The sequence below is a fragment of the Schistocerca serialis genome, chromosome 3 (genome assembly GCF_023864345.2).
Source record: "Schistocerca serialis cubense isolate TAMUIC-IGC-003099 chromosome 3, iqSchSeri2.2, whole genome shotgun sequence".
Lineage (NCBI taxonomy): Eukaryota > Metazoa > Arthropoda > Insecta > Orthoptera > Acrididae > Schistocerca > Schistocerca serialis.
This window is the reverse complement of record NC_064640.1, coordinates 53,166,007-53,310,185: the sequence shown is the minus strand read 5'-3', so window position 1 is coordinate 53,310,185 and position 144,179 is coordinate 53,166,007.

The window sequence follows — 144,179 nt, the reverse complement described above, 5'->3', positions numbered from 1 at the left end:
ATCAGAACGCCAGTCAAATTGCAATTATTACGAGACATGTTGCATGCGTCAGAAGTCGACATCGTTCTGCTGCAGGAAGTATGTGTTGAGAGCTTCCCCGACCTCTATGAGTACGATACGTACATTACACCTACTACCGACGGCGTCAGCGGAACAGCGATACTTCTACGTAGCGGCATAGTAGCCGAGGACGTGGTGTACCTGCCGTCAGCGCGAGGACTGGCGCTCACAGTGCTGGGAGTACGGGTAGTTAACATTTACGCACCGTCGGGGTCAGACAGACGGCGCGACCGATCCCGATTTTACGCAGAGGAGATAGCAACACTATTCTTAGGTCGGTATGAACATGTCTCATTTGGAGGTGACTTCAACTGCGTGCTCGCACCAAAAGATCAACATCCACGTTATACTTCGTGCCCGGAGCTGCGGCAACTCATACAGGACATGAATCTCATTGATACATGGGAGAAGATACATGGCGACAGACGTGGATACACCTACGTCACGAGTCACTCTGCAAGTCGTCTCGATCGCATTTACGTAACAGGTCGTCTCGAACCTGCGATCCTCGATGCGGAATTGTGGCCTGTCGCCTTTTCAGATCACATAGCATATAGATGCACGGTCTTCCTGAGTCGTCAACAAGTGTGGAGGAGTCGCAGTGTTTGGAAACTGAATACAGCACACCTTAGGGAACCTGAGTGCAGACACTTAGTCGAAGACACTTGGCACGTGTGTGAACGACGCCTCCCGACATATCCGACGACGTTGCAGTGGTGGCTGGAATGCGTTAAGCCTGCATTGCGCCGAGCGTTAAATGCATACGGAAGAGAGCAGATGATGTGGAGGCGACACAAGACGGAATTTTATTTCACGATGCTGCGCGAACTTTCTGTACAAGCACCTTCACAGGAGCGTCGTGCCGGTATAAAACGAGCACAGGCCCAAATAATTTCCATAACCCGCCGCCGACTGGAGGGTGTCGCAATCCGTGCAAGGGCCTTTGAACGGGTCCGTGGAGAATCCCCGTCGATGTATCACGTTATCAGAGAAAAACAACGTAGCCGCAGAACCTTAATACAGACGGTCGTACTGCCAGATGGTCGCCGCATGACAACGCAAAAAGAAATTGCCAACGCTTTCGTGGAACACTACGGTCATCTCTATCAAGAAGCGGAACACGATCAGGCAGCCTTTCATGAGGTCCGACGAACGCTCTCCGCGTGTCTCGACGAGTCGGCCAACCTGGAGTTAACAGGTGAAATCACAGTTGACGACGTAATGGAAGCGATTGATAAGGGAGCGTCGCACAAATCGCCGGGGCCCGACGGGTTTCCGTTAGAGTTCTATCGTACATTTAAAGATCTCATGATTCCACGATGGACTGCCATGTACTGCGAATTGATGTCTCCCGACGTGACTCTTCCACCCTCCTTCGTGGAAGGAATGATCATCCCTATCCACAAACCATCTGGCGGCACAGGGATACAGGCCTACCGGCCACTGACCCTTCTTAATTGCGACTACAAGATCTACGCCAGGATACTTGCAGCACGCTTTAAACGTGTGATACGCCAAGTGATTTCACTCGACCAAACCCAGCTAGGAGGAGCTAGCAATATACACACGGCACTCAGCGACTACCGTGATGTTATCGCACTGGCTTCAACATGTCGTCTCCGGGGTGTATTGGTATCGATAGACTTCGATCGCGCATTTGACAGGCTGAGTCATGCTTATCTCACGGACGTGATGACGAAAATGAAGTTTCCGGAAAGTTTTGTCACCGTCGTCATGAGACTACTCCACGGAGCCGCATCCAAAGTGCTCATCAATGGACGCTTGGTGGGGCCCATCACCATCTCACGATCGGTCAGACAAGGGTGCCCGCTGTCAACGATATTGTATGCCATCGCTGTCGAGCCGCTGCTTTGCGGGCTCCGGAATCGACTCCAAGGAATGACGATAAGGCACAACACGTTTATATGCCGAACATACGCAGATGACCTAGTGTTTTTAGCAAGGTCAGGCGACGAGGCAAGAGTGGCCTTGCATTGGATTACTTTTTATTGTATGGCTACGGGAAGTCGCCTGAACATGGAAAAGTCAGGAGCGATGAACATCGGGAGAGGACTCCCGACAGGAAGTGTAGCACCATTACAGCCGATCAACAAGATGAAATGCCTAGGAATTATCTTCACTACAGACGTTCGACGCACGGCGGCACTGAGTTACAGACATCTTCTGCAAACAGTTCGTGCGAGTGTCCGAAGTCACAGGTTAAGGGCACTGGATATGATACAACGGGTCACCTTTGCCAACACTTATCTAGCCTCTCGCATCCCCCACCTGGCACAAGTTCTTCCTATGCCGGTGGTGTTGGCCCGCCGAATCCTGGCAGCACTAGGATATTTTGTGAGCACAGGTCTGCTTTTTAAGGTAGGATACGAAACCCTCACCCTTCCTCGTAGTCGTGGAGGTCTTGGACTCGTCCACGTACGCGACCGAGCAGTGGCTATTTATGTAACCACAATGATAAAGATGTGGACACGACACGAGACAAGTCTGACGGGCAGCTTGATAGACGAACTCGCTCCAACTTCGCTTTCGGCTCCGGTAGCGGTGGCTCACATCTCACCATCGCTTGCCCATATGCGAACCTTCTTTGTGGAACACAGTTATGTACATATGGAACTACCGACTACCAGGACGGCGGCGGCACGTGATATATATCACATCTTGACTCGACGACGGCCGAATAACGCCGTAGAGCGCCGCCAACCAACAGTTACGTGGTCAGTGGTATGGCGTACAGTGCACCACCCACACCTTGATACGGGAACGCGCGCACTGTGGTATCAGGTGGTAAATGGGAAGTACGTGACTCGTTCCAGGTTGCATAAAATTCATATGGCGGACGAGCCACTGTGTCCGCAGTGTAATGTTATAGACACTGAGGAGCATCGCCTGATATGCGGTCCTTCGGCGGACGTATGGTGTTTGGTCAAAAAAATGATCGCCTTCCTCCTTCGGGTGGGGCCGCAAACAATTGAACCACGCACACTACTTCTCCCAGATAGGACATATTATCCCCGAACGAAGACAAACGCAGTGACTTGGATTCGAGGTTTGACTGTGCGTTACCTTTTCCGAGACGGCAGTAAGAATGTGCTTGACTTTTGGGCCTTACTACAGGAACATCACTCACAGCTTATGAGACATCCGAGATATCGAACATATTACGCAAATTTTTTAGGGAGTGCCTTGCTTGATCCCCCACCCAGTTGGGGTGTCCCGGGTAGGAGAATGTAATTATTGTCTATAAGTATCAGAACACGAAAGGACCAGGACAGTGGAGAGGATCCACAAACACACGTGAAGACGTACCCGACACCAACGCGAGGTATGACGGGATTAGTGAGGTACGCGCCTAAAAGAGGAACGTAGAACGTTATTGTTTTGTACTGACAGGAGAAGGATATTTTGTTTTACTTTTTTCACTATTATGTAAAAAAAAAGGGAAGTCCACTTATTTACGTTTCCCAGAAAATTTTATTTTATAAAGTTATCGTCTTATATATTTAAAAAATGCTAGAAGCAGTTTATGTTTGTTACTGTTACACCGAAAAAAAAAAAAAGTTGGTAGAGCTCTTGCCCGCGAAAGGCAAAGGTCCCAAGTTAGAGTCTCGGTCCATTTATATATTAAAAAAAAAAAAAAAAAGTGGTAGCGTGAGCAGCTGCAGATCGAGAGGTCCTTGGTTCAAGTCTTCCCTCGAGTGAAAATTTTACTTTCTTTATTTTTGCATAGTTATTATTTGTCCGTTCGTTCACTGACGTCTCTGTTCACTGTAATAAGTTTAGTGTCTTTGTTTTGCGACCGCATCGCAAAACCGTGCGATTAGTAGACGAAAGGACGTGCCTCTCCAATGGGAACAGAAAACATTTGATCGCAAGGTCATAGGTCAACCGATTCCTCCACAGGAAAACATGTCTGATATATTCTATACGACACTGGTGACGGCATGTGCGTCACATGACAGGGATATGTTGTCGACCCATCTAACTTGTACACTTGGCGAATGGATAAAAAGAATCTTCTACCTTGCCCGATTTAGGTTTTCTTGTGGATGTGATAATCACTCCCAAAAAAGTGATGAAAACATGAGAGTTTGTCACATAAACTGAAAATAAAAAATTAAAATGTTCACTCGATGGAAGATTTGAACAAACGACCTTTCGCTTCGCAGCTGCTCACGTTACCACGAGACCACAGCGCTCCTGCGTTTCGTATGTCCTTGATATTGCATATCTTGACATGAAATACTCAGTTTCTATATTTTGCTTATTTTTTCCCAGTTTCACAAAACTTCTTCCTGTTTTCTCAATTGATCTGTGTTCAGTTTTTCGAGGCCTATCCACTGTGCCAACTTATAACTAAATCTGAGAGGGGTGCGATGGTGAAGTTCCCTTGTGAGCACTATGGGACTTAAACATCTATGGTCATCAGTCCCCTAGAACTTAGAACTACTTAAACCTAACTAACCTAAGGACATCACACACATCCATGCCCGAGGCAGGATTCGAACCTGTGACCGTAGCGGTCACGCGGTTCCAGACTGAAGCGCCTAGAACCGCACGGCCGCAACGGCCGGCAAAGTTTAGTATCTGACGATAAATTACACAAGTAACACCCAGCAAGGAATTTTCAAAATCTAAACGGTTCATCCGTTTTTGTCGAGCGACTTGTCTTTAGAAAGCTATTACTGTAAGCCTAAATCGGTATAAATTACAGGCATGTAGCTTGAATAGTATATGAGTTATTGGAGGTCAACGTGGCCGATTACTGTCCATCGCGTGATGTCGTAAGTACTCCACAGTTACACGTAGAAACGGTAACAGCTTACTTATAAATATACTTATTCATCTACGTCTTTGTTTATATCCGATATATACTATTCATGAAGAAATTGGTTACATGTGTTTTAGAAAGCACAGAGACATTAGGCTACTGGATTACCTCCGTTCTGTTCCTTTGATATATGTTTATTTAATTTGTTTATGTATTTGCTAATGTGTGTTAGAGCGTGTTTATGGTCCAGCCGCAGGAACAATTAGTTAATTTCAAGTTATTTAAATGTAAATCCAGTATTTCGAATGTGTTTCATTATGGGTGTGAATTTGCGTTGGCTTGAAGACAGGGTGCGTGAATGGGGAGACTGGATGGAAGTGGCAGAACAGTACGACACAGAAGAAAAAAAAACATAGAAATGGCTCTGAGCACTATGGGACTTAACATCTGAGGTCATCAGTTCCCTAGAACTTAGAACTACTTAAATCTAACTAACCTAAGGACATCACATACATCCATGCCCGAGGCAGGATTCGAACCTGCGACCGTAGAGGTCGCGCGGTTCCAGACTGAAGCTCATAGAACCGACGACACAGAACATGGAGAGCTCTGGAGTACGGGAGTGAGTCTGGGACAGTATGGCGTTAGGGACGCACTTCAGCGAGAGAGACTTGGAGTATGGAGCGGTTTGTGCGTGGTCGCGGTAGATAGAAATACTTCGGAGTGCGGACTTGTGAACGTGCGAGATTTCCGAGGTTTCTGTAGTGAAGACGTAGTATGATTTTAGAAGTGAATATCTCGGGAGCTATGTTGTCGTTCATAACTAATTACGTGCAGTAGTAATCTATTGTTTCCCCGTTATTCAACTTATATTTTACTTAATTGCTGGACCATCGACACCAATAAGTGTTTTGGAGAAATATGCCACATTCTCAAAAGTACTTCTACTACCGTACTCATCATTTAAAGTCGTTAAGATAGTACCTGCAGATACATTCGCGATTGTCGAGTGACAAGAACCTTCGACCATTCGATTCATGTGTATATTGATATTGTATACTGTAGACTCAGCAGTATTTGGCTTGTAATGCGGCACCTACGTATCCCAGCCCCTAGACAACGAAACCTGCCAAAACCTTTAATATTTCAACTTTGAGTCGGAGGGTACGTAGCTGAGGGCCACCATCACACCATTTCATCATCATTTATATTAAAGCCGGCAAGAGCACGCTGCGTCCGACCACTTCCGACTCCCCTCGGCAACTGTTCGCTCGCTACTACTCGCGATAATACCTCAGACTCAGAGTTTGTGTACGCAAACGCCAGAATCATAGACCTCCAACTTTCAACATGCATGTTTTTTGCTTGCGTACCTGTTATACAGGGGTGCCTGCAATTTAGTTATCGGGTAATATATTGAAGGTGGAGTGGAAACATCCAAATGGTTGTTGAGACACGTTTAAAATCGACAACCTACTTAACTGTACCAACGTAACAGTTACTGGACATTGTGGAATCTGATCAGTGCCTCCATAAGAAAACTAGTACCTGAGACACTGCCCCGGTGTTGAAATGAAACTTACTGGAATATTGTAGCGTACTTTTTAAAATAAGAACTACGAGCAACGTTCACAAATTTTCCTGGTTTAGAACCAACAGGTTCATAATCAGATGGCCGTTCAGGATTAACACACATTAAGCTTATACATGTGAAGCTGCCTGGGGAGTTTCTAGACTAAAGCAAAAGAACTATGGAAGGGAAGGACTTTTCTAATGTAATTCGAACTAATAGTGGTCTAAAACAAAGCAAATAAACATATAATGCACTATTGTGTTAGTCGTGTTGAAATGCCTGCACCATTTTACGGCACTGTACTTTATGAAGTAGTTCGCATTTTGCGGTATTGTAAGCACGTTTTAACACTTTTCTGAACTTAAAGGATATGCAAACAGTATCCAAAGGCGGTCACCTATCTGCTTTGTGAGATGGCGGTCAAATGCTGACCATTGCGTATTTCAGCATGTGGCACACTTCACCCCCAGCTTGACGTTTCTTACATGTTCCTTCATTGTAATGCAGTTATAATGGCCTACAATGTATTTATGTATACAGGGTTATATCTCATAAATACTTACTTCGAATCTTGTGTTTTACAGTATGTAACGTTACGCTTATGTAGGCGAGCTAATCGACCGCCTAGAATGTGTAGTGAACTTGCTTGCGAAGCTGTGCGGCCGCAGCGGCCGCAGCAGGCGAACCACGGGGAAGGGCTCCAGCAGAGGGCCGGATGTCGTAAATCTCGGTACTGGGGATTTTGACTACGGGTGTTCACTGAAGAGAACAGACAATGCTTCAAGAAATGGCTGAGTGTCGGACATGTTGGAAGATGGCTAAGATACGACTCTAAGAAACTCTATAATAATTCACAGTGAATTATTTAAGGAGATCTGAATACATATGCGATCTTAGATAAATCTCATCTAGCGACACAATAATATTACAATATCCTTAAAACTGCAGAAGTTAATATTTCACAGTGACTAACCATTTACATAGTGAACCTTTTAATTAACAACTTTTAAAAGCTTCCTGCGTCTTCAACATACGATATCTCAGGTGACAATATTGCACTAAAGCCATCATTCCTGAAGGCTAGTTATCTGTATCTATTTTATTTCTCAATTTATTACGTTTTTTACTTTTCATTATGCAAATGTATGTCAGAACATTGTATCCTCCACAATCACACAGCAATGAATACAGCACGAATACCTCATATTTTGTCGTAGTTGTGTAGTTATTTAGTGAACATTTTACTATTTTGCCAGTAACTTTATGCAAATATTAATTGCAATTGATAACACAAAATCATGGTAATATAAGGAGTGGTCAGTCACATATGTTAACTGACACCACCTTAGTAAAAGAGTGCCAAAACACTCTTCTGACAGCAGGCCTAAACAATTGTTTAAAGAATATTTAACGACAATCTGTTTTCATTTATCGTGAGCGCACTTACTCAAGAATACTGGCTTGTTTATTTATGGACACATGTTTATTTGTTTTTATTATGAATGGTCTGAATGTAATTGAACGTCTATAACATTTATTTGTTTAAATATTGTTGTAATATAATAGTTTAGTCCAGGAAGTAGTCAAACTGAGTCAAATGATGTCTGTAGAACTTAAGAACGATGTCCTTTTTGGTGGGGTCGAACTTCAGCCAATGGAAAAGCAAACAGTAGCAGAATACAATGGAAGTCAAGCGGAGAGGGACACTTTTTCGAATGAAGAGCTCAAGGAAGCGGTTCTGGACACTTGGATGTCCGTTTTGGAAGAAGGCGGACCTGCCTGCAGTATCTAGTGCTATATTACCAAGTGGCTGATAGATTCTGGGTGGTGAACGGCCTCAGACCTGCCTGTGGTAATGAGCGATATGCGATCACGTAGGCAGTTGATTCTGTACGGTGAACAGCGGTATCACAATACAACTTCTGAAGGGACTTTATATTTCGAGAGGTCTGCATTCAGAACTGTTTTGAGCTGGTGAATATCCCGTGTATTGTGATTATGAAATGGACTTAGTTTTCGCAAATCTTTGATTACAGTTTAGTTTGGGGATTTTGCTGCTATTCTCGTAACACTCTCAATATGGCTTTACTCCATTCGATAAGGGTATTTACCTGAATATAGTAGACCGCTTCTCGTTTATTTGAGATGTCCTTTATTGAATGAACGTTATTCAACGTAATTCTCTTTCATGTACATCAATTACAAACGTTAGAATAGACCCCTTGTTATTAAATTAGTTATTTAACTTCTGTTTTGTGTTTCTGTGTGTTTTATTAACCAGAAATTCTGGACAATGCGTAGATGGTTCAAATGGCTCTGAGCACTATGGGACATAACCTCTGAGGTCATCTGTCCCCTAGAACTTAGAACTACTTAAACCTAACGTAAGGACATCACACACATCCATGCCCGGGGCAGGTTCGAACCTGCGACCGTAGCGGTCGCGCGGTTCCAGACTGTAGCGCCTAGAACCGCTAGGCCATCCCCGCCGGCACAATGCGTAGACTATTTGACTAGAGAATCACAGCTACACGCTATTATTTGCAGCGATTCAACTGTGTTCGTGAAAGCAGACGTGTACATCTCGACCCTATGACAACATCGAGCTGTTCTTTTTAAATAGAGCCGTGCATAGCCCAGGTACCTAAGGTACGAGTAACTACAGACAAATACACAACTGGTTTGATCGTAAAGGATGCTGTCGGAAGAGCAACTACAGTAACAGTAACCGTTCGGTATCTTTGCAAGTATTTAACAGGATCTGAACCTATATAATGTTTTCAGAATGAACTGTTTTCTCTTAGATGCTCATGTTAGTTGTAGTGAATGCTTTCTGGCCTACCGAGGTTGCGGTGTATCGTTTCGCGATATTGCTGCTAACATTATACGTGATCATACAATTTTAGTGCTAATACGGAATCGCTGGGCTCGGAAGTACATGAAATGTATCCGCAGTTGCGAGTGCAAACAACCGTCAGTTTTATACGGCACTGTCGACAGTGAAAATTTGTGCCGGAGCGAGATTCGAGCTTTGGTTTCCCACTTTACGCTGTCCGTGCACGATACATAACACACTCCCATATGTCGTCGTTCCTGCGTCACAACCTGTACTCGTACACACATTATGTAATTACCATGAGGCGAGGACATTTTAATTGAAAGTCGCTGCCTGGTATCGGTGGATAAACACGAAATTGCTCTGCTATACGTATGCGCGCATGCATGACCAAAGAAACAATGCATTATTCTTCTTAACAGCACAGACACTGCAATATCATGTTCAGAATTGTGTTAAAAAACTCCGTGCAGGATATAAAACGTACCTCGCGAGTAGTGCCCGAGAGGACAGACGTCTTGTTGGCTCGGCCATACAATGACTTTACGGTCATGTACTTGGGCCAGGCAAAGTTTTTGTTTGCAGCTCTACTGACTGTGAATACGGCGAACATTTTTGCCGTTTCCATTGACGCGGCAACAGGGAGAGGCACACCTACAACACAAGACGCAGGACTGGCCACATGTCGTCTTCTCATTCAGGTGCCAATTTTGCTTACTGCATCACGATGGAAGCTCCGACTAGAAAGAAAGCTACAAGATTGTATTTATACCTCTCATGTCCGCCTGCTTAGCTGGGCGGTAACGTGCTTGCCTCCCATGCACTGGGCCCGGTTTAGATTCCTGGGCGGGTTGGAGATTTTTCCCGCTCGGGTACTGGGTGTTTTGTTGTCCTCAACATTTCATCCTCATCAGCGGCTGCAAGTCGCCCAATGTGAAGCCGACTGAAATAAGACTTGCAGCGGGCGGATGAACCCGAACGGGACCTCCCGGCCAACAATGCCACACAGTCATTTCATTTCATATTTCTTACGAGATTAGCACTCATAGCGATATGAGGCGGCACTGATTGCACAAGAAGATCTCCTCTGGTTCGCATAACCGGTGGTTTGGATGACAGCCTTCACGTTTCTTATGTGATGATGCCGATGGCTCGCCATTCCATTGACGTTTCTGTAATGTTCACTTTCAAAATGGTGACGCGAGACCGGACGTTTCCTGTGCCTTCCTTACCTACAGCTGTTCAACCAGTATTCGACTGTTGGCTGGGTCAGCACTTCGTCCACCTGTCTCACACATTGGAAACATATGGATTTGGACTGCTGATAGATTGACACACCAACACCCGACAGCCACCACGATGGTGTTGAGGCAGCGTGAAATTACGTATCCTTGTCTGTCATCCAAGCTCAAGTGGACCCTATGACCATTCGAGTTTACAACCCTACAACTACTATTGTTATTTAGTATATTTTTACCTAAATAGTAGAAAACCCTGCCCTCTTAGTAAATGTAGTTTAGTTACCAAATAAAGTACGCTAAGAGAAGGTAGTCCTGTTAATACGCAAAGCTAATCTATAGAGTTACCCTTTTTACAGGATTTCACCGTGTGTTGTGTCTAATGGATAAGTAAATCAGACTAATCAATTCTTTTCCTAAGATCTTACTCAGCGGTTAGAAATAAACGCAGTATGAATAGTATTATATTGAAGCTAAGACAACTCAGTTCCACGTTCATTTAGTGGTTTAAAATATGCACTAACGGTCGCCAGCCTATCCAGGCAATGAAACAGTGAAGTACTGGAAAAGCAGGAGTATGAATTTCGCTTACTTTCTTGCTACTGTTTAAGTTGCTTCTTCAAATAAATATTACTCCACGTAAACAATGTTGGTACAGACACGAATTGTTTGACTACTATACCCTTATACATTACGTTTTTAAAAGAGAAGAAGCCCACTAGATAACTTCAAGGAAGCTAAAGCAATTGGCCAGGGGGATCTTTCGAAAAGCACTTTCCGTACCAACCACCTTAAATACTAAAATACTTAGATACTAAAGCACAAACTTTTTGTATTGAATATTTCAATACAAGAAAACCTCTTTCTTACTGAACTTAATTTCAAAAGCTATTACTCTCATTATTTACACAAAAACAATTCAAATGTTGTGAAACTTCCTGGCAGATTAAAAATGTGTGCCCGACCGAGAATCGAACTCGGGACCTTTGCCTTTCGCGGGCAAGTGCTCTACCAGTGGTAGAGCACTTGCCCGCGAAAGGCAAAGGTCCCGAGTTCGAGTCTCGGTCGGGCACACAGTTTTAATCTGCCAGGAAGTTTCATATCAGTGCACACTCCGCTGCAGAGTGAAAATCTCATTCTAGAAACCTCCCCCAGGCTGTGGCTAAGCCATGTCTCCGCAATATCCTTTCTTTCAGGAGTGGTAGTTCTGCTTGGTTCGCAGGAGAGCTTCTGTAATGTTTGGAAAGCAGGAGACGAGATACTGGCAGAAGTAAAGCTGAGAGTAGCGGGCGTGAGTTGTGCTTCGGTAGCTCAGATGGTAGAGCACTTGCCCGCGAAAGGCAAAGGTCCCGAATTCGAGTCTCGGTCGGGCACACAGTTTTAATCTGCCAGGAAGTTTCATATCAGCGCACACTCCGCTGCAGAGTGAAAATCTCAATTTAAATGTTGCCCCTTTATATTAACTTGGCACTTCATTAGTCTGTAAAACTAGATCCTCGGATTAATTAATCGCCAAGGCGGAACCCTATATATGTGTATGACTAGGATGAAATAAAGGGGGAAGCAGTTTCTTTAGAGTTTAAGAATCATTATTCACTAATAAAACACAGTTTACATCAATAGTTCATGCTGTAGAAATGTAAAATACCAAAAAATGTTATCTGGTGGCTGTAGGCTTGGATGTGGCGAAACATTATGACGGCTACACTACCCACAATATGGCCTGCAAGTATTTTGCTGTATGGACTCAATTTCTCTTCTTTTCATCTTTGAGTTTTACATACAGTAGCCCAACAACTTGCAGTTATGTCGTGAGCCGTTTGCAGTTTTCATCCGGGATAATTTTTTTGCAAATTTTAAGGCAAAGTTTCTGCTCCACAAGGATGTTGCCTCAGTCACTGCTGCCTACAGACTGTGTGACTTACATACAGCGCTTGCTCTAGGTAGCCCGTCAATTCGCTCTTGCCACCTTTTCCACTCCCCATACACTTTCGTTTCAAATAAAAGCACACTGGCTTTTACAAAACACCTATAACTTACAATGTTCCTAAGCGTGACAATTTCTTACAATTGTCAAAGTTACATCAACAAGAACAGTTTGCCGGCCCGAGTGGCAGATCGATTTTAGGCACTTCAGTCTGGAGCCGTGCGAGTGCTACGGTCGCAGGTTCGAATCCTGCCTCGGGCATGGATGTGTGTGATGTCCTTAGGTTAGTTAGGTTTAAGTAGTTCTAAGTTCTAGGGGACTGATGACCTCGGAAGTTAAGTCCCATAGTGCTCAGAGCCATTTGAACCATGTTGAACAACAGTTTATACACACAAATACTTTTAAATACAAAATGTCATCAGAAAATTATTTAACGTAATAAACAATTTACATAATATTTTACATATATTACTCACATACAATGCAAGAAACTTCACCCTCCACTATGGCACACTATTCTGGATAATACAGTAGCAATATGCGATAATTTTAAAACAAAACAAAAATCTAAAATTTTTTAGAGGAACGATAAACAAATAGTGTTCTAAGTTATAATCATTGTTGCTGTTAGAGGAAATAGCTCAGAACACTAAATTTCTCACGATGCATGGTTTATTTCCAAATCACATACAAATTAAATCATGTGTTCTTCCTGTTGTACTGTTGAGAGTTTCCATGCACTCTTTTGCATGTCTCCTCTCACTTTCATCAGTTTTATTAGTGTTCTATGTCATTACAAGGTAGTAACAGACCGAATAAGGTTACTGTAATGGGAGTATTTGTACTGAGAGCTCAAAAAAATACTTTTTACTTGATTCCTAAACATGTTGTTTTACTTCATTGGATGGCCTGGGCGAGGCGAGCATCGTAGGATGTGGCACACTGCGTTGCCGGTTGGGAGCTGCACTTCCCTAAATTCTGAGGGGTTTGTACAATAGGCTTAAGCGCCTGGCGGAACGACTGACGTCGGTCGAGTTTCGCCTATTGTATGCAGGGCGAAATGACCTGCAAGACGCCTGAGTGTCGCCGCAGGTTATGTGCTTACCGTTCTGGCGCGTCCGGAACGAAGATTCCTGGCACCGACTGACTGCATTGTCCTCTTGATTCGGAGAAAACTTGTGGACTGTGCCCTGCTGAGTGTGACTGTTTGGCACCAGCTGGCCGGTGGTCTAGGCAGGTTGTTTTCGTAGCCGGTCAAACGGCAAGTTCAGTGCCCTCAGCTGAGTAGCAGAGGCATGATTGGTCAACTTAAACTGAGGCTAGTTGACGTCATAAAGCCCTGCTCGAAATTGGAGGGAATGGTCGCTATTGGCGCGAATGATGTTCCGAGACAGTGTGGGGGAATTTTGGAATCAGCACTGAATGCTGATTCGCGGTTTTCGAGAAGAGTAGGGAGTTGAGCAATGCTGGCTTCGCGGCTTACATCGCATCACAGAGAGATTTTTTTTCTGGATCTGATGTTCCTCGGAGTCGGACGGTCTTGCGACTTGGTTGCTCGTTTTTGGAAGAACTTAGAATTCTCGGGCAGCCTTCGCAGCCAGGGGTTGACACAGTCACTGCACGGCAGAAGTCGGCGCCCACATCATCAGGACGCTGCTTACCGACGACATGATGCAGATTTCAGTACTGGTACAGTAATTTGTGGCTCCAGCATTGTAGGACCTTGTGAATTGTATACTGAATCCCTCAGCAGAACGCGCGTTCACTATGCTACAAGTCCACCTTGCTTGTCTCTCCATGTGATCCCATTTGAGCTCTCACTACTAATTGCAATACTGCTACATATTCAGGAGATTATTATTTGATTCATTAGGACCTCCAGTCATTATCGTCAATCTATTGCATCACAGAGAGTAGGAGCCCCTTGTTCTCGAGCCAGCTCTTATTGTAATAATATTTCAGTATACCCTATCCTTTAAACTACTGTCTGTGTCGATAATCATGTGCATTTATGTTATGGTGTGTAATAAATCTCGTTGTAATATTTAATTCGCATAGCATGTCGTAGATATATGCAGAATCCCAAAGTTCTCTTTTTTTGAGTAGATTACAATTTTTATTAAATTGTTGTGTGCGTGCACTCCGTATTTTACCAACTAGCAGGGTCCACCATCATTTCCTTCCGTTACCATTGTGCTCATAATTAATTAGCTGGTAGATAAGGAGGGGGTCGAGTACATGTCTCGTTCTCATGCAAAATTCGTCTGAATTAAAGAAGTAAAAACTCTTCTCCACCCCGGCACCTCGCATAACATGGCGACCCTTGCCTCGGGTTCAAAATGGTTCAAATGGCTCTGAGCACTATGGGACTCAACTGCTGTGGTCATAAGTCCCCTAGAACTTAGAACTACTTAAACCTAACTAACCTAAGGACAGCACATAACACCCAGCCATCACGAGGCAGAGAAAATCCCTGACCCCGCCGGGAATCGAACCCGGGAACCCGGGCGTGTGAAGCGAGAACGCTACCGCACGACCACGAGATGCGGGCTTGCCTCGGGTCTTTCCTGTAACTGCTGAGACGCTGTCAGGACTTGATCCATAACATTTCATGATTAAAAACAAATTAATTTTCTTTGCTGTAATTAGTATTCGAGATAGAAATATTTTGCGGCGCGCATGTAATAGCCATTGATTTTGTTCATTTATTTAGTAATTACATGTTGTTTTATTTTGTGTGTGTTGGTTGATGTGTGTGGGTTCTGTACCACATCACATCCCATTGAAACTGACAGCGTTGCTTCAGCGTTGAAATTATTTTGAAGAGGTTGTTTTATCGACGTTTGTACTTGTGAGTTAAATTCTTCTCTTTTTAGTAGTAGGAGTCGATTAGTGCAATTTTTGTGTCAAGTGTTACACGTGTTTTCGCTGTTATATTTTTCTTGTTGTTATTGTTCCTTGAATGAATGTTCACTCGTAGCAGGGTGCGACTGTTGTCGAACGCATCTCGAATAAATAGACTGCACACGATGGAGCAGGATCACGGTAGTAACAGGGCTGAGCCAGATGAAGAATTATTGAGTCTTCCTACGGGACGGGAGGTGTGGAACACAGACGTTAGACGCGAATCGGAGGCAGACTGAGAACAGGAGGGTCTGAACGGTGAAATCAGTGAGAAAGAAGGGGAGGTAGAAGTGAATAGGCATGTGGAGGCTCTTGTTCATATAAATAAGGACACAGATGAGAACATACCGAGGAAAATTCGGCCTCGACAGTATAACAGTGCTCAAGTGTCTAGAGTAACATCACCAATTGGTGAAGACGGGCCTAGTCAGCCGAAGGATTTATTATTAGAGATTTTGGGGGTGGTAAAGGACATAAAACAGAGCCTAGGAAGGAGAATGGATGAAGTAGAGAATAAGGTGCTTGCCGTTGTGAACGTAGAATGAAATAGCGGAGGTCGGTAAGACGAGTGTCGAGGCGAAGAAAAGGGCCATTGATGCCAAGAAGGAAGCAGAGTTAGCAACTGTTGAAGCAGCTGGCGCCAAAAAACGGCAAAAGTCGCAAAGAACCGTGCAAGAATCGCTAGGTGAATTGGACACACCAATGCGGTAAGAGTTGATGCAATCGCTAGGTGAATTGGACACACCAATGCGGTAGGAGTTGATGCAATAAAGGCTCAGGGGAAGGAAGCACTTGCGAGTACAACGCAAAGAATAGATGGAATTGAAGAATGCGTTGCGGGTACCACCCAAAGGTGCGAAAGCGTAGAAGAACGTGTAGCACGCCTGGAATGCCAAGTACAAATTGGTACATCGCGTCCAGAGGCAACGACCGGCGGCCATGCAGGTGTGAGAGCGGATGGCGGCCCACCGTGCACGGGCTCGGCGCGAGGTAGTGGACAGCCCAGAGAGCACGTGGATGCAAAATTACAGCCCGATCGCAACAACTAACGCTCAGTTCCAGTATCATTACGGGGCAGAACTATGTGGTCACAGCACGCACCAGGAGATGTCAGCTCGCGTCAAACAGACGGGCGCGTTTGATACTACAACCAAAAGAAATGTGCACGAGGGACCAGAGTTTGATTACAAACACTTTTTATCGGTCCTCAAATTCCAAAATTTCCGGAAAAATGGAGGCTCACTTCACCCAAAAATTTGTCTGTTACAATTTTCTAACACGCTACCAATATCTTGGCCATTGACAGCAAAACTAGAATTTATCTGCTGACACATCGAGGGCACGGCAGCTGAGAAAATGCGCTGTGTTGCGGGTACATGCCGAACGTACCAAGAATTCACCGACGCGTTTCTCGGAACGTATTGGTCGCGCAAAATGCAAGACCGAATAAAACAAGAAATCATTTTGTGTCACGACCTGGAGGCGTCAGGATACAAGAGCCCCACAAAGCTCTTTGAGGCTTTAATTAAAAAGAATCAGTTTCTTGATGCTCCACATAGTGATGGTGAAATAATTAAGTTCTGTTTCGTGAAACTGCCAAGCAACTACCAGCAAGCGCTTGTAGGAAAGTACGGATCGAATATTGAAACATTCAAAAGGCTTCTGCGCGAGTTGGAGCTAGTTTTTAAAAACGAAGCAGCACGTGATCGAAGGAAAGGGCAACATAACCATTACAATGGCGACTTTCGTGGAGCACCGTGCAGTAACAACAACAAAGACAGGAGGAATGAGCGTGATAGAACATCCGGGAGACAAAATTCAGGATGGCAGAGTAACTTGCAGAGACAAAACGATACCCGCCAGTACGACACGAGCTGGAGGCGCAGAGATTCACATGAACAGCGGGATGAGTAAATCGAAATACGTGGTCCTAACCTGCGTTCCAGTCACCGAAACAGAATTGGAGGGCGAGATTGGAGCCAAGTCCGTGCGGATTCGGCTCGGGGAAAATCCGTACAAATACTCGGACAGAGCCGTTAACATACGTTGAAATGTAAGGAGCGCGGGAACGTAGTTTTCGTATAGGAAACAAAAGGTGGCGCCTGTGTGTGAAAAAGAGGGAAACATTCGTAAAATAAACTGGGTTAGAAAAAAATGGCTCTGAGCACTGTGGGACTTAACATCTGTGGTCATCAGTCCCCTAGAACTTAGAACTACTTAAACCTAACTAACCTAAGGACATCACACACATCCATGCCCGAGGCAGGATTCGAACCTGCGACCGTAGCAGTTGCGCAGTTCCGGACTGAGCGCCTAGAACCGCTAGAAAACTGGGTTAGAAAACCACTTACTGTTGTGTACATATTAAGCATTAAGTGTGGTAATTTGTTTTTATTTATATTCTTTAACATGTAAATGTGTAACTTGAAGAGGCTATGAAGCGACATATGATCTTGCGCGAACTTGGTTAACTCAGAAAGCGAAGTGTTGGTCTAATTCACTTTTACGGACTTTCCGTTACATGGGGGAGCTACCACTCTTTCCAGTCATTGGTAACACAGACTCGATCTTCAAGTGTGTTTTGTCTTTACACCATACCTATTACTGTGTCTTTGTTGAGGAAGAGCTACTGGATGCATATCGACATCGTTCTGGGCACGTCTTACAGCGTTGCACCATTTGTTTGTTTTCGCGGTATTTGTCACTGGTGTCATGGGCACACAACTGCAGTGTTGCACCTCTTTTCAGTGAGGTTTTTTTTTTTTTTTCGTTGGCGCGTTGGGCACGCCACAGCGCGTTGCACCATACTCTTAGGGTTTGGAGACGGATATGCAAAGGTGGCCATTGTGCCCGCCCATGCCGCTGCTGCTGGGCGTAACCTTTCGGGAGTGTAGCGAGTTTCTCGTACGATGGTACGTCACATCTCTGAACGTGTGCGGCCGTCGTGATTTACGTATGAGCGGTGTTATGCAGAAGGTATGGAGTTCCTCAACAAGTCCGGTAATTCGTGTCGTGGTGTGAGACCTTTGCACACATGAGAAGTCTACAAGTATGATATTTATAAGAACTTGTTTACAGAGGTGGAGTTTTTGCACTGTAACTTGCGAAGTCTGCAGTGTTTTTTTGTGTAAATTTTCCACCGTAAGTTTCCGTACATCCAGTTCCATCTCAGATGAGTAGCGGCCAACTCAGCGTATCGGCCACGCGAGAGACAGCAACATCCATCGAGTTGTCTCAGCGGCGAACGACGGGGGAGTGTGTATGGTAAATGGGTGTAGCCGCTAAGTTATATGTTGTATTTTTATTAATTTCCGCTACTAATGCAATTGCAGCTAGTTTTCTCTGGTGTAACATGTGTTCATTGTGTATCTGTGTGCGGCCGCCATGTCTTGAGCAGTTTCAGGGATCCATCGAGGCCTCTGGGATCAGAGATGGCGAGAGACGTGCAGTGGTGCCTGTAGATAGCGTCGTTATTGAAGTAAAATAGTCACTAGTAGTTGTGAGCATGCTCCAGTGACGGGTAGGCCATAGTTGGGAATACATATAGTATTTTAGGGTTATGGGTAGCGAACTTCAGCTTTTATTTATCTTAATGAATCCATAATTACACACAGACACAAACACACATACACTAGTATGAACAATGGGCCCATAGGTTAAGTCACTATACTTTATATTTAATACTATGGTCAATATTGTCAACAGAGTATAAGACCTTTTATATTGAATTAGTGTAACAGATTTATTCATGTAAATATTCATGTCTATTAATTTTTTTATTGAATGTACAAAATACTACCAGAGACAATTGTATGAAATTCTAAATGCTGTATTTGCAGAAAGTTTTCATCTACATCTACATCTACATTTATACTCCGCAAGCCACCCAACGGTGTGTGGAGGAGGGCACTTTACGTGCCACTGTCATTACCTCCCTTTCCTGTTCCAGTCGCGTATGGTTCGCGGGAAGAACGACTGCCGGAAAGCCTCCGTGCGCGCTCCAATCTCTCTAATTTTACATTCGTGATCTCCTCGGGAGGTATAAGTAGGGGGAAGCAATATATTCGATACGTCATCCAGAAACGCACCCACTCGAAACTTGGACAGCAAGCTACACCGCGATGCAGAGCGCCTCTCTTGCAGAGTCTGCCACTTGAGTTTGCTAAACATCTCCGTAACGCTATGACGGTTACCAAATAACCCTGTGACGAAACGCGCCGCTCTTCTCTGGATCTTCTCTATCTCCTTTGTCAACCCGATCTGGTACGGATCCCACACTGATGAGCAATACTCAAGTATAGGGCGAACGAGTGTTTTGTAAGCCACCTCCTTTGTTGATGGATTACATTTTCTAAGGACTCTCCCAATGAATCTCAACCTGGTACCCGCCTTACCAACAATTAATTTTATATGATCATTCCACTTCAAATCGTTCCGCACGGATACTCCCAGATATTTTACGGAAGTAACTGCTACCAGTGTGTGTTCCGCTATCATATAATCATACAATAAAGGATCCTTCTTTCTATGTATTCGCAATACATTACATTTGTCTATGTTAAGGGTCAGTTGCCACTCCCTGCACCAAGTGCCTATCCGCTGCAGATCTTCCTGCATTTCGCTGCAATTTCCTAATGCTGTAACTTCTCTGTATACTACAGCATCATCCGCGAAAAGCCGCATGGGACTTCCGACATTTATATATATATTGTGAAAAGCAATGGTCCCATAACACTCCCCTGTGGCATGCCAGAGGTTACGTTAACGTCTGTAGACGTCTCTCCATTGAGAACAACATGCTATGTTCTGTTTTGGGGTGGCACGCTTTATAAAAGGATTAAGTGTTGTGCAGGTACTGGGAACGAGTAACTGCTGGACGAGAATTGACGGTACAAGATGGTCGGTGTAGATTAAATGGGTCCGAGCAGCAGGGAGACGCCTGAGGGCGGCGGCTGACAGTCACGACACCCCCCCCCCCCCCTCTCCCTGGCGGCTCAGAGGCGCGTGCCGCCTACCTGCTCAGCGCAGTGAAAGTAAAGCGGCTGCCGACATGGCGGACAGCTCTGTGTCAGCTGAGGGCGGACACAACCAACTCCCACCGGGACAGGCGACCCCGTTGGCGGATGGCCGAGGAGGCAGCACGGCGCCGCTTAGTGGTGATGCAGAAATGGGGATTCCCCTGCAGAAGAGGTGCCAGACGACGAGGGCGTGCTCTAACAATGGCGCCACGAAGCTTCAGAGAGACCTCTTGAGCCGCACTTATGATGGACGCCATTTACAGTTCCTGCACGAGTTCATATAACTCATTATAATAGGCCGGACTGCATGCCCAAAGCAGTTCTGTGTTGGATGTTGCTGGACTGCAGTTTGTCATGACTATCTCCTCTCCTACAGAGAGCAATTCCGAGCAATCGACCACAGTGATCGATCTGCTGTCCTTGTTTCAACCTCCATCTCTCAATCTAAGAGTAGTATCCTGTATTGCAATTTTCCGTTCTAGATAAGACCAAGTGTTACTGTCTTCGGACAGCCAACTACATGTCCTATGGCTCTGTCCCGAATCTTGCGGTCCTCAGTAGAATCAGAGGCTGTACATGTGCTTGCCACCGTACCGCACTGTACTGCACACCAACAGTAGCCTGTCGTACCACCCCACGAGCTTCTTGTCGACAGACAAAAATGGTTCAAATGGCTCTGAGCACTATGGAACCTAACATCTGAGGTCATCAGTCCCCTAGAACTTAGAACTACTTAAACCTAACTAACCTAAGGACATCACACACATCCATGCCCGAGGCAGGATTCGAACCTGCGACCGTAGCGGTCCCACCAGACTGAAGACCCTAGAACCGCTCGGACACGCGGGCCGACGTCGACAGACAACGCCACTACAGAGAGTGAAGAATGACTGGAGATACCTCCAGACGCTATGCCTGGTTCCGAGAAACATCAGATTGGTGGCCCACACCACTAGTTGCACTCCCCCCAGCAGGCGCCCCTTTCTCCTCGCCAGGAACCACCAGAGCCACCACCCCGCTCCACAGGCGAGTGCGGTAATGTCCGTGTGTTGAGTGATTCGTTGTGTGATGTTAGCGTGTGAAAGATGTTATGGCCAACTGCCTTTTTTTTTTTCTTTTGCTCAGACAACAGCATGAACACAGTAATATTTGTGCCTTTAGTGAAAACATTGTTTTCTTTTTGCCCCCCCCCCCCCCCAAACTTTATTTCAGAGACTATAAACTGGAAGTACAATGTCAACTACATGTATATTGTTGTGTTTTATTGTTGTGTCTAGACAAGACAGCCTAGACACAATGAGAGGAAGCCGAAATGCACGCTATAAGCTCACGCAGGATGGCGTGAGGTCTGAAACAGGATACGTAATGAATGCTACAAAGAAAAGTACGTAGCTGCTGGAATACTTAACTTTAATCCATCATTTGTATACATCATTCTTGACGAGACATGCTTCATACGATAACTATCAATTGCTATGGCGCCTTGCTAGGTCGTAGCCATTGACTTAGCTGAAGGCTATTCCAACTATCTTCTCTGCAAATGAGAGAGTCTCCGTCCGTGTAGTCGCTAGCTAAGTCGTCCGTACAACTGGGGCGAGTGCTATTAAGTCTCTCGAGACCTGCCGTGTGGTGGCGCTCGGTCTGCGATCACTGACAGTGGCGACACGCGGGTCCGACATGTACTAATGGACCGCGGCCGATTTAAAGCTACCACCTAGCAAGTGTGGTGTCTGGCGGTGACACCACATTTATAGCTTCCAGTTTTCCTTTTACCATGTCAGTTTGGAACAAAGTTTTTTTTGTTATGCACACTATGTTACATAATCTTCGATCACACAGGTATACTCACAAAATTTCTATTTTTTTTGTTTTGTGTGCATTAATTCTCTCCATCTCATTTATGTTGATGCCTATCAATTGTCACTATGTGGACAAATTTCTTGTGTATGTGTCAGTTTTACAAAATGTTACACACAAGAATATGCTACAGTAACACTAGAGTATTTTTGTTTGTGTATGTGAGTGGGATATCTGCGGTTACAATTCTGGTTAATGGTGAATGGACCATCAGTCAATCTTTCACTGTGAAAAATTATCATCGTTTCTGTTCAGGGAAACTGCGTGAGTGTGGTTAAATGTTTCAATCATGAAGCATAGAAATATTGTTTGTCTTTTTGCCTTCATGCAGAAGTATGTGAGTGTTTGAGTTGGGCACCAGTAGCTAATTCTTAAATGTTACCTTAATGAGAAGCTTGCTGGTCCATTAGGTCAACAATTTACTGCAGCTTCGAACTTGGTCTTCTGGCATGTATTCAACATTTGTATGACTGTGTAAGTACGTCCTTGTATGACAGTGGGCTCACTCAGGGTGAATCTGTGTTGCGTGTGAATTATTCGTCAGTGGGAGTAAGATGTTGGCAAAGTCATAAGAAAAATTCCACCTTTCATTTTGTAATCAATTTCCAATTTAATCCACCAATTTGTGGTGACATTTTGGAAACTGTTTAGACCGATTCTTTTTGAGTGATCGACACACTACGTATGTCAAGTGAGTCAACCACTACCAAAACTAATCTAAGGTGACTTGGGGGGTAATGAGAGGTTCCACGTCCTCTCATTTTCATCAATTTTATTAATGTTCTATGACATTGCAAGGTAGTAACAGACCGAATAAGGTTACTGTAATGAGAGTATTTGTATTGAGAGCTCAAAAAGATACTTTTCACTTGATTCGTAAACATGTTGTTTTACTTCATTGGATGGCCTGGGCGAGGCGAGCATCGTAGGACGTGGCACTCTGCGTTTCCGGTTGGGAGCTGCACTTCCCTGAATTCTGAGGCGTTCGTACAATAGGCTTAAGCACCTGGTGGAACGACTGACGTCGGTCGAGTTTCGCCTATTGTATGCAGGGCGAAACGACCTGCGAGACGTCTGAGTGTCGCCGCAGTTTATGTGTTTACCGTTCTGGCGCGTCCGGAACGAAGATTCCTGGCACCGACTGATTGCATTGTCCTCTTGATTCGGAGAAAACTTGTGGACTGTGCCCTGCTGAGTGCGACTGTCTGGCACCGGATGGCCGGTGGTCTAGGCAGGTTGTTTTCGTAGCCGGTCAAACGGCAAGTCCAGTGCCCTCAGCTGAGTAGCAGAAGCATGATTGGTCAACTTAAACTGAGGCTAGTTGACGTCATAAAGGCCTGATCGAAATTGGATGGCACGGTCGCTATTGGCGCAAATGATGTTCCGAGACAGTGTGGGGGAATTTTGGAATCAGCACTGAATGCTGATTCGCGGTCTTCGAGAAGAGTAGGGAGTTGAGCAATGCTGGCTTCGCGGCTTGCATCACATCACAGAGAGATTTTTTTTCGGGATCTGATCTTCCTCGGAGATGGACTTGGTAGCTCGTTTTTGGAAGAACTTAGAATTCTCGGACAGCCTTTGCGGCCTGGGGTTGACACAGTCACCGCACGGCAGAAGTCGGCGCCTACATCATCAGGACGCTGCTTACCGACGACATGATGCAGATTTCAGTACTGGTACAGTAATTTGCGGCTCCGGAATTGTAGGACCTTATGAATTGTATACTGAATCCCTCAGCAGAACGCGCGCTCACTTTGCTACAAGTCCACATTGCTTGTCTCTCCATGTGATCCCATTTGAGCTGTCACTACTGATTTCGATACTGGAATATAGTCGGGAGTTTAATATCTGATTCATTCCTAGCGGTCTAAGGCGCTGCAGCCATGGATTGTGCGGCTGGTCCCGGCGGAGTTTCGAGTCCTCCCTGGGGCATGAGTGTGTGGGTTTGTCCTTAGGATAATTTAGGTTAACCAGTGTGTAAGCTTAGAGACTGATGACCTTAGGAGTTAAGTCCTATTAGATATCACACACACTTTGATTCATTAGGACCTCCAGTCATTATCGTCAATCTATTGCAGCACAGAGAATAGGAGCCCCTTGTTGTCGAGCCAACTCTTACTGTCGTAATATTTCAGTATACCCTGTCCTTTAACCTACTGTTTGTGTCGATAATCATGTGCATTTATGTTCTGATGTGTAATAAATCCCATTTCCTGTTGTTTATTATGATAAAGTTCTCTTTTCTTGAGTAGATTACAATTTTTATTAAATTATTGTGAGTGTGCACTCCTTATTTTACCAACTAGCAGGGTCCACGATCATTTTCTTCCGTTCCTGTTGTGCTCATAATTAATTAGCTGGTAGTTAAGGAGGGGGTTGAGCGCATGTCTCGTTCTCATGCAAAATTCGTCTGAATTAAAGAGGTACAAACTCTTCTCCACCCCGGCACCTCGCACTGTACACTGACAATAAGCATAATTTTACTATTTGCTATCGTTAGTGGCTAAAAGTGTTTTACCTCAGTACATACTGACACAGATGGCTGGTAATTTATATTATGGCTGCTGCTGCATATTGTACATCAATACCCATGACCATCACCGTGCAGCAAAATTGTGCTACGCAGTTGAGGCCACGGGGACTGTTGCCCACGCAACATCACGCCGAGGTATGTCTGAGTGTTGTTCTTTTTTCCGCACTTTGGTGTTACCTTTCACTTACTTAACAGCAATTAAACTTATTTATTTTAAAAAATTACAAGAATTTGGTATTAAGAAGTTATAAATTTATGTTATGATTTATGAGCAGAATAAAACGGGACAGGAAAGAGTATAGACATCCCTTCACCAACACCACCTGGAGAAGGGGACTTGGTATTGAACTCCAGGTCCAGCGTCACCATGTGGTGCAGCCTATTTTAGTGTTATCCAGAAGAACACCCCTCTTCGGGAAAACTCCATTTGTTCAGTCCATGCCGATCTAATCTATGTGTTGTTTGATAAGGTTTTCTTGTGTGTCGATGTTTGTTCGGTTACGTAACAACTACTACTACGAGGTTAGTTAGTAAACAAATTCTGCATGACTTGGAACAATATCCTGCCTCAATGTAATCTAATTAAGTGACGTACTGTTCTTACATAGCTGCAGGAGAGTCCACAAGCCACCACCAACCTATTATTAATCTTCTAAAACCTCAGCTTGCCCTTTTCTCATATGATATAATGCGAACTATGGATCAAGAGCAATAGACGGAGTCAATATTTCTATATTTCCGAAAAGCACTTGGCACGGTACGCCACCACAGACTGTTAACAGTGGTATGAGTATATGCAGTACGTTTCCAGTAATGCGAACGGCTCGAAGATTTGTTAAGCAATAGAACCCAGTACGCTGTCCTTGACGGTGAGTGTTCATCAAAGACAAGGGTATTATCAGCAGTGCCACATGGACGTGCGATATGAATGCTGTTATTTTCTACATAAATAAATAATCTGGCGGACACGGTGGGTAGCAATAAGCAGTTTTTTGGGTTAGATAGAGCAGCAATCAGTCGTAGAATGAAGTTGCTTTAATATGACATTTATAGTCGCAACGCAGATTAGATTTCGACCTGTGTCTGATCATTATCAATGCTAAAACAAATACAAGAGTATATATTACAATGTGATTTACAAAAGTTATAAGTCCATCACATCGTTGTCTTTTAATGTGAACATTACATACCAGTGCGGAATTGTAGCAGTTGTTCGTGCTCAAGTGAATGCTTACACAGTTCAACCATTACTGTCGTAAAATTATATGTTGGTTTCACAGGTCCCAACACGACAAAATATGCAATACTTCCTACAACGTACTTTACGTAGCCATATCAGTTTTATAACTAATTTTAGCCCATGAGGCGTAAACTGCCACTGTTACGTGCTGCAGTAATTCTAAACATCTAGCACATTACAGACATGAGAAAAAGTAAGAATTGTAATTTTACATAGTTTCACTCATAATTATTTCATGTTACTACTTAGTTACTGTACAACATAAATATTACAAAAAATGTCGTCAAAACTGTAAACTTCAGGCGCAGCTCATAGAGGGCGCCATACGCAAAACCGATGTGTACTGTGAAACCAACATATAATTTTACGACAGTAATGGTTGAACTGTGTAAGCATTCACTTGAGCACGAACAACTGCTACAATTCCGCACTGGTATGTAATGTTAACATTAAAAGGCAACGATGTGATGGACTTAAAACTTTTGTAAATCACGTTGTAATATATACTCTTGTATTTGTTTTAGCATTGATAATGACCTGACACAGGTCGAACTCTGATCTGCGTTGTGACTATAAATGTCATATTAAAGCAACTTAATTCTACGACTGATTGCTGCTCTATCTAACCCAATATAACCACAGTCGTTGCATGCACCCACCCCATGGAGGGCAACCTGATGAAGCAGTTGTTTGCTGATGATGCTGTGGTATATGGGAAGGTGTCATCCCTCAGTAGCTGTTGGAGGATACAACATGATTTAGACAAAATTTCTAGTTGGTGTGATGAATAGCAGCTAGCTCGATATGTAGAAAAATGTAAGTTGTTGCAGATTTGTAGGAAAAAAACCCATAATGATGGAATACGACATTACAAGTACGCTGACTGACACGGTCATGTCGTTTAGATATCAGGGCGTAACGTTGCAAAGTGATATGAAATGGAACAAGCACTTGAGAACTGTTGTAGAGAAGGCAATGTCTGACTTCGCGATTTATTTGAAGAATTTTGGGAAAGTGTGGTTCATCTATATAGGAGAACTCGTATAGTACGCTAGTGTGACCTATTTTTGAGTACTGCTGGAGGGTCTGCGATCAGCAAGAGGTCGGATTAAAGGAAGCATCGAAGCAATTAAAAGGCGGAATGGTAGATTTGTTCACATCATGTTCGAGCAGCACGCAAGTATTACGGAAGTATTTCGGTAGCTCAAATAGTAATCCTTGGAGGGAGGATGACGTTCTTTTCGAGGAACATTATTGACAAAATTTAGAGAACCAACATCTGAAGCTGACTGCAGAACGACCCTGCTGCTGCCAACGTGCATGTCGCGTAACGACCAAGAAGATAGGATAAGAGAAATTAGAACTCGTACGGAGGCATATGGACAGTCCTTTTTCCCTCGCTCCATTTGGAAGTGGAACAGGAAAGAAAATGACTAATAGTGGTATATGGTAACCTCTGGCACGCGCTGCTCGGCGGCTCGCGTGGTGTGAATTAAGATTTAGATGAGCGTAGATGTAAATGTATCAAACTCATCCTCCCGGAAAACGGCTTTAAACGCAATATAGAGCCACGGCTTCATGCTGACAACTGAAAGAACCTTGCTCTATTCACAAAGGTTGAAAAGTTAAATTAAAAATAGAAATGTTGCCAGAGTGGGAGTAGCATTAGTATTTCACCATCACAGCCGTGTCAGTAGTTGAAGTCTTTGTCATAGAAGTAAGACAATTTTTCCAGCAGATGTTTTGGGATAGATGGCATGCGGGAATCCCCTCTGTTGCTGACAGCAGCTTCTAGTGACATCCACTGTCTGAGTAACTCTGGAAGGTTGCAGTGTTGTCCACTTTTCGCCTCGAGATGACAGTCAGCATGGCCGAAGTTCTTATCTGCCCTCTCGACGTAGAATCCCCGTCTGTCTACTTTTCCGGACATTCACATTCCACGGCGGATATATAGTGGCGCCGCTTTTGTGTGGCGGAAGCACTACCGTATCCGGATCACGTAGGGGCCAGCCTTTTCGCGTCTGAGGTGCCGCTCCTCGGCGGATTATCTCCTGTCATGTGCTGCCTGGAAGCCGCTGATAGTTTCCTCGCCAGCAGTGGCCGCGATATACGAGTGGCCACGACTTACACTCTCCGTCCAGTGCAGACAATGCAGTGCCTTCTCCGTAAAGCCGACTACCAAATGTCAGATTGCGGAACTCTGTTATGCCTGAACTGCAAGGCAGTTTGCCTAACACCTTATTTTATATGTGTAATTATAGCGCACCTAGTTTAAATAGGGTTCCTGTTACCATCATGTGTAATAAATATGAATATTCAGGAGAGGAGATTCCTAGGGCCATATTCGACTATGGATTAACATAAATGGAGATGACATTCTGAAGTGTCAGTTGGTATGTCGGGTATCAGTGTCGACCATACCTAATATTTCGACAACGTGACACGTGGTACTTGAGAGCGTTAGTCGAGTGAGCGCGTCCAGCACTTATACTTAATATCGTCCCGTCCCGTCCCCTCCCCCCCCCCCCCCCCCCATGATCGATTCTAGGCGGTCCGACTGAGATGGAGAGCAAGATGAAGCATAGACTATGGCCTACCTGCCCTATGAGGGATGTATTTTTCCCAACGTCAAAAGGATTCTCTAGAAGCATAACATGAAGTGAGTGTTCAGACCCCTACCAAACTTCCGCACTGGGAGTTGTGAAAGATGAACTTAGTCTACATAAGCCCGGAATTTATAGCATAACTACACAAAGTGGGATTTAGTACGTTAGCCAAACAACCAAGACAGCAGGCATAAAATGCCAAGAACATCAAAGGCACTTCCGGCTGAGACAGGCAACTAAATCAGCAATTCCCGAGTGCTGTCTGGAACTTAATCATACGGTGATCTGTGAATAAACGAGAGTTCTGGCAAAGACCCCCCAGATACTGTGACAATGTGATAAGACAGTAAACAGAGACAAAAGCGGCAGAAAATCTTATGACTCGTGACAATTGGTTTCTTTTTCTGCAAAGCCTGGGATTCTGCACTGGAGTTGCTGAAAACGCAACTGTTGCAGCAGCAGAACTCAACAAAAAGAATAACTGAGAAGGTGGTAACAGGAAACGAATCCATGACAGAGCACCAGGTGCACTGTATCGAGAAAAAGCTCCAGATCGATTTCAAGCGCACTGAACCGAAAACAGAGCATCTGATTGCTACCAGGTTCCCACCGGCGGGAAAGGGAAAGTCTCTGGATGGTTCTAGTGAGAAAAACCGGCAGACGGAGCCCCTAGAACGGACCATGGTGAGGGAAGACAGTAGTTATAAATATTTCACCCACTCCACTCGACTAGCATTTCAGATGGCACCTGATGAAGACAACGAGTAACGTTATTGATAAATTGTACATGGACGACACTGATATCCCGAAGAACACCAGACATCTCAAGATGTCGACATATCGGCGGGAAAGCCTGAAGAATTGCATAATAGGAAATGCCTAAGTCGACAAGACGCACGCAAAACACAAACGTTCAAACTTCAGTAAAATAACACGATTAAAGATGTTTAACAAAATACTTCTTGCCTAGAGCAATTTCAGTGACAAAGTATAAAAAACTTTATAGCGTTGTTGCTTAATTTGAGGTGTAAGCGGTGCTGCTATTCACGACCACAAAAGTGGGTTAAAAGCTGTGAGCTGTCTGGGGAAGTTAACCTTGCATGACTGAGCAACTGTTTCACCAGGTATCCAGTCTAGCTTACCAAATTCCCAACCAGACTAACACTAATTATAATCTTTTAATAGTCATACCACCACCGGTGATATATATGTATATAAAAGAGAATTTAAGTAAAAAGAAATAAATCAGTTTATATTTGGAAATTTATTTTAACATTGATCATTGAAATTTCAGCATATTAAACTTGAGTTATAACTAAGCTGGTGCCTTATTTAGGATTGTGGAAAATGTGAGTTTGTAATCTTACGGAACACATCAAATATGGAGCCCAGATTGAGAGACTGCATACAACACTGGATTCATAAAATATCACACGAAGAACGTTGAAATATATGCAAGAGGAAATTAACCACAACCAACCGATTCAATTTTCACCCAAAGAAGTTACATTCGTAGCACAATCCTGTCCGTCATGTAATAACCACACACTGGTATACTAATTTCATACTAACTCTCTGTGAAATCTTCCTGAAAAGAATAGCTGAGGGATACTTTGATGATTACACCACATGCTTCACGTGGTCAACTTGGTTTACACAAAGAGTGTAACTCCACAATAATTTTGATAATTAAAATAAATTAGATCGAAAAGCAATTTACAAAAGAAAAACCTCGAACTGGTTACTATCGTCTTACTATTAACCCGATGGTTCAAACAATTGCGTAACCACGTGGTACTGGTCTCACAAAGTACACCCCACGTGGGTTGAACATAAAGAAAAGTTGCTATATTGAAAAATATTGTCTAGACGAGACGTTATAATCTCACGCATATTCGCATTTAAGATTGATGAACTTAGATAGAGTTACTGATCAACACGTGGTTCCACTTTACTCACAAAGTAGTGACAAAGCAACTACCGGAGGACATTTTGAACTTCACACTCGAATTACACTGCGTTGCAATTTAAGATAACATTAGATATTTTAGAGCTAAACCTGAAATAAAGGTGATTAAATTTTCAGTTAGGCTGAACTTAAGAAATCCATTGTCCTACAGACTTAGCAGACACGTGCTTAGCCGGAGATCTTACCACTTCAGACGCTCGCTGCGGACAGACTGCCCTGGTCCCTTCCTGAGGGTGGCTCACAAATACTAACGGAAGTGGCCAGAGGGGCAGCTTCCCATACCATCATGACAAGGGACGGACAGGACCATACTAAGGATAGAAACCTCTCTCCTTTTAGAAAGTTTAGCTACCTGTTCCGACGTTGGTCCTACTGTTCTCTAGCAGACAGGCTTGTCTGCTACCCTCAAGCATGCAACTAGAAATACATTTGCTCATTCATCCTCTCACACAGAAGGGAAGGGGGATGACAGTATCTTATCATATACAGTATATAAAAGAAAGCGGATGTAGGTTCCGTATGAGACTGTGTGACATGAATTACAAATAAACTGTGTTATAAAGTGTAGTAGTGTGACAGATCGTTCTTGTTTATGTGTAAAAGTAACACGTGCCACTACTCAGTCTCCTCCCAGATAGTCAGAAACGCCACAGTAAATTTAGAAGAGGAATTTATGCCGTAAATGACAACATATTTAAGAAATTAACATGAAAGGAATCCAACAGAGACCTTTCAACTTATTTTATTTGAAATTCAACCCATGCTCTAGTTTTGAGAGAAGAACTACCGATTTCAAGTTAGTTACTTACGTCGACCTCACAAGATTTCTGTATCGTTCAGTCGGATATCGTAAGTGACACATCAGCCACCAAAACGTCTGTTTAGAAACTGCTATACGGGATACAGGAAGTCTACACTCTAATGACTAAGATAGAGGCTAATAGGTTAATCTGCCTCTACAGCCTCTTTTATATACCACTTTCCACTGTACAGCGCACTGCCTGATGCAACTTTTGAGTCTTTCACTTCGGTCTGGGATTGAAACTCAGTTAGTAATTGAGATACCGTATCTACTGGACTGCTTCGAAAGTTCTGGGTGAGCTAAACTAGAGCTGCCGAGAGGGTGGACGCAGTAGTTTGCACAGAATAGAACGACAGCTCTAATCCATGTCCGGCCATCCTGGTATGGTTCTCTCTCTAAACCGATTAAGAAAAGTGCCGCGGCAGTTATATTGAAAATTACAGCTTTCGTTTTTCATCGAAAATTATGCTCCGTTCTAGCGACCTCGTATCTCACTTCCTTCTTTCAAGTATGTCTTTAATTTTTTATCGTACTTTACCTTAAAATAGCAGTTTGATACTTAACAACAAAACTTTTTAAGATGGTTATAATGTCAAACGTTAAGTTTGCATGCAATGGACAGCGCTCCTCCAAGAATTTTTTCCTGTTTATCGCTGTCTGATACAGGAACGTAGAAATTTGGTCGCCCTGCGCGTATATCCGTTGCTTTCAGTTTATTCGATTTTGATATTTCCTTATATGCGAATCAGATTATTTAGCACGGAAAGTCTGTAAACCGTTGTCATTGTTTCGCGTGATAGTTGTACGACAATTTACGCAGAGAACACTAAAACCGCTTCTCGTTCCAAATACGTAGACTTCGTTGAGGGTCTGGCAAGGAAAGATGATTTATGGTATCTATCGCTTGAATCTGATGCCGCGTCAGTTGATTAACAACAAGAACATTTTGATAAAACTGGACTTGCGATGTTTATTAATACTTCTTCTTCACATAGTTCCACATCATATGTCACTAAATAACTGCTTAAGATAAAAGCAACTTTCCTATGATATCTACAAGGAGCACTCTACAAAGAGTGGTTAAAACATGAAACGAACAGTGTGCCAGGCCAAAAAAACAGTCTTCGTAAGTTCACAAGAAAGAACTCGAATAGAAGTGAGGCTGGCGCGCAGCGTTAGAACTGTATACTACTGCACTGTCGACACAGCAAGATACATCCCATATTGCTGACACAAATACATGCCATCTCCTGTGCTATAATACGATTAAGGAAGTAAGTTACATATTTAACATGCTGTTGGTCAGTCTTTGCTATACAGCCGTTCTGAAGCGGACTAGGGTGTTTTACAATTTCTGTTGAAGCTTTGGATATAAATTAAGTTAGAAAATCGGTTTACTTTCAAGTCTCCCGCTTCACAGTACGCACATTCACCGAGAAGAGGGCGCCGTCGTGGGTCCCTATCGTCATTATGCTATCACATACCATTTTCGTCCAACTGCAAACACGACTGCGGGAGATGTACATTCGCAGCGAGAAGAGTCGTTTGCTCCACGGACGCACCGCACTGTCAGCTGTACAGCGAATCGACTGATGTGGTGCCGAATACGCGAGACAGTCTAAGTAGCACACTCGTCTGTTGCCACCTAAGAGTCATCCTGTTCATGACTAGAGCTAGTCTATGTGTACATCTATAAGCTGCAAAGCTCGATACCGTCTCGAAAAGTGTACAGTGGTACGTTCTTATGTGTGTGGGTGGCAGTCTGTATCGTGACGAATTTAATGTCGTTAGTTCGTGAAGTATACTTTCAGCTTCGCTTGTGACAATACATATGTGTCCGTTGACGCTATGTCATTCGTCAATGTGTATCCCAATATATCTAGTTACTACTTAGCGTCTTATGTTTGTGTTAACATATAGTTGATTTCCAGGTGTCAGTGTAGTGATCCTTTAAGCGTTAGGCATGATGTTATTTGTGCTGCTATTGATAATTTGTTGTGGTTGCATCACTGTTGTATTGTTTGTATCATACCATTGGCCTTGTTTTCTATGACTGCTCTTGTGTTGGCTGAGACGACAACTAACATGTCTTTAACACACGCAACGATCCCGTCTTAACGTTCAATGTTCACTACACTCGATTAAATTCAAGAGTAATTCAATTGTGATATCCCAGAAGATGGGTCCGCAAATAGAACCTTGTGGACATTCTTTGGTAATCCTTTTTACAACCTTGCCTACGCCCTCTTGCCACACAGCCACTCTGTTCCTACAACAGCGTGGAAGACTATTGTACATGGATCCGGGTGTCAATAGTTCTCGAAATCGTGCAAACATTGCTGCCCACCAAAGATTGTCAAAGACACCAGCAATGTCAATAAGAATCGCAACTGCGTACTTCTGTAATGTCTCTTCTACAATTTGAAAAGCCCAGTTAATTGTATCGTCAATAGATTTTCCCGGTCGTTTGATTAGCGCACCGACTCCTATATGGACTACATACTAATAGGCGTCCATGTCTCAGGGAGACAACCAAAATAGTGGAAAACAAATAAGGCGCCACGTACCGATTGAGAGAGTGTGTGAGAAATCTTATGGAACTTAACTGCTAAGGTCATCAGTCCTTAAGCTTACACACTACTTAACCTAAATTATCCTAAGGACAAACACACACACCCATGCCCGAGGGAGGACTCGAACCTCCGCCGACACCAGAAGCACGGTCCATGACTGCAGCGCTTTAGACCGCTCGGCTAATCTGATGGAATCCTAATTCTGTTTTGCAAAGGGTACTCTACGACATTGGGTCCTTACTTAGCTTGCCTTTATCGCGAATCTCTCGCCCAGCTCAAAGTCCCAAGCGACTGGAAAAAACAGCAGGTGACTCCTGTAAATATGAAGGTTAAAAGAACTACGTTCCTTGGATAACCTGTTCTTTGATTGTCATGGCACATACAGTATATTCAGACTTGGCTTGTTGAAAATGACTATACAGCCGAAATTAGCCAATGGCGGCTTAAATAAACAGTTCTTTATGCAAGTATGTAGCATCTGTAGAAATAAGACTTGTTTCAACAAATTTCAAATGACTGTCGAATGAGACCTTGAACGACTACGTTCATAGCGGTTTTTAGATACTTAAGAATACATACAAGTCATGACTCTGGTACTAATGCCCTGAAAATATTGCTCTTACCGCACAATTTGACCGAAGAGTGAACAACAACGTGATCTGGCTACTGTTGTGAAATATGTATTAGTGAGAGAACTTTCGTAGCAATAACAGAATATGCATAGACCAGTCACATTAGTGAGACCACCCACCATCTTCCACGTCAGAGGTAAATAACTATATACAGATGGCAGGTGGCAGCACTGGCCACGGAGGGTATGTATAGCGTGTCGGGAGGACGCGGAAAAAGTTCGATCGTTGTCGTAACGCGGAAACGGACTGATTTATCTGAAGTTCAGATCCGCACGATCGTTGGCTTTCGGGCTCAGGGTAGAAGCATTTCCGAAACGGCTAAGTTTCGAAGCAGTTCCCGTGCCGACGTGCTTAAAGTATTCGATGCATGGCAAAATGGTGCTATCCAAAACCCGTACCGAGACAACTGTGGTGAACCACGGGGCAAAGCTGACAGAGGTGAACGACGGCTGTGGAGATGTGTATGGGCGAATAAACGTCCAAGTGTTCGGCAGCCCCCCGCCACCAAGATGAGCCAAGGGGCTACCAACAGTGTCTCCTCGATGACCGTTCATCATACATAGTTGCATATGGGTCTCTGCAGCAGGAGCCTGATTAATGCAACCACGCGAACTGCTGTTCATCGGCGATGAATGCTCGAATTTGCACTCCAACACTGCATCTGGAAGTCCACTGAGTGGTGACATTTGGCCTTTTCATAAGGATCATGTTTTATGCTGCACCGGCGGGAAACGTATAAAAGCAAATTCCCTAGAGCAATCGACGGGAGGGTCCATACCGGAGGTGGGAGCATTATGGTTTGGGGAATGTTATCGTGGCATTCCCTGGGTAAGCTCGTCATTCTTGAAGGGACTGTGGATCAACACAAGTATGCCTCTATCCTTAGGCATCATGTCTATCCCTTCGTGCAGTTTGCATTTCATCGACACAGTGGCATCTACCAGCAGGACAATGCAACATGTCACACAGCTCTCAGTGTATGTGCGTCGTTCGAAGAGCACCAGGTTAAGTTTGCCGTTCTCTCCTGGGCACCAGACTCCACAGATTCAAACTCAGTAGAGAATCTGTGGGACCACCATGATCCGACTGTTAAGCCCGTCTCACACGGAGCAAGGTTCACTGTAAGTTTCCTTGCTGGCTCGCGCGACGGCTACCTTGCGGGCTCCCTCGTCTGCTAGCGGGCTACCTTGCTGGGAACCTTGTAAGATTTCCATGATAGGCCCGGTACTATTTTTCACGTAAGGTTCCCTGCGCACTACCTGCGTTGGCCAATCATGAGACGTTTCGTTTGTGACGTCAAACGCGGAAAGCTTAGGTGGGAAGCCTCTGTTGATAGTCGTTTTTCTGCTGTTGTGAGGTGCGGTAGGAAGTTCTTATAATTATTAAATAATGGCACCGCAGTCGTCCAAGGAAGCGATTGAAGCATTGATATGTACTTATAGGGAAGAACAGTGTCTGTACGTCGTGAAAAGCGCAAACTATTATAATAAAAACTTGCGTGCAGAAGCACTCGAAAGAGTTGTAAGTGCCGTGTGTCTTGTTCGACATTATACATCCATTCGTATAAAGTTTGAAAAGGATGTACGATCTTCAATCCTATAAAATAAAGTCGTATATAACAGCCATTATTGGTATATTTATAAAGTCAAACAGTAATGAAATGGTGATACTTTTCAAACAAAAGTAGGTGTTATGCGAACTAACCTCAACTCTTTATGAAGCATGGAGAGCACACCTTTTCCAGCGTTTCTCCTCTTAATCCAGTTTTTCGTCGATTCTTTCTTTCTTCTTCTCTCATTAACACGCATTTCTGCATCGTTTAGCACCAAAACAGCTAATAACGCCAGTTTGCTCTGAACATCTGTACCTGAAGCAGCCATCTTCGTTCGATGCAACATGCAGCCGATCACAACACAACTAGCTGCCGATCTTGCACCGTGGGAGAGCTTCGGCATGGAAGATAGACGGTTCCTTTCCTTGCAAGCCGGCAGGCATGCACGCCATCTCGCAAACTTGCGGCGAACCTTGCTCCGTGTGAGACGGGCTTTAGCGCCGTAGGTTCTCAACCGGAAAACCAGCGCAGCAGACCACGGCGATGGAGTCGGCAAGGCTCCACATCGCTGTCGCTACCTTCCAGGACCTCACTGGCTCTCCTCGTGCATGTCTCGCACCAGTCCGGTCTGCGAAAAGTGCTTATTAAGGCTTCTGGCGGGTGGTCACATTGATATGTATGGACAGTGCGTTTAAGGTGAAACAATATCCGAGTTTTTAAACCGTCCCAATACAACGTGTAAGGATGATTGCTTCTTTTCTTATAGAATACAAGCAGATGGAATTGTCTTTTGTATGACCTAATGACTAATAACATAAAATTAATTGCTGAAATGTTGTGTCTCGATATCCTTATGGCTGCGACGTGTGTATGGAAGTCCTCCGGAATTTGCCACTTACCGTAATTTGCCTAAAAATCGTCTATAAATGTAGTAGATACTTCGTACGGTGGCGGCAATTGCTAGTGTCCTGGATTTCGTTGAACGTAGTTAGCTCATAGTAAGTTGCTCTCGCACCTGCTATCAATCAGAACGAAGGCTCAACGAGCATATGTTTACCTGACCCAGATGAGTCCGATTTGTAGGAGACAACAGAGATTTTAAGTTAATTTCAATTATTATTCTAAATAAACATGGAAAATCCCAGACAATACAAACGAAAATCGACAGCTAAACCTTGTAGTTTTACAAATACCACACGTTCACAGGAGAGGAAAGAACTCATTATTCTTTCAGATCCCTGTGATACTATTAAGTGAGTGAGAAAGTAACATGAAATTCGATCTGTATCTAAGGACGACTCAATGCAAGATAATTACTGTTTCTTGCATATTCGGGCAAAGACTCGATGAAGAAAAAGAAATGTAACCTTACATAACTGCGTTTGAAAAACTGTATACAATGTAATCACGCCAACGCACTACAAGCATGCTACATTCTTACCAAAATTTCTGGAAGCTACAGTTGTGTAATGTCAGTCCCAATTTCATTCTGAACTGTTACTAAGACATAGGCCTGTGGAGCGATGTAAACAGCGTCGCCAACTGTAAGTGCAGGGAGGAAGGAAGAACGAGGGAACAAAGAGTAAGAGGGCTTTGTCCACATACACGAGGGCCAAGCGGATTCGAATCTAACCGCCTACCGACCTGATTGGTTGAGAAATCACCATTCAGAGTAATGCTTACAGATGTGCTACATAAACAGAGATGGGGCTGTGGAAGCTGACGAAAACGTGGACATTGTAGACATTGCGTCATGCAGGTGACTCGCAACTCTCAGTGTTATAATGGTATGAGAGACGTTTGTAGCGGACGATTGTCAACCTTAGGAGACTATTTGCACACATTATTTTAGCCATGGCTAAACAAAGTGTATGTCTTATCATAACACTGGTTCGCCTACGTGGGCAATGGGACCACCTTCTTCAATGCGGATTCACAAGTACGTCCAACCTCCTGCGGGACTCTCATAGTAGCGAGCACGGAGGAAATGGACAGGGACTGCGGATAAGTGGAGATCGGTTGCTGTGTGGGTCGGCCGTGAGGTGGACCGACATAGTCCACGCAGTTGCGATGAAAACCTTGTCCGGAGTGGCGCAGTGGTTACCGCACCTCCCCACTAAGCAGGATATTCCGGGTTTGAATCCCGGTCCGGCACATGTTTTCAGGCATTTCCGCTGATTCCACCCAATGTCCCGATGCAGTGACATCAGTAATATCTTTCCTTTCATTTATCCCCCCCTCAACCTTCAATTTAGAGTGGGATTTCGTTTTCAATACTAAGATATTTGTCAGGCAGGTGGATGGAGGCGCAGCAAGCAGCCGTTAATTTCATACTAGCAAGCCTGGAGTGCGACCTTGTCGATTCTTCGAAAAGAACGTAGGCTTCAAATGCACCACACTATCGCGGCGAGAGCGCGCGTCTTCGTTAGCGGTTCCAACCAGCAAAATGTTAATTATCTGTGTGTTTATGCTAAATTAAAGAGAAACGGATGCATATCCGAAACTTGCAGTTCTCGATCTAATAACTAAGTTGTATCTCATTTGGTAAATAAGTAACAGGTGGGCGGAATAGGGTCCTGAGGTCCTATAGTTTTAATTCCACTCTTTCAGAAAGTAAGAGAAAGTGTTGAAGAAACTGCTATCTCGCCAAGGTAGCTGCTGCTTTCGTGTGAATACAGACGTTCAGTGTAGGCACCAAGTTATTTTGCGTATGTCCAACGACTAATACCTGAAATTGATATTTGTTGAGAAAAGGGCCCCTTTCAACAGCATCCGAGTTTGAACAGTTTCTTTACTAGAGTAGATATCTTGGTTAAAAATTGATATCTATGTTGTTAGTTTTAAGAAGTCTCAGAGTGCATGTGTAGTGATGATAAATATGTTTATGTAGGTTACATATTCTCACATTCTTATTCTCCGAATATTCCCATACTTTCTTCACTATTCAGAGGCCTCTCTGCTGCGAATACAGACCAGCCACCGACGTGGCGTCTAATTTATCAAATTTATTCATAGTTAACCATACCAATCACATATGTCCCCACTTTTAGTTGTGCTGCCGTTGCTTAGGAAATGATAGTCACAATTTCTTTCTCCACTATCAACTTGATTTTGGTGGTAAAAAATAATTCTGAGAAAGACAGCACTTTCAGAGTGAAAATAAATATGCTCACAGCTCTGGAAAATTTGCCACACTTACCCCAAGATTGACTTTGTACCCACCAAATTTGTATTGCACACGCAAAAAACCTCGTTCTATCAGCTACATTATTTATTAGTGTCATATTTATTATACGGAGATAATTATTAAGTGGACTGTATAACCCTTAAATATAATACACTCCATTTCGAACTACGGTACATAGTCGCCTACGTTTCAGCCACCGGCCACACGGGGGTGTACCTCGGGTTGTTGCACTTCCCATCCTCCAGCAAACCCAAGCGCCAGAGACCTAACCTGCAGCAGTAAACTCATAGCTCAAAAAGAGAAGTCTCCAATCAAAATAGGCGTAGGTCAAACGCAGGAGAGCCAAAAGTCTATGCCTGTAACCGAATCTGTGGCAAGTGCACAAAAAAGAAAGGAAGCTGAGGAGAGTATTTCTGATTCCCACATCTCTTTTAAGAGCGACGATAGCATGGACAGTGTCGATCTTTTTAGACAGCCCACACTAGTTCCTATTGTAGTGGCAGATCCAGCTACAGATATGTCCGCACTATACAAATGACTTAGAAGAAGTTATGTCTCTAAATGTCTGTGCACATAAATAAAATAGTTTCTCAGATAATTGAAAATGACATTTCGCTTATTAATATGAGTGATGTCGTGGGGAAACTGCCAACTCATTATTTTGTGCCGGGAAGGGGAACGTCAGACTTGAAATCTGCATTGTGCAGTCCTGTTGATGTTCACGAAGAAAGAAAGTGATTCCTTTTGCGTATCTCTTATTTTTCTGTTAACGTCAGTATATTAGGTATAACTGTAAACAGTTACTATCCATTGATGGTTGACTTTACAGCATCAAAAATAGGAAAAATAGTATACGAGATTTCTGTAGTTTCCTGTGATGTACGTTTCATGGCATAAATTTCCTAGAAATATCCATGTTATACATATGCATCGTTCTCTGTAGTCTCTGTCTCATTTTTAAGACCTCAAACTTCTGTTTTCAGTGAACGTAACTGTAGTGTTTAGGAATCCTGTATACTCGGTTCGCTGCAGAAACAATCTAACAACTCGTATTAGTGAGTTTTGCCGGCCGCTGTGGTCGAGAGGTTCTAGGCGCTTCAGTCTGGAACCGCGTGACCGCTACGGTCGCAGGTTGGAATCCTGCCTCGGGCATGGATGTGTGTGATGTCCTTAGGTTAGTCAGGTTTAAGTAGTTCCAAGTTCTAGGGGACTGATGAACTCAGATGTTAAGTCCCATAGTGCTCAGAGTCATTTGAAGCATTTAGTGAGTTTTGTTACAATACAAGTACAAATACTTAAGTCTGATCTGAGAATTCTTGTAGACCTTTATACACGATCATCTATGAGTATAATTACACAGTGTGTCGCAAGCAAAGGTTGACATACAAAATAATCAGTCATCTTCAGAACAGACAAACACAAGTAACGCTTCTGGCCCTAGCAACCTCTACTATCAAAAGTCTGTCAACGGAACTACAATAACTGTTGATCTCTAACTGTGTTGCTTAGAGATTGCTAATGAAGAGGTTGCGATGAGTCGGCTAACGAAGTGACTAACGTTGAAGCTGCTACCGAAATGGGGTTGCTACCAGTCGGGCACGGTGCCCATGTCGTCTTCGCCTAGGGGCCACTGCTGTCGCGTTGTCGTCCTGGAGGGAGGTCGGTCAGGGTGCGATTGGTTGACCTCTTCTCACAGCCTATAACACTACTGTCCATCAATGCTATACCATAACCTCAAAGCTGAAAGAAGTTCGTACAATGAAATTATTTTTATTCAAGCAATTATGGTATAGAGCAACAGAGCAGTGTTACCCTCTGAGAGGAAGTTTGTTATGTTGACCGTGTTGTACCTAACGGAGGTGGCTCATCGGAAGTATAAGTAAAAATTACGTAAATATTTAAACAGTAACAAACAATGATTTACCTATTTACACTGTTCAAAGAATAAAGAAAACGTCGCCAGCCTAATTAGGCAAGAGAATGATTGACATTCTTCATCAAGAAAATACGTATGAGTAACTTTAACGGACAAATACAACCTATACTTTGCCACACGTGAGTGCAATGAACTCTGGAGAAAACAAAACACACTATTACCTTGAGGACTTTGTCAAAGTAAATGGTCTCAATAACGTTGAAAGGTCTCTCTTGGATTCCTTTTATGTTTGATTTCTTAAATCTGTTGTCATTTACGGCATAAATTCCTCTTCTAAATTTACTGTGGCGTTTCTGACTATCTGGGAGGAGACTGAGTAGTGGAACGTGTTACTTTTACACATAAACAAGAACGATCTGTCACACTACTACACTTTAAAACACAGTTTATATGTAATTCATGTCACACAGTCTCATACGGAACCTACATCCGCTTTCTTTTATATACTGTATATGATAAGATACTGTCATCCCCCTTCCCTTCTGTGTGAGAGGATGAATGAGCAAATGTATTTCTAGTTGCATGCTTGAGGGTAGCAGACAAGCCTGTCTGCTAGAGAACAGTAGGACCAACGTCGGAACAGGTAGCTAAGCTTTCTAAAAGCAAAGAGGTTTCTATCCAGTGGTATGGTCCTGTCCGTCCCTTGTAATGTTGGTACAGGAAGCTGCCCCTCTGGCCACTTCCGTTTGTATTTGTGAGCCACCCTGAGGAAGGGACCACGTCAGTCTGTCCGTGGCGAGCGTCTGAAGTGGTAAGAACTCCGGCTAAGCGCGTGTCTGCTAAGTCCGTAGGACAATGGATTTCTTAAGTTCAGCCTAACTGAAAATTTAATCACCTTTATTTCAGGTTTAGCTCTAAAGTATCTAATGTTATCTTAAATTGCAACGCAGTGTAATTCGAGTGTGAAGTTCAGAATATATTCCGGTAGTTGCTTTGTCACTACTTTATAAGTAAAGTGGAATCACGTGTTGATCAGTAACTCTAACTAGCATCATCAATCTTCGATGCGAATGTGCGTGAGTTTATAACGTCTCGTCTTGACAATATTTTTCAATATAGCAACTTTTCTTTATGTTCAACCCACGTGGGGTGTACTTTGTGAGACGAGTACCACGTGCTTATATAATTGTTTGACCCATCAGGTTAATAGTAAGACGTTAGTAACCAGTTAGAGGTTTTTCTTTTGTAAATTGCTGTTCGATCTAATTTATTTTAATTATCAAAATTATTGTGGAGTTACACGCTTTGTGTAAAACAAGTTGACCACGTGAAGCATGTGGTGTAATCATCAAAGTAGCCCTCAGCAATTCTTTTCGGGAAGATTTCATGGAGAGTTAGTATGAATTTAGTATACCAGTGTGTGGTAATTATATGACGGACAGGATTGTGCCACGAACATAACTTCTTTGGGTGAAAATTGAATCGTTTGGTTGTGGTTAATTTCCTCTTGCATATGTTTCAACGTTCTTCGTGTGTTATTTTATGAATGCAGTAGATTACAAATTCACTTTTTCCACAATCCAAAATAAGGCACCAGTTTAGTTATGAGTCAAATTTAATATCCTGAAATTTCAATGATCAACGTTAAAATAAATTTCCAAATATAAACTGATTTATTTCTTTTTGTTTAAATTCTCTTATATATATATATATATATATATATATATATATATATATATATATATATATATATCATCGGTTATCGTATGACTATTAAAAGATTATAATTAATGTTAGTCTGGTTGGGAATTTGGTGAGCTAGACCGGATACTTGTTGAAACAGTTGCGCAGTAATGCAAAGTTAACTTCCCCAGACAGCTCACAGCTTTTAACACGCTTTTATTGTCTATCAGTTCCGCTTACACCACAAAATAAAGCAACAACGTTATAACGTTACTATTAATATTCACTGTAGCATCGTAAATTGGACATAGGTTTAACATTACTTTTCGAACAAATTCCTATCAGACATGTAATATGGATATGGTTCACAGCAAATTTAGTTACTGTGCATAGATTAAGTCTTTTGCTACTAAACACCTTTCTACTTAGAATGAAAATTAAATTGAATTCACTAACATATTACTTCTCACTGTCTTTTGAATAAAGAAGTTACTGTTTTCATAGATAGATGTCTTTCTATTAATCGATATGTAGCATGAGTACAACAGACAAACTGTGGATCCTGTCACAATATTAATATGCACTTTTAATACACAAGAGGAACCCGATATTGTACAGAATTTGACCTGAGTAGCAAGAGTAATTGAAACTATCTATAATTAAGTAAATTTGTGCATCTGAACTTCTTTCAATGGAGGGGGGCCTTTAAACTTGACCACTGTAGCAGAGTAAACTAAACATACTTTCATTACATCAGTGTGTAATGTTGTAGCTTTAATTTATTCTGAAAGCGGTGCTCATATTCAAGACCATAAAAGTGGGTTAAAAGCTGTGAGTTATCTCAGGAAGTTAACCTTGCATTACTGCACAACTGTTTCACCAGGTATCCAGTCTAGCTTACCAAATTCCCAACCAGACTAACATTAATTATAATCTTTTAGTACTCATCTTACGATAACAGGTGATATATATATATATATATATATATATATATATATATATACATAAAGACAATTTAAATAAAAAGAAATAAATCAGTTTATATTCGGACATTTATTTTAACATTGATCATTGTTCCGTTAAAATTTCAGCATATGAAACTTGATTCATAAGTAAACTGTTGCCTTATTTAGGATTGTGAAAATGTGAGTTTGTAATCTTATGGAACACATCAAATAGGAAGTCAAGATTGGGAGACTACATACAACACTACATTCATAAAATAACACACGAAGAACGTTGAAACATATGCAAGAGGAAATTAACCACAACCAACCTATTCAATTTTCACCCAAAGAAGTTCCGTTCGTAGCGCAATCCTGGTTGGTTGGTTGTTTTGGGGAAGGAGACCAGACAGCGTGGTCATCGGTCTAATCGGATTAGGGAAGGATGGGGAAGGAAGTCGACCGTGCCCTTTCAGAGGAACCATCCTGGCATTTGCCTGGAGTTATTTAGGGAAATCATGGAAAACCTAAATCAGGATGGCCAGACGCAGGATTGAACCATCGTCCTCCAGAATGCGAGTCTAGTGTCTAACCACGCGCAATCCTCTCCGGCATGAAATTACCACACACTGGTACACTAAATTCATACTATCTCTCCGTGAAATCTTCCCGAAAAGAACAGCTGAGGGCTACTTTGATGTTTACATCACATGCTTCACGTGGTCAACTTGGTTTACACAAAGAGTGTAACTCCACAATAAGTTTGATAATTAAAATAAATTACATCGAAACGCAATTTCCAAAAGAAAAACCTCGAACTGGTTGCTATAGTATTACTATTAACCTGATGGGTCAAACAATTGTATAAGCACATGGTACTGGTCTCACAAAGTACACCCCACATGGGTTGAACATAAAGAAAAGTTGCTATATTGAAATACACTCCTGGAAATTGAAATAAGGACACCGTGAATTCATTGTCCCAGGAAGGGGAAACTTTATTGACACATTCCTGGGGTCAGATACATCACATGATCACACTGACAGAACCACAGGCACATAGACACAGGCAACAGAGCATGCACAATGTCGGCACTAGTACAGTGTATATCCACCTTTCGCAGCAATGCAGGCTGCTATTCTCCCATGGAGACGATCGTAGAGATGCTGGATGTAGTCCTGTGGAACGGCTTGCCATGCCATTTCCACCTGGCGCTTCAGTTGGACCAGCGTTCGTGCTTGACGTGCAGACCGCGTGAGACGACGCTTCATCCAGTCCCAAACATGCTCAATGGGGGACAGATCCGGAGATCTTGCTGGCCAGGGTAGTTGACGTACACCTTCTAGAGCACGTTGGGTGGCACGGGATACATGCGGACGTGCATTGTCCTGTTGGAACAGCAAGTTCCTTTGCCGGTCTAGGAATGGTAGAACGATGGGTTCGATGACGGTTTGGATATACCGTGCACTATTCAGTGTCCCCTCGACGATCACCAGTGGTGTACGGCCAGTGTAGGAGATCGCTCCCCACACCATGATGCCGGGTGTTGGCCCTGTGTGCCTCGGTCGTATGCAGTCCTGATTGTGGCGCTCACCTGCACGGCGCCAAACACGCATACGACCATCATTGGCACCAAGGCAGAAGCGACTCTCATCGCTGAAGACGACACGTCTCCATTCGTCCCTCCATTCACGCCTGTCGCGACACCACTGGAGGCGGGCTGCACGATGTTGGGGCGTGAGCGGAAGACGGCCTAACGGTGTGCGGGACCGTAGCCCAGCTTCATGGAGACGGTTGCGAATGGTCCTCGCCGATACCCCAGGAGCAACAGTGTCCCCAATTTGCTGGGAAGTGGCGGTGCGGTCCCCTACGGCACTGCGTAGGATCCTACGGTCTTGGCGTGCATCCGTGCGTCGCTGCGGTCCGGTCCCAGGTCGACGGGCACGTGCACCTTCCGCCGATCACTGGCGACAACATCGATGTACTGTGGAGACCTCACGCCCCACGTGTTGAGCAATTCGGCGGTACGTCCACTCGGCCTCCCGCATGCCCACTATACGCCCTCGCTCAAAGTCCGTCAACTGCACATACGGTTCACGTCCACGCTGTCGCGGCATGCTACCAGTGTTAAAGACTGCGATGGAGCTCCGTATGCCACGGAAAACTGGCTGACACTGACGGCGGCGGTGCACAAATGCTGCGCAGCTAGCGCCATTCGACGGCCAACACCGCGGTTCCTGGTGTGTCCGCTGTGCCGAGCGTGTGATCATTGCTTGTACAGCCCTCTCGCAGTGTCCGGAGCAAGTATGGTGGGTCTGACACACCGGTGTCCATGTGTTCTTTTTTCCATTTCCAGGAGTGTATATTGTCAAGACGAGACGTTATAATCACACACACACTCTCATTTAAGATTGATGATCTTAGTTAGAGTTACTGATCAACACGTGGTTCCACTTTACTCACAAAGTAGTGACAAAGCAACTACCGGAAGATATTTTGAACTTCGCTCTCAAATTACACTGCGTTGCAATTTAAGATAACATTAGATATTTTAGAGCTAAACCTGAAATAAAGGTGATTAAATTTTCAGTTAGGCTGACCTTAAGAAATCCATTGTCCTACAGACTAAGCAGACACGTGCTTATCCGGAGATCTTACCACTTCAGACGCTCGCCGCAGACAGACTGACCTGGGCGCCTACCGAGCGTGCGTAACAGATACAAACGGAAGTGACCAGAGAGGCAGTATCCTATACCAACATGACAAGGGACGGATAGGACCGTACTAAGGATAGAAACCCCTCTGCTTTTAGAAAGCGTAACTACCTGTTCCGACGCTGGTCCTACTGTTCTCTAGCAGACAGGCTTGTCTGCTACCATCAAGCATGCAACTAGAAATACATTTTCTCATTCATCCTCTCACACAGAAGGGAAGGGGGATGACAGTATCTTATCATATACAGAATATAAAAGAAAGTGGATGTAGGTTCCGTATGAGACTGTGTGACGTGAATTACATATAAACTGTGTTTTAAAGTGTAGTAGTGTGGCAGATCGTTCTTGTTTATGTGTAAAAGTAGCACGTTTCACTGCTCAGTCTCCTCCCAGATAGTCAGAAACACCACAGTAAATTTAGAAGAGGAATTTATGCCGTAAATGACAACAGATTTAAGAAATTAACATGAAAGGAATCCAACAGTGACCTTTCAAGTGGAACAAGCACTTAGCAAGCATGAACATACAACTCTCAACAGTAGCAGTTCCGAACGTTTACTGCATTGAAACCCAAAACTGAGATATTTGTAAGATCCTTTCAACAAACCGTATTAAATTTAGCACACTCTATTGCCATATTAATTTTTATATGCTTTCAATGAAGGACACTCGGTAATCACTTTAGCATGGCAAGGACCCTAAGTGGTTGTGTGACTGGGGATAAAAAATTAAGGTAGGTATAAGAGTGCGAGAATAAGTTAACTTATATTTACGCACACTGAAACATCCAGTGAGCTGATCCTTCACTGTACATTACTATAGTGTTCCATTACCGCGATTGCGCAGTGTGGTGGCGATTGCATGTTGGTAGTTGGATTTGAAGGTATAAGTGCTGGACTCTGTCATTTCTTGGTGTCGATGATGGATACCAATTCCATAATAGTTCCAGCTCTTTATCCATCCATCCGAGGCATTGGAAAGCGTCAGGAAAAGCCTCTCTCGGGACCAGCACAATACACAACTTTTTCATGAGCAGTTGATAATTTGGTAGCTCGTGCCCGACTGACTCACAATTTCACCTTTTCTACCTTGGCCAACCACAGTTTGCACACGCTACACAGTTCCGTTCCCCAGGGGAACCACAGCACCTTTTACATACAAAATAACTAAGAACCCTAAGTGAAGGTCAGCAGTTTACGTAACAGTAACCAAACATATTAAATAAAACAGAACATTTGCACATATTTGTATTTCTACAAAAAAAATTATTTAAACAAAATTACAAATATATACAGTAAGTTTTGTCTCCCTGCAAATGAGACAAATAATTTAAATGACGGGTACACTACATTGCATAGAATCAATCCAAGACATAAAAGTTTTTACAAAGAAAGGAGTATACCATACAATTTCGTGTTATCGATTCAATCAAACTCATTTACAGAAGCTCAAAGATGTAACACTAAATAAAACAAAAGGCAATATAAATCAATAGAGCATTAGAACTGTGGTGTTACAAGCCTTCCCTTCTCTGTCGTTCCCGACTGGATTGTCAGTGCTGACTTTACGCCGTAACAATAACATTATCACATGTGTGTCATATTTTGGACGAAGGCTATCAGATTTAAGAATTTCAGTCAGGGGAATAGTACACATCTCTTATTTCATTAGTCTACGTTTGTAACTTCAAACAGTTAAATACAGTGTCATTTCAACGCAGCTTATACTTAAAACCATTCAGAACGCTTGCATGTTGCCCTTATATTATGCCTTCTGTTTTATCTCCGTTCTTAGTCAGTAACTGAGACGTAGACTGCGAATAAGATGAGAATTTGTATAAACGAGTGTACAAAAACCATCTGTAAACCGCACCGCCGGCCGGTGTGGCCGTGCGGTTAAAGGCGCTTCAGTCTGGAACCGCGTGACCGCTACGGTGGCAGGTTCGAATCCTGCCTCGGGCATGGATGTGTGTGATGTCCTTAGGTTGGTTAGGTTTAAGTAGTTGTAAGTTCTAGAGGACTTATGACCACAGATGTTAAGTCCCATAGTGCTCAGAGCCATTTTTTTTGTAAACCACACCTCCTTTGCCTGCTGGCGTTAAATCAGTCAGCTGATTCGCTGCGAATATGCATACTTCTCTGCCTCGTTCGTTAATCATTTACCCAGGCCAATCTATCCCGAATTTTAATAATTTAATTTGATTTATGAATAGTGATGTAGCCTCTATATATTTTTATTTCACGTAATATATTATATTTATTTTGTTGTAGACACGTTCTTGTCCAACTATTTATTGGTAACTGGTGGGCGCCAAACGGTGGAATGTAAGCCAACGATGATCCGATACATATATTTGGAAACAGATTACAGGAAGGGAAAGTTCCAATAGAAAAGTTAATCAATTTCTTCGAAGAATTCAAGATATCCTGGCATGTTTGGAAGATTTATTGTGAGTTAATTGTTGCGTGTGGACCCGAGATTCAGTTGGGTTAATACATTACAAATGTTCGTTGAGCTTGGTGTCCTCAGTCCCAGTAGTTGCTCCCTCGATGTGGACCAGAAGGTACGCTTTACGGTGCCTCCCCGGAGTCGGGCGGACGTCTTAAAGTCATTAGCCAGTTGAGCCTGGTTTCTCGGTCTCTCCGTGTGTCAAGTACTCGTCGATCATTGCAGCGACCAGTAAGTCCGCCGCTGTGATGCAGTCTCCACGTCTGCGTTGAGCAACATCAGGTGTGAGCCATCTTAAAATCTATACCAATGATACAGGGTTTATGGAAATTCCCGCTAAAAATTCTAGGACATTCAGGGAGGAGTGAGTACATAATATTTTGAACAGGAACCCATGTACAGAAGCTTACAGTTTCCGTTCTACGACGGTTTCATTTCAGGTGTCTAACGCGTCTACGTCTGCTGAGGGTAAGAGAAAAGTCTCAGAGCTGCTTGAGCTGGTATGAAATAGCGTGGACAGATGATGTGTACTACGTCAGACGGTCACCTGTTGTCACTTAGTGTCTAAATTGCTTAATTTACGAGACTCCATTAGAGACAGACAAAGATGTGCTGTCGCGAGTTCTGACCTCTGCACTAGAAACTGAAGAGACACCACGTGGGATGGAGAGTGTGTATCACAACATGCTTCGTAGGTACAATGTCTGTAACAACATTGGTGGTGGCCACATCGAGCCGCTCTTGTAATACGTTAGTGCTGTTCTCTAAGTACAGTATGTTGGGTTTGTTTTGTATAGTAATTACATAAATACGTAATGTTTAAGTAGTAATACAAACAAATGTGCTTAAGTGATAAATGGATGTTTCGTTATATTTCCTTTCGAATTGTTATCTAACAACTGTACTGCGTCACATTTAATTCAGTTCCTCAAACAGAAATGGGCGAGTCCACCATCTGAATTGAAACCGTCGTACAGCCGAAACGGTACGTTTCCAGACAAGGATTCCTACTCAAAATATTATGTACTCTTTACCCTGTACAAGTGCTAGAAGTTTGTGACGGGAAATTCCGTACACCCTGTGTATTCCATTGCACACCAATACCTGATTCGTATTCGCCATCGCTATGTAGGTTCCTGAAAAGAATTTATAATAATGTACAGAGAATCGTATATATATTGTAATTCATACATTGCTCACTGTCGTATAGTGTCCCGTGACACTTGGTAAGATATCAGAAAGAGAAACCGATTGTTCGAAGAAAAATACTATTTACAACAGCTCTGCAGACTTCGTACTGTGTGATATATGCCGCGCCAACGGCTGCTAACGGCATCTTCACAGTGTTAGTTACATGGCAACCTCCACAATCGAGGAATATGCTAGTATAGCCCCCATCTAGGGGCTTATAGATGAGTAGCAGACATTATAAGACATCTGTACGAAGAAAGCAGAGAATACGTGTTACCAGTGGATACACACTTGAGGGAGTATGGTACATTAGTAGCATCTTTAGAAATTAGTGACCGGGGCGAATCATCGATGTACAGTGTGGATTCCCAACAGAATCTGTTGATATTTGTTGTGGAGCACTAAGTAGTAAGCCCAAGGAATCTCATCATTTTATTAGGGATCTTATAAAGCTCCGTTATACGACTACTGCACAAATATCGAGTTTCATAGCCTTCGCAAACTGAAGGTGCAAGCGTTCCTACTTGGACCAGGAGCCGGAGACCATCAAATTTGTTATTGTGACGTAACTCTTTTATTCTCCAAATATTCTGAGTGGACAAACAGGGCTTGTGAAATCTGGAGTTTAGAGTTGTGAAATTTCCTTTTGCTGAAAGGAGGTGAGAGAGGCGAGCTACAAGCCCGCTCTGCCTGTGAGTGGACATGTGGCCGCTCCTTCAGCAAGGTCCGTGCAGGCACACGGGAGGAAGGGTTTATTAGTGATTGGGAGCTCCAACGTTAGGCGGGTGATGGAGCCCCATAGGGAAATAGCGGAAAGGTCGGGGGAGAAGGCCAGTGTTCACTCTGTCTGCTTGCCGGGGGCTCTCATCCGAGATGTGGAGGAGGCCCTGCCGGCGGCGATAGAGAGCACTGGGTGCACCCGACTGCAAAGTTTTGCTCATGTCGGCACCAGTGACTACTGCCGTTTGGGTTCAGAGGTCATCCTCAGTTCATACAGGCGGTTGTCGGAGTTGGTGAAGGCGGAAAGCCACGCTCGCGGGGTGGAATCTGAGCTAACTATTTGTAGTATCGTTCCCAGAACCGATCGTGGTCCTCTGGTTTGGAGCCGAGTGGGAGGCTTGAACCAGAGGCTCAGACGATTCTGCGGAGATCTGGGGTGCAAATTTCTCGCCCTCTACTATCGGGTGGAGAAATGTAGGGTCCCCCTGAATAGGTCAGGCGTGCACTACACGCAGGAAGCGGCTACAAGGGTAGCGGAGTACGTGTGGAGTGCACATGTGGGTTTTTTAGGTTAGAGAATTCCCTCCCTAGGCCCGACAAGACACATCCTAAGACGCGGCAAGGTAGGAGTAGGCAAAATGCAACAGGGAATAACAGTATTAATGTGCTAATAGTAAACTGCAGGTGCGTCTATAGATAGGGCCCAGAACTGCTCTCATAAATAAACGGTCACAATGCCCACATTGTACTAGGGGCAGAAAGTTGGCTGAAACCAGACGTAAACAGTAGTGAAATTCTAAACTCCGATTGGAATGTATACCGCAGAGACAGGCTGGACAGTGAAGGGGAGGCGTGTTTATAGCAATAGGAGGTGCAATAGTATCGAAGGGAATTGACAGAGATCTGAAATGTGAAATAATTTGGGTGAAGGTCACGGTTAAAGCAGGCTCAGACATGGTAACTGGATGTCTCTATAGGCCCCCTGGCTCCGCAACTGTTGTGGCTGAGCACCTGAAGGATAATTTGGAAAATATTTCGAGTAGATTTCCCCACCATGTTATAGTTCTGGGTGGAGATTTTAATTTGCCTGATATAGACTGGGAGACTCAAACGTTCATAACGGGTGGCAGGGACAAAGAATCCAGTGAAATTTTTTTAAGTGCTTATCTGAAAACTACCTTGAGCAGTTAAACAGAGAACCGACTCGTGGCGATAACATATTAGACCTTCTGGTGACAAACAGACCCGAACTATTTGAAACAGTTAACGCAGAACAAGTAATCAGCGATCATAAAGCGGTTACTGCATCGATGATTTCAGCCGCAAGTAGAAATACTAAAAAAGGTAGGAAGATTTTTCTGTTTAGCAAAATTGACAGATTTCGGAGTACCTGACGGCTCAACACAAAAGTTTTTTCTCAAGTACAGATAGTGTTGAGGATCAGTAGATAAAGTTCAAAACCATCGTACAATATACGTTAGATGAGTATAAGCCAAGCAAGATCGTAAGAGATGGAAAAGAGCCACGAAGCGAAATGCAGTGTGAGGAGGGCTATGCGAGAGGCGTTCAATGAATTCGAAAGTAATGTTCTATGTACTGACTTGGCAGAAAATCCTAAGAAATTTTGGTCTTATGTCAAAGCGGTAGGTGGATCAAAACAAAATGTCCAGACACTCTGGGACCAAAATGGTACTGAAGCAGAGGATGACAGACTAAAGGCCGAAATACTAAATGTCTTTTACCAAAGCTGTTTCACAGAGGAAGACTGCACTGTAGTTCCTTCTCTAGATTGTCGCACAGATGACAAAATGGTAGATATCGAAATAGACGACAGGGGGATAGAGAAACAATTAAAATCGCTCAAAAGAGGAAAGGCCGCTGGACTTGATGGGATACCAGTTCGATTTTACACAGAGTACGCGAAGGAACTTGCCCCCCTTGTTTCAGCGGTGTACCGTAGGTCTCTAGAAGAGCGTAGCGCTCCAAAGGATTGGAAAAGGGCTCAGGTCATCCCCGTTTTCAAGAAGGGACGTTGAACAGATGTGCAGAGCTATAGACCTATATCTCTAACGTCGATCAGTTGCAGAATTTGGTAACACGTATTATGTTCGAGTATAATGACTTTTCTGGAGACTAGAAATCTACTCTGTAGGAATCAGCATGGGTTTCGAAAAAGACGGTCGTGTGAAACCCAGCTCGCGCTATTCGTCCACGAGTCTCAGAGGGCCATAGACACGGGTTCCCAGGTAGATGCCGTGTTTCTTGACTTCCGCAAGGCGTTCCATACAGTTCCCCACAGTCGTTTAATGAACAAAGTAAGAGCATATGGACTATCAGACCAATTGTTTGATTGGATTGAAGAGTTCCTAGATAACAGAACGCAGCATGTCGTTCTCAATGGAGAGAAGTCTTCCGAAGTAAGAGTGATTTCAGGTGTGCTGCAGGGGAATGTCGTAGGACCGTTGCTATTCACAATATACATAAATGACCGTGTGGATGACATCAGAAGTTCACTGAGGCTTTTAGCGGATGATGCTGTGGTATATCGAGAGGTTGTAACAATGGAAAATTGTACTGAAATGCAGGAGGATCTGCAGCGAATTGACGCACGGTGCAGGGAATGGCAATCGAATCTCATAGTAGACAACTGTAATGTGCTGCGAATACATAGAAAGAAAGATCTCTTATCATTTAGCTACAATATAGCAGGTCAGCAACTGGAAGCAGTTAATTCCATAAATTATCTGGGAGTACGCATTAGGAGTGATTTAAAATGGAATGATCATATGAAGTTGATCGTCGGTAAAGCAGATGCCAGACTGAGATTTATTGGAAGAATCCTAAGGAAATGCAATCCGAATACAAAGGAAGTAGGTTACAGTACGCTTGTTCGCCCACTGCTTGAATACTGCTCAGCAGTATGGGATCCGTACGAGGTAGGGTTGATAGAAGAGATAGAGAAGATCAACGGAGAGCAGCGCGCTTCGTTGCAGGATCATTTAGTAATCGCGAAAGCGTTACAGAGATGATAGATAAACTCCAGTGGAAGACTCTGCAGGAGAGACGCTCAGTAGCTCGGTACGGGCTTTTGGTGAAGTTTCGAGAACATACTTTCACCGAGGAGTCAAGCAGTATATTGCTCCCTCCTACGTATATCTCGCGAAGAGACCATGAGGATAAAATCAGAGAGATTAGAGCCCACAGAGAGGCATACCGACAATCCTTCTTTCCACGAACAATACGAGACTGGAATAGAAGGGAGAACCGATAGAGGTAATCAAGGTACTCTCCGCCACACACCGTCAGGTGGCTTGCAGAGTATGGATGTAGATGTAGATATAGAAGCTTTAGGCGTTGGGTGGTCAAGTAGCGGATATTCGTGAGGTTTCCCCGAGTTCCCCCAAAGACAGTGTAGCAGCGTAAGAAAACCTCTTCAAGTAATGGTGATCAAAAGCCGGGGTACTTCAAACTGCCTTTCCAGAGCTGTGCGAACTACGCGAGGTCCCTCGTCGGTAGCTGGAAATATCCATGAACTTTCCTAGAAGCGTATGCGAATAATGAGCCACCGTCATTTTACTGCACATAGCATGGGTAACTAGCTGCGTTTTGTACCAAGACGAATTTTCAGCCAATGAACGTGAGAGTCCGTCCAATGCCGACTTCTAGTCCGTTTACAGAAATAGAACAGTTGTTTCTTGAGTTAATTCTGTGGGCGTCCTCTGCATTTTGGGAGGTGCATAAAAATCTATGGTTGTCACAGTAGCAAAACTCGCGAACCTTCCCTTCCAGCCGAGAGCGTATAGGAAAGGGGTGAAAGATAGAAGCACTTGGTGTTTGCGCCTGCAGGGCGATGGTTCGTGGCAGAGATACCGAGAAATGTTCGGCCCCAGTCTGACGCTGATTTCACTGCTTTCTTTTAAGTGTTGCTTTTAGCGTTTGCGCTGCCTTTGTTCAGGGCAGCTCACAGTTTACGAGAGTATTCTGCAACGTGGGTCTGTTTTTGGTACTTTTTTCCCAGATCGGGACTCCATTAGAATGAGAGACTAATTTTGCAGAACGTCAAGTGGAGGAATCAGTTGAGAAACAAAATCACGCCAGAAAAACCGGAGGACATTTAGTTTGTGAAGAAAATAGGCACAATCAGTCAAACGAAAAGAAAACCAAAGTATTATCTAGTCAGTTCATGTTTGAAAATATGGAGATATGCCACCATGGGTAAGATCGATGTTGTAAAAGAAGAAAGCAAAATCTGATAGGAAGTAAGGAGACGCAATGGGAACGAGATTTGGGAAAACAGAAACGAATTTTAGAAGAAGTTAGCTGATGCAGAACTCACATTCATAACCTTTGAGAGGCGCATATTGGATGTCAGAAAAACGGTTCGGAATGAATTAGGTAGGCTTTTCCTGGCAGAAAATAAAATGAAAAGGTGGAAGAAGTTAACTCTTCCCTCGCTAAGGAAGTTAAAGATATTGAGAACTCAAAGTCAGATCTTATACAAAGAGGGCAAAGTTCAGAGAAGCATACGGTTTCAGAAGCGACAGAAACAGACCTAACTGCGGAATTGGAAGACTTTGTCTCACTTAAACAAGACATGGAAATGTTAGTGAAAGGGATGGAGTGACTGCAGATGACAGAACTGTTCTTACCGTTAGGACAGAACGGCAACAGAGATGGTGAATGTAGTGTTGCACGCAGTAGCTTTAAGTCGAATAGTTCAGCCTCGTCGGATGTAATTCGAACCTAACAAACCAATGTGTCACTGAACGGAGATCCAGAGGATAGGATAAGAGAAGTGGATTAATTTCCGCCGCAGCAGCCAACGCGGCTGGAGGTCATTTTCAACTTAAGAAGAGTGGCGCTACAACGGCAGCGGAGGAGTGAGACAAGTGTTCATAGGACAGAAGGTCTTAGCGAAAAGTCACCGCCTGTCCTACAAAGCGAAGAATAGGACGCACAAGCTTTTCTCCTTGTCCATTGGGCATTACGACATAAAGCAGGTGGTTTTCGGAAATGCGGCCAAGCTCGAAACTGCGGACGAAGGAAATTACTGTAATATACCTCTTCTCCAAGCTGAACCCCTTCGTACAATAGAAGTAGTTTGATAAAGGCTGATGTAAACAGTGTTTAGTTATTTAGTTAAATGGTGTTTAGTTATTTAGTTAAATACTCATGGCCCATAACTTGCACATTGTATTTGTCATAGATTACCTCGTTAATTTACTTCACTGTTGCCAACTTACAGTTTTTGCAGTTTTTTCCCTTTGGGGGATTGTGTTGTGTGTGCATGTGCTTGTTATATTTTCATGGTAGTCTCTTTACATTTTACATCTATATTTGGGGGTCTAGGTGTCTCTGTACAAACATGTTTTAGCCCTTCTTTTACGCCCATGATGTCGAAGTCTTATTTTCTAGTAGATGTTAATAGCTGTTGTCGGCTGTTGTAGATCTGGGTTTGGAGTGGTGAGCCACGAGAGCGATCAGAATGTTTGGTGTGTTCTGCTGATGGGAATTTCTGATTATTTATTTTAAATGTAACAGGAAGCACAGCAGTAGGTAACATTACGTCATGTATCAATCCATTTCCATTTTAAAATTGTGTCTATTTCCTGTCAAAACGGTGCTTCATTTTAGTGTATATGATTGTCAGCTCTTGAAGTGTTTTATTATCATTGTTGACTGTGAATCCGCGGTATTATTCTGTTCAGGTAGACATGGACTCACTGCCACGTTCTAATAAGAGTGTGTAGAGGCATTTTGCCTTGTGCAATTCTTATCGGGAGAATTCTTTGGAGCTTATAAGGATGGTTGCTTGTGTAATTATGGCCTTCCGTAGGTAGAAAGAGCTGTTAGCCCTCCGGGAAAAGGCTACTTTCTTGGAGATGTGTTTTGTCAGCCACTCTTTAGAAGCTATTAATCATTGTGCAAAGCTTGACGAGATTTCTTTTATAGTGCGATTTACACTCGCAGAATCTCTTGCTCTCATTCAAGTGATTCATTGCGCAAAGCCAAGTTTTAAAATTATTGCCCTCACCAGCTACGAATTATGGAGATATTGTACCTCACGTTTGTCAGCCACAAATTGTAAAATTAAAACTGAGGACACAAAGAATGTTTGTTAGACTGAGGATTTTATCAGATTTAGGACCACTCTTAATATTCACCCTTTCGCTAGCTGTTTAGTAACTACATTTTTATTTATGTCATCAGTAGGTTTTCATTCATTCAGTTTCTTGCCTCGTCTGTGCTTCAACTTTAGAATTTATAATGATTTTTAATGCAAGTTGACTTCAGTTGGAACAAACAAACTGGGGTCGTAGAAGGATAAGTGACGATACGCTTTGCTTATTTGAGTTTTCGATGAGTTTCAGGGATCCATATGACGCAGCGAAAGATAGGCAGAGCGAGGCCTCCCCGTAGCTGCCATGGATGTTAGCAATCTGTGGGAAAGGGCAGGTGACCGTTACCTGGAGTTAATCCCCAGCCGAGAAGAGCATCGTGCAAGCCTCACACCTGCAGGTTTGTGAGCCTGTCAACCGGCACAAGCAGACCTAACTGTCCGGCAGTCTCCCCCAGCCCCCAGCGCCCTCCTGTGTGACGAACGGTTTCGTTACGCTACGTTTTTTAATGCGCCAGAGCCCGCTGAGATGGACTTAGACAATTTTTCGCAAACACCCATCTATTATCACGCCCAAAAGTATCCGAACGATCAGAATTGCATATTGCCTGATTTGTATGCAACTCACATAACGTAATGTCCTGCAGGTCCTCTGCTCTCTGTTTGGTACAGTCGTTTGACTATACAAACTTTTTACTACAAGAGGCCACAAGAGGTAACTGCTCTGTATGGCTATTATTATAATGCAAACTAATATCACGATAACGCAAATATCCGAAAACATGTTGTAACCTCCCCACAAAATTTAATAAATAATAATATGAATATGATTCTAATTTAGTGTAACCTCAAAACAGAAAAATTCCTAAACCTCTCAACAGTAAAAATTATAATTATGTCGTTCACATTCATGTGTAACGTCCCAACAAAAAAAAAAATTCAGTAACCTGGTAATAATACAATGTAACTAACCTCTCAATTAAATTGTCACTCACTTATGACTTTTCAATAATTGACTGTGAATTTAACCTGGTAAATTTTGGACGTCAGCAGTGCTGCGTCATGACCCTGAAAGATCATTCTGAATAAAAAAAAAGTGAAAAATTGTTACCTCAATGAAGTCGCCGGATAACGCATATATATCTGCTCTTAAAATAATGCTTTCTGGCACAGCCCTGTGCAGTGCTGGCCGATAGATTTGTCATTTATGAAAGGACGCAACTGATTTTTCTTTTGCAACAATCGGGATGATCATGGATGGGAGAAATTAGTAAATTCTTTAAATTGAAATAAATGGTTGTTAAAAGTTACTTTTTATGAGAAAGATTATTATTACGAGACTTTTAAAACATTTACATGGGACTTGAGATGACATTACTACATATGCGCGAGGCTGCTTTTCACCTTATACAATAATACTCATGGTCCGGCATCGCTGCACCTCGACCGGCCACCCAGCACGATACACCAGACCAGACCAGAGCAGACTGCAGACTAGCAACAACTTACTGCTACAACTACACAGTTCCTACTACAGTCAACACTGCTCTCTGGTCAGAGATTCTCTTATATCTTGCATATCGCAGGCAATGCATGAGCAATACATCGAAATTACATCTGCTCAGACCTCTTACATGATCCTCCACTGGGGGGGGGGGGGGGGGGAAGGGCAAAAATTTGGCATCGATGGTGAGTCAATTGGACTTGCCATGAGCAAGAAATTTTTCTATAATATACTTAATTTTCTAAGTCTACAGTCACAGAGTATATATATATATATATATATATATATATATATATATATATATATATATATGTATATGTATATAAGTGCAGAACATGAAATGAAATAGAGTGCACATGCAGTGAGTACAGAACATATCAAGAAATGACAAAATGTATACGCAATGAGTACAAAACATATTAACAAATGACATAAAGTGCACACACACTGTATATATTTTTTACCATTTTACAGGAACTAGGATAGGAAAGGGAAGGATTGCATCATGGTCGTAGCACAGTAGGTTGCACGTAGCTGCACTGAAAGTCCATATCTTTTTACAGTAGCACAACACCAAGTGAGACAATCTGAAGTTCTCTTCCTTGAAGTATTAATCAGTGTAGCTAAGACACTGAAATGTTGTATTAATATTCTATATTATCATTTTGGTAGTACATTAGGTACACCAAACAGTAGGACCATAATAACATCCCCATCGTTCAAGGTGGTGGACAGCATGATGTGTCAACACCACACTCTTGTAGAATCCATACTGTTTCACCAACGTAAAATTAGTGCAAAAACCAAATATAGTGCTCCATGATCATGAGGATGGACCGGACAAACGGATATTGTAGTAATTTCCGGTAATTAGGTCAGAAGGTGAAGGACATTAAGTCTTATGCTAGTCATCATTGAGAATTACACTAGTCTATCAAACGATTTGAGTAATTGTTGGCACTCATTGCTTAGTTACTAAATATTTCTGTACTATGTATGGAGTACTACAGAACATTATTCATAAGTCATCTGATGAAAGTAAATACTGGCATTCATTGGCCAGTTACAAACCATTTTTTATGCATTATTCAGAAGTGATCATTCAAAACAAGAGTTAATTAATGTCATAACATTTACATAATTCATCTAATTATAGTAATCATTGGCATTCATTGGCCAGTTACAAATCATTTTTATGCATAATTCAGAAGTCATCATTCAAAACAGGAGCTAATGAGTGTAGCATCAAGCTACTGGTATTCATATATGATATCATGTGAGTGACATAAGACAAATTTAAAATATAAGATACAGTGGCATTCATTGGCCAGTTACTAAACATACACGACATATTTAAAATAATTATTGGCACTCATTGGCCAGTTACAAAGTATTCATATATGATATCATGTGAGTGACATAAGACAAATTTAAAATATGAGAAACAGTGGCATTCATTGGCCAGTTAGTAAACATATAGCAAGTACTGAATATTACAAAACATTTTTCATCATTCAAGTGACATACGACATATTTAAAATAATTATTGGCACTCACTGCCTAGTTACTAATTATTCATATCGTTTTATAAAACATTATTCAGTATTATTCAGAAGTCATCATTCAAGTGACATAACAAAAATATTATTTACAGAAATTACCGGCATAGCATTTATGCATTATTACAAAACATCATTCAGTATTACTCAGAACTCATCGTTCAAGTGACATACGACATATTTAAAATGTAACACACTGTAGCTATTACTCAAGGTCTGTGGTTAGAAAGCATCATTCAGTATTACTCAGAACTCATCATTCAAGTGACATAGGACATATTTAAAATGTAACACACTGTAACTATTACTCAAGGTCTGTGGTCCAATAATACATAGATATAGATTCAATACGTATGAGAAATTTGCATTATATTTAGAACTAGAAATATCTCTTAAACTAGTAGCATTATTTGGTTGTATACTGGTAATAGATGGGACTGGTATTTTTTTTTTTTAGTGGTAGCAATGCATTGCGTTGGGATCGATAATTAATTGCTGGGGTATGGAAATATTTGCTTTTGACTTATTGCTGGATATAAGGATTAGTAACGTCATTTGTCATGAGTCAGCTGTAGCAAGGTTATGAAACAAGTAGAGTATATGTCATCACATTCATGAATGAAACACACAAATGGGTAAAAAAATGGAAATACTAGAACAGGTCTAATGACTAACTGCTTATAGACATTAATTTCATGAATAGCTTCTACTGGAAAAATACAAAATGGATTATTGAGCTGAAAGATGAAACGCATATTATGCTGAAAAGTAGTGAACTTCGAATTAACAGGTAATGAAACGTGCACTCAGTATGTATGTACTCTAGCTGTCCTTTCCAAAACATTCAGTCATTATACCATGAGACATAAGACATACTGTCAAAACGAACTGCAACAAATACTTAAATAACTACATAGCATTTCTTAACTAACAGTAAATATATAAACTTCATCATTATCCTCATCTGCAAAGAAAAACTTCATTATTCATATTACCATAACTTCATTACTATCATAACCTGCAAAGAAAAACTTCATTATTCATATTAGCATATTATTAATATAATTATTCATCATCATTTATTATCGTCTGCAAAAGAGACACTTCATTATTCATTATTCATATTACCATTTACTTCATACAACTATTCATAGTATAGAGTTTCTTATTTCTAGCATATTTCATCACTAAAACTAAGATGTGTAGTTCTGTCTGACAGCCTGCGTCAATCGCCTCGTATTCTGAAAGAAAAATAATTAGTTAAGACTGCTATCATACGATGTGTATAGTATATGCTTGTTAATGCTTGTTAATTCTGATCAATTTACTCTTCATGACATGGTATTGCATTTTCTTTCGTTCATTCCGAAGGTGAAATTCCCATTTCATAGTAATCCACTGTGGTTTGTTTAATTTATTTCTTTTAAACATTATTGCTTTCTGAAAATGATGAATAAGGAATAATATCTTGCATTTAAATCATATACTCATTAAATAAAAACTTGTTTCTAGTGATATAATTAAGCATACAGCATAGCATGACAGAAAACGTATTGTCAAAAACATAGACAGTTTTCAAGTGCAAAAAAAAAAAAAAAATGTACACAGAGTATCATAATGTAGTAGCAAAAAAAATGTAAAATAGTCAATATATTGAGATATCATAAGGAAAAATGTCAAAGTCAACTGGTGTTTGTTACATCTTAAACATTTTATAGTGCATACAGACAAAACAGGAAAACAATCATACATACACGAAAAATGCAAAATGTGCACGGTCTGATATATAACGACAAAAAAGCGACCTGCTTACATTACCTTGCCAGGCACTTGCCAAGAAAAAGTATGACAATCATCAGTAAGTAATCACATAGATAGAATTGCATAATTGGTCATAAAACATGTAAGTTTATCTGGAAAAATGTGCACGGGCTGATGTGTAATGACAAGAAAAGCGACCTGCTAACCTTACCTAGCCGGGCACTTGCCAAGAAAAAATGTGATAATCATCAGTAAGTGTTCATCTAAATATAATTGCATAAGTGGTCATATAAAAATCAGGAAATGGCATTACAGTGTGATAAATCATAAAGTATGTGCACTCAATAAAGGGTTTAATGTTGGAGACATGGTGATTGCCCTTGCTTTTTCTGGTTCTCAAATTTTCGACGTGTACTACATTGGGGTGAGTAATGCTGCGAATTCGATATGGACCTGCGTATAGAAGCTCAAATTTACTACATCCACTCTTTCCTCTGTTGGATAAATAATGTGTGCGGACTAATATCTTCTGTCCAATGTGAAAGTCACAGCGTGTACAAACATGTTTTCGCTGTCTTCTTCGGCGCTCTGCGTCACGTTTGATGTTGTTGAGTGCAATGTCAATTATTTCATGGTGTCGTAGTTGACGAGAGGTAGGAAAGGATACTAATTCTTTAATTTTGTTAGGTGGTTCAACATTTTTCAGTATAACAGTCGGAGATAGCATAGTAGATTCATTTGGTATGGAGTTAATTACATCCTGGAATGAGACTATGTGCGTGTCCCAATCAATATGTTTTTTATGACAGTATATTCTACATAGTTTACCAATTTCTTTCATTACACGTTCACAAGGATTCGAAGAAGCGTGGTACCTGGGTATATAGATCGTAGAAATGTTTCTTGCTCGTAACATACGCGTCCATATAGCAGATCGAAATTGTGGTCCATTGTCGGAAATTACTTTCAATACATGCTCTACATGAAATAAAAAATGTTTTACAAATGCATTCGAAATCGATTTAGCAGTAGTTTTGCGTAACGAAGGTTACAAATTTTGAAGTGAGTTCAACAGCGACAAAGATGTAGCAAAAACCTCTATTAGTTCTGGGAGTCGCACCAAAACTGTCTACAGCGGCCATGTGTCTCACTTTAACAGGTACAATGGGATGTGACGGAGGAATATGTGAAGTCGTGTCTGACTTAGCTGTCTGGTAGATTTTACATGACGCTAAAACTCGTCGAATACGTTTCTCCATTTTGGCCAAATAACAGTTCTGTCTCAGTATAAGAAAACATTTTCTGGCTCCGTAATGTGCGTAACTTAAATGAGTATACCAAATTAATTTGTTAACAAGCTCGTCAGGAATACATAGTAACCAGTTGTTTCTGCCAGGGTGAGAGCGGCGAAACAGAATATTATTGCGTACAGTGTAATGGTTCCTGATGGTAACATAATTCCTATCTTGCCAAAGGTGTTTAATTTCTTTTCACATGTTGTCTTTGCTCTGCTCTTTTGCTATGTCTCGTAATGAGGCCGAAATAAAATTTTCGAATGCAACTTGTTGAATATACATGACGCTAGAATTTGCTTGGCAGAAGTTGGTTGCGATGTCCTGCTGATTGTTGCTGAGAGAACGGGATAGTGCGTCTGCTATAATATTTTGTGTACCGGGAATGTGAAAAATTGTAAAATTAAATTCCTGTAAATAAAGTTTCCATCTGCTTAACCTGTCATGTGTAAATTTTGCTCAAAGTAAAAACTGAATGGCTCTATGATCTGTGTAAACGGTAGTGTGTCTTCCATAAAGAAAACGCCTAAATCTCGTAAATGCCCATACAACACATAATGTTTCAAGTTCTGTAACAGAATAATTGCGTTCAGCAGGTGACAGAATGCGACTCGCAAAGGCGATGTTTTTAATTACTGTATTACCGTCTTCTTCTATTTCCTGAAAAATGTGTACGCCTAAAGCGCTGTTAGAACTGTCGGTGGCAATGGAAAAATTTCTAGTAAGATCTGGATGAGGTAAAAGTGGTGCATTCAACAAAGCTTGTTTCAGATTGACAAATTCAGACTGTGTTTGGCTATCCCAGGACCAAATAGTGTTTTTACCTGTCAATTGACATAATCTAGGGGTGTCTAAAGCAGAGTAATGAATAAATTTACGAAAAAAGTTAATTAAACCTAAAAAGCTGCGTAATTGTTACTTCGTCGTAGGAACAGTAATGTAAAGCTTGAAGTTTTTCCGCGTCAGGCGCAATGCCTTCTGCTGAAATTACATGTCCAAGAAATGTTATGGAAGATTTGCCAAAGTGTGATTTGCTAAGATTAACTGTGAGTCCTTGTGCACGAAAAGTTTGTAACAGTTCTTCAAGAATCAAATTGTGTTCAGACCAGTTATCTTCTGCAATAAGAATGTCGTCTACATACGTTGTGATTCTGTCTTTTAATTCTGTCGGAAGTATAGTATTCAAACCGCGAATAAACGCTGCTGAAGAAATTGTTAAACCGAACGGTAATTTACAAAATAGATAACAGTCACCAAAACAGAGAAAAGCTGTGTACTTTCTGCAGTTCGGATGGAGCTGAATTTGCCAAAATTCCGATTTCAAATCTAACGTGGAATAAATAGCAGTACCATGAAATTTCTGTAGAAGTTCTTCAAGTGTTTGAGGGCGATCTGTTTCATTAATAATAATGTCATTGATGTGACGCGAATCAAGTACGAGGCGAAGTGAACCATCCTTTTTCTTAAGAATATGGAGCGGGTTTATGTACGGAGTAACTGCCGGTTCAATAATTCCTTGGTCAAGCATAGCTTGCAATTCTTTCTTCACTTGTTCTCTGTGAATATACGGAATGGGATAATGTTTGGCTTTAAATGTATCGTGCTGTTTAACTTGAAATTCATACATAAAACCGGACATAGTACCAGGGATGTTGTCAAAAACTGGAGCTTGCTGTAAAAGAGTTTTGCATAGTTGCGTGCGTTCGTCGTCTGTATTTGCGCTGCTCTGTTTAACTTTATCAGAAATCATTTGCATAACGTCATAGTCAGTTTCGTCTGGAGTATTATTGTAGTGTACGTACGTATCTGTGAACAATGTGGAATGACAGTCTATGTTACGTGATACGGAAATGACCTCTGTACGAGTAATTGTTTATTCTTCTGCAGATAAAGAGTTCTGAAATTCTAAAGCCAGTTGTACATTTTCATCCTTTAACATTAAATAGGAATTTTGAAAGTCAATAATTGCGTCGTGTTGTTCCAGAAAATTCGTACCTAAAATAACGTCTGTTGTCCATGAGGGAACAATCCAAAAATTTGAGTGGAACGATAAGTGTGTCTGTAACTTTACATCTACTCCTTTACTAGATACTTCACCTTTTACTTTAGTTTTGCCTAATGGTAACGTAGGATAGATATTCTCTTTGTTACATTCGTTAAAAGTTTCGTCATTTATAACTGACATAGGTGATCCTGAATCGATTACTGCTGAAAATTTGGATGATCCAATCTTTACTTCAATGACAGTGTGTGAAATGGTTTTTTGAATAACTGGTTTTTCCTGCAAAAGAGTGTCTCGGATGTCGTCAAAAGTAATAACATTTTCGTGAACAAGATTCTCTGTGTGAAAAGTATTGCTTGCGTTGCTGGAAGATGCAACCTGTACTGTATCTAGTCAAATTCTTTCTGACGTGCTGTTATTTGCGGGAGGATGCTGTGGCATTTCAACTATTTGTACTGTTCTGCTATTTCTTCTTGACGTATTACGTTCGGGATGATATCTACTGTCTGGTTCATTCATGACAATCTGTTGTTGCGGATGATTTTGATGGTAGTAAGACCGACTGTTATTAAACGTACGCTGAAAATTGTGCTCATTACTTTTACGTCTGTCATGATAGTCATTACTATACGGCGCGTTGCGATAGGAGTTGAAATGGTGTGTTTTCTGTACGTAGTGATTTCCTTGCTGTTGTGCGTTACTATTTGGTGTGGCCGACGCTATACGTGTAGGCGGCGAAACATTAAAGCTTGGTTGACCTGGCACATTACATTGTTGGTTAGGTATGCTAACCGGCTGGTTTTGTTGCTGTTGTTGGGAAAGACCTCTATTGTTACCAAAATGTGGTTCCTGTTGCTGATAATTTTGACGATACTGATAATTAAAATTTTGTCACTTATTAAAATTATACTGGTATTTCTTGTCATTTCGGGAGCGTCTAATGAAAACTGTCACTTTCGGTAAAACTTGTCATATCCGGTTTTCTTTACTCATTCTTAATTCTAGATAGATCGATAGTTGAAGAGCTGTTTTGATAGATATAAAGGATAGCAGAAGAGGAGGCAGCATTGCAGAAAAATAAAGATGAAATAGCACTACTATAGCTCGGGGCCCTGTGCACGCTATGGCACATATTCATCGAAGTGTAATGAATCCCCTGAGATCACTTATGCGCTGCAAATAAATTTTAGTTTCTGCATTACAGGCCAAGCTGGTGGAAAAGCAAAGCTAAATTGTTGTATCCAATCCGAGGGGTGAATCTGTGTTCTTTCATTTTTAAATACCTTAAATTTTCTCACGGATAGAAAGTGCTTGTAATAAAAATTTTCGTCTCTGAATGTCTGAACAGGTTCAGGATTGTATGAGAATCTATTTATCTGTGACTGTTCGGTATCTAACTCACGTACTCTCTGTAAATTACCTAAATTATACTGGCTGTGTGAGTTTGACAAATGTTCGGAAAGTGACGTATGCTGTGATGTGTTAAAGGCTGAAATATTTTTCATCTCCGTCACTTCTTGCTGTAAAGATGACAATTTTCTACGTAATGTATTACTGGACGAACCTATCTCACTGATCGTCTGCTATAAATTTTGGAATTCGGGTGCTTGATTAAACGAAACAGGTGACGTATCGTCTGATTTGGTGTCATTATTACTTTCGATAACGTCAATACGACTGGCCAATTCATCATATTTTTGAGTCAGTGCTTTTACGTGATCGTCGTTTTTAGTGTCACAAGCATTAATTTGTTTTAGTATTTTACGTGTGGTTTTGTTCAATCTTTTAACGTCTGCTTTGATGGCATCGGGATCCTGTATTAGTTCCAACTTTTCAAGTCTGTTGGTCATTCTCTGAAAGTCTAATGTGTGTGTGTCTGTTTTTGTTTTAAGATCGGAGATTTCATCATGCAATTCGGTGTTCAACTGTTTGATTTCGTCCGATTCTGTAGCAATATTGTTGTCTACGTATGTTTTTGATTTCGTAAACAATTTACGCTTATCTTCCTGTCTCTGTGCAGTAATTGTTTCCAAGACTTGTTGCTTTACTTTATTTTGTTCCTGTATAGATTTACGGTAACACGTTTCACAGCTTTGTAGGTGGTGATTAAAACGTTCGTTAATTTGGCTGTTCTGTTGGTCAAACTTCGCGTCTATTTTCGCATCCAGCGTGCGTGAAAGTTTTGCTGACATTAATTTGAACTCGTCGCGTAACTGTGTTGCGATTTCTGAACATTGTTTAGCGACTGCACTAATTTCATCTCTAAGTAATTTAGTTGTGGCTGCATGTGTATTACTTAATTCTTGTGCCACAGATCTATTTTCTTCACTACTGTTCCTAGCACAAGCCTTAATTCCCTCACGTAATTGTTCTTTAGTATCATGACATTGCGCGGCAACGGCTGCAATCTGTTCACTAAGTTGTTTGTAATTGTTGTCTTGTTTATCATTCGACTGTTTGGAATTGCTGTCTAGTTTTTCATTTAGTTGTTTGTTCGATTCATTAATTTGTTGTTTGAAATTTTCATTAAGTTGTTTGTTTGATTCATGAAGTTCTAGCTATAATGCCATAACTTGATCCATGCCAATATTACCTACTCCATTCTCTGTGCTGTATAATGGCGTACCTGCAATTGTCACGTTTTGTGGAACTATTTCGTCATTCTCTGATTCTTGAAAAGGTTCGCCAGTTGGATGTGCACTGTGGGTCACTACCTCGGAATCAAATAAATCTGACGTATTTTGACTACATTGTTCATCTCCGTGAGAAAAATTTATCTGTTCACTATGCAAATTTTGCAAATCAGGCGTATCGAGCTGGGCAGCGTTCATTGTATCGGAACGTGTCGCGTCATCAATTGTCGTTGAATTAACAGAGGACACTATTGAATTCGTTTGCTCATCATTAACATTAAAATCATTACTAGTGATCGGTACGCACTGATTGTCTGTAAATGGAGGATTATCGCTATTACACTGAGTGTCGCAAGTATTATCGGTCAAATTTATCGAGTCGGCTATTTGACTCACTGCACATCGCGATGTACTGTTAACAGTTTTTCGCAGCATTTTTCACAAATCAAAATAAGCACAAAAATGAAACAAAGACGAAGCAAAAAAATGGAACAAACACAATTACAACAAAGAGCAATAAAATGCCGATGATCTGGGAAAGAAAGAGTGACAAATTAGTAAATGCGTTGCGCCAGATGCAAACTACATTTAAGTAAATAAGAGCAGATATATGACTACTTCTCAGAAATTCACAAAGAAAATACGATCCTGGCCGGTTGTCGCCAAGTGTAACCTCCCCACAAAATAATTTACCGCCACCTCTCAACATAAATTTTAACATAAATAATATTCACCTTTAGTGTAACCTCAAAACAGAAAATAATTTACCGTAACCACGCAACAAAATTCTTTTCTCATTTTAAACTTCCCACAAAATTCTTTCTGATTTAATCTAAGCTCAAAAAGAGAAAAATTCCTAAACCTCTCAACAGTAAAAGTTATAATTATGTCGTTCACATTCATGTGTAACGTCCCAACAAAAAAAAAATTCAGTAACCTGGTAATAATACAATGTAACTAACCTCTCAATTGAATTGTCACTCACTTATGACTTTTCAATAATTGACTGTGAATTTAACTTGGTAAATTTTGGACGTCAGCAGTGCTGCGTCGTGACCCTAAAAGATCATTCTGAATAAAAAAAAGAGAGAAAAATTGTTACCTCAATGAAGTCGCCGGATAACGCATATATATCTGCTCTTAAAATAATGCTTTCTGGCACAGCCCTGTGCAATCCTGGCCGATAAATTTGTCATTTATGAAAGGACGCAACTGATTTTTCTTTTGCAACAATCGGGATGATCATGGATGGGAGAAATTAGTAAATTCTTTAAATTGAAATGAATGGTTGTTAAAAGTTACTTTTTATGAGAAAGATTATTATTACGAGATTTTTAAAACATTTACATGGGACTTGAGATGACATTACTACATATGCGCGAGGCTGCTTTTTACCTTATACAGTAATACTCAGGGCCCGGCATCGCTGCACCGCGACCGGCCACCCAGCACGATACACCAGACCAGACCAGAGCAGACTGCAGACTAGCAACAACTTACTGCTACAGCTACACAGTTCCTACTGCGGTGAACACTGCTCTCTGGTCAGAGATTCTCTTATATCTTGCATAACGCAGGCAGCGCATGAGCAATACATCGAAATTACATCTGCTCGGACCTCTTGCAATGTTATTAAATGCAACACAAATATTACGCTTAAAAAATCAAATTCGTTATAGTAAATGACGTTTCATAAAGCAAGTTTAAACTTGAGATTATTTTATGAATATTTTTGTACTTGACTGGGATCCTGACTCCAATCCACCAACCAGTTTTCCTGTTAACTAACAACGAACGACCTTAAATATAGTTTCAGTCACAAGGAACAATGTGTGCGCAAGTTTAAACTTGAACTGACAAGAAATAAAGTTTTGTTTTGTACGGGGATTCGAACTCATCATGTAATCGGATTGTCAACTAAGCACGATAAAATGTTAGAAATCGTAATTTTTTGCCAATATCGAGCTAACTGAAACAGAAATGATGAGAAAAATAGTATTCACCCACCGGGTTTGAGCACAGTTCCTACCATCATTTACATCTACTCACGAATAAACATTAAAAATCGGTTTACTTCACCAGGAGCGAGATGTGCACGTGTCTGAACTCGATTTAACATGACTTAAAGTTCTATTCTGCATAGGAACAGCACTCTGGACTTATAATCGTCGTTGACTACACAGTAAGAGACGTTGACTGTCGAATTCTTTTTCACCAGTAACTAAGAGTGGCATGTTTCAACTTGAAATGATACGACGAAAAGTTCTGTGTGTGACGTTCACGGCGGCGACCCGAACCAGATGGCGCATAGACGTTGATCATCCAGACGTCACTGAACGTGAGAGCCAAATCTCTGGTATTAGGGAGATAGACAACTGTATCATAGTTAGCACCTACCACCAGTAGGGGAAGCTCGGGAGAAATGTGCTGAAAAACCATGGGGAGCACAAAAGTTTGCAAACGTGCACTTCCTGAAGGAGTACAACGTCAAAGTCCGCAGCATACATCATGTCATGGAATAAGGGCAGTTTGTATCGTGTGCCAGTGGTATTGACACTGATCGTGGCTATGCGATAAGTCTGAAAAGCTGCCATTGCCAGGAAGACGGGATAGATTCTAGTGTCCAATTCCATTCGTCGGCTTTGAGCAATGATGTCATACCTAAGGCAAAGACGCTACGTATAGGCAAGGCAATCTATGAAAGCAACGGATCATGCTCATAAGGAAACGAATGTAGCATATGATAAAATTACAATCACATTCACGTAATTATTTATTTAGTCATGAATTATAAGGCTCTGAGCACTATGGGAATCAACTTCTGAGGTCATCAGTCCCCTAGAACTTAGAACCACTTAAACCGAACTAACCTAAGGACATCACACACATCCATGCCCGAGGCAGGTTTCGAACCTGCGACCGTAGTGATCTCGCGGTTCCAGACTGTAGCGCCTAGAACCGCACGGCCACTCCGGCCGGCCATGAATTATACCAAAACGTACTGAATATAACGAAAATAATTAAGAACAAGATTTAAAAACAAATTTTCATGTCTGGTAAGAGGTATTATCGTAATTTATGCGACTAGAAAATCACAGAGAACCTCAAAATTTCATTACAGTAAAGTGCGCGGTGAAGTCATACCGTTACAAAATATAGTTAATTTTATATTAATTATTGAATCTAACGAGGGAAGCGCAGGAAAATGGTAGTTTTGGGCGGGAAGAAACTAAAATGTACCGTATAAGAAAAACAGGATGATTAAATGAATGACAACAAATACGAAACAGTAGCATAAAATGTGAAAAAATCGACACACTAAATTCTGAAAGAAAATCCAGTATATGATAAAGGAATATCTACAAAAAAGAAATAATACTGGAATCGATAACTAGAATTAACATATGTAGGTAAATTCCACTTAAATAATCTAACCGATTCGTGATTCACATATAAATTATTTTTGCAGTTTTATGCCCTGAAACTTAATACCATTTCTATATTTGTAATTGCTCTCTAAAACTTCTGCGGTATTAACAAATATTGGAATCGGTAACTAGAGCTGGCCTTCTATATAGGTCAATTCTAGTTACCGATTCCAGTATTAGTAACTTCTTTGCAGTAGTTCAGAGAGCAATTACAAATGCAGAATCGCATTAGCCTACATTTTAGTGTACACTCTTGCTGGAAAAACTATCTAATTAATGAAGCATCGAATTGACCTATATAGAAGGTCAGTTCTAGTTACCGATTCCAACTTTTGGATGAATCATAATTTTGGACATTTTTACAGTAAATCTCTGGACTATGTTTATGTAGGTTTCCTAGATTTCTCAGAACTACTACGAAAAACTAATAAATACTGCAAGTACAGCTTGCAAATTTTTCTTTTTTCATAGTAATGAAGACAGTATTAGTATATGTAGAAATCTTGTAACACTTTAGTGCACACTTGTTGTTAGAACGATCTAAATAACGAACCGTGGAATGGTAGGACTCGGTAACTAGAATTATCCTATATAAATCAGTTCCAGTAACCGATTCCAGTATTTGTTAGACCCTACTTTTTGTCAATTTTCGTTATTTGTGTACTCGTCCAGTTAGATGTGACAATTAGTATTGAAAGTTAACGCTGATTCATAATATGATTTCATCATGCGCTATACTGTACTGGATTTAAAGGTTCTCTGAGCCTTTCTTACTTGCATAAATTACGATAGTAATTTATTTCAGACATGTATACTTCTCTCTTTCGTTCTTATTTCTTTTCGTTACCTTTAATTATTGTCGGTATTATTTATGGTCAAGTAATTAATCATGTGCCCTGTGTTTGTAGTTTTATGGTATGCTACATTCGATTACCAATATGATCAGTTGCTTTCAAAGATTGCCTCTGTGTAGCGTCTCTGAAGTCACTGCTCAAAGCCGACAAGTGGAAGCGGACAATAGAATTGACCCGGCGATTCAAACACGGGAGAAGTTCCCTGTTAGGCGACCTTGGAAGGGCACATCACTGAGATGGGAAGGGAGCCGACCTCACCAATGGGAGTCCATCACTCTGTACACCTCCAGAACGTCCATCCTCATCATCCATGTCATCGGCCCAGAAGACAGACGTCTCACTGGGCTGGTTCAGTGGTGCCCACAGGTAGCATCAGACACAGAAAGGGAGGCAACGGCAGCAGACGCAGGGTGGGGGAAGGTCGGTGCCCGTAGGTGGATGCTGACCGGCGGCGGAGGTGGGGAAGACGTCGCGTCATCAGGTGCCTGGGCGTCAGGGGACAGCGCATCGGTCGTCAACCTGTGCACACATCCGATGGAGGCAGTCATCAGAAGGGTACGGCATTTTTTCATCCGTTTCTTCGGCGATCGTTGCTTCCTAACATATTGTTCCGTGGCAGGCGGATAACGTCCGACATGTGGCGAGACTGCAGTGAAGCCGGGGCGGTTCATCTCTATTATCAGCAACCATGGGGTCAGGACGGACGGCTTGCATTTGCTGACGGCCATCGTCCATTGGGTCTGCCTCCGGCGGCAATGTAGGAGAGACGGGAAGAACGTCCATCGCACTGTCGAGAGGAGTCGTGTCTGGTGCCAACTGATTCATAGTGGGCCCCTCCAAGGGCCGCATAAGATTGAGCTAACAGAGCGGGCGCCACAGGTAGAGCGATTTGTCCCACCGTCGTCTGAACCAGTCCAATCTGGAGACGCTCAGAACGGACATGGCCTTCCTGGACACAACCTGAACAAGTGCGCTGCTAGCTATCGTAAATGGCGACAGCTTGTGACCTCCCCCTCACTTATCGACCTTAATGACAGTGAAAAATTAAACCGCGAGTACCTAATGGAAATTTGGGAAAAGCAATCGTCACCGAAGTTAATCTGTCGGTAAACAGGGAGGAAAGGGTTACATCTAAATGAAAGGAAAAATTGAAATGAAATTGGTGGAAATTAATTTTGAAAAGGGGTAAAGTTAATAAAGAAAGTAAAAGTGCGGTCGTTACGTTAACAATTAATTGGCGTTAATTAAATATTTGAGATTTGGGGAAAATTACGGTCGCCAGTCCCATGGACAACTACTATAATAACTGAAAAAGAAAGGTTATTGCACATATAATTAGCACTAACAGCGTGGCAACTGAAGGTTGACACGTGTTGTGTGAAAACTGAATGTTTGTCAGAAGTAATAAATTTCGCTACACTCTGACTTAATTTAGCAAAAGAATTAGTAAAACCGGAAAATTGAAAGTTAATTTAGTGACTGAAATTAATAGAGAACTTTGTTTCTGAAGCACTACAAAATTCAATAAAATAAGGTTAGTCTTGGGCTACCTCAACAATCATTTCAAAAGCTACTTGAATCTACACAATTTAGAAATAAGAGATTTAACTTTGAACTTGAATTAAATGATTCTGAACAATTAACAATAGTAAAATTTAGTATGTACCAAGCTGAGCTGCAGTCACAGGTAAGCTACAGTATGGTAACAAAACTCGCACTCTTAATTTGTGCTTGTGTAATCTAAATATTGTAGCCAGCTATGAATACTTAAACTGAACTTTGAAATTAAAGCAGTGAAATGGAATGATATTACTCTAATGCTGGCGTTTGAACTTCAACGACACTCGGGTTCATTCTGGAAAAGGAATGGACCCTGCTTGGTAATGCAATTGGTGCAATGAGCAACAAAGGTACATGCTAAGTTGCTGTAATTTTGTGAGGGAGGCAAATGGGACAATTTTAAAAGCAGAAATCTGCCATACAGTTCTAAAACCTTACGTGCTTCCAGTCTTCCTTGTTGGTAGATTGAAGGTTTGAAGTCGTCGGTCGTGGAGGTGGCGACAGTCACTCATTGTCGGCCGTCGCTGTTGCAGAAGCTGGAAGTTGGCGCGCCTTCTTCTCGACACTGTCACCAGGCGAAACGGGCTCTTGATGAGCGCCAGCTAATGCTTCCCGTTCGCGACACCGTGTCTGAAACTATCAGAGCAAGTCGAGCGCAATTAAATGCTGCCAAACCCCGAAAGCCTGGCAACTCGCGGAAGCGTCACACAACACACCTGCTCCACTGCCCTACTCCCGCCAGACTCTCTCTGCCCGCGTTCCAGGCGGCAGAGTTAACACTACCAAAGATCCTAAACACTTTGGTTCTCCAGACGACCTATCGATGTAGTCGTTCGATAAAATAGTTTTCCCTAGGCAAGACCCAGCGTAAAACTACAAATAATATTTACAAAACAAACCAATTATACATCGACATAGATGCACATATATATACAGGGCTATTACAAATGATTGAAGCGATTTCATAAATTCACTGTAGCTCCATTCATTGACATATGGTCACGACTCACTACAGATACGTAGAAAAACTCATAAAGTTTTGTTCGCCTGAAGCCGCACTTCAGGTTTCTGCCGCCAGAGCACTCGAGAGCGCAGTGAGACAAAATGGCGACAGGAGCCGAGAAAGCTTATGTCGTGCTTGAAATGCACTCACATCAGTCAGTCATAACAGTTCAACGACACTGCAGGACGAAGTTCAACAAAGATCCACCAACTGCTAACTCCATTCGGCGATGGTATGCGCAGTTTAAAGCTTCTGGATGTCTCTGTAAGGGGAAATCAACGGGGCGGCCTGCAGTGAGCGAAGAAACGGTTGAACGCGTGTGGGCAAGTTTCACGCGTAGCCCGCGGAAGTCGACGAATAAAGCAAGCAGGGAGCTAAACGTACCACAGCCGACGGTTTGGAAAATCTTACGGAAAAGGCTAAAGTAGAAGCCTTACCGTTTACAATTGCTACAAGCCCTGACACCCGATGACAAAGTCAAACGCTTTGAATTTTCGGCGCGGTTGCAACAGCTCGTGAAAGAGGATGCGTTCAGTGCGAAACTTGTTTTCAGTGATGAAGCAACATTTTTTCTTAATGGTGAAGTGAACAGACACAATGTGCGAATCTGGGCGGTAGAGAATCCTCACGTATTCGTGCAGCAAATTCGCAATTCACCAAAAGTTAACGTGTTTTGTCCAATCTCACGGTTTAAAGTTTACGGCCCCTTTTTCTTCTGCGAAAAAAACGTTACAGGACACGTGTATCTGGACATCCTGGAAAATTGGCTCATGCCACAACTGGAGACCGACAGCGCCGACTTCATCTTTCAACAGGATGGTGCTCCACCGCACTTCCATCATGATGTTCGGCATTTCTTAAACAGGAGATTGGAAAACCGATGGATCGGTCGTGGTGGAGATCATGATCAGCAATTCATGTCATGGCCTCCACGCTCTCCCGACTTAACCACATGCGATTTCTTTCTGTGGGGTTATGTGAAAGATTCAGTGTTTAAACCTCCTCTACCAAGAAACGTGCCAGAACTGCGAGCTCGCATCAACGATGTTTTCGAACTCATTGATGGGGACATGCTGCGCCGAGTGTGGGAGGAACTTGATTATCGGCTTGATGTCTGCCGAATCAGTAAAGGGGCACATATCGAACATTTGTGAATGCCTAAAATAACTTTTTGAGTTTTTGTATGTGTGTTCAAAGCATTGTGAAAATATCTCAAATAATAAAGTTATTGTAGAGCTGTGAAATCGCTTCATTCATTTGTAATTACACTGTATATATATATACACACAAATAGTAAAACAATTACAATATACACTCCTGGAAATTGAAATAAGAACACCGTGAATTCATTGTCCCAGGAAGGGGAAACTTTATTGACACATTCCTGGGGTCAGATACATCACATGATCACACTGACAGAACCACAGGCACATAGACACAGGCAACAGAGCATGCACAATGTCGGCACTAGTACAGTGTATATCCACCTTTCGCAGCAATGCAAGCTGCTATTCTCCCATGGAGACGATCGTAGAGATGCTGGATGTAGTCCTGTGGAACGGCTTGCCATGCCATTTCCACCTGGCGCCTCAGTTGGACCAGCGTTCGTGCTGGACGTGCAGACCGCGTGAGACGACGCTTCATCCAGTCCCAAACATGCTCAATGGGGGACAGATCCGGAGATCTTGCTGGCCAGGGTAGTTGACTTACACCTTCTAGAGCACGTTGGGTGGCACGGGATACATGCGGACGTGCATTGTCCTGTTGGAACAGCAAGTTCCCTTGCCGGTCTAGGAATGGTAGAACGATGGGTTCGATGACGGTTTGGATGTACCGTGCACTATTCAGTGTCCCCTCGACGATCACCAGTGATGTACGGCCAGTGTAGGAGATCGCTCCCCACACCATGATGCCGGGTGTTGGCCCTGTGTGCCTCGGTCGTATGCAGTCCTGATTGTGGCGCTCACCTGCACGGCGCCAAACACGCATACGACCATCATTGGCACCAAGGCAGAAGCGACTCTCATCGCTGAGGACGACACGTCTACATTCGTCCCTCCATTCACGCCTGTCGCGACACCACTGGAGGCGGGCTGCACGATGTTGGGGCGTGAGCGGAAGACGGCCTAACGGTGTGCGGGACCGCAGCCCATCTTCATGGAGACGGTTGCGAATGGTCCTCGCCGATACCCCAGGAGCAACAGTGTCCCTAATTTGCTGGGAAGTGGCGGTGCGGTCCCCTACGGCACTGCGTAGGATCCTACGGTATTGGCGTGTATCCGTGCGTCGCTGCGGTCCGGTCCCAGGTCGACGGGCACGTGCACATTCCGCCGACCACTGGCGACAACATCGATGTACTGTGGAGACCTCACGCCCCACGTGTTCAGCAATTCGGCGGTACGTCCACCCGGCCTCCCGCATGCCCACTATACGCCCTCGCTCAAAGTCCGTCAACAGCACATACGGTTCACGTCCACACTGTCGCGGCATGCTACCAGTGTTAAAGACTGCGATGGAGCTCCGTATGCCACGGCAAACTGGCTGACACTGACGGCGGCGGTGCACAAATTCTGCGCAGCTAGCGCCATTCGACGGCCAACACCGCGGTTCCTGGTGTGTCCGCTGTGCCGTGCATGTGATCATTGCTTGTACAGCCCTCTCGCAGTGTCCGGAGCAAGTATGGTGGGTCTGACACACCGGTGTCAATGTGTTCTTTTTTCCATTTCCATGAGTGTATAAAGACACAGAAATGTCATATCTTCAGATAACAAAATAAGGAAAAAAATTTATAGTACAATAGATGGAAATAGGAGGATATGCATTTCCGGCGTTACAAGCTCTGCAGCCGGCAGTTACCGAGTATGAAGACACGTGCTTCCTCAGTTCAGTTTTTGTCTGCCGGACACCATCGAGGACAGGAAATGTTTCGAACGTCTTCCACACTTCAGCAACGTGACCGACGACGTTGCCATAAAATTTAAATGTGGCCATGAGAACGTCCGACGGCACCTCAAACGAGAGTTCGAAATCCCACCACGTTTGGAGATGAAAACGAGTATGATCAGCCTCATCTGCTCCTATATAGCCGTCCGAGTATCGGAACTAGAGATCGCTAGCATAGCGCCGCACAACGACGGCGTATAGCTCTTCATTCCCCAGATTTATGTACTCTGTAGTGCTAAGGATCGAAAAATGACTTCCGAGAATACCTTGCGACGGGAGACGCATTTCGTTCCATATAAATCGTTCAGCTTCATACGCTTTGGGTCGTTCATGATACAAAGGAAACGTCAATGTTATCGTGGCTTGGCGATAGGGAAACACCATGGAGGTTGGTGAATTTGGACACGAAGACAAGCCGCTACTCGGAAGTAAACAAACAGGCGCTCGTTCGCAAGCAGCAAAACGGGCGAGGATAGGATAAACGCCAATAGTGGAGGAGTATTTATAGCAGTAAAGAATTCAATAATATACAGTGAAGTTATTAGCGAATGCGAATGTGAAATAATCTGGGTTAAGTTAAGTATCAAAGGTGGGTCAGATATGATAGTCGGATGCTTCTATAGACCACCTGCATCAGCAACCGTAGTAGTTGAGCGCCTCAGAGAGAACCTGCAGAACGTCGTGAAGAAGTTTCGTGATCATACTATTGTAATAGGGGGAGACTTCAATCTACCAGGTATAGAATGGGATAGTCACACAATCAGAACTGGAGCCAGGGACAGAGACTCTTGTGACATTATCCTGACTGCCTTGTCCGAGAATTACTGCGAGCAGATAGTTAGAGAACCAACTCGTGAAGCTAACGTTTTAGACCTCATAGCAACAAATAGACCGGAACTTTTCGACTCCGTGAATGTAGAAGAGGGTATCAGTGATCATAAGTCAGTGGTTGCATCAATGACTACAAGTGTAATAAGAAATGCCAAGAAAGGAAGGAAAATATATTTGCTTAACAAGAGTGATAGGGCACAAATCGCAGAATATCTGAGTGACCACCATCAAACGTTCATTTCTGAGGAAGAGGATGTGGAACAAAAATGGAAAAAATTCAGAAACATCGTCCAGTACGCCTTAGATAAGTTCGTACCGACTAAGGTCCAAAGCGAGGGGAAAGATCCACCGTGGTATAATAATCATGTACGAAAGGTACTACGGAAACAAAGAAAGCTTCATCATAGGTTTAAGAGTAGTCGAATCATAGCTGATAAGGAAAAGCTGAACGAAGCAAAAAAGAGCGTAAAGAGAGCAATGAGAGAAGCATTCAACGAATTCGAACATAAAACATTGGCAAACAATCTAAACAAGAACCCTAAAAAGTTTTGGTCATATGTAAAATCGGTAAGCGGATCTAAATCCCCTATTCAGTCACTCGTTGACCACGATGGCACCGAAACAGAGGACGACCGAAGAAAGGCAGAAATACTGAATTCAGTGTTCCGAAACTGTTTCACTGCGGAAAATCGTAACACGGTCCCTGACTTCAGTCGTCGCACGGACGCCAAAATGGAAAATATTGAAATAAACGATATCGGAATTGAAAAACAACTGCTATCACTTAGTAGCGGAAAAGCATCCGGACCAGATGAGATACCCTTAAGATTCTACAGTGATTATGCTAAAGAACTTGCCCCCTTTCTATCAGCAATTTATCGTAGATCGCTGGAAGAACGTAAAGTACCTAGCGACTGGAAGAAAGCGCAGGTCGTTCCCATTTTCAAGAAGGGTCATAAATCAGATGCGAATAATTATAGGCCTATTTCGCTTACGTCAATCTGTTGTAGAATAATGGAACATGTTTTGTGTTCTCGTATTATGACGTTCTTAGATAATACAAATCTCCTTCATCATAACCAACATGGATTCCGCAAACAGAGATCATGTGAAACTCAGCTCGCCCTATTTGCCCAAGAAATTCACAGTGCCGTAGACACTGGCGAGCAGATTGATGCCGTATTCCTGGACTTCAGGAAGGCATTTGATACGGTTCCGCACTTACGTTTAGTGAAAAAAATACGAGCTTACGGAATATCGGACCAGGTTTGTGATTGGATTCAGGATTTCCTAGAAGAAAGAACACAACATGTCATTCTTAACGGTTCAAAATCTGCAGATGTAGAGGTAATTTCGGGAGTACCGCAGGGAAGCGTGATAGGACCTTTATTGTTTACAATATACATAAATGACTTAGTTGACAACATCGGTAGCTCCGTGAGGCTATTTGCAGATGACACGGTTGTCTACAAGAAAGTAGCAACATCAGAAGACTCGTACGTACTCCAGGAGGACCTGCAGAGGATTAATGCATGGTGCGACAGCTGGCAGCTTTCCCTAAACGTAGATAAATGTAATATAATGCGCATACATAGGGGCAGAAATCCATTCCAGTACGATTATGCCATAGGTGGTAAATCATTGGAAGCGGTAACGACCGTAAAATACTTAGGAGTTACTATCCGGAGCGATCTGAAGTGGAATGATCACATAAAACAAATAGTGGGAAAAGCAGGCGCCAGGTTGAGATTCATAGGAAGAATTCTAAGAAAATGTGACTCATCGACGAAAGAAGTAGCTTACAAAACGCTTGTTCGTCCGATTCTTGAGTATTGCTCATCAGTATGGGACCCTTACCAGGTTGGATTAATAGAAGAGATAGACATGATCCAGCGAAAAGCAGCGCGATTCGTCATGGGGACATTTAGTCAGCGCGAGAGCGTTACGGAGATGCTGAACAAGCTCCAGTGGCGGACACTTCAAGAAAGGCGTTACGCAATACGGAGAGGTTTATTATCGAAATTACGAGAGAGCACATTCCGGGAAGAGATGGGCAACATATTACTACCGCCCACATATATCTCACGTAATGATCACAACGAAAAGATCCGAGAAATTAGAGCAAATACGGAGACTTACAAGCAGTCGTTCTTCCCACGCACAATTCGTGAATGGAACAGGGAAGGGGGGATCAGATAGTGGTACAATAAGTACCCTCCGCCACACACCGTAAGGTGGCTCGCGGAGTATAGATGTAGATGATGTAGATGTAGATGTAGACGCAAATAAGGCATGCTCGCTTTACCACTGCCTAAAGCAGACTGAACCGCTGAATTAGCGTACAACTCTCTCATGCAGCTCTCTTTTTGTCCTGGTGACTGACAAGACGGATCGTTTGAAATGTAAAAGACGAGAGTGGTTGTAGTTTCGACTTGTAACGAGCTCTCTGGCCTGAAAAACATAAATTTTCCAACTTAGCTCCATCCCTTGAGTGAATCATTCAGAATATTTTACTTCATCCCTTCAGTGAATCATCAGAATATCTAATCAAAATGACAAGAAAATATGAGGTAAATATAGAAGGATAATCCTCTTCCCTTCAGATAATAAATCGAAGGTGACAGTGTTGCCAAATACATTGTGGGACGTTATGTCTCTGGCTAGTGGTAGCTAAGCTGTATCTTGTACGTCTCCCAACTGCTTTTGAAAGACATGGAGCAGGCAGTTGATTAGTTAACCAAATGAATAAGGCAATGAATTTTATCTGAATTTCTGGAACTAGCGATCGAAGCTGAATCGTAGTTATCAATAGTTTTCAGATTCACCGATTGTAGCGGAAACACCATAAAATAAGATTAGAAGGAATTATTTGGGTGGCCCAGTTCTTCAGTAGCTTTTTCAACTTTTATTGTCCTAAGTGTACTGCGAACTGAAGAGCTCACTTGCTGGACACAATTCAAAAGCCGCTGCTGGTGCATCATTGTAACTCATACTTAATCTTTGACAGGGTAAAAACGGCTAAACTGTATGTTAATTGCATCGACACACCGTGACCCCATATACTCCACAGGCACCTCGTCATGGTTGATAAGTGAATTCACTGTCTATTGTTCGTTTATCTGAATATAAATTCATGTTGGAACTAAATCCCTTTGTTAAGGATTACTGCTGCAAGGTTTAATACAGACAGTAGCCTTATTGATAGGCAAACAAGGTCCTTGGATAATGGATTAGATAATAAACTGAATTGACAGAACAATGAATCACGTAAGTCGAAACAAGTCATTTGGAGTAGACGACATTCCCTGAACATTATTAAGATCCTCTGGAGAAAACATCATGACAAAACTATTCCATCGGATGAGCAAGGCATATACATAGGAAATATACCCTCAGACGTCAAGAAAACATAATAAATCCAGTGCCAAAGTTCGCAGTTACTGACAGAAGAGCCAATTACCGAAACATAGATCTAATAACCCATGGTTGCAAAATACTGAATCAGGTTATTTACAGATGCATCAAAGAAAATAACTAGAGAAAACTGGGCTCAAGTAAGATTAGTTTGGATTCCGGAGAATTGTAGGGACACTTGAAGCAATACTGACCCTATCTTAGGAAGTATACTGAAGAAAAGTACACTTATGTTTCTAACATTCATGTATTTTAAGAAAACATTTGACTGCGCTGATTTGTGGACGCACTGATATTCTAAAGGCGGCAGGGTTAAAATACGGAGAGCCTACGGTTGTTTACAACTTGTATAAAAATTAGATTGTGGTCGAAGGACATTAAGGGTAGCATTTGTTGAGAAGGCAGTGAGTACTGTAGCCTAGCTTCGATGTTATTCAATCTGTGCAGTGAGCCATCAGTAAAGAATAGCAAGCGGGAATTTCTAAAGGAAATTAATGTTAAGAGAAAAACAAGAAAAAAACAGTTTGAATTTCGCCGATGACATTGCCATTCTTTCGCTAACGGAAAAATGCTTAGAGGAACAGCTGAATGGCATAACAGCGTCGTGACAAGAATTGATATGATAAATATCAACAGAAGTAGAACGAGGATAAACAAATGTAGTCGAATTAAACCATGTTATGATGAGGAAATTAGGTTAGGAAACGAGGCACTAAAAGTAGTAGATGTGTTTTGTTATTTAGGCAGAAAAATAACTAAGGATGCTGAAGTAGAGATGACAGAAAAATCAATGTGCAACAGCAAGAAAAACATTTCTGAAAATGAGAAGCTAGTTTAAATCCAATACAAATTTAAATGTTGGAATGTCTTTTCGAAAGGTATATGTCTGGAGTGTAACCTTGAAGGGAACTGAAGCATTGTACAGACAATAAGAAAAGAAAAGCTTTAGAAATGTGGTGTTCCAGGAAAATGCTGAAGATTAGAAGGGCAGACCACACAGTGAGGAGGTACTGAATGGCCCTGGGAAGGAAAGATATTTATTTCACAACTTGGCTGAAAGTAGGGATCGTTTGATAGGACACGTCCTGAGGTAGCGAGGAATCGTGATTTGGTAATGCATGGATGCGTGTCTACGGAAGGGGGGGGGGGAGGGGGGGCCAAGAACAGTTGACAAAGACAAAAGTTTGAATATGGTAAGAAGGTCCAAGTAGCAGCAGGTTGGAATACTTACGTAGAGATACTGGACTTGTTGGATTAGTGTAGAGAAATGCATCAAACCAGTCTTGAGACTGAAGACCAGAACTGCAACAACAGCAGCAACAAATACATATTTCTCTAATTAAATGCTTTGTTTCCTCGAGCCCTTTGCATAATGTGACGCAGCTCTTCAAGACTTCCTCTATTGTGTCAGCCTATCCATTTTCTGTAAACTTTCTCAGTTACAAGATTTATGTTTTTCAGTATTTGTCTTCCCCTACAGTTTTTGCCCTCTACGGCTCTCTCTAGTATCATGGATGTTTTCTCCTACTATCTTATCACTCGCTCTGTCACCCTGTTGTAGTTAATATTTTCCATGTATTCCTAACTTCGCCGTTTCTGCAGCTGCTCATCTCTTACCATATCAATTAGTTTTCATCTTTCTTATATAAAAATGGCTCAAATGGCTCTGAGCACTATGGGACTCAACATCTTAGGTCATAAGTCCCCTAGAACTTAGAACTACTTAAACCTAACTAACCTAAGGACATCACACAACACCCATGCCCGAGGCAGGATTCGAACCTGCGACCGTAGCAGTCCCGCGGTTCCGGACTGCAGCGCCAGAACCGCACGGCCACCACGGCCGGCTTTCTTATGTAAAACCACACCTCAAACAAATCGACTTTTCTTCTCCCATTTTCAGATGAAAATACAATTGTGTCACAATGAAGTCCATAGCGTGCTAAATCGTATCGAGCGATACGGAAGGCTACGGGCCGTCTTCGGTATATCAACAAGCCGGCGGTCTAGGGCCGGACTCTGTCGCCCCTTACCACCAGTTACTGAACTCAGATATTTGGGAGCCATATTTACAAAGGATTTGGGCGGAACGGCCGCTGCAAACTACCGACGGTTACCTCAGATTGTACGCGCCGCGGTGCGCAACAAGCTATTCTGGGACTTGAACTAACGGCAACTTGTGGAATACCTGAACCTCTGCACGGCATCAAAACTGAATCACGTGGCACAGGTCCTCCCTCTATTAGCAGCAATAGGGCGCAGACTTCAGGCGGACTTCGGTTATTTCCTATCCACACGATTCATATTTAAAGTACGTTATGATACTCTTTGCCCCCACCCCCCACCCCCCACCCAATCTCCCCCCCGGTCCTGATGCCGGTCTCTCACGACTCGCCGGTCTCAATGGCGCACGTCGTGACACAGCTCTCCCAAGATTGACATTCGTTCTGAAATACAGCTATGTGACCTAGGATCTCCCCACAACCATCCTTCTGCGGGCAGTTCCGCGTAACGTGGTAGAAACCAAGTACCCAACTGCCGATTGTCCAAGAGTGTGGAAAACGATACACCACCACTTTCTGCCAACCACCGTGCATGCGACGTGATATCAAGACACCAACGGAAAATATTCAACGAAACATCAGCTCCACGCTATCAGATTAAAGGACTCCCCACTTCGCCCTGACTGTCACTTCTTGGACAACAATGAACATCGCTTCACGTGCATGTCGTCGCCCGGCGTTTGCAGACTGACACAAAATATCTCAGCTTGTCAGCTACGTGTCTCACCTGACATCATTGATCCTCGGTCCCTTCTGTGTGCGGCTATTACTTTCACCTTGTCAAATATAGTGTAGGGTTACGCGTGGTTCTAAAACCACATTGTACATGACGGCCCTTCGTTACTTACTTTAGGAGACACGGTGAACGACAGAGGCGGGAGTTCGCCTACAAACTATGTCATGAGTTTGCTTTATTACAAGATTTTTCTTTTTTAATATTGAGAGAATCGTCATGTATGGTCAACTGGAACTTATTTCTCATTGTATTTGAATTTTAGGTACTGAAAATACTGATGGTGGACTGAAATTCTATCTCAGATCTGTTCTTCCGCTGAGTTTGACGCATTTGAGACGATGCAATCCCATCGTTTCACTGTTTTCCCAAGATTCGCAACTCCTCAAAGTCTCCATGAAGCACATGTCTCGGCTCAGATCCTGATTTAGCACAAAAGTGTCCATCGTGTCATTTCAAGTTGTAGTATGCGTACACCATACTGCAGGAGACAAACACCTCCGTGCGTTTTCAATAATAACGGTTTCGACTCCCACTCAGACGCAGAAATTTTCGTCGTATCATTTCGGATTAAAACATGACACTCTTAGTTAACGGTGAAGAATGTTCGACGGTCAACGTCCCTTTGTGTGTAGGCAACAACGATGATAATCCAAAGTTCGACTCGCAGTCAGCACAGAAATCTAAGTCATGTTATTTCCAGTTCCGACATGTGCACTAGCTACTGGTGAAATAAACAGATTTTTAACGTCTTTTCGTGACTAGAAGTCAATAACGATAGGTACTGAGTGCGAATCCCAGTAGGTGAATACTATTTCGTCTCGTCATTTCAATTTCAGTCAGTTCAGTATTGATTAAAAATTACGATTCCTAAAATTTGATTGTGCTTAAGGTATTGATTTCGAATCCCTTGAAACATAAAACTTCATGCCTTGTCAAAATGTTTCAAATGGCTCTAAGCACTACGGCACTTAACATCCTAGGTCATCAGTCCCCTAGACCTAGAACTACCTAAACCCAACTAACCTAAGGACATCACACACATCCATGCCCGAGGCAGGATTCGAACCTGCGACCGTAGCAGCAGTGCGGTTCCGGACTGAAGCGCCTAGAACTACTGGGCCACCAAGGCCGGCATGCCTTGTCATTTCAAGTTTAAATCTGCACACACTCTGTTACTTGTGATCGAAACGAGATTGAAGATCTTTCGTGGTTGTCCACAGGAACAGTAGTTGTTAGACTGGACTGGCGGATACCAGTCCAGCGAAAAATTGTTCGTAAAGTAATTTCAAGTTAAAACTTGCTTTCTTGCTATTTACTGTAATAATTCGAGTTTACAAGCCTTATGGTTGTGTAATCGCTAAAATAGCGCGTTCCATGACATTTTCATTATCGTGATATTAATTTACGTCTAGACTGGTAGACACACAAAGCAGTTATAACTTGTGGCTTCTTGAAGTATCCATTTTGTCTAGTCAAACGACCGTACCTAAAAGAGAGCAGATGACCTGAAAGACGGTTACGTGGTGTGAGTTGCATACAAATTAGGTGAAACGCAATTCAGGTGGTTCGTATGCTTTTGGCCATTATAATAAATCTACACAGTTTATTAATTTTGCATTCCCACCTGACATAAAGAACACTGCATGCAGTGACATTTGAGTATGCATTAAGTTAAGTTTAAGATATTTTTATTTGAAGAACCTTTGGCTCTCCCGTTAAATGGTTTAGCTAGTAGAGTTTTTTTTTCAATTGTTTTTCAATGTTTTTTGTCAAATGAGACCTACATTTATCGTTTAAAGTGCGCATTCTATCCAAAATTTGATTTAATATGTGTAACTGCATAAAATCACAGAAATGTGCGCCCAATGACACTCTTTTATAATGTCATACTATGTTTCAAATCATGCTCATAGAAGCCGAATTTGTTCCAATGGTACTGTAGTTTTAATTTCTATTATGATACAGGGACTGAATTTCACATATCTGATTACAGGAAGTCTGCTAAGAGTTCAGTTTCCCGTGTTCAGCTTAGATGCCAAATTTGTGAAGAAATTCTCCTCTTTGTCGTGCCACTAAGCACTGACAATCGAGAATCAATGTCAACGGAGTTTCACTCTTCTAGTTTGGGCGGCAAGAGGGTAATTGGTTAGTCACACGTCACAAAGTGACAGTAAGTAAATCGCTTATTGTATTCTCCTATATTTTCTGTATGGAGAAAGAGGGCGTGTGAAGTCTGGAATTTGAGCTTGTCAAATTCCCCATTGCTGAAATTTTGTGAAAGAGGCTAGCTGCAGGCTTTAGGTGCTGGGTGGTCAAGTAGTGGACACTCGGGAGAGTTCGCTAAATTCCCCCCAAGGACGGTACAGTCGCTTGTGAAGGTCCCTTCAGGTGCTGGTGATCCCAGGCCAGAGCTCCGCAAAGCGACTTTTCAGAGATGTATGAACTATCAAAGTTCCTGGGGGAGGCCAGACGAGAAGTTTCCTTGAAGCATATGCAGATAATGAGCCACAGCCAGTTCACTGCACATAGAATGGGAAACGAGTTGCATTTGTCACCCAGACGAACTTTCGGCCAAACAAGGTAAGATCCCGTCCAGTGTCAATTTCTAGTCAGTTTATGGAAATACAACAAGCGTTTGTTGAGAAAATTCTGTGGGTTTCTCCTGCATCTTGGAAGGCGTGGAGAAATTTTCGGTTGTCACAGTGGCAAAACTCGCGAACTTTCCCCTGCAACTGGGAGCGTTTAGGTGCTGGGTGGAATGTAGACAGATACACTTGGTGGTTGCAATCGCTGCGTAACGTTTCATCAAAGAGATATCGAGAGGCGTGCGGCCCCAGATTGGCACCTCTTTCAGTGCTTTTCGTGCAAGTGTCGCCTTCAGAGTTTGCGCCGCGTTTGTTCTGCGCAGCTAAGAACTTGTATTATTAATCTGTAATGTGAGGTGTTTTCTATTTCTTTCTTTCTTTACTTTTTTTACTAGGATCGTGAGTCGATAATCTCCAGTATTCTTCCTTTGCAAGCTGCTGAGACTTTGGGAAGTCATTTGCTTCTTTAGTAGCAGTCTTCTACATTGCATTCAGGAGCTTTATGTATTTATACAGGGCTTTCAGAATTGATGTAAAATTTGTCTCACTATTAATTAATGTACATCGATTTCTAGTTCCAAGTCCATTAATTTTTGTCTTTGATAAAGAGAATTGTAGCTGCAGTTTACCTTGATGTGAAAAACATTTTGAAAAGAAATAAAATAATGTTTAATTTTGACGGCCTGAATATCATCATTTTTATCCTACAACTGTGTAATGAGGTGGCCTTGTACTCTCAATAAATATCGTCAATCAGTTCCATGTGACTGAATTGTGGTTTTACTATGACTATTCTCCGCGTAAGACAAGCGACATTACTAGGAACATTTCCGATTAACCGAGAAAGTTAACTGTTTCATTCCTACGCCCGATGTTTTTCTTTATACGGATTTTTTATTTTTATTTTAGGTAATTAAACTTCACCTCCATCTGCAATGAACACCGTGAGTGATTATCATTATCAATGTTATTCCTTTGTGTTGTGGACCTACAAGAGCAATTACTTATTGAGTTAATAGTGTGTTTGAGAGCGGGTCAGGCAGCTTGCACTTGCTACTGCCAAACCCCAGTCTACTCACACGCATCACCACAAACAGTACGGAAAAAACAGCAAATATTACACTGTAGATCATCAGATACAGGCCAGAATCAATAAAGCACACTCGGCTTCACCGACGAAGCCTACAAAAGGGAGAGCGGGTGTAGTGAATCGCTCATAATACGAGTGAGTGGACAGGAGAAAACCACCGCAGCACGCAAATACGTGGGTACCAACCACATATCTGATGTGCTATTATTTGTGATTACCTTGTTAAGAGACATGCAATACCACCAAGATTGACATAAGTTCGATAGTTGCGTTTGCTTGATACTTCTTTACTGTAGTTGTTGGAAGAAGTTCGACCTATGGCATGAAATTATTGTTCATTCATGATGTATCTTCCTCTAACTTTTCTGGCCGCTGTGGTCGAGCGGTTCTAGGTGCTCCAGTCCGGAACGACGAGGCTGCTACGGTCGCAAGTTCGAATCCTGCCTCAGGCATGCATGTGTGTGATATCCTTAGGTTAGTTAGGTTTAAGTAGTTCTAAGTCTACAAGACTAATGACCTCAGATGTTAAGTCCCATAGTGCTTAAAGCCATCTGAACCACCCACTACCTATTAATGCAAATGATTTCGATTTATGGGGCTACCTGAAATCTATAAATTATGAAAGAGAAATTTCTGAGATCATCATGGTACGAGACCGAATACAAATATTTCACGATGGGTTACAGACATATCGTATCATGTTCATCAACCGTTTGTGAAAAGAGTCGACGAGGCATATGCACACCAGGGCCGTCATTTCGAACAATACTTGTAAATAAAATGTTGCCTAAGGTTTTGTGACATCTTTGTTTTCCATACTTGGGTTGCATTCGTTTGGTCTTTGTGAGACATAAAGCATTATTTGCATTTTTTGTGATTATCTGTGACGTACTTTAAGACAATAACAAAAAATATAATGAAAAAGGATACATGGTCTTATTTTTTCGCAAAGGATATCACATGATGTGATACGCTTTGCCTTATAATGGGCGTTACACATTACTACAACGGGCACAAGCTGGAGGGTCTTTTCTTATGCAGGCCCACAGTAACGTTCAAAACTTTCTTTTACGTTTCTTGGTTTTATGAGTTTCTGTCGTATGTTACTTATTGAAACAGGAACATAGATATGCAAATCGTGTTTGTAGTTCAATGTGCAGCACTATCAAGAAAATGTTCTTCTTAACTTAACCCTGTATAAACAATGTTTCTGCGTTCTCACTACAAACTCTGTATTAAGAACACAGTTCATATCATTGCGAACACGGCCTCACGTCCGGAAATGTATTATCACTGCGCTAACTAAACATTAAATTAAATAATGTACCTCAGTGTCCAGCGTCAGTTGACTGAAAGGTCGATGGTAATTTACTGTGATTATTATTTATTCATTTCTTACTAAGCAACTCTTGTGGTACCAGCTTATAGGGCTTAATACAGTAAAACCTCGCTAATCCGTCACTTATGACACCGGGAGCATGGTCGGAAAGCAAAAATGTTCGGATTATCAGAGTGTAGGGAAGCAGCATACTCACGCCTTATAAAATTCACATCAGTCTTTCCATTGTGTGCCAGCCAGTCCGCTGTAACTAGCTCTGACGTCATAAATGTTGCGCGATACTTTAAAAATCAAGTAAATAACCTGAAACGTCTCTAGCATGTCAGTAGTAATACTAAATCAATATGTGTTGAATATCAGTTCAATAACTTTAACCATTTTCGAAATTTGGACGTTTTTCTGTAAAAATCATTGGCGCAACAGAAAAGAGCTAGAAACTTAAATATTTATATTTAGATTCCTTTTTCATAATAATTTAGTAGAAACAGTATTCTGGATCTCACAAATTAAAATTTTAGTTGAAATTCACGATTTTCTGGTTTTGTCTTAAAAATTAAGGAAGCAAGACAGATTAAGTAGGCGAATAAATAAGGTTAGGATGTTTAAATTTAAGTAGAAGGGAGATCCGCTATAATCATAAAGATGTGAGAAGTTTCAACTGAATAACTATAAAACTATAGCGATAGCTATCTCCAAAGAGCAAGTTCAGAGCTCGTCTACTGCGTGTAGTGTAATTAAATTAACTCTCTCGCCCAAAATATTTGACTTAGCCACGTCAGACTTTTATTATGATTTCTTACTTGTGTGCCGATTGCACAATTAAATTTAAAGCTTCATCGTCCATCAGCAAAGGAAGCAATGATTTATTCGAAAACTTAAAGTGGTGCATTACTAGCCCAGCGGCTAGTCGGGAGAGCGGATTTGGTCAGGCGTTCCCTTAGCTGTCCGCACCGCGCCTTTATATGTAAGAACACTGCGCGAAGAAAAAGGCCCCAGTTCTCTCCAGACGCTGATTAGCGCACCACCCATGCCAGGAGTCGCGTCTCGTCGGTATCATTGCTATAAACAGCCTCGGATGCCGTAATAAGTTACTCGGGATACGCGTAACCATGAAATCATTTTCGAGTGAAGTGTTAATTCTGGGGTGACTTTAATGATCTATCTTCAGTTTGCGTATGTCGTATTTTCACGTGCCGCCGCGGGACGGACATTCTACCATTATTTAGCGTGGCGTTTGATGAACATTATCATCAAATTATGGCGAGCATTCACTTAAACATTTAGTTCGAACAGTTGTAGTTGCATCAGCGCATTAGACTCTGAACTGCTCTGGTAGTTGGATTGTGTGGATTATTTTTGGTCCGTGACTTTCAGAATATAGTGAACATTTTGGAGAAAATGGTTTTTGATTATGAATCCCAGACAATCTCCTAATTCCTCAGAGCTATAAGCTGTAGCTATAAATGTATTTCTCAGATGAAGTGGGCACTAGGAATTCTAATTACAGGCTTCACGTTTTGCTAATCACTTTCTGGTTGCCAATATTGTAGTTAGAGAGCCAGTGTTGAGAACAGCATTAAATAAATAATAGGAACATTTTATATAAACAATATATTCACCCGCCGCCCCACATATGGTGCTAATCGGCCGGGAAAGAAACTGAGTAAAGGTGAAAGTGATTTTTAAATATTCAGGAGTGAAATGCTGAAATGCGACACGCAGCTGAGTAATAGAACAGTGATAGTGTTACGTGTACATGCGGACGCAATTGGAATAACAACGCATCTGGATTAACGAGCTTGCGCTGAGTCTAGCTGCACTGCTAGCATCGCGAGAAGTCAGTTTCGCCTCACCGCAGTCGTCCGCCAGAGCAACCGGAGCCGCGCCTGCAGTTGCGGGCCACGCAAACACACAGCAGCCGTCGAAGTGCCGTCTGCAGTTCAACGCGCCGCGTTGCATCAGTAATCCTGGTACGCCGCGCCAGCAACGCCATACGTCGTGCAGAAGGAACTAAGTTAAGTGAAAAGCTGTTAAAAATTTTACTAACCTGCACTAAAAGACTTTCGGTGATGGAACCGCCAGAAGAAACTGAGGTTAAACTTAAATCAGAACCTATGTCTGTTGACGGAACTGTAACTCCAGACAACGGTTCAAGTGTAAATATGCATGAAAATAGTAATGTTAAAGTGAAATATGAGGTATTGTCTCCTGACAGTAGTGTGAAAAGGGGCAATGATTCAATAATAGAGACCCCCGTAGTAAAGCAAAAATCAGAAATTGTTAATTTATTGGATGATAGTTTATCTGATGAGTTAAAAACGAAACAGTCATCAGAGGTGGTAGAGTTTAAAAAGGATAAGTTAGATATGACTGATCGATCAGAAGTTTCGTTTAGTTTTGATGATTCTGGTATTGGAGCTAGTTTTTTGTCACCTGAGTGTGATATAAAACCAGCTAGTGAGCAACCCAAAGATACTGGGGCTATTGATGTAAATGTTATATTACAAGCAATAGCTACCAGTAATGCTAAACTGACAGCTGAATTAAAGTATGCGATTGTGGCCAGTCAAACTAATTTTAATGAACGGTTTGAGGCAATGGACAATAAATTAGAATCCAATAAAGCTGAATTAAAGTATGAAATAAATGAGGTCAAAAGCAGTAATGCTGAACTAAAATATGAGATTGTGGCCAGCCAAACTAATTTTAATAAACGATTGAAGGTAATGGACAATACCTTCAAGGCTGGTTGCAATAAGTTGGAAGAGGGTCTGGACAGTTTGAATTATAAAATTGATTACAACCATGAGGATATTAAGAAAAAGGTTGCTCAACAGTTATCTGAGATGTATAAAACAGTAAAATCCGAAGTTGCTGAGGTTCGCAAAGACATCCAAATGGAAGATGCGAAGCTGGAGCACAAGTTAACAGAAAAGATCGAGGCTGAATCTGAACTGTGCTCAGATAGGTTTAAAGATGTTAATAAAAAAGTAAACATATCTCAAGCAGAAGTAGATGCCATCAAAACTGATACTACTCATATTGTGCAAAGAGTAGATAATGTTGAAATGAGAGTAGAAAATATTAGTACTAACATTGCTAACATTGAGAGTAAAGTAGCATTAGTAACTTCTGGTAATGGTAGTATGCAACAAATTGTAGCTGCAAACGCCGCTTTTATCGGGTGTCGGCAGTTTTTGCGGTTCGATCCAGATAAAAATATCCACCCGCTAGATTTCTGGAACGAATTTGAAGATGTGATTCCACCAACGTGGTCTGAACGAGAGAAAATCTCATTTATTAGAAGCCATTTAGCAGGTGACACCATGCGTTGGTCAGCTGATGTTATGTTGAAGTGTAAAACATTAGCGGAATTTAAAACAGCTTTCATTGATGAGTATTGGTCTAGTAATAAGCAAAATGAAGTGTTGAGAGAATTTTGGAGTGGAAAACGCTTCAATGTAGGCAAGGAATCTATTAAAGAGTTTGCCAGGTCATGGATCTCACGTTTGTCACATTTGGCCGAAAAGCTAAAACCTGAAATGATAATACTAGGTCTTGAAGCCAAACTGCCATGGTATTGGCAAACTAGACTTATATCTGCCCCTAGAGACAATCTGGATCATTTCATTGAATATTTGGAACGTGTAGAGCGTGTTGCTGCCAATGAGGATTAAGCACGTAATAACAGAAATGGTAATAACACTACTAGTAATTTTAAGAACGAGCGGAATGGCAATGTAAACATCAGAACAGTAGGTGTTCGCCATCCTAAGAGAGGTAGGAATTGGAGAAATAATTATCAGAACCAACAATGGCATCCAAATGATTGTAATTTTGTTCCAAACAAGATTATGCAGGTAAACAACAGTGCGGAAAGCAATGCTGTGCCAGTTAACTATAATGGAAATAAAGGAAACAGTAGTAGGCCGAGGCAGGAAAACTAGTTCCCGTCTATGAGGACACTGGCGCTCACCAGGCGGTTACTTTTCCTAAGCCATTAATTACAGTAATTGGTAAGACAGATCAGAATACTCAGACTGAACATGTGGATGAGGGGTCGGTAGCATCTAAGGATACAGCAGAAATATTAGATCACTCACAGTATTTGATAGATACCGTGTTAGAGACGCTTTCTAAGTGGGAAGAGAAAGAGAAGGCGCAGCAGTGTAACGGTAGGGAAGAGCTACAAAATACTGAATTGTCAGGTGAAGAAGCAGAAGAAATTCATGCTTGTCTTTACGATGAGGATGGTGTGCTCTTATCTAAAGTGCCTGTGCAGGATGTTGATACTGTACTAATAGATTTAGGACAGGAGGTAAGCGAGAATGTAGAGGATAGCCTGTTGGGGGTCGATGAACCCAGTAGCTGTGACCAGTTGTCGCTTGAGAAGGTACCCGACGATAATAGTGAAAGTGGTTTAGCTGTAACTAGTGTTATGCCCGGTCTGGAGGCGCAGAATCGCTCAGACTACAGTAATTCGGGTAATGTTCAGCAAATTAAATGTAATGAAGTCGTGCGATGTTTCGATTTGAAATTAATAGACCGACTGGAAAAGGCAGCTGAAAATGTAATTCAGGAAACCCCTACACACTTTGACCTAAATGTAATGAAGACAGATGTCGATCACTTTAGTTGGAGACAAATCCAAAAGGAACTATTGGATGAGCTTGAGGAACCACTTGTACAAACTAGAATAAGCCACCCTATGATAATAGTGAATATGTTGGGTATCAATGTACGTTGTCTCTTAGACAGTGGAAGTGAGGTGAGTGCGATATCTCAGTCCTTCTTTGATGCATTACCTGGTAAAGACAAGCTTACAGTAATGAGGGTATCAGGACTAAGAATAATTGGTGCTACTGGCAAGGTGTCAAAAACGGTAAAGCAAGAAGCTTTGCTGCCCTTTGATATTAATGGTAATATAATAGATCATCCATGCTTAATTGTAAACAATCTCAGTATTGAGGTTTTAATTGGCATAGATTTCTTGTCGAAATATCAGAGTGTTGTTGACTTTGAAAGAAGCTAGTTAAAAATGGTCTTGCCGATAACCGGAGTAATTACGGTACCTTCTATTGATAAACATATAGTAACTAATGATGAAACTTGGGAGCTGCCTATACGAGTTCTGAAAAATTGGAGATATTGGGACGAAGGTGTCAATCTTAGTAAAAGTAAGCTAAACACAGAAGAAGAAGAAGCAATTATTTTGGACAAAATAGAAGCTAAATTGCAGGAAATCGATAAAATTTCAGCTAATCAGAAGGAAGAACTGAGACAGGTTTTAAAAAGACATCATAACGTATTTTCAAATCGACCTGGCGTGGTCAAAGGTTATGAATGTCAATTAAAGGTGAAACCTGGCCAAGTGTTTTTCAGGAAGCCATACCAAATACATGTAGCTAGGAAGGAGGGAGTTCGAAAAGAGATACAGAGAATGCTAGAGTGCGGTGTGATTGAAAAAGCGGTCAGTGAGTACAATAATTCTCTTGTTGTTGTACCAAAAAGAGACGGGAGTGTCAGATTGGTCTTGGAAGCTCGTCGGTTGAATGAAATAGTGGTTAGGGAAAGTGATAGACGGCAGAACACGGACGAGTTATTGCAAAAGTTCCGGGGAGTAAAATTCTTAACCTCTATGGACATCACGTGTGTATATTGGAATTTGCCACTGGCGGAAAAACTTCAAGGAAGTACACAGCTTTCTTGTACGAAGGAGTTTGTTACCAATACCGTGTGGTACCTTTCGGACTTAATATCTCTGTTTGTGCCTTCGCACGTGTGATATGCCATATTTTAGGACCAGTCTTAAGTAATAAAATAACAGTCTACGTAGATGATCTGTTAATAGCAACTCCTACCTGGGAAGAACACAGTTTTATTAGAGGAAGTGTTAGAGGGTATTGAGAGAGGTGGCATGCAACTAAAGATTGAAAAAACAGAGTGCGTTAAAGAGGAAATAGGTTTCTTCGGATATATAATAAGTGGAAAAGGTATTCTGCCTGACACAGGCAAGCTAGCAGTCATTGAAAAATTTGAGGCTCCCAGAAACAAGAAGCAGTTGAAATCGATGTTCAGTCTTTTCGGCTTCTATAGGCGTTTTGTTTGTGATCAGGCTTTTAATGCGCCCTGTCTTCACCTCCTGCTGAAAAAGAATACCCCTTGGGTTTGGACAGCAGAATGTCAACAGGCGTTCGAGGTGCTTAAACAATCTTTAATTAATAGTCCTATTTTACATCATTCTGAATTTGAAAAACTATTCTGTATGTCTGTTGATGCTAGTGGCTATGGTATAGCTGTGGAGGTATTCCAAGTAGAAATAGAAAACGAATAAGAAGTGCACAAGACTATAGCTTTCGCAAGTCGATCTTTACAGGCAGCAGAGAGAAATTATGCCATCTCAGAACTTGAAGCACTGGCAATTGTATTTGGGGTACAGAAATTTGAGCAGTATCTATTAGGTCACAGGATAATTGTTTACAGTGACCATAAGGCGTTGACCTTTTTAAAGACCTGTAAGTTGAGGAATGATCGTTTGGTAAGATGGTCATCGTATCTCCAGCAGCTTGACCTTGAGGTTAGATATATTCAAGGGAAAAATAATTTGGTAGCTGATGGGTTATCTAGAAGTGCGGAGCTCTGTGATGACGCAGGAATTACAGCAACAGACCTAAGTGAAGTACAAATGTTTGCATTGCACGAAGTAAAGGAAGAAAGTGCATTAAAGAGGGTGATTAAGAACTTGAGACGTGAGCAGAATGCAGATGACCAGCTGAAATTAGTAAAGAGCTATTTGGGAGATGCGAACTATCATAAGGTTTCGCAGTACTACTGTCTGCATAAAGGTATTCTGTTTAGGGGGAAAAAGGTAGGTGTTTCTGAGTGGAAGCTGTGCTTTCCCTCACAACATGTAGACTTACTAATCGACTATGTACACCTGAGGTATGGGCACTATGGTGCAAAGAAGTTTATTGCAAAATTAAAAGAGCAAGTTGTGTTTGACAACATGTACCGCCGTGTTGCCAAGCGTCTGGCATCTTGTGTAGTGTGCCAGACAGTCCGTGCTGCTAACACCAGAATACAAGGGGATATGCATTCAGTAGAGCCAACTGAAACGCTACAATTACTGGCTTGTGATTTGTTTGGCCATCTTCCTGCTTCGAGAGGTGGGTGCACCCATGTTTTTGTTGTTGTGGATGGATTTAGTAAATATGTTAAGCTATAGCCAATTAAAAGAGCAAATGCAAAAACGTTGGTAGAAAAGTTGGAAAAAGATTTCTTCGTGAACGTGGGCGTTCCGAAGAATTTGCTGTCAGACAATGGGCCTCAATTTACTTCTGACAGATTTAAAGAATGTCTGGATAAGGCCGGAGTGAAACATCTGAAAATATCTGCGTATTTTCCCCAAGGAAATATGAGTGAACGTATTGTGAGAGAATTGAATAGGCTTTGCAGCACTTATTGTGCTCGGAAACACTCAAGTTGGGCAGAGCACATGAAGTATTTTGAGAACGTAATTAACAACTTAAGGCATGATCCAACTGGTTTTGCGCCTTGTGAATTGATGTTTGGCCAAGAACCGCACAATGTGATTGCAGATATGGTAGAATTCCCTATTCTAACGCAAATATCCACAGACGAGAAGAAGTTAAAGGCTAGGGCAAATATAAGATAAAGAGAATTGGAAAGGAGGAAGCGTCATGACGCAAAAGCTGTACCCACCAGTTTTGAAATAGGTCAATTAGTCCTTGTCAAAACCAAGGAAAAATCAAAGAAAATAAATGTAGAAACCAAGAAATTCATGTTCGTATACCAAGGACCTTTCAGGATCGTAGGAAAACCACATGCCAATGCATATAGGCTAGAGTACCCTAAGAGTAAAAAGCTATTAGGTCTCAGGAACGTGATCGACCTAAAGAAGTTCATAGGTAGTGAATGAATTCTGTAGGGAGGAGGTTGTTCTGTAATCTCTACACAGTGTTGCAGCTGTGCAGTCCCAGCTGTGTGAGATCTTCTTTCCCATTTCAGATTTGACTCTCTCTTCATCTTTTCTGTCCCCCTGAAATTTCGACCTCTTCTTTCCAACACATTAAATTTTCCGTTATGGTTATCAAGCCAATAATAAGCTAATGAATTCTGTAGGGAGGAGGTTGTTCTGTAACCTCTACACAGTATGGCAGCTGTGCAGTCCCAGCTGTGTGAGATCTTCTTTCCTTTTCAGGTCTCATTAATTCTTCATCTTTCCTATCCACCAAGTTTCGACTCCTTCTTTGCAATACAAAAATTTTCTGTCATGGCTATCAAGCCATGAGTGCTGTAACCATTCTATCCACCGATTAGTGAAGAAAATACTTAATGTGACAAACCTAACAGTGACATAAACAACAGAGAAGTATGATGTAATTAAGATGGCTCTGAGCACTATGGGACTTAACATCTGTGGTCATCAGTCCCCTAGAACTTAGAACTACTTAAACCTAACTAACCTAAGGACATCACACACATCCATGCCCGAGGCAGGATTCGAACCTGCGACCGTAGCAGTCGTGCTGTTCCGGACTGAGCGCCTGAACTGCTAGACCACCGCGGCCGGCATATAATTAAGATACAAAGGTATTTGAGTACATAATGGCAGACGTGAAACATTATTTATAGCTCAGCATAAATACACTTCGATGAAGTAAGTACATAATTGCAGATGTGGAACTGACACAGCAGCAGAGGACCAATAAGTGGATTTAGTAGTCAACTAAACGTAGTGTGTTTTGAACACTCAGAACTGTACTATTACCACAAGTTACTCACATATACAAAGAAGCTGAGAAGACAACTACTAATCAAATATACTCATACTATCGCTAAGAATAAGGTAATCGAAGATGAGTCAGGTAAGTAAATAAAATACAAATGTATCAGGAATGTACCGAGCATTGGTTCAGTGTTCCGGCCCAGAAATAATAAATTGAAATTAAATAGGATTTATGATTGTATGCCTTGAGCATAAATTTAGTCTAGTACGTGACTAACGGCGTTTTGAGCCATTTGTTTATCGATTTTATGACAGTTAAGTAACCGCGAGGGTAAAATTGAAAAAGTTCTGTTAACTTTGTTCCAGTAATATATTGAAAGATAAAATGTATATACCCCATTTCATTGTGACCCACCCTTAGATATTAAGCGAACAGAGTCTGAGGCACTCTTTTTGTTTGTTCTACAGGACAAACCAGATAATGGCAGCCTGGTAGCTGCGTGAAAGCGTGGAGTGACTTGGACACAACTCACAGTGACCCCTCCCCTTTCCCCATGTAATTTAGAGTGAACGTGAAGGACGCACACCATAGCAACTTCCCCTCCTCTACCCTTGTGAATGGAAGTGTAGAACGCCAGCCAAAGCGGTTATAACTACGTGTGTAAAAATGTAATTGTCATGATTTGTGAAATTTTCTTTCAGGTTTAGAAAAGACTGCTAAGATATAATTATCTGTTTATGTATCATGAATAACTGTTATTTTCTTTGAATTTGTATAAGTAAAAATGTATTTAATGGATTTAAGATTTTCATAATTTTACATATTTTATGTGTTTGTCTGTCTAAGGCAATATGTATGCCAAAGTGCTTCATTGATTTTGCTTAAATTTTGAGTGATAATGTTGCTTAAGAGGCAGTGAACATGCCAGCAATTTAAATAATTGAAGTAGGTAATAAGTTTTCTTTTAATAAATATTTCTATATGTTTACATTTCAATTTTAATTTTTCATGGGGATTTAAGCTGTACTCTTGCTTCCCTTTTTGTAATTATTTTTTTTTCTTTTCCCATTTACATTAAAAAAAATTAAGTAGAGGGTGATGTAGGGAAGCAGCATACTCACGCCTTATAAAATTCACATCAGTCTTTCCATTGTGTGCCAGCCAGTCCGCTGTAACTAGCTCTGACGTCATAAATGTCGCGCAATACTTTAAAAATCAAGTAAATAACCTGAAACGTTTCTAGCATGTCAGTAGTAATACTAAATCAATATGTGTTGAATATCAGTTCAATAACTTTAACCATTTTCGAAATTTGGACGTTTTTCTGTAAAAATCATTGGCGCAACAGAAAAGAGCTAGAAACTTAAAAATTTATATTTAGATTCCTTTTTCATAATAATTTAGTAGAAACAGTATTCTGGATCTCACAAATTAAAATTTTAGTTGTAACTCACGATTTTCTGGTTTTGTCTTAAAAATTAAGGAAGCAAGACAGATTAAGTAGGCGAATAAATAAAGCTAGGATGTTTAACTTTAAGTAGAAGGGAGATCCGCTATAATCATAATTTCAATGAAATAACTATAAAATTATAGTGATAGCGTCTCTCTAAAGAGTAAGTTCAGAGCTCGTCTACTGCGTGTAGTGTAATTAAATTAACTCTCTCGCCCAAAATATTTGACTTAGCCACGTCAGACTTTTATTATGATTACTTACTTGTGTGCTGATTGCACAATTAAATTTAAAGCTTCATCGTCCATCAGCAAAGGAAGCAATGATTTATTCGATAACTTAAAGTGGTGCATTACTAGCCCGGCGGCTAGTCGGGAGAGCGGATTTGGTCAGGCGTTCCCTTAGCCGTCCGCACCGCGGCTTTATATGTAAGAACACTGCGCGAAGAAAAAGGCCCCAGTTCACTCCAGACGCTGATTAGCGCACCACCCGTGCCGGGAGTCGCGTCTCGTCGGTATCATTGCTATAAACAGCCTCGGATGCCGTAATAAGTCACTCGGGATACGCGTGACCATGAAATCATTTTCGAGTGAAGTGTTAATTCTGGGATGACTTTAATGATCTATCTTCAATTTGCGTATGTCGTATTTTCACGTGCCGCCGAGGGACAGACATTCTACCATTATTTAGCGTGGCATTTGATGAACATTATCATCAAATTATGGCGAGCATTCACTTAAACATTTAGTTCGAACAGTTGTAGTTGCATCAGCGCATTAGACTCTGAACTGCTCTGGTAGTTGGATTGTGTGGATTATTTTTGGTCCGTGACTTTCAGAATATAGTGAACAGTTTAGAGAAAATGGTTTTTGATTATGAATCCCAGACAATCTCCTAATTCCTCAGAGCTATAAGCTGTAGCTATAAATGTATTTCTCAGATGAAGTGGGCACTAGGAATTCTAATTACAGGCTTCACGTTTTGCTAATCACTTTCTGGTTGCCAATATTGTAGTTAGAGAGCCAGTGTTGAGAACAGCATTAAATATATAATAGTAACATTTTATATAAACAATATATCCACCCGCCGCCCCACAAGAGGAAAAATTTCCGTAACATCACAGTCAATAACCCGGGGTTGGGTGTGGTACGGCGGTGGGGTGCGTGGACCCCTGTGGCCTGTTGTGGGAATGTATACAACTGAGGGCTAAGGCTAGACGAATCATCTCCATCGTTTCTAAGTCCCCAGTATAATAGACAATACATACACAACACCATAGAACAGCACAGTTCAACTTACGTTCAACTGGAAATACTGTCTGAAATATTGTTCCGCGTTTAAACGGTGACAAAACTCAAAGAAAACATTCGCGCACTAAAAAAGTCTTACACGGAAGTGTAATTGATGGTAGCGCATGTACCACAAAACATGTCTGTATTGCATGGTAATGTATTGTTACTGTAAGAGAAAATTTAACATCTGTACATATGTTATTACAATACTGCATTGTCACTTAACTGATTCGCATGTAACTGTGTAAAACATGAGAAATTACAGTTACAAAAAAAAAAAAAAAAAAGTACTGGTCTTAAGCAAGACGAAAAAGTCTCTAATGTGCCTATTGCTTAACAGACGACAACTTTGGTTTTGCGGCTACGTTCTATAATTTCCTAACCCACAAAATGTCTGTTGGGGTAGACCTAGAGCTTTTTAGATGTACTGAAGAGCTGTATCGAAAGAATTTTTAGCGTCTGTTTGTGATACTCCAGCAGCAGGTCCATTGTCTTCGCCGGCCGTGGTGGCCGGGCGGTTCTAGGCGCTATAGTCTGGAACCGCAGGTTCCAATCCTGCCTCGGGCATGGGTGTGTGTGATGTCATTAGGTTAGTTAGATTTAAGTAGTTCTAAGTTCTAGGGGAATGATGACCTCAGAAGTTAAGCCCCATAGTTCTCAGAGCAATTGGAACCATTTCCCATTGACTTCGTTGTCGTTCAAAATGTTTAAATGTTTGTGAAATCTTATGGGACTTAACTGCTAAGGTCATCAGTCCCTAAGCTTACTCACTACTTAACCAAAATTATCCTAGGGACAAACACAAACACATATGCCCAAGGGAGGACTCGAACCTCCGCCGGGACCAGCCGCACTACGTTGTCGTCACCGTCTCTCTAGTTCTCAGTGGTTCTTAGAGTTACAGAGACCATGAGTTGGTCGACAGTTAACTCTCCTTCCCTTGTGCGGTAGACATCAGCGGCACTGTTCCATTTACACTACTGACCATTAAAATTACTACACCAAGAAGAAATGCAGATGATAAACGGGTATTCATTGGACAAATCAAATGTGAAATCATTTTCACGCAATTTGGGTGCATAGATCCAGAGAAATCAGTACCCAGAACAACCACCTCTGGCTGTAATAACGGCCTTGATAGGCCTGGGCATTGAGCCAAACAGATTATGGATGGCGTGTACAGGTACAGCTGCCCATGCAGGTCCAACACGATGCCACAGTTCATCAAGAGTAGCGACTGGCGTATTGTGACGAGCCAGTTGCTCGGCCACCATTGACCAGACGTTTTCAACTGGTGAGAGATCTGGAGAAGGTGCTGACCAGGGCAGCAGTCGAACATTTTCTGTATCCAGAAAGACCAGTACAGGACCTGCAACATGCAGTCGTGCATTATCCTGCTGAAATGTAGAGTTTCGCAGGGATCGAATGAAGGGTAGAGCCAAGGGTCGTAACACATCTGAAATGTAACGTCCACTGTTCAAAGTGCCGTCAATGCGAACAAGAGGTGACCGAGACGTGTAACCAATGGCCGCCCATACCATCATGCCTGGTGATACACCGGTATGACGATGACAAATACACGCTTCCAATGTGCTTTCACTGCGATGTCGCAAAACACGGATGCGACCATCATGATGCTGTAAACAGAACCTAGTTTCATCCGAAAAAGTGACGATTTGCCATTCGTGCACCCAGGTTCGTCGTTGACTACACCATCGCAGGCGCTCCTGTCTGTGATGTAGCGTCACGGGTAACTGCAGTCATGGTCTCCGAGGTGATAGTCCATGCTGCTGCAAACGTCGTCGAACTGTTCGTGCAGACGGTTGTTGTCTTGCAAACGTCCCCATTTGTTGACTCAGGGATCGAGACGTGGCTGCACGATCCGTTACAGCCATGCGGATAAGATGCCTGTTATCTCGACTGCTAGTGATACGAGGCCGTTGGGATCCAGCACGGCGTTCCGTATTACCCTCCTGAACCCACCGATTCCATATTCTGCTAACAGTCATTGGATCTCGACCAACGCGAGCAGCAATGTCGCGATACGACAAACCGCAATCGCGATAGGCTACAATCCGACCTTTATCAAAGTCGGAAACGTGATGGTACGCATTTCTCCTCCTTACACGAGGCATCACAATAACGTTTCAGCAGGCATCGCCGGTCAACTGCTGTTGTGTATGAGAAATCGGTTGGAAACTTTCCTCATGTCAGCACGTTGTAGGTGTCGTCACCGGCGCCAACCTTGTGTGAATGCTCTGAAAAGCTAATCGTTTGCATATCACAGCATCTTCTCCCTGTCGGTTAAATTTCGCGTCTGTAGCACGTCATCTTCGTGGCGTAGCAATTTTAATTGCCGCTAATGTACTTACTTCACTGGGCTTAGCCGGCCGTGGTGGCCGAGCGGTTCTAGGCACTTCAGTCTGGAACCGCGCGACCGCTATGGTCGCAGGTTCCAATCCTGCCTCGGGCATGGATGTGTGTGATGTCCTTAGGCTAGTTAGGTTTAGGTAGTTCTAAGTTCTAGGGGACTGGTGACCTCAGATGTTGAGTCTCATAGTGCTCAGAGGCATTTAAACCATTTCACTGAGCTTAACGTCTGCTGGTAAAGACAGCATCACATGTTTACGTTTAGTTTTTGTCATAATTTTGTTTTACACACGTTAATATGTAAATAACTTTGTCACTAATTTATAAAAAGAAGAAAAAAAGGGTGTGTACACAGAACACTTACCGATCGACTTAGAAACAAAATGGCTCTGAGCACTATGGGACTTAACATCTGTGGTCATCAGTCCCCTAGAACTTAGAACTACTTAAACCTAACTAACCTAAGGACATCACGCACATCCATGCCCGAGGCAGGATTCGAACCTGCGACCGTAGCAGTCGCGCGGTTCCGGACTGCGCGCCTAGAACCGCTAGACCACCGCGGCCGGCAGTTAGAAACCAGTTATTTCATATTACAAGTGATTAAAATGTCGCACCTAGTAACGATACTGTCTACTGATCCATAATGCAGGCGATGAGCCATCAAGTCCAGTCGTGACTGTAGCAGCGGCCCGAGTAGGTAAACAAACAGGGGAAATGGGGTGGTCGGACGAAGGGGGGAGTCGGACCTTCCGAGGTCGGATTAGCGAGGTTTCACTGCATGTAGTATGGGTACGTCACATGACACACAAAGTGTGTAAATTCTGCATCACGCTCCGCTACTGAAACCACTGTTAGATTTGGCGGTACTGAGGCGAGTAAAAATGTAGTAATTACGAGAGGAACAGTAACGGAGGAGTGCAAAATATGATCTATCATATTAGCACCTTTGGGTATATCTCCAAAATTTAATTCCCATTCGACATGATACTCACTCGGTCACTAGCTAAAAGCGCTCAGTGTGAGTATTGAATGTTTATAAGCAGCGTACAAAATGAAACAAAGGGCGGCCGTACCATATCCTTCGGGGATATCGGCTTATATCGTTTGTAACAAACACTCTCCGTCAGCGAAAGCCAGTAACGTCCTGGCGAACACCTTCACACAGAGTCGGATGTGGACTGTCACTTATCTCCATTCCTAACATAGCTGCAAAACTGTGTCGAGCTGGAAATGACAGGGATTGTGTAAGCAGAGTCACGTTGTGTCTAACACTGTCCCTGCACTCAGAGAACAGCGCTTTGTTACTGATACGAGACGCGTACTGTAGAGGGCTTGTGTCTCTAGCGAGCTGGACGTGTTTGGCACTAATTCGCCACTCGCACAAGAGGCGAGCAGATCGATTCGGCCATTGACGTGGAAGGTGGAAGGGCGCCGCAGAGATCGGGATAAGGCACAGCCACTGGCGCCCACTGCTTCGTCTGCTCGCGGCCTCTGCGCTTCGCGACACCCCCAAAATAACTGCCTTGTTTCTAGTGGCGCACTGGTATTTACATGATAAATTTGAAACACACCAGCGTACTTGTTAATCAGAGTCGCCCTTCCCTCCCCCCAACCTCCAACACACATCCATGCCACCAATGTCCGCTGTTTCAGTATTTGGGTTTCACTTCAATCGTTGGGAAAAGAATATTCTTCTTCAGAAAATAAAATAGTAAATAATTTGGTCAGAGAATTTTATTCTTGAGTAATTTATTCATATATCTAAAGCGAAATTTCGCAGTTGAGATGATTTTATCTGTCCTCAAAGTGCTCCACGCCAATAACAAAGGCCGTATTCAGTTTTTGCGTCAGTACAGTCTCATTCGAAAGAGACAAGCTCAGGTTTTCACAAAAATTTATATACCTATTTTTGATTCATTTAACGCATTTGCGTACAACGAACGTATATTTTTATCCACCGTCTGTGTGGAGGTAAAAAGAAAAAATGTTTTTTATTTTTCATCATATATTGTAGTCAAACTAAATAAAAACAGATAAGGAAGATTAGAATTTTACACTGCCATCGAGGCCGAGGAAATGCATGAGAGGCAGAGCACAGGATCAGAATGGGAAAGGGCCAGTTACAGAGTCAGTCATGTTACTTTTAAGACAATATTACCAGCTTTTAACTTGATGGATTTAGAGAAACAACAGGTACCTAAATCTGAATGGCCCGACGGGGATTTGAACCAGCGTCCTCCCGAACGGGAGTTGAGCGTTTTACGGCAGCTCCAGCTCGCTTGGGCACAACTTTCCAAGGAGTCTACAGCTGACCTACTGGTTTATTAGTTTATTTACGAAAACAAAGTAGAGGGATATTCAGAACGTCAGCCGCAACAAGTGACTGTAATGCAAAACTAAGAAACTCAAAAGTTCCAAATGACATGTCACGTAATAAAAAGCAGAAGTCCACAAAACAGCTAGGAAGGTAAAATGAAAACTTGTAGACACAGCGTACAAAAAACTTTCGATGTCAGATTAGAAGTTTTAGCGGCACTAAAAAGTCTAAAGGCAAAAAACAAATTTCATTTTAAGACACGGAAGCTAGAAGCAAGTACTGTACTAATAGACCAATGTACACAAAGTGCTTTTGAAAACTAGATGCGGCATGTGGAAACTAACTCTATAGACAGCCACGAGCAGGTATCCGGAAGTGCTTGTTCATCACGTACTTTTGCTAATGGGTCCAAGGTATTGGTGGCCGGAGACTTAGGCCGTGGCACATGCAATTTAAGAAGCGATGAAGTGTTTTTAGAATCGTTTTCCGGCAGTTACAATGGTTGAAAGCAGCTGTATGACGTATGACTTTATCCAGAGAAGATAATCACATCCACGGAAGATCTCATGACTGCACAGACGAAACACAGAAACTAACAAAGAACTACTGTATGCGAATTATTGTTTGGTAAATAATTTCTCAGTCATGTAGGAACACAAATACAAATTTAAAGAGTGGCAAATTATGCCTGCGTGCGTACTTTTTTCAGAGAGTGTGACGTATGCACTGATGAGAGACGAATAAATGGTGCTGTACTGTAATGAACTAGAACTATAAGTATTTTTTGGGAACAAAAAGTAATACAAACGTAGTACTACATGTCGCAGTATCCACTGTCAGGGAGAATTACTGCTTGAAATTACACGATAATGCATGAGAAGTCCAGTGTCTTCAGTTTATTTATAAATATGAGATACTTGTCATGTTTCTGTTGTTCTTCCTCCTGTGCCCTTACGTTTGGTTTAAACGTCTCACTGGGGCGTCAATACATTCGGTGCCTTGCATCATTTGGTAGTTTCAAAAGAGGCAGAATCGCAACTCGTCGGACTACATTATATCTTGACTGTCATCTTGTGTCCAGTTTCTGTATTGTTTGGCCCTTTGTAAGACATGTAGTAACGGCCCTTTGTGAGGTCCTAGGCTCGAAATGAATGTTGCTTACAGCTTTCTCTGCAATGCTGTTTCGGAAACCATTGGATAACCTGTACCTCAGAACTCAGAAATTGCTGTCGAGTGTGAAAACGATTCTGACTAACAAGGCGTGGCACTCTACCACGGTTCTTGTCGGTTAGATGCTTTTAACGACCACTGTTCTTCCGCAGTGTACGTGGCTGCCTGTGGTACACCATTACTTGTAGGCAGTTTGGGCAGAGAACGTTGACACATGAATTTATTGGGGCAATTCATTTACGGTATGGTCATGGGCAAGTCTAAAGGCGACTATGTCACACTTCCACGTCGATTAACGCTACTACGTTGAGTGTATCTAACCGGTTGGCATATGGGATACTCACGCTCGACGTTCTACAGGAAATGGGCTTTTCACGTGCCACCCTGTCACGAATGCACTGTCTCTACCTCGGTCAGGGGAACATTGCCGCCACCAGTTATAACAACATGTTGCCCGTAGCAGATATGACATTCATATCTGATTCTCCGCTGCGGAATAGATAGCTAAGGGCCTACACGCATACCTCTTATCTCAGAGCGATTAACGCAAGCAGAGGAACAACGCCATTTAACGCTCAAAACACAGAAATACGCCTCCCGAACTGACAGGTCGTGGTACCTGTAGTACAAGTCAATGGGCACGTCGAAAACCACATGATAGTACGTACACAGCTTGCCAAAGTAGCACCGCTGAGGCAGATGTTGGAGGTATTCTGTTATGTGGTTGTTTATATTGACTGAAACGGGATCCTTAATAGGTTTGTCGTCGTCTCTCACTGGTGAAATGTAAAGGACCCTACTAAGCGATATTTGCATTGTTTTGTTGTCATTCAACACTTTGCAGAAGAAATGTACTTTCAACAAGACAATGCGCCATCCAGGCGTTTACAGATTGTATCAGAATGGTTTGTACAACAATTCGCAGAGTGCTTATGTGTGTGTGTGTGTGTGTGTGTGTGTGTGTGTGTGTGTGTCTATGCAAAGCTGCTCTTGATCATACTCTGTCCATCCATGGAAGAACGTGTGCGCACCTTGGACCTACTATAGCTGAAACCAATCTCAACGAGATGTCAGCTGTCGCTCCCTAACATTGCTGGACTCACGTGGAGCCACTACCTTCCATGTTACAAGAGTGGTCTCTAATTCAGATGCTAATGTTCCAGAATCTATGGATGAACTACAATTATGGCTGAGTACAGAGTGTTTATCCTTGAATGTTAGGCTACTCAGCGGAGGAGAAGCCAGCACTGATACGCAGAACTCTAGGATCAACAACCACACCGAGTCAGAGTCTCTCAGACTCAGCATTCACACTTAAATCGGGCCAGGATTTTACACGACTTCTAGCCAGTCTGTGCGCAACGAAATCAGACCTGCTAGCACATAAGAACTTACATGGGCTATTAAGCACATCTCAGTGAGGAAAGCTGCTCTTCTGATGGCATTCAGGACGATGTTCTCAAGCACTTCACCGATAAGGCTATACTATACCTAACGCATATCACAAATGCCATTCTACGACAGCAACACTCCCTTGTCGTTTGGAAGGCGGCCAAGGTTCTGAAGTTCAGGAAGCCAGGGAAAGACCACTTCCTCCCACAAAACTACCAGCCCATCAACTTGATGAACTTGCTCAACAGAATTGTTGAAAAAGTGTTTCTAAAACGACTCGGTACGCACTGCATCAAAAGCAGTACTCTGAGACCCGAGCAGCTCGGCTTCAGTGATCACCAACTCCACAACACAGCGCTCCTCCAACGTGGACACATAACAAACAACTCAAACGAAACAACGGAGGCTGTGTTTGTGGTGTCACCGCCAGACACCACACTTGCTAGGTGGTAGCCTTTAAATCGGCCGCGGTCCGTTAGTATACGTCGGACCCGCGTGTCGCCACTATCAGTGATTGCAGACCGAGCACCGCCACACGGCAGGTCTAGAGACACTTCCTAGCACTCGTCCCAGTTGTACAGCCGACTTTGCTAGCGATGGTTCACTGACAAATTACGCTCTTATTTGCCGAGACGATAGTTAGCATAGCCTTCAGCTACGTCATTTGCTATGACCTAGCAAGGCGCCATTATCATTTGCTATTTATCTTGTGATGCATGTGCCGTCAGACCGATGTTCACCAATTATGGATTAAAGTTAAGTATTCCAGAAGCTACGTACCTATTTTGCTAGTCTCTATCCCTTTAACTGTTCCAGACCTCACGCCAGCCTGCGTGAGCTTATACGCGTGCCTTTCGGCTTCCTCTCATAGTGGCTTGGCTGTCTTGCCAAGTCACAACAGTGTTCTTAGACGTTAAAAGAGCCTTCGATAGCCTATGGCAGAACGGTCTCATTCCCAAACTCAGATATACTGCGCTAAGCTTCGATACTGACATTTAGGGTGAACAGTCAAAACGATACGGTATACAAACCGGAGTATCCCAGGGCAGCGTACTGTGGCCTATCTTGTTTAACATCTACATTAAAGATATTCCAGCAACACAAAACAGCATGGTGGCCATCTACGCAGATGACACCGCCATCTTAGCGTAAGCCTGGAAATCATCGAACATCAACTCATGACTACAGACAGAGCACAGAATTGTCGACCCGTGGCTGGAGAAACAGCATATCGAGGCTAACGTCGACAAGTGTGTAGTACTTCTGTTCACATGTCGACCAGAACAACTGCACAAATGCGAACACTGTAGACAAATCACACTACACGTACGCGTAATACGTTTCCTTGAGAAAGTCAGGACTCTCTGTGTCTGGATGGACCGGAAACTCAATGGGGACGGGGGTGGGGAGAGGAACACCACACACGATCCATTGCAGACGAGGTGTGTACACGACGGTCAAACAGCTGTACCCTATGTTTAACAGGAAAAGAATGCTGAATAAGACACTTTTCAGACCACTGATGACGTACGCAGCCTCTGTCTGGGTCTACACCGCTCCAACTACTTTGCGCTGTCAGCAGATTATACAGAATAAGGTGTTACGAATCAGAAAGAAAGCTCCAAGATACACACGCACCGCGGTGTTGCATAGTGTATTACGACTCCAAATTCTCCTGGAGATATTCAAAAAAGCTCGCCGCACGTCTGTACAAAAAACTCGACCCACTCGAACAACCCCCTTTTTCTGAATCTGGGGAACTATGATCACAACTATGGGTGAAGCACAATCGCTCGAAAACTGTTTTTCATGGAGGAAACTAACCACCTATCACAGGCGTAAATTAAGCACACAAACATTGCAACTTTGACCAACTTGTGCATCACAGTAAAACTTACTGGCATTGGGTTCAAAATGGCTCTAAGCACTATGGGACTTAACATCTGAGGTCATCAGCCCCCTAGCCTTAGAACTACTTAAACCAAACTAACCCAAGGACATCACACACATCCATGCCCGAGGCAGGATTCCAACTTGTGAGCGTAGCAGCCACGTGGTTCCGAACTGAAGCGCCTACAACCACTCGGCCACGGCGGACTGGCATTGGCAGCTGCGTGCATACAGCCTACCAAATGGCACGGAAAGGGATGCTGAACACGCGGAACACAAACAAATCCTACATGACTTCACACAACGAGTGGCCGATTTATGACCAACTGACCACTCAGATGACTGCCTGTCGTGCAACAGGTATTCTGACGCTGCAGCTGGCCCAGTTGACATCCTCTGACACCAGCTTCAACGCAGATACCTCTCTACAAACTTTTACCAACAGCCTCGTAGGAAGAAATCCGGCAGCAGCTCTACTACCCGTCCAGACTGTCGTAGAGGCACTTCTCGCCCCCTCCCGCTCTCTCTCTCTCTCTCTCTCTCTCTCTCTCTCTCTCTCACACACACACACACACACAAACACAAACACACTGCACCTAAACCCCGCTACGCTTCAGTCGCTTATGTGTACTACATCCCAGCTGTGACCGTATTAGTGGGCGATCGCGCCCAGACGTACAGACGACACCGCACGCCCGAATCCTTTGATTTACAGATTAGTATATTAAACCTTTCAGGAGGTGGCAGTAGAACTTGTGATGTTCACCTTCCTAGTGCGGGCGTGGAAGGGTTTCATTTATATTTAAAAAATGTTAAAAGAATTACAATCACTTTATAGCTGAAGTTTTCGTATCACTTCTCTCGGAAAGTTTCTTGAAACTTAAAGCTTCTTTGTAGACGTAGAATATCCTTGGATGATTGTTAACCTTTTGCCGTATATTTGTAATACAGAAAATAATATTTGCGGTACTATTTTTGTATCGTAGTGATTAATTAAAAATATGTTTGTGTTAATTAATGCATTCCATTTTCGATGACAGTTCTTGTTTGCTTAGCGACGGTCGTACTGGAAAGTTTAAGACGTCTGCATACACCCTTAAAGTTTTATTAATGAGGTACGTTGACTTATGCGCTACATAAAAAGCATAGCTAAGCAGAGAACTATCATCAAACGAATAAGCGACTTGAATGCGCGTGACATTTAAACGAAAGAACGTTTCCTTCTTAAAGAAGCCCCTCTAATGAAAACGAAAACCTTTGTCGTCTGAAACAGAGTTGGAACTTAGTCATGGCAGTCCTTATTTACAACGTCGTGCAGCCAAGCCATTTAACTTTTCCAGTGAACATAGAGAGCTTCATTGTTTGCTTTATGTGTTTGGATACCGCAATTTCAGTTCCACAGACGTATACTTTAAATGAGTTTCTTGGCTGCATTTATATGCTACAGAGAGCGCCTGACATTTGTATTGGATTACGATAATGGAATTTACGGCGTAAATGTGCTAATCTAGCTGTTCGGGGCCCTGCAGAGTAAATCTAAGACAACGATTGAAATGCAAATGAATCATAGTTTTCTTTTGTTTTCATTGCGCAGCTGCAATAATTGAACAAATAAATTTCGAACTTGTGCTGTTCATTCTCTTGATTCGACGGAAATACATCTCGCTATGTGTAGGACATTAATTAATTATTTTCATCATTTTCGTATCAAGGACACTAAGTGATAGTTTTATACAGTGCAGTAATACGTAAGAACACACATATACACAAAAAAATCATTTCAGCTGTAGAGCTCTAAACTGAATGGGTTTATCGCTAGCTTTGGCCATTAACTGCATACTCCCGAGTTCGCGCAGTTTCTTTTCGCCAAGTACGTGTTGTATTCCTTGCATTTCCCTACATCTACAGAAAGTCTTTGATTATGTATAGCCACTGCGTCAGGTTCACCCAGCCCCTCGTCACACCTGTCCTCAGCGTTTACAGTGTATTTCATGATCTGTTAAGCATGTCATGGTCAGCTTCATACAGCTCTGTGACATTCCTGGACTGACTCGCAGATATTTGGATGGGTGGGAAGAGGGAGCAGGGTGGAGGGAGAGAAGAAGGAAGAAAGGAAAGATTGCAGGAAGTTGATAGGTCATAATCTAACGTCACATTGACGCTGATTTCCTTAAAGATGGGCACTGGCTTATGTGGACAATGATCGAGAAGAAATTCGAGAGCGGCTTATTCATACAACCATCTTCATCATTTTCTCGTGCTCTTGTTCCGCATCGGCGCCGGGTTGGTATAGATATTTACAAGTTTGGCAGAGTTAGTTTAAGGGATGGCCGGATGTATTTCGTATCGCCAACCTGTTACCTCACGTAACGGACTGTGTGTCTGCGAGTAGTGTTATTCATACGAAAGTGAGCGAAACTTTTTTGAATGTTTGCTAATCGTGTAACTGGGGCGACACTTGGATATCAGCCTGGTGTTCACCTACTGGGACCTCGTAAACAGGCAAAAAACAACATCCAGGCTGGCCGACTCACCGAACCTCGACATTAATGCGCCAGACGGATTCGATCCGGAGTTGACGCACCTCCACGTCCTGGACGCGGTGATTTAATACCCACTGCTATCCGGGCGGATTTCCTTATTAATCTAACCTTATCAGAATTTACCGAAGTAAAGGTTAGGAAAAGGAATATCAGGATGGCCGTACTCGTATCTGAACTCCACCTACCTTGAATACGAGATTAGACCCTTCACCACAGCATAGATTCGTCGGTGGCTCTGTCGATTCGGATTCCAGCAGTTCTATTAAGACATGCGCCAGTTCATACCATACCGTGTACGATCAAATGGTTATTAAAACAATGGAATCACGTATTTTCCGCCGCACTCTAGCTACGTGGAGAGCAGACTGCTGTTGACAAGGAAGGATTTTACTCAGTAATGTTCTAAATGGAGTAGACTACGCAGCTGACAATTCTCTTTACCATAATGGAGATGGACTTAATGGTGGGTCACATGATTGACATCTGGAAATCTTATATGAATTTACTCCAAACCACAATTAAAAATTGTTTATTTAGGACATGATAGTTTGTAGGTCAACTCTCATATTCAAATGTCGATCAAATGCTATAGAGGAACGTCTAAATAGAGCGTATAAGTCAATTTATATTACAGTACATATTGACGTCGACCTCTAATTTACGTTTTCTAGTAATTGCCCCTATTGTTATATTCCCGACGTTTACAGTAGCATGTTTGTGGATATCTTCGTTATGTCTTGTTGTGGGTCTTAACATACTATTTTTGCATATGTGATCAAGTCTGTGACCATATTCTTGGCAAAACAAAAATATGAATTTGGAAGTGCGCCATGAGGCTATTAAATGTGGAAATATTATATTAATTTATTTCAAACAGGTACCATGCACCGCAAAGTATATAGTTCGAGTGCCCAATAGAGATGTTTCTGTGAAACAATTGCTCTTCTGTTGATTGGCAGTAAGTTTTCACGTAGCAGTCTTATTCCCGAAATAAACAGTTTAATGGTGACAACTGGGAATACTCTCATATCAAGTTACCATAACTGTCAACAATGAGGATCACGAAACACTAAGGCAACTTGTCATTTACAAAAGTAAAGCTACTGGAACACAAGCAGTGTCTCAAGTGGAGCTATAAATCACACTATTTAAGATTACATTATATTAAATTACATGTGCTTCTCGTTCCAATATATCCATAGTGTGGAGGTCCTCCAGGGTATAGAAGATGTCAGAAAACAAGAATACACAGTGAAGGTTTACACAGAAAAACAGATATGCTAATGGACCGTCCAAATGTCGCAAGTGAAATGCTTCACGTGGACGTGAAATAAGTCAAATCTCTTAAACAAATTTTCATTTAAAAGTTAATAAAACACATATCACAAATTTACAGGTCGTACCTGGTGTGGAGGCAGCTTGTGACAAGGATGGACCAGACCCTTGACTACATAATTTCTTTATGGCAGACGGTAATGGCACGAGACATTGTGCTCAGTCAGCGTGCATAGGTTTTGTACGTACACTGTGATCCAGGATCACTCAGTTCTTTTCTTAACTAACACTTCGAGGAGACGTCGATGGCCCTTGTGGTGGAGCGGGTTTCGCTAATGGGCGTACCTGCAAAATACAGTACGTCTAAATCAAACAATCATTACTTTGCTTCCTACGAAGAAGAATGTTATACATGTTTCATCCAAATACATACACTATAAGTTTGTCATTATCGGTACATTTACAAAGTCAATTTTTTGGATTTCCTTGACTTTACATATCCAATAGTAACATTAAACTAGTAAAGCATTATTCAATATAAATTCTTCTAAAGAAAAATATTTTTTTGTAAAAAGTGAACTAATCTTTACTAATCAAAAGCAAAAGGTGTTCTAACTATCCATATCCTTACCCAACTCAAATTCCAAAACAACAGTCATTAAAAGCCACTTCAGACAAATTCTCTCAAGCAAGTTATGGCTGAAAAATATCTCTGTTTATTATGCAAGTTCTTGGCTTCTTATCATAAATTTTTCCAACTATACTCTCAAATACTAGAAAACACATTTCATAACATTTAGAAAATCTTTATATATTGAGGCTAACATCTACTGTTTCATAAGCTTTACATAACTTATACAAACACAATGAATGAAAAATTTCTGAAAACATTTATAATAACTGCCTCAGTGTGCAGTTGTCATAAAATACACACGTTCACCGTCATCTCTGCCGAAAATGTCTTTGTTTTGTACACTGACAATCATAACAGTACTGCCTCTGTTCTGAAAGTTTTACATAATCAGTTAGAAGCAAATTTCATTACACTTACATTTTACATTTTCTTATTTGACATAACTTTCACATATTCCTCTCGCTCGTTCCTCATCAAGTATTTAGTATGTTAGTACAGGTTTTACTACTGAAATGTATTTAAACATAGTTCTTCAATAACTCTTATCTCCTAAAAAACACTATGTGCACTATACACACAAGATAGTGAAGAAAGAATAGACGATAACAAAAGTTTCGATTTAAGAAGAGGTAGACTGACAATTCGAAAATGAAAATGAAATAATATTGCCAACAACTCGGGATACCTGGTATTCGTCAAACACCTGACATCACAAAGAGTACATGCCCATGAGGCCAGTTACTTGGCAATGTTCTCATCTTCTTTCTGTATATACTTATTTAGGTCAATAACCTTCCTTTCTTCATATTTTCTGTACACAACGGTATCCTGTTTTTTCTTCTGTAGTGACGTATAGATACCTCACATTGCTCATCTGCTGGATATCGCTTTCTTCCAGCAAATGGCACTGCCAAGCGCTTTCCATCTGTTGTAATGAATGCTTAGTTGTTCCTAACATCGGCCATCCTCTTGTATTTTTGCAAAAATCTGCCCCAATCAACAACTAAAAATTTAACCTGAAAAGTATCAGGTAATTTTGGCATAGTTGATGACCCTGGATCTCTACAGGTAACATGACCTCGTAAGTTACTGCTTTCTTACTTTTATCTGTGGCTACTACAATGTTATTCTGGATATGGGCGTAAAAACTCTTTCTTTCAGATTGGAAGTAGCGCCTACCAAATTTTTTTGTCACTGGACATACTTCTGAACCACTACCAAAAAAGCAAGGAACTTTTTCACCAAAAACTGTAATTTCTGTATCGGTTGTCCTGATGATTCTTCAATAGTTTCAGGGTCTGGCTCCTCCAATAAATCCCGCATAACCTATACCTTCAGCGCAAATAACACACATATTTATGAGGTCTTTTTCCTCTTTAATTGTGGCATATTTAATTCATCTGTCTACTAGAGACAAGTCAAAACATTTCTCTGAATATTCACCTTCTCTAATCCTCTCAGATTCTGCAACACTTCCGTCTATGCTGTCAGAATTTTCAAAAGAACTCCCAGTTTCATGTACTTTTGTAGCTGCATCACTATCCGATGAACTTTTTTCACACTACCTACACCTTCTTCGACATCGAAAACTGCTCCATCAACATTAGACAGACTCTCGTATTCTACCTAAAACTTCATCTGCCGGTTTCTCTTCCTCCTCTCCTACACTTGCTTTCTTTCATTTTCCCTCCAGGATACGCTTTAGTATTGCAGTGATTAATTAGACTAATATCTTTCGCCACTGTCTTATAAGAAAACCTCTGTTCCTTGCCAGCCTGCTTCCTAGATTTTCGATTTCCATCTAATCTTTCTCAAAATCCTGCCACGTTTCCCTGGAAAGTATTTATTCTCACTTCCTTCCTTTCCTCTGACAGGTTTATAGTACCTATACCACTCTTGTGTTGTGTTGGTTGCTGGCTTACAAAGAGCTTTTTTGGCGTATTTAACCTACTTTTTGGCAGTCTACAAACGCTAACACCCTTACAGACTGCTATTAATTTTCGTCATCGCCGATTCTGCTATTAGGCGTTTCATTCTGTTCGTTCGGCTGTCTGGAATGCTGTTCTGGTGTCTCAACTGGCTGCTGATTTTGGTACCTGTCATTCCTGTTCCAGTCGTAATTTCTGTTTCCAGTAAAACCCACTCGTCCTTTGGACCATCCACGGTAATAATTAGCTCTCTGCACACCTTACTTAAATTTAATTTTGCATAGCCGGATCCCTATAATCTATATTAATATGTTCCTTTATTTTCAAAAGTTTCTCTACCGTTCCAAGTAACCAATGATCTTGTTAATGTCCTTTCTGGGTGCAGAAATTATTTTATTTCACCAGTAGAAAGGCCATTTGCTTTCTAACCCAATTATAATTTGTTCTGTTTCTAACTTGGTAGTCATGTAGGACAACATAGTTACCCACGTCTGCACAAACCTCTTAGTAGTGTCTTTCTTTGGGTTAAACTTTTTACCTAACCAAAACCTGTTTAATATTCCCATCTGTTTTCTTTTTCCCCAGTATTCCTCAAAGAAAGCCTGTTTGAAACTTCCTATGTTGTAATACTTGTCCACAGGTAAATATCCCCAAACAGTAACTTCTTCCATAAGATTAGATACCACAAAGCCTATTTTCAGTTTGTCATTCCATGACCTAGGCAACACATCCTCATAATCACTCCAGAACTCTTTGAGATGCACACTCTTATTGGGATTAAATCCAAAAATCTCTCTGTGGTTAACGTAAACAACTTCAGAGGATTCTGCAACATTATTTGTTATTACATGACAACTACTGTCAATAATTCTCTGTTCTACATTTGTTAGCCTAAAGTCATGCTCTTATAAGTTACCATTACTGCTGTGCTAATTTCTGACAACTTAGTTTCTAAATCATTTATTCTTGCACACACTACACTTCCAAACAATTTGCGTTTGTCACTTTCCTCCATAATTTTACTATCCAGAGTTTTACGGTCCTCATTACACGGTTTTTCAACATGATCTACGTGGGCCTGTACTTTTCTCAGGGCAGCACTTAAGTGTTCACCTAGTTGTTTACTCAGCAACTTGCTTTGTATGGATGGTTAGTTCACCTTTTACTGTTAGAGTATCATTCCTCCATTCTTGTTTCGCATGGCAAATTTGCCCTTTCACGCTTTCGTTAAGCTATGATACCTCATTTTATACAGAATCATTTAAACCTGAAATTCTGTGATCCATTTTCCCCTGAATTTCCTCCTTAAAGTTTTTCAATTTATTTTTAAACAGTTCTGACTGTCTTATAACCCATGATTAATTTAGGAAACTAATCCAAATATTTCACTGTCCACATCAAACCCAAGTTCGTTTATTTTTGTATTCATATAATTTATATTAATACCCAGTCCACTTACTTTACGGTTCATACCATTCACAGTCTAGTATCCTGCATCTGTTTCATAATGTTTTGGGACATGGCTGCAAATGCTAACTTCCTGCTCAGCGGTCTCCCCTGGTGGTTCTATTTTCGCTCCAGTAACAGTAAATGGCACCAATTTAACATTAGGACCAGGAGTCTATTGCCTACTTGTTTCTTGAATACGAGTACTCATTTTTTTTCTCAACTTCAAAATTAGACTCATTTTTTATTTCCTTCACAAGAACTAGTGCAAACTGAACATGAGCTTCTACCGTGTCTTACTTATTAATTGACCCGTAAGTATCAGATGCTGATTTTGATTGACCATAGTCAGTAATTTGAGACACATTACAACTAAAATTTCCTCTCATACTACACTCCTGGAAATGGAAAAAAGAACACATTGACACCGGTGTGTCAGACCCACCATACTTGCTCCGGACACTGCGAGAGGGCTGTACAAGCAATGATCACACGCACGGCACAGCGGACACACCAGGAACCGCGGTGTTGGCCGTCGAATGGCGCTAGCTGCGCAGCATTTGTGCACCGCCGCCGTCAGTGTCAGCCAGTTTGCCGTGGCATACGGAGCTCCATCGCAGTCTTTAACACTGGTAGCATGCCGCGACAGCGTGGACGTGAACCGTATGTGCAGTTGACGGGCTTTGAGCGAGGGCGTATAGTGGGCATGCGGGAGGCCGGGTGGACGTACCGCCGAATTGCTCAACACGTGGGGCGTGAGGTCTCCACAGTACATCGATGTTGTCGCCAGTGGTCGGCGGAAGGTGTACGTGCCCGTCGACCTGGGACCGGACCGCAGCGACGCACGGATGCACGCCAAGACCGTAGGATCCTATGCAGTGCCGTAGGGGACCGCACCGCCACTTCCCAGCAAATTAGGGACACTGTTGCTCCTGGGGTATCGGCGAGGACCATTCGCAACCGTCTCCATGAAGCTGGGCTACGGTCCCGCACACCGTTAGGCCGTCTTCCGCTCACACCCCAACATCGTGCAGCCCGCCTCCAGTCGTGTCGCGACAGGCGTGAATGGAGGGACGAATGGAGACGTGTCGTCTTCAGCGATGAGAGTCGCTTCTGCCTTGGTGCCAATGATGGTCGTATGCGTGTTTGGCGCCGTGCAGGTGAGCGCCACAATCAGGACTGCATACAACCGAGGCACACAGGGCCAACACCCGGCATCATGGTGTGGGGAGCGATCTCCTACACTGGCCGTACACCACTGGTGATCGTCGAGGGGACACTGAATAGTGCACGGTACATCCAAACCGTCATCGAACCCATCGTTCTACCATTCCTAGACCGGCAAGGGAACTTGCTGTTCCAACAGGACAATGCACGTCCGCATGTATCCCGTGCCAACCAACGTGCTCTAGAAGGTGTAAGTCAACTACCCTGGCCAGCAAGATCTCCGGATCTGTCCCCCATTGAGCATGTTTGGGACTGGATGAAGCGTCGTCTCACGCGGTCTGCACGTCCAGCACGAACGCTGGTCCAACTGAGGCGCCAGGTGGAAATGGCATGGCAAGCCGTTCCACAGGACTACATCCAGCATCTCTACGATCGTCTCCATGGGAGAATAGCAGCCTGCATTGCTGCGAAAGGTGGATATACACTGTACTAGTGCCGACATTGTGCATGCTCTGTTGCCTGTGTCTATGTGCCTGTGGTTCTGTCAGTGTGATCATGTGATGTATCTGACCCCAGGAATGTGTCAATAAAGTTTCCCCTTCCTGGGACAATGAATTCACGGTGTTCTTATTTCAATTTCCAGGAGTGTATTATCTGCGAGTACTGAATCATCAAAACCTACACTTTCCTTCCTTTCACTTATTACAGGCTTATCACTTTTCTCCATGTTGACAAGTCCCTTGGACACCCACACACCAAACGAAGCAAGACACTACTTAGCCTTTTCTCCTCGTTGTCAGCACGGTGAGATGCTACTGCTAGTCCGTCTGCCACAGGCTCCCGGCTACGATCCAGTTTCTGGGTCCCCACAGCACCGGCCACGGCTAACAATTGCTCCTGCTGCCCGTCTGCTAAGGCTCGCTACTCCGAGCTGCGTCTATAGGCGTTCTTGTAGTTCGCTGACCTCTCTATCTGCTGTGTCCTAACCCTCAACAACTATTGTTCACCGTATCTGCACTGGTATAAGTTCTTCTTCTATCGCTTCAGTGCAATTTTGCACACGCCTGGCTCTTTCTGTTGCGGGTTTTACACTGCTACTTTTTATAGTTCATTCAGCACTGAACTTAACTTCTCCCGGTAGCTAAATGCACCAAATGCGTCCTTTAGACAAACAGTCCACCTACCTGGATAGCTTTCAGGTTGTCTGCCCCTTCACTCTGCGATCTCGAGCGCTTCTATACCCGGGGTAAATCTTGATGTGTCGACAGAAGTGCCGACACAGTGTGATTTGAGGGGACCGCAATGCACGCTATAAACACACGAAGGATGGCGTGAGGTCTGAAACAGGATACGTAATGAATGCTATAAAGAAAAGTGCGTAGCTTTTGGAATACGTAACTTTAATCCATCCTTGTTGTATACATCGTTCTTGATGAGACATGCTTTATACGATAAGTATCAATTGCTATGTAAGACTAATGGCGCCTTGCTAGGTCGTAGCCATGGACTTAGCTGAAGGCTTTTCTAACTATCTGCTCGGCAAAGGAGCTAGGCTTCGTCCGTGTAGTCGCTAGCAAAGTCGTCCGTACAACTGGGGCGAGTGCTAGTCCGTATCTCGAGACCTGCCTTGTGGTGGCGCTCGGTCTGCGATCACTGACAGTGGCGACACGCGGGTCCGACATGTACTAATGGACCGCGGCCGATTTAAAACTACCACCTAGCAAGTGTGGTGTCTGGCGGTGACACCACAAATCTAATGTCAGCGAATCAGATTACCAGAAGTAATGTAAACCAGAAATTTCGTAATTCGGAGAGTAAATAAAATTTAATGACAACAAAATGCGATTCCTTTCCACAAAATAAATTAGTAGTAAATTTAATATGCAACGCCCCTTCCGGCTGCCTTTTACAAAATCAAGCTCACTCGGACGTGAGTCACAAATTCCCTTATAGCACAACAACTTTCTCACACATACCTTTACATAGTTTTAATAAAATATCACGTCCTCATTTAACGTATGTCATCCATTCGCTATCTCAGTCTCTCCAAAACATTCACACAAACAAAACACGGTGAAATAATAATTTTCCAAACTACTTTTAATTACGTCGAAAATCTGTGGTAATAAAACTAAAGAAACTTCCACGAAATTAGATTATGTGAACCTGTAATCTTAGCTGTATTTTCAATTGATACTAGCTCCGTTTCACATTGCCAGCACGGTTATTATAGGTTTTTGCTAAAACTTTGCATCTCCGAAAGTACTGAAGTTACTGATTTGAAATTCTAGCAGTATGGTTGTGTTATGTATAGAAATTGTAGAACCAAGTATGAAAAAGATCGATTAATATTCAATAGTAGTTCTTCAGATTCACAGAGAGTATGTGTAACGTATTGCACGCATCGTTGAGCAAGTACATCGCTAGCCAGCGTCAAGTCTGCAGCATGAGAACAAAACATCTGCTCTCTTTCCGTCTCCACGGCAAGCTATGCTTTCCATGCAAGAAGACAGCTCATAATAATTTGCTACGTTACACCATCTTTTTCAAGTTCCATCGTGACTTTTACATCACGATGGATATAATTTAAGTGTTTTACGGAGTCGTGAAACTTTTTCTGCTCGATGAGGCCGCGCCATCATTGTGCCTTCCATGTATCGACAGAAACACACTGGTGTCAGTTTGGCAGATTTAGTGCATTGGCTTCAAAGTTCTCCATGTACTGGTTCGCCACGAAAGGTAGTAATGAACTATCCATCATCACGCTATCGGTTTGTTCGTAATGTTTTCTGTTGAACAGGAAATAAGTTGAGGTCAGAGCATACCTAAAAGTTCTGTGAAACAATCATCAAACCTTAGCAGGATTAGCTCTATTCGTGATTCCTCTCTCCAGACCATCACTGCTTTTAAAATCCCTGGTGCCCTGATAATATGACCTTAGTTCATCTTGTAAAAGTTGGCCTACACCTCCATCACGAGACCTACCTAACAACAAAAGTTTCTTTCTTTTTACTGACTTCTTTCCAGGTGAATTGTTTAACTTAACGCTGAAGTTTGTCCTGCCCTGTCTACATCTGCATCTGCCTAAGGCTCGTCAGATTCTAACTAAAGCAACAGGTCAAACTTATTTTACTGAGTCCCATAGTGCTCAGAGCCATTTGAACTTATTTTACACATTACCCACAAAGCTGTCAGATGAATATCTGTGGCTGTTCCATCTGTTACGTGTTGTTCCTTCCCACTTCTCTTTACCCTTCCCCTCCATATCATGTCCATATCTTCCCTAGTCTTGTCTAATTCGGCCTGGAAGTCATTAGTTTTCCTCTCCTTTCCCACTTTCCTAGTATCTCTGCTACATAGCCTACCAAGTCACAAAAGTTCCCTCATTAACTTCCCCAAAATTCACGCCATTATAACCACCTCAGTGGGAAAAACTACAGCACCCAACACCGAACACACTGGAGTTAACAATTTTCACGTGTGCAACGTTGTCCTGTCTTCCAGTGCACTCCCTTGTCCCCTGGCCAATGACAGCACGCCTTTCTGTGCACTCAGATCCCACCAGCACAATGTCATCAGTCTTCCTGTGCACTTAGTTCCCACCTGCACCACAGACCAGTGTTACCCTGCACAGCGAATCTGCCCTCCTTTTCGGTTTGAACGTACAATAAATTGTTTGGATGCCGCCAGCACTTGTAAAAGCTTTACTGTGTTGTCAGCAGGTAGGAGTCTTTACTTTATTTACTCAGATCTCAGACTTCGCCAGTTTGCCAGTGCATGTTTCTGTATGTGTCGCGGCGTTTGTTCTGCTACGATTCTCCCTTTCTGTGTTGCTACTAGTTCATCGACTGAGAGTAGGATGTCCAGGTTCAGGCTATTCTCCAGCAAGGTCAAGTTTAAGATAGGCAGCACCTCAAGTGGATACTCGGAGCAGTACAACATTGCATGTGTCCACTTAATACACTAGTTATACCAGTGACTGCAGCTGGGAGAAGGAATGTCGTGCTCACTACGTCACAACCCTTACCATTTATTAGTATTCCACTACTCGGTAACTCCATTCTAGTCATGCTCTTCGAATTTCTGTGTTGATAACAATTTACAGTTACTATATCCAGCGGGTAAACTGAGTAAACCCACTGGATGCCTAAGCTCTGGAATTGAGGATGCGGCGGTAATAATTACATTTGACGATGACTCGCTTCAGGTTGTTCCAGAAAATTATGTACCTCGCATATCTCAACGCCAGTCCTTATCATCCTACAAGGACAGATGATAATACTTTCCCCCTGATATCCCCTTCAGTCTGCGAATGACATCAGAGTGTAGCGCTTCCTTTACTCTGATGTTATTAGGTTATTAGCACTTCCTTTGTTTCTACATCTACCTGCAGCTTCCATTTCATTCCTCCAGGATCTCCATTTCGTTATGTCACCTGAGAGAAAGAAACTTCTATCATTTCCCCTCCCCCTGCGAAATGCGGGGGTAACTGGACAGAGCTATAGAACCCTTCAAGTACAAAAGTAATATTAAATCTGTCCTTTAACAAAAGTTATGAACAAATAATGAAAGGTAAACAAACAACTTCAAACATGCTATGATTTGGATAAAAAAAGTTTGCAATACTCTCCAATAACCCAGATAAAAACAAATACATTAAAATACAATCGAACAGTAATCTCAAATACTTGCTGTCGATGTGACCGAAGTGCTTTCTGGATATGCTTCATTCACAAGGGTCCGTTCCTTCTTCGTTCTCCTAGATTTCGTATTCTACACTGCAAGGCATCCAGAGCTCCCTTAAATGACGTAGTGTGCTCCACAAAAATAATGGAAATTTTTGTGGCATCTATAACGTATCTATGACAAGTGATATCGTCTCCACCACTTAGCATAGTCCTTGGTATCGAGTCAGGAATTTCTTCGTTTTGTTCATGGATGTGTACAGGTTTGTTACCAATACCCACTGGCAAAATATGTATTTTGGCAACTACCTCACACATTTCCTTATCCGCTCATGGCACTCTAAGACTTTCGTATTTGCCCATTTCATTTGTTTTTAAACATCTCGCAAATTTTTCTGGAATTCTTTCACGCATTTAGCGTCAGCTCCAATTACTGTCTTAGCACTTTGAAAGGTGATGGCATTTTTCTCCAGTATATTACCTCTTACGGCGAAAAAAGGAAGGCTGGGTGTATTTTGGGATTGTATGCAGCGGTCACATTTATATGGTACACATCCCAGTTGTCAAGGTTACCATTACTCGTAACACAACAGTTCATCATCATGGAAATCGTATGACGAACTTGCTCTGCTCTCCCACCGGCTGATGGTGAAAGGGGCTCCTCTAAAGTTTTCAGTGCGGGTGACAGAACTGTTTCATAAGATCCAACATAAAATTAGTGCCCTACTCTATGACTATAGTATCTGGAACGCCAGATGTGAGCAACGAATTGTTCACCTTTGCTTGGGCAACTGTACTCACTTGCTGGTGAGGGATTGCAAACCTCATGATATTTCGTGTGAAATGGTCGATTATGGTCAATGTGTACCTATCTTCTGCTGGTGTCCTATTGAAAAGGCCTAAAATAACTACCCATAACTTTTTAAATGGTTCAGACACTTCCAATAGCCTTTGAAATGTAATTGGCCAGTGACTAAGATCAGTCTGTTGTGCACACAGTACACAGTTCCTAACATATTGTTAGACATCTCGTTTGCCCGTCGTCTACCAAAGTTTTTCAGCAACCCATCTGTCAGTTGCTTTCTGCCGACGATGACCTGCCAAAATGAGGGTATGTGCTTATTAAAGAATGTCGTCCTACAATACTGCATGTTTTACAACTCGTAGTCCGCACTTAGTTCATCTGCACAATAAGCCATAGTGAATAAAGAACTGCGATTGTAACTTCAAGATCGGACACTTAGCGTCAGTTGCCTCGTCCTTTTTCCAACTCATCAGTGCTTCTGCCACATACTTGTGGAACTGAAATTTTCCTATTCAAACAATTTGCATTGGTTTGCCTCTACCCATACTTCTGCACTACTACGTAATCAAATTTACCCAAACATAGGGCCCACCTGCAGCCCTAGAAACCATTTTAATGTAGTGTCACCCACTGTATAAATAACAGTAGAAGTAACTGCCCACGTTTCCCTCTCAGAGCTAGAATAATTTTGTTCTGCATTCGTCTGGTGTTGGGATGTTCTCTATTATCTACGCTCAGACTAAGAACAAAACCAACCACCATATTGCACACATCACAAGAGAGAGTGAATTCCTACTCGAAGTTTGGAAATATCGAAAATTGACCTGATGTCATGGCTTGTTTCAATTTAGTGAACACTGAAATTTGGTAGACCATTCAAATTTTGCTCCTTTACATAACAAATCATACAAATGTTTGGCTATTGCAACGAAGATCTTCACAGCTTTATGATAATAATTACAGAGATCCAAAAAGATTGCAAGTGTTTGGCTGTCTGCGAAAGGGAGACGTTCCAAGCTGCTGAGATTAAGTATAGATCTGTACTCACTCCTTCTTGACTAATCACATGACTAAAATAATTTACTTCTGTTGCTGCAAAATGAAATTTATAAATACTTAGCGATTGTCGTTCTGTCCTCAGGATTATGTACACTTCCTCCAGCTGCCGTACATGCTCTTTCATGTTCTTTGAAAACACTATGATGTCAACAAGGTAAACCCATCCACTGTTTTGGATCAGTCCTGCTCAAATGTGTGAGTTTCTAAGGGACCAAATTGCGGAGGTCATCGGTCCAAAGAGTTACACACTACTTACACTAACTTAAACTAACTTATGCTAAGAACAACGGACATACCGATGCCCGAGGGAGGACTCGAACCGCCGACGGGAGTGGCCACGCAGTCCGTGACATTGCGCCTCTAACCGCGCGGCCACTACGCGCTCTATGTACCACATCCAATAACTTTTGAAAAGTGGCTGGCGCATTTATGAGTCCGAATGGCATTCAACTGTACTGAAAGCAGCTGCAGATGGTGGTAAAAGCAGTCCTCGGCTGATCTTTCGGCACAGCATTCAGTTGATAATACCTGCTCCTCAAATCCGTGGTGGAGAAGTATTTACACTGACCCAAGTTGTCCAGAGTCTCCATTGTGTTCCTTATGGGATACGCATTGGTGATGGTTCATTCGTTACGGTATCGGCAGTCACAGCAAAACATGTATTTCCTAGTGCCTTCAGGCAACTTGCATGGTACTAAAATGAAGTGTACTCCACATAGGCTATTACTATATGCAATGATACCTTTTGGTTGCTGTTGATAAATTAATTCTTCCGTTCTTGCTTGCATACATTAGGAAACTCTTTTTGTCTTCTTATTTGCTGGGGGACTATTCTCTTTTGGTACTCTGTGCTGCATAACTGGCATTGGCAGTAACAGATCGCTCAGACTGGATAAATCTGTGAACTGCAGTAAAAGGGTTTTTCATTGCCTTCCTATCACTCACCTGTGAATGTTTTACTTTTTTATGTAATGCAGGTGTGTTGACAGTTTGCTTTCAGCAGAGGTTCTCAGCTGACCTATCGATGACATTTTCCTCAACCAAATCAGCAATCAACTTTGGCAGACTCACTTCATCCATACCAAAATTACGAGAGTAACTGGAACACTATAATCTCCATCCCCATCACTGATGCTCACTATACTTTTGCATACAAAGCAGGGTGGTTTATCCAATTTTACGTTAGTTTCTAATGACTGTACACACATAATAAACCATATTAAGTCTCTACCTATGCTAACCTTGTAACTAACCTGTTACTACGGGTTATTACTTTATTATTGGGAATGTAAATAATGTGTAACCAACCTGTTTCTACGGGTTATTACGTTATTATTGGGAATGTAAATACTTATTGCTTAGGAAGTTAACGTGAGAAGATTAGGGTCGCTACCGACTCTTACCATTCAACTAATCGAAGGTTTGGTCGAGTCGGAAAATAAATTAATTTGATCACAGACCAAAAACACACAAAAATGCATACGTTGTGATGTCGCTCATAGCGGATACAATGTAATTAATAGTATTGCGCGTGCACTGTTCACGACAATCAAACATTTAAAATAAAACAGAACATGCATGAACACTGCATTAGATCAGCTCACAGCAACACCTGAAAATAAGACTTAATCTAAAATACTTGTTTTAAAATAAAAGAGGAAACTAATCACTGGACCTGTGCATAAGGAAACGCGTTGGGTGTGCTAAGGGGAAAGCTATGAGGTGAGTGGCTCAGGTGCAAAAACGTAACCTCGGAACACAAGAGAAAATTGTGGATAAAATCATTCATTCCTAAGACATTAAAGAAAAGCGTCGATACGTTCACCGTTATAATCTACACCTAAAATCATTGGTGTGTATCATTCATACCACTGCTGTTGCCTGATCGCAATAACTCGTAAAGCGGTACACGTTTCGCAGTACACCCCCGTGCCAACATGGTTTGTGGAGACGCACTTCGTAGGTATCGTGTCCAAGTTGCAACAATATCACATCACACAATCGTGAGCGGTTAACGTTCTTTAAAACAAACGTGAGACCGGACAGTTAGTAATGACGGAAGCCCAACAAAACTTTGATGTTCAACCACGTGGTCGGCTCCCCACGGACGAAAGATACAGAAAGCAAGGAAAATTTACGAGAAGGCAAAGCTATTAATATTTAGAAAAATGAAAGCTTATAAAGGCACAGCTGAAGGGAAACAGACATTCATACAGAAGCGAGTGCTCACTTCTTATCGACGCCTTTGCGTGGCGCTCTTCCGGTGGATCCAAGTCTGCTACAGAAATTTACTAAATGAAACATCTGCCAAAGTTTTGCATTCCTTGCTGCGACAAGGCAAAGCAATCTTTCAGAGTTGAAAAGCGAGACCAAAAGCTAACAGCTCTCCGCTCGCCAAGTAACAACGCGCCACGTGGTCAGTCTAACTCACCCTTCTTCGACTGGAACACAGCTGTGGACGCTTCCCGTATCGACGGCAGACTGCTCCCCGTTTTCCTCTCCAGCCTCCTCCACGCTCCGCGTGGACCGGAAAGGCCAAAGATGCCATTTCCGCGACCAACCTAACGCAGGTGGATTTCTCACAAGTAGCGCAAACCTCTTTGCCTACTTGACCACTACGAGAGTTGGCTATTCTGTACAACTGCTGCTGAATCTGTACGACTATCGCAGACTTTCTGCAGCAGACTACGCCACCGTCTAGCAACATAACACACAACCACATTCATTCAATCACGCCACTATGAGAGTAAAGAGAAAAGAGAAACAAGGAAAAGAAAGAGAAATGGTAATGAAAATGGGCTACCGGACTGATGAAAGGTGGCTACAGGACCCTTTCATCACCCCAAACGTCCTGGAGAAGACTGTGCCGCGAATTTTCTCGCCATGCTAGGAGATTCGCCAACAGTCTTCGAAACAAACATACCCTAACGAGCAACAATTGCAACAGGCAAACAGCAGCACAAAAGAATTGATTCATCTCTTATATGCGAATAAGTTTTATCTGACCTTAGTCAATAATTGTTACCTCATGTGGTCCGCAAGGCAAACAGAACAAAATAAATTAAGCGTGATATTGTACACTAACATCATGCCATCTGACCTACTACGACAACAAACGTGAGATATTATTTTAAAATTGCTTTAACCAATTATCAGAGTTAACATAGAGACATAGATGAACAGATACACAAAATATATACATATATAAACAAATACAATGATGCAAAATCATTACCAAGAACCAAAGGAGTGTCAGCTGGTGCTGACATATATAAAAACTTCTACGTGAAAGTGCAAAGCTCAATGTGCATAACAAATACAGTGACACAAAATCATTAATGAAGCCAATGAACCAATGAAATGATAGCTGGTAAATAACCAACTATGGAAAATAAGACATGAGTACAAAAACACATCCACAAACCAGCTCGTTGACACGCTGTCATTTTGCAGTTTCGTCACATGGTATTTTCACTGGGTATTCTCTTTAGGTGCTGGGTAGGGCGTCTCTTCTAAAGGCGACTTGGAGGATAAGCTACTAGGGGACCACAACACTGAACTGGCGAGTTCGCAGCGGCGTTGATTGTAACGTCCGTTGTAACCCAGGTTGTTCATCCTAGACAGCACCCCGCGACGTTGCCTCGTGCCCGTTTCCACCCTCTGCGTCCATACTGTGGGATGGTTCGGCGCTGCAGATTTGCAGGACATCGTCGCCTGTGGGTCCTGCCTCATCATCGAGAAGGCGGCTTGGTGGTCGTCGTCCGTGTGTTGCGGAGGAATGTGTTTTACGACACACGCCCCTGTCTCCTGTCGTGTCACTGGAGAGACACGTGCTCTTCTCCGTCGCGTCGAGGTCGACGTAAACTCGTGCGGGTGTCGGGCTTGAGACCCACTTATCACCTCTTGGCACCGTCTCAGCTGATGCGTCAGTGGTGGGACCCGCGCCCCTCCGTGCAGTGGGCGTTACCTCACCGCAGCGGCCGTCTGGACTAGAGGCGCTCAGGGATCGGCGGCCTCGCCTGGCGTGCGTCATACTTTCCCTTTCGCTTGTCAGATGACTAGCGCATGGAGTAGAACGCCGGCCATCAGCTGGCGCTGCCGTGGTGACACGCCTGCGGGCCCCGGTGTGAGCCTGGGCTTGGGGGAAGACCAGCATCCCCTCCCCTCTGAAGGGGAAACAGCTGTGACCGCTCGCCGCACCACTGCAGGGTTCTGCAACGCCTGCCGGTGGACCAAGCCCTGTGCTTTCTGACGCGGAGGCTCACTAGGCGGCCTTGCACCCACTTGTGAACTGCGCTCACAGAGATCGTTACAAAATATTATGTGTACAGATTACCACAAAATCAGCGGAGTTTCTTACTCCTGATCAATACATGGAATAGTGCCCAAAATTAACTTGACAACAAGGGCCTTCTTAACCTTACTAATAAAAAAAACAATAAGGAAAATTACATAACCAATATTCAAACAAAAAATCCTTTTTATAAAATATAGCTCCAGCATTACATCTGCTTTCTATCATTTAGGGTAGATCTTGTACAAGATTTGGTCAGGGTTTGGATAGGATTTGGCGTCGCTGCTAACTACAGACACAAAACTATACCTACTAACTACGCCCTCATACACAATCTACAGAGCTCGTACTAGTCACCATCACCATATAGCCCGACTACAATTCCCACATATAAACAAAATATTCCTTTCAACACCAATACCCATATCGTTGTTCATTGACTGCTGCTCCAAGGTTTTCAGCACACGTTTGCTGATCTGTGAAACATTTCCGAGACTTCTTTTCTATGGACATTGCATAATATAAGTTATGATTAATGAGACATAGAAGGTTCATTCAAGTCACATCTGAAATGGTAAATGTTTCAACATATGTTCATCAGACTAATGCAAAAGGTCAGTGGGCATAACAATGGAAATAAAAATCATTCTATCCTATTAGCAAACACATAAACACTTCGTCCTATAAGTAAATACAAAAGACTGTCAAAAGAAATCCATTGTCCAGAGCCACGAGTACCCAACTTACTGCTGTCATAAGATACTCATAATGATTACACAATTACTCACCACATGTCCCCAGGGGTCCTCACCTACCGTCATGTTATTTCAGCTTGGAGGTAGTCGCACTGATTCTTTATTAAATATTAAGTTGCTTGAGTTAATAAGCTGTTTCCATAACGTTTTCTGGGGTTTCACATTCTGGTGCCCTCAACCGTACCTAGTAGTATCTGGCGGCAAGTTACACTTTCCAAATATCTTATGAGATGGCAACTCTGAAAATCGAACACTGTTAATCTCCCTTCGTATACAAATTCTTCGCCTACAAGTCACCAAGTCGCTTCATCAACATCGCAGTACATTTGAAAAATCTCACTGAATCATGATCACCTAAGGGGAATAAGAACATTACAACTGTAATTTATCATCAAGAACTACCTTACGTCCAATGACTCGCCACGCCAATACACCCGATACCTTTTTAGTCATCAAGAAACAAAAGCCATCTTACTATAAAAGGAAACGCTTGATCTGAGCCTCATAATCATTCACATTCAGACGTTATAAAGCTGCACAACACTACTCTTTTCTGATCAGAAGAAGAAATAACTACACATATATTGGGTTCAAATGGTTCAAATGGCTCTGAGCACTATGGGACTCAACTGCTGAGGTCATAAGTCCCCTAGAACTTAGAACTACTGAAACCTTACTAACCTAAGGACAACACACACATCCATGCCCGAGGCAGGATTCGAACCTGCGACCGTAGCGGTCGCGCGGTTCCAGACTGTAGCGCCAGAACCGCTCGGCCACCAGCGGCCGGCACATATATTGGGGGACCCTTTACAATTCACAGAAAATATACACTGTAATTTTACTAAACAGACACGACTGGGTTTACCTCAGGCACACCAATACTGTGGCCCTCTCTCAACAAATCTTCCATAATAACGTCTACCTTTATCAAATGCACATCAATATCATCAATAGCACCGGTCCTCATTAAGTTTGACGCCAACGGAGCCAGCCAACAGTCATTGATCCCTTTGTCGGATTGTGCCGCGGGTTTGTGGGACGAATTTCAACACCCACGGGCGGACCACCCGTACTGTTTACGGCACCCTTGTTGTTGCTTGTTCGATAATTATTCTGTGGTCGGTCACGACTACCGTTCCTAGGTCCGCTATAATTGCGCCTAAATCTCTGCTCATTACCATATCTTCTAAACTCCCCGGGGTGTCTCTGATTTACTCTCGGCGAATGATGACCATTGGCATCGTTTGTTCTGCCCGCGTTCCGTGAGGAGTCGCGACGCTGCCACCGCTCGCGCGCTCTGTAACTCTCATGCGACCCGTTACGTCTGGAGTGCCACCTGTCTCTACGGCTGCGGCTTCGCTCGCGCGGCCGCTGCTCGTAGGCGCTCTGACCGTAATTCTGTGTGGTGCCATTCGCATCGCACTCAAGCTCTAAAAGGAAATTGCGAAACCCCTCTACGTCATTCTTACATCGTCCTGCTGGGATAACGTGCCGCAACTGCATTGGAAACTTTCCCAGGCAAATACGAATAATTTCCGCAGGTCCATAAGGATAAGGATCGTAAAGATGTTTATTCGCCTGCAGCATGTGCTCGAACATCTGCACAGGGCTCGAGAATTTTGACCTGTTTAACTCTGGTAGCATAATGAGTCCGTGTTTTACACGACTTTGCGCTGCCACTGACCAATAGATCGACAGGAAGTGTTGTCGAAACTCCCCAACAGTGTAGCAATTGCGTGCAATTGACCTCATCCGCGCCGCTGGCTCACCTTCGAGGTAGCCGCACATATACTCTAACTTGTGCGCACTGGGCCACGTAGGAGGAAGGGAGAACTCGAACTGCTGTAACCAGGCCCGCGGGTGAATCCCCGTAGCCGAGTTACGGAAGACTTCAAACTTCCTCACCGTCAGAAAATGTTTAAAGTCAAATTCGTGTGTTTCCCTTGGCGAACTTTCCTGAGGGGATCCGCGCCGTTCCCACCTGGTACGAGATCCGTGATCATGACGATGATCAAATTCGCCATCGTTCCCGGAATCATCGTCGGAATAATGGCCCTTTCGTTCATTTCTTTCAACTTCGTCGGCCTTTAATCCTTTTAGGTGAAGTTCTAAACGGGCCATGCGCTCACATATTCCCTCGGTAATCCCTCTTTGTTGTATTTTTATTTCGCACTGACCACGCGGACATTTCGTTATCGACCGTATTTCGTCTGCATCCGCTGATGACGAGGTAATCGTTTCCCTATTATTGTCAGACTTACGCGCCACTGCGTCTGAGATCCTGGCTATTTCTTCTCGCATCTCTCGGTGGGTCGTGTCTTGTCGTGTTTGCGTAAGCCCTTGCTCTCGCTCGAAAGCTATTATCGCCTGGCTGAGGGTATCTACCTGCGCGCTAAGGTGGACCGGGCACTTAGCCGCAGTGTCCTCTATTCGGGACACAAGAGCCGCCTGGTCACTCTGGCATTGTTCTGCTAACGCGCGGAGATCCCTACTCGGTACTCAAGAGCCGCTTGTTCACTCTGGAATTGTTCTGCTAGCATACGTATATTCCCAGCGAACCTTTCTTCTTGCTCCATCACCTGCTTACTAATCACTTGCTGCCCCTCTTCTAAGGCGGGGATGCGTTGGTCAATGATCGACAGTTTCTCCCCAACACCCTGTACTATTTCACTAGTCAATCTTTTATTTGCTTCCTCGATATGCCTCCTATTTTCTTCTGCTTGTTTTTTATTCACTTCCTCGATATGTCTCCTATTACTGTCTAGTAATTGTCGTAGCATAGTCTGTAATGAATTTGCATCTATCTAATGATTCGAAATCACTACAGCGGGCTCAGGAAGGACAACACTTGTACTTGCGTTTTCCGCGTTTCGTTCCTGGTCAGACTCGACGTTTTGACCTCGTCCTTCTTCAGGGTTATTGTCTGGCGGGTTTTTCCGATCGCGGCTCCCTGAACAGCTACGCGTCTCCATCATAAGGATAGTTACTCCGTGCTCATAAATACAAAAAGAATAATGCCAAAGTCTCCTAATGGACTCACAGTCCCCACAAAGCACCCAAGATCTGCTCTATGACACCTGTACACGCCACAGGACAAGAATCAACCCACACTTGTAACACAACTGAATACTAAATCACCATTTCTATACAGTAATACATATACAAGAAAAACATATAAGAAAATGCACACCTATATCATAAATTCACGTAAATTCTGTATTACAGAAAGACAATATACCAATTAGCACATCCAACTGAAAATAACTAATGCTCACTGCGCAACAGAAGATCTCTGGTTTACCGAAATCCTTGAGCAGGGTAAGCCATGTGTAACTAACCTGTTACTACGGGTTATTACTTTATTATTGGGAATGTAAATAATGTGTAACTAACCTGTTTCTACGGGTTATTACGTTATTATTGGGAATGTAAATACTTATTGCTTGGGAAGTTAACGTGAGAAGATTAGAGTCGCCACCGACTCTTACCATACAACTAATCAAAGGTTTGGTCGAGTCGGAAAATAAATTAATTTGATCACAGACCAAAAACACACAAAAATGCATACGTTGTGATGTCGCTCATAGCGGATACAATGTAATTAATAGTATTGCGCGTGCACTGTTCACGACAATCAAACATTTAAAATAAAATAGAACATGCATGAACACTGCATAAGATCAGCTCACAGCAACACCTGAAAATAAGACTTAATCTAAAACACTTGTTTTAAAATAAAAGAGGAAACTAATCACTGGACCTGTGCGTAAGGAAACGCGTTGGATGTTCTAAGGGGAACGCTATGAGGTGAGTGGCTTAGGTGCAAAAACGTAACCTCGGAACACAAGAGAAAATTGTGGATAAAATCATTCATTCCTAAGACATTAAAGAAAAGCATCGATACGTTCACCGTTATAATCTACACCTAAAATCATTGGTGTGTATCATTCATACCTCTGCTGTTGCCTGATCGCAATAACTCGTAAAGCGGTACACGTTTCGCAGTACACCCCCGTGCCAACATGGTTTGTGGAGACGCACTTCGTAGGTATCGTGTCCAAGTTGCAACAATATCACATCACACAATCGTGAGCGGTTAACGTTTTTTAAAACAAACGTGAGACCGGACAGTTAGTAATGACGGTAGCCCAACAAAACTTTGATGTTCAACCACGTGGTCGGCTCCCCACAGACGAAAGATACATAAAGCAAGGAAAATTTACGAGAAGGCAAAGCTATTAATATTTAGAAAAATGAAAGCTTATAAAGGCACAGCTGAAGGTAAACAGACATTCATACAGAAGCGAGTGCTCACTTATTATCGACACCTTTGTGTGGCGCTCTTCCGGTGGATCCAAATCTGCTACAGAAATTTACTAAATGAAACATCTGCCAAAGTTTTGCATTCCTTGCTGCGACAAGGCAAAGCAATCTTTCAGAGTTGAAAAGCGAGACCAAAAGCTAACAGCTCTCCCCTCGCCAAGTAACAACGCGCCACGCGGTCAGTCTAACTCACCCTTCTTCGACTGGAACACAGCTGTGGACGGTTCCCGTACAAGCGGCAGACTGCTCCCCGTTTTCCTCTCCAGCCTCCTCCACGCTCCGCGTGGACCGGAAAGGCCAAAGATGCCATTTCCACCACCAAACTAACGCAGGTGGATTTCTCACAAGTAGCGCAAAGCTCTTTGCCTACTTGCCCACTACGAGAGTTGGCTATTCTGTACAACTGCTGCTGAATCTGTACGACTATCGCAGACTTTCTGCAGCAGACTACGCCACCGTCTAGCAACGTGACACACAGCAACATTGATTCAATCACGCCACTATGAGAGTAAAGAGAAAAGAAAAACAAGGAAAAGAAAGAGAAATGGTAATGAAAATGGGCTATCGGACTAATGAAAGGTGGCTACAGGACCCTTTCAACCTGGATGAACCTCCATGGATGTTGCGATACTGTATCATGCGATTTAGTCTTTAGCTCTTGTGTCCACGTTCATTCGGTTGCACCTTCAAAAATGGTTCAAATGGCTCTGAGCACTATGGGACTCAACTGCTGAGGTCATTAGTCCTCTAGAACTTAGAACTAGTTAAACCTAACTAACCTAAGGACATCACAAACATCCATGCCCGAGGCAGGATTCGAACCTGCGACCGGAGCGGTCTTGCGGTTCCAGACTGCAGCGCTTTTAACCGCACGGCCACTTCGGCCGGCGGTTGCACCTACATGGCTGGTGAACATTCTGATATCGTAACACTTGTAGCTGTTGTCTCTAGAGGAAACTATGTCCCACCAACTTCAACTAAACGCTGCAAAAAGTCATTTTTTGCATGATGTTTACAAGAAAGCCGAATCCGCAGGATAGAACAGTACACTTCATACCCTTCACCAACATGTGACAAAACTTACACATTCTCCCGAAAACGCTTAGTTACAACGCTAAAGTTGAACAATGTTTCTCCCAGTGATCTCATGTCATTATATACCACTCCACACAACCTATACAGTGGAGACTCAATCTCTTTCTGTCTAAGAGGTTCTGACTGACAATTGACACATGAGCCCTAGCGTCCACTAGAAATTTATGTTCCTCGCTGTCTACTTCTCCCTGTAAGCAGCACTCAGTCTCTCCTTCTGTTGTTGCCGTCCCATGTTCTACTGGGAATCCCGTCCGATGAATGAGGCACCCTCATTCCCATTTAACGACGATTATTCAGACGTTGCTTGTTCCGCGTTTCCTTCCGACAATCATGCACCTCTTGGCCCACCTCCCCGCATTCCTAACATATGGGCTGACGACATTGTTTCCGGATTGGCCCACATGCCCACACCTATAACACTAACCTCAGAGGAGAAAATGCCAAGATTACCCTGCCTCCGAGTAGCACTGGCGATTTCCTCCATTTGCGTGGCAATCCTAATTACTTGGCTTCTCCATTCTGACTCTCCTTGACATGTCAGCAGAAATATTCATTACAAATAAATCCTGATCACTATTCCGCGCCTCAGAGAGGATGACTCTGTGATTTCCACATTGTGCGTTACCTCCTACATTTGTGTATTCAACTTCCTAATTATGTCAGAGGAATACTCTACTGATTCGCCGCGTTTCTACGACATTCCACTGCACTTCTGTCTGAAAAACCTGGCGCTATTCTCCTTACAGTAGCGCTGGATGAGACCTTTAGCAAGCTCATCATACGTCGAAGCCTTATTTAGAGTCTCTGTTACATAACGTACATTTTCCTGTCCCTATTAACCACGATTTAGCCATGATCAAGGTTGTTTCCTCTGATCATTGTCTCAATTCGACGGAGACTTTATGGCAGCGATAAAAACTGCGTTCTACGGCAAATAACGCAACAAGGTTGGCTGCCTTGTGATCAACGGAAGGGACGGGTACACTCAACAAAGTTTTGTTCTTTCGTAAGTCGGAATCCGAACGAGTTCCCGTTCATCTACCCCCCCACCCGTTTCCAATGCCTCATTGTACTGCTTATGTTGGGCAGTAGCCTAAAACAACACGGCTATTTGCCCCTTTATCGCTTCCATCATTTCGTTCAAAGACGCTGCCCCTGCGTCTGACATTTGTGTAACCTCCATCTGTCGTTATACTAGAAAACTACGGAAACAGAACACCCAATACAGAAATAAGTACACAGTACACTGAGTATTTGTGCTGTATCATTGCCCAACGGTCCTCTGTACAATGCTGAGTGTCATGACCGAACCTCCTGCAAGTATGGCACGTAGGTGGCGAAGCTTGAGCACGTGCCAAATCACATCCAGACAAACTGCAATGGTTGCATCTCACTTGCAGCATGTCAACCTCGCTAGTAGGAAGAAACACAAATCCGCAGGTTTTTGTGGCCTAACGAACGACACAGTTAATGTGCTGCGGACGTCCTTACGGCTCAAACTGTCACTATCAAGATACAAGAAGAAAACCTAATAATATCTGTCACTCACCGCACCACATCAAAGCGAACTGCAATCCGTAGAGACTGACCTTACAGCAGAGCTGCGCAGGCGATGTCGGATGCCACCGCTGTAGACGTATGGATGTGACACCAGGCGCAGATGTCTCACGTCCAGACAAACTGCAATGGTTGCATCTCATTTGCAGCAGGTCAACCTCGCTAGTATTTCCACGGAAGAAACACAAATCCGCAGGTTTTTGTGGCCTAACGAACGACACAGTTAATCAAATGATACCAAATGTAGCGCTCCATTCCTAGATCCCTACAGACGGCGGAATCTTGTTGAGCAGGACTGCGGTGAGAAAGATGTGCTTATCTCGAGAGCGAAAAGAAAGCATTATCCACAGTGAGAAATACAGGACTGTCCTCCACAGGCGGTGACAGCTGTGTTGAGCAGGTGGTGTGTGGATCCCGTTAGCAATAATGGGCAAGTGTCCCCACTGCAATACAGCAGCGTTGAACACTGTTCGTGTGACAGCATTTCGTCATACCCAGTAAGCGTCCCTCAGGTGTCACAGCCGGTGTGGCCTGCAATAGACAGCGCAAACTGATCTCACAAGTTTTCTCATTGACGCCAAAGGAGACTCGCTCTCCAGTCCAACCGGAAGTGCTCGTTGTCATAAAGAGTTCACCCCGCGCCCTCCAGTTGTGAGACAGAGGCCGATAGCAACAGTGTCGGCTTCCGGTACGGGGCGAGCAACAACAGTGGATCCTCCCCTATAGCGGTGGATGGCGTTCGGCTTCTTGGCCCCAGCGGTCAAGTCTCCAAGATCAGCAGGTTAATGGCGGTCTCTGAACCTTCTCAGTGATGACCCGGAATTTGGCATTGCAGCATGAAGTGGTAACGTCCCTCCAGCGAGACCTGCGACTCCATTGGAAATCGTAAACTATTAGGTGCACAGAGGGTCGACAGACAGCCTCTTGTGAATCACAGAACAGCTGCAACTGAGATCATCTATCAAGAAGGACGCAGTATTTATGCTGCCGCTATCCCTTCGCTCGACTGCAGTGGGAGTAGCAGAGATATGATGTGCACTAGTTTTCTGTTTTGAACAGCTCTCCTGGTGGCTTCAGACTTCCTTAATTTCGTCTTCCAGGCGCTCTTCTCTGCTGCATCAGTTGCTCAGTATTTAATGTTGAGTTGTAATTGGGCTTTGTTGTGACATGATGTTCTGTCTCCATTATGACTGCATCTGACTGTTGCCATCATGTCATTGAATGTACTTCGTTAGCGGTTTAAGAAAAGTATCGGTCACAGTCATGCTGAAGGAATTAGTTCAGTATTCGCTTTTACTGATTTAAAAAACCTCGAAAAACTCTAAGGACGATGACTGGATGGGTTTCTGAAGCATGGATGGTAGGAGCCACCACTGACTGATTCTCGTCGTAGCAGTAGGTAATGTAATGAAACAGGAGCTTCCGTAATACTAATTCTGGCAGAAACGAACGTGTTCGTACAGAAAATTTAATAACAAATATCATTGGTCTTATAAATGAATATGGGATCTCAAATATGTAGTCTTAGAATAACTAAGAACTTAAAATTTTTACTGTTACCAAATTCACTTAAGATTACACTAACTCGAAATGAAACAATTAAGAGACGAGCAAGGTCCTACGGTGATACTGTAGTATAACGATTTCTGAGATGTAAACAAACGTCAGAAAACACAGACCTATGAGATTTAAAGTTTTCACGCAGTCTCAATGCCTCACCAATGAAAGTCCACCAACTATTTCCTGACTGGTCATAGCCAACTAGATCAATGGCTGACGCTATACGACCGCCACATTTTATTCTTCTTCTTCTTCTGCTGCTGCTGCTGTTTATTCATTAATGAATTTCGGCGACCACATGTTCTGTGAACCGCAATATATAATAGCTGGTCTACACTTCGTGGTCCTGTCCACTGCTTTATATTGCCCAACCAGGATGTTCTTCTTCGCCCTTGTCTTCTTTTTCCGTCAATCTTCCCTTAACTACAAAAGCATATATTTGATGTTCCGTACTATATGTCCTAGTTATGCAGTTTTTCTTCTTTTAAGCAATGTCAACATTTCTCGCTGCTTCTTCATTCTTTCGAGTGCTTCGTTGTTGGTTATTCTTGCAGCCCACGGTATTTTAAGCATTGTGCGATAAATTCACATTTCAAAGGCTTATAACTTCTTCGTTGTTGTCATATTTAGTGTCCATCCATCAGAGTCATATAGAAGCACGGACCACATATAGCATTTTACAAATCGGACTCTAAGGTTTAGTCTAGTTTTTTGCTTGTATAAATATTCTAAAATTTTATGAAGGCGTTTCCGGCGTTCTCTATGCGGCATTTTATTTCCAAGTCTGTTCGCCAGTCTTCAAAAAGCCAGCTTCCGAGGTATTTTAACTTGTCGACTCTTTGTATTACAGACCCTTGAAATCGTAGATTTGCATCTTTAAATGACTCGGGCTCTCGTGTGACAATCATAAAATTAGTTTTTTTGATGTTAATATTAAGACCTAGGATACTGCTGTAATCTCCTACTATGTTGACGAGTTGTTGGAGGTCATCTAAATTATCAGCCATCGATACCGTGTCATCAGCATAGCGAATGTTGTTGATACACACTGCGTTAACCTTTATGCTTTTTTCTACATCATCAAGTGCCTCCTGAAAAATACTCTCAAAGTGTAAGTTACATCCCTGTCGGACCCATCTACATATATTGACCAAATCTGTGACCTCATTATCAAATTTAACCTGCGCTGTTGATTCCAATATAAATTCTCTATACAGCGGATATCTTTCTCATCTATATCATTTCTTTTAAGAATTTTCATGAGTTTCTGATGTACTCTAGTGAATGCTTTTAAGTAGTCAATAAAACAGGGGCCTACATTTTTAACGTTATCATAGCAGTTTTGTACTAGAACTTGTAGTGAGACTATTGCTTTCCTTGTATCTTAACCTTTCCGAAAATCCAAACTGTGTCTCATTTTATTTTCAGACTGCAAAAAACTGCTGGTAATTCAACATGCAATTAAGATAAAAATGGAAAACGAATTTGCAAATCTCACAAACACTGAAACTAACAACTTATTTTCTACAAGATGTAGATAACATAAAATTAAAAATCTTGTATAACTACTGATGAATGCACAACGCACGTAAATGCTACAAGAGTGAAAGCAAAGTCAGAAAAGAAACGTCTTGCAAGTATAAAATACATTGTTGTGAAGAAACATTTAATAAAGGAAATTATTTTCAGTTTAACCTATATAAATTACTGAAAGTATGTTTTAAATTGTCTAGCAGTTTGGTTACGTGGCATAGGTAGCAACAATAAGTAGTCGTAAAAGTAATTTCAGCAAAACATTATACGTTTATCACATAAGCCTTTTTGAGATAAGTTTACAAGGGAAGAGATTCCCAAAAGCGACAATTTTCGGTGAAGAAACACTCAGCTGTGAGTACCGGTGTGTCGTCATCCCAGCGTGGTGGCCCTAAACAATGTTAGTGGACGAACTGCCGCTGTAATCGTCCTCTTGAAAATGGGTACATGTGTAGCCATGCAGTAATAAATCAGTTACTAGCAAACTCCTCATCGATTGCATAATGAGTCGTCGGCGATGTAGACCAAATGTACTTCACTCTGAACATCGCAGCTTTCAGGTTGTTATTTTCTGGCATAACGGTTTATCGATAAAATCGCTTTGACCAATATGTCCATTAAGTCATTCTCTACTCTACGTACCGAAAGCAGTCCACTCAGCAAAAATGCTACTCCACGGACCGCATATGGCCGTTTTCAAATTGCTTTTTGGGATAATAGCCCAGGAGAGGAGGCGCTTGAGTATATTTGTATTTTAACTTCGCAGACCGTGATATGCATAGGAAACCGTCCGCGTTATACACCAAAACACAGTCTGAAGCTGCTGCTACAAAGACGACGGTCGCTCTCTCATGCACGACGATATTCAGTTTCTCAACTTTTATCCAGTCTACTTTGCTACAGTTTCATTTAGCAACCTGTACATACGTTTCAGGGATAGTGTCTTTGGTAAGGAATACATTAGTTACAGTTTTACATTAATTTACAAATTAATGTACATAGAACTATTTCAGAATTCTTACATATTATGTAAATGTATATATGTACGTACATATGTATGTATACTGTATATGTATGTATATATGTACGTTCCACACCTCCTTCTAAGCAAATGGACTAATTCGATCCAAATTTGGCACACATGTCACTTACTTTCTTTAAAGAGTCGCTGTGGGGGCAAGAACAACCCGTCTGTCAAAAGGGTGGGGTTTGGGTGGGGGTGAAAGAGCAGTGTAGCCCACGACGCGTGGATACTTGCACTTTATCCGTCAAGTATTTGAAAATGAGAGCACTTGATCACTTGCAAGGAACTTTACACATAAATTCAAACCCTTACTAAACAGTTTCTCGCTTACAACGCCAGCAAGATGATGAAGGAGCAAAATTTATCGCTTACTACATTTTAAATCTCATGCAGTAAACCTACAGCATGAAGCATGACGTTTTCTTTTCTCACTGCTTTATTCGCGACACATTTTGCAGACGGTATTCACGTACGCCACTGAATGTATCAGCCAAATTATACTATTGAATGACATAATTCAGGAGATATGACGTCAAAAACGCTAAGAAATTTGAAAACTGCCGTGTCACACATGACGTTTTAATTTATAACTTCGTTACTACTAACTCTATTCACAATACATTTCGCAGACAATAAGAACGTATACAACTGGAAGTGCCTGCAGAATCATATCACTGTGCAGAACATAATTCAGGAGATGCTCTTTAAGTCTATTCGTAGACGATGTAGTTATCTATACCAAAGCAGCAACGCCAGAATATAGTAAGAATTTGCAGAACGACCTGCAGAGAATTGATGAATGGTGCAGGCTCTGGCAGTTGACGCTGAACGTAAAAAAATGGCTCTGAGCACTATGGGACTCAACTGCTAAGGTCATTAGTCCCCTAGAACTTAGAACTAGTTAAACCTAACTAACCTAAGGACATCACAAACATCCATGCCCGAGGCAGGATTCGAACCTGCGACCGTAGCGGTCTTGCGGTTCCAGACTGCAGCGCCTTTAACCGCACGGCCACTTCGGCCGGCTGAACGTAAATAAATGTAACATATGGCGCATACATAGGAATAGAAATCCACAACTGTATAGCAACAATATTGATGACAAACAGCTGGAGACAGTGTCTGCCGTAAAATATCTAGGCGTAACTATCCAGAGAGACCTTAAGTGGAATCACCGCATGAAACAGATAGTGGAAAAAGCAGACACCAGACTCAGACCAATCGGAAGAATCTTAAGGACATGTAACTCATCCACGAAAGAAGTGGCTTATAAGGTGCTTGTTCGCCCGATTGTTGAGTATTGTTCATCTATTTGGTATCCCTATCAGGTAGGACTGGTAGAGAAGATAGAGGAGACAAACAACGTCCAACGAAGAGCGACGCGTTTCGTCACGGGATCGTTTAGCTGGCGAGAGATCGTTACGGAGATGCTAAACAAGCACAACTGGCAGACGTTACAAGAGAGGCGTTGTGCATCACTGACAGATATACTATTGAAATTTCGGGACAGCACTTTTCAGGAGGAGTCGACCAACATATTACTTCCCCTCACATACATCTCGCATATTGACCACGAGGAGAAAAATCTATAAATTAGAGCCAATACACTGGCTTACCGACAATCATTCTTCCACGTTCTATTCGCGAGTGGAACAGGGTTAGAGGGATCAGATAGTGGTACCGAAAGTACCCTCCGCCATACACCATTAGGTCCCTTGCGGAGTATAATGTAGATGTAGATGTAGATGAGACACGACGTCGTAAACATTGAGCTGCGTGAAGATGGACCTACAGGGCGGAATGAGCTAGAGATACATTTGAAATATATGTATAAATACGAGCGAAATATGTTAAACGCATCTGAAGTAAATTTGATACGTGTGTACATGAGCAAAACCACTTGTGAAAACTGGTGAAAAGCTCGTCCCAAACGCCTGGAACGATTTCAGCCAAATTTGGTGCATATATTAGTTACAGCCTGGAATGAAATCCCTTGAGGGCGAGGGGAGGTTGGTTTGGAACCACCACTTCCTGTTGTTGAAGAAAGGTGGGAGGAGGATATGAACAGACAGAGAGATAGAAGGGGAGAAGGAGATAGACAGAGAGAAGGGGAGCGAGAAATGGACACAGGGAGGAGAGAGAAAAAGATGGGCAGAGAAAGGAAAGGGGAGGAGATGGGCAAAGACTGGGGGTAGTACGAGGAGGTAGAGAAGTTAATGGGGATAGGGGTGAGAAGGATGTGGACAGAGAGAGGGGGAGTAGACGATGGAC